Source organism: Calliphora vicina, chromosome 4, assembly GCF_958450345.1.
Source record: "Calliphora vicina chromosome 4, idCalVici1.1, whole genome shotgun sequence".
In the NCBI taxonomy this organism is placed as follows: domain Eukaryota; kingdom Metazoa; phylum Arthropoda; class Insecta; order Diptera; family Calliphoridae; genus Calliphora; species Calliphora vicina.
Window position 1 is genome coordinate 105,067,772 of NC_088783.1, and position 144,179 is coordinate 105,211,950.

The following is a 144,179-nucleotide window of genomic DNA, read 5'->3' on the forward strand; positions in this document are numbered from 1 at the left end:
TTTCAGCTCAGCACTGAGCGTATTCAACTGAACGGTTTTGTTTTATGCTCATGTTTCATGAAAGAGCTGAACCAGCACATTCATTTGTAATCTTCAATGTTTCACTTTACTCGTCAATTCTGTAAAATTCTTTCGCTCACTGACAGTGAAAAGTGAGTGATTATTGTGTCCTACAAAAATAAAACGATCATTCGAATGTAGGTTTGTGATCGTATGCTGCCGCGTATATATTTATGCTTTGATATGATACAACGTTTGTATGAACTGTTTCAAGAATTATTAGAGTTATTCAAATTGTTTTTGTTTTCATGAATTTTTATATCTGTGCTATTGAATGAGTGTGAATTTATTTATGGTATGGTGATGTAGAATGAAATAAAGAAAGAGTATTGCTACAGTTTGTAAGTAAATTTCATAAAATAATAATGAAAAAGGAAAATACATAATTGTTATTGTTAAAATAATAATTGAGGGGCTCAGAGCAAAAGGGGTTCAAGTGCCTTTTTTCTCAAATTGTGTTAACATATAGAGTTAGTTGGTGAAGTTCATAGCTCAAGAGTTAAACGTGGGATTCTCATCCATTAGCGAGATATGGCGACCAATTCTAGCACTTGTCATTAAAATACCTGTTTCGGTTGGAGCACAAGGGGTACATGAGCACTTAAACCGCTTGTGCTCTAAGCAAATATTAAAATTCATTTTTCACATGGACTGATTTAGTGAATTCAGATGAGTGATCAGCTAAAATCTAGCGATTAATTCCATCACTTGTTATCAAAACACCTGTTTCAAATACCTTTGTGGATTATTTTCCAAAAAAGAAAAAGTAACATATAATAATAGAATCGAGTATATTAATAATTGTTGTTTTTTTATTTTTTATGGTACGTAAAAATTAAAAATATGTGAATCTGAAAATAATATTGACGAATTTTCTGAATCTGATCATCTCATACAAAGATGATCTTATGAATGTGCAAGAAAACTTCACCAAACTAAATCTGAAAGCTCGAAATGTTGACCGAGTTGTGTAGTTACTACCACAACTTCCTCCAAAAAACAGCGTCAAAACAATAATATTCCAGAAATTCAAGAACCTACAGGATCTTCTTTGCTATATACCACCAATTTACCATGAATGGTTTAAAGCACTTCCTCACGATAGAATGGAATAAATTACGGAAAGAATCGAAAATCAAAGTGAGGATGTCATTGAATCTGATTATGACGACTAAAAAATGTAATAAAGAACCATAATCTTAATAAAAAAAATTGAGTTTATGTGGTTTTCTTATCAGGTAATTCAGAACTTTGAAAAAAATTAAAGCACAAGGGGTATAAGTGCGACTTTCCTAACTTCAAAGGTAATTTTTGGGTATTTGTATATGTAAAATATGATATTTTTTTATCGTGTTAGATTAAAATATATCTCAGGATCTCTATTAATTAAAAAGCAATATTCCAGATATCATCTAACAGTTTTTATTGTAAATTAACTTTATCCTCATTTTTCTCATTATTAAACATTAGTCACTTGAATCCCTTGTGCTCTAAACCCCTCAATTGAAATTTTAAAAAAAAGAATATAATTTAATTTTTTTCCTCTTAAACGATTTTTTTCTTTAGATTTAATAGAACTTGACTTGGAAAAAACTCTCTCGATGATTGTAGATGTTGGAGAAATCGAAATGATAAAGAATATCCAATATCTCAGCTTTTTTAGTTTTTTCTAAGCATATCAAATATTTCGTTATATCATCGGATTGTTTTAAATATTGAATACTTTTGATAGTTTAGTTAAGTTCTGTACATGTAAATGCGAACAAAGTTTCAAATACATGTACATAAATTAAATATGTCAGTTGTTATTCTCATTAAACATTTTTCTTGGATGTTTGAAAAAATATATAATTTTAATTTGAAATTTGTATTTGAATTGAAATGGAAAAATAAATACAAAAAGATATGTTAAAGTGCAAAAAAAATAATTTCGGTTAATCGGTTAATCGACACAAATTAATCGGTTTATTTGTTATTTGAAAATCGGCCATTTTAAATTATTCGAACAGTTAACCGTCCAAAATTAATCGGTTAACAGATTAACGGTTAATCGATTGAATACCATACTATTTATAGATAAAATCAAATCAATTTTCGAAATAGTCCATCCGTTTATCCCAAAAAAAGTTCTTTTAAAGAACACTTAGGTGAAAGGCTATTTGAGATTCTGATCACTTTATTTGGTTTGCTTTTTAGAATTTAATAATTGTTTGGCTGAAATTAAGGTTTATGACCTCAGCATGAATAAACGTAAAGCAAATTACAATTCTTCCCCCTTTTAAGTGGTCTATCAAACAATTGAAATTTTTCAATTCACAACCTAAATTGTATGGGTTTTTGAAAACAAAAATTATATAACATATGTACATACATCGATACATCAACACAACACCGGTTGTTATATTAGCAAATAAATCAACCATTAATATGAAATGAAAAACTTCATTGTAATTTTAATATTTTTGATTTGTTTGAAAAACAAACAGAAGTTTATTCAAGTAGAAGGGATAAGCTCACACTTGAATACATTTACCCACTAAAACCTCATTGTTGTTACTCCTTCAAAAATAGAAACTCACAAAAACTCAAGTGTAAATTGCTAAAATGTCATTTAATTTTTTTATACCCTTCTCCATGTGTGGCAAGTTTGTCATTCCGTTTGTAATTTCTACATTTTTCTTTTGCGACTACACAAAATATATATATTCTGGATCGTTATAGATAGCGAAGTCGATTTTTTCCAATAATAAATTTAAAAAAATTTAAAAAATTTAAGAAAACTATTGGAAAAAAAATTATTTTAAAAAAATCTTAAATTTTTTTTAAAATTTCAAAATTGTTTTCTTTAAAATTATTTAAAATTTTTTTTTTTAAAATAATTTTTTTTCCAAATTAAAGAAAAATTTTTAAAATTTTTTTAAATTTATTGTGGAAAAAATTTATGGCACAATAAAATTGTTTAAAAAAAATTGGGTTTTAAAAATATTTTTCCCGATTTTGACACATTGTTGGTCCAAATTACTATAGCCTTACATCGGAAAAAAAAACTATTTTAAAAAAAATTTTTTGTCATCAAATTTTTTTGCCATAAATTTCTTTTCACATATAAATTTAAAAAAAAAAAAAATTTTAAATTTTGAAAAAAAAATTCAAAATAATTTAAAAAAAAAATTAAATTTTGTTTACCTAAAAATATTTAAAATTTGTATTTTAAACTATAATTTGGTGAAGGATATATAAGACTTGGCAAAACCGAATATATTGTTTTATTTATTTATTTATTGAACTGTGAACCAGAGCTGTAAATAAATCATTAATTTTTTAATTAATTCGCGAATTTTTCATGCACTGAATTAGTAAATTTAAAATTAATTCTTTTCTTACAAAAAAATAATTGAATGAAATTTGAGTCAATTCAAATGAATTTGGTAAAAATGATTTGCAATTCATTTCCAATTCAAATGAGTTTGTAGAATGAATTGCAATTCGTTTCTAATTCAATTGACCAATAACCAATATGGTTATTAGCAGGGAAACCGGAAATATGCTCTAAAAAAAGCGTTTCAAGCGCTTTAAATATGCAGTAAAAAATTTAAAATATGCTCTTAAAATTTATCAATACAATTCATTTCTAAAAATTTAAAGTAACATAAAATAAACAAAAATAACATGAACTAAAACAAGTATAACAAAAAATAAATACAACATAAAAACAATAAGCTATGAAAAGGCCTCCAGAGGTATTTTTTTAATGATATTTTATATAAATATAAAGTCACTTCTTCAAATAAGGTTATTATTGCAATAAATTACAAATTTTAAATTTAAAATTAAATTTGAATTAAATTTTCAAATAAAAATCGTTGTCTATTGGATCAGAAAACATTTTTATACATAGAAAATGATCTTTCGACATCAACTGATGTATAGGAGCAAATTTAAAAGACAATATTTCTTTAACACTTTGAACGGTTAAGATTGAATTAGAACTTAAATTTGATATTTAGATAACGCTATTATTAAATAGTGCTTATTTTATATTAAAAAAAAACATATATTTTTCAATTTTGAATTTCAAACAAAGGAAGTAAAAACAGAACAACGAAAAATAAGTAAGACAAAATTTGTTTTTGATAAAGTCAAAAATATGACATAAATATGCTCTTAAAACAAATATATGCAAAAATATGCATTTAAGGGTAAAATATGCAAAAATATGCACTAACAAATCGATGCCAAAATTCTTAAATAGTTCTGAAACGTGTAAATATCTTATGCATGTGCTCATTAGACTCACCAGAAAAAACATGCATTTGCATATTTTGGTTTCCCTGGTTATTAGTAATTCATTCATTCATTTTAACCACCAGAATAAATACAGATGAGATTCGTAATCAGGTTCATGGAAATATTTGAATTTTTAGACAAATGTGTTTATGAAATATATCATAATTGCAAATTGGGAAAGGTTGAGACAAAGGTCACTTAAGCTTGAATATAGCTACAGATGAGTTTTATTTGTAACAGACCCACTTCAGTATATATGTATATATATTCTGAGGCTTCAAAAGTTTATGATTTCACCTAGCCACAATATTAAAATTCCTCTTAAAGGAATAATTTTCATCGTAACTTTTATGTTTAAAACAATAATATCCTTGTAAATACAATTCTTCTTCAACTTATTTAGCTTCTGACAACCTTCAGTATATTTCCAAAGTCACACATTTAAACATTTATTAATGTGCCAAAATGTATGACTGTCAGTATAAACAAAGTTGACATTTGACTGATGATGATATGGATGTTGCAAACACAATAAAAACATTTGAAATATTTCAACACAAATAAATGAACCACATTAATGTGTATGAAATTTTATAATTTGTAAAGATTTTGATAGTTAAATTTGTAATTTCTTTATTTGAATGATTGATTGATGTAAATTAGCAAGGTTTCGTTAAGAGAATTTGACTCTGATTGTGTTTTTGTATACATATAAATATTTACAGAATATATATTGTTTTATTATTAGAGAAAAATCTGTCACGTATGGTATGTCACGTATGATATTAAATTTTATTTATTATAAAATTATCCAAAGATTGTTTTTATTTCAATATGACTAAGATTGTAAAGGAAAAATATTTCGTTTAGTATAAGAAATTAAAAGAAAACATAACGCCTCTCACGATTCGAATATTTTCACATATTTCTACATGTACCTCAAAATGAGTTCCGTTTTATGTCACGTACGATATACCCTTATTTCGCTCAATATTTTGGACAACAATATTTAGAAAGAACTTTTTATTATTTTAAAATATAGTAACCTCTGAATGGAACATACTCTTATTTTTGCAAAATCTATTGCAATCTATAGGCGTACAAATGTCACGTACGATGATATGAAATTGCCCATATTTAATTACACTATGCAACTAATGAAGCCTTTTAGAAAAACACACGATCATGATAGTATATGTTCGACTCACTACCAAAGGGTATTAAAATCCTCAGTTTGTCCATTTTGGTGATACATTTTTTTATGGGCCCTCAAAGATTCTGAAAATCAGTGGGCCCTCAAAAAATGGTGTCATCAGTTTTTGGCCAACAGCTAATTCAGACTTGGTGATACCGCTTACCTTTATATGGCAATAATATAGCAGACTATTGCCAAATAAATTTTGTTAACAATTTTTCCCCAAAAAATAGCTTTTTCGTGCACTTTTTTTGAAAAAATTTAAAAAGAAAAAAATTAGTTTTCACTTTTTTATAATAACTTCTAGTGACTCCTAATTTTTCCCTAACAATATTTAGCAAACTTGTAGCTACGGTGAAGCTGAACAACTCTTGTGAATATATCAATGCATTCTGAACGTGTCCTTAATAGCTCACAAAAATCACTTTGTACCTAAAAATGTTTCGTTCTTTGCTATTTTTTTAGGCTAAAAAAAATATTTTTTGTTAAAAAAGTATGTTCGAGTGTATACTTCTCTACTGTGCTACAATAATGAAGAATGGGTAAATCATTATCGGTATGATGCGGGCTCATGACGTTACCCAATCTTGATCATGCAGGACCGGCTTGGTGCAAGATATGAAAAAACGTTAAAATTTTTGAAATTCGGCAAGGTTTATGGAGCTTCTGAAGAGTAAATATAAGCTTTTTATGTAAGTTTTTGATATTGGTGGAAACCTTATGACTTGAAGATTGACATTATTGTGAAATGAAATAATTTTGTTTTTTTTTCGGATGTCATTTACCTTAAAAACTAAAAAGATTTTAATATGCTAATCAAGAAAAATATAAATTTTTAATTAATGTCAAATTTTAACGGTTACAGACATCCCAATAAATTTCGGAATTACTATAGACCATAGCTGTAAATTGTGAATATTTTTATTCAAAATATTTCCAAAAACTTAATTATTTTTGAATTTTAGTTATATTTAAAAAAATAAATTTATATTGAAATCATTCTATATAATTCAAAATAGGATACTAATTAGTATATATCTATTTAGAATATAAAGCATTAAATATTATTTGATTTCAATAGAATACGATATTAAATAAATTATACTTAAAAGTTTTTAATAAACATTTATAAAATTATACTAATAGTATTTGTATTTTAGTAACAATAAGTTGTATTTTATTTATTATATAATGAATAGATTTTAAAATATTCTAATCAATATGAAAACATGTAATTATTTTCAAATTATATTTTTATAGTAAAAATGAAATATTAATTTAGTTTATTCAACTAGTTATGAATAAAATATTATTTTACTTATTCGAAAATTTGTTGATAGATTTTATTCGAAGCAATTTTCTTTGAATAATTTTATTTCTCCAAAAAAAAGAAAAATATTTAAATATTCAACAAAAAATTTTAGAATACTTTTTTATTCATAGAAATTTTCTTTGAATAATTTTATTTGTGAAAATAAAGTCAAATATTTTAACAACAAATTTTTGAACAATTTTATAAAAAAATATTTTTGTTTGTGAAAATGAGCTCGGACGATAAAGATTTTTCTTCCGAGGATTATGAAAAAGATCCTTCGTTTGCTATAAATAAACAAAAACAATGCTCAAAAATAATTCAACGATATTTTGAACGTCTAATTTCACTTGCAGGGTTATTAAATAGTCCTACGAGGAATGCCATGTAAGACGATCATTTTGAACAACTAGTTACTTTAAAAACAGTTTTTAAAAATAATTCATGAATTTTGTTCTTCACAATTTAAATTAATAATAAACCTCCAATTGAAACCATTAATCTGTGTCCATATTCTAGTGATAATCAATGATTAAGTAATAGTTTTTAAAAATAAAATATTAGATATCAGAGAACTAGGGTTCCAATTACCCGGAATTTTTCCATTCCTAAACTAAGAAAAAACAAGTTAAATCTGAAAAAAATTTGTAATTCGTTTCGAAAATAACTTTTTCAACTCAGAATGCAATCAGAAGATATTTTACAGCAGTATTATTGTGAAATAAATATATTCTTTAACATTTATTAGAATTATTTCTATTCAGTAATTTTTGGAAAAATAAATTTATTTGTTTCAAATTTGTGAAAAATAAAAATATTTCTAAAGTTTTATTAGAATTATTTCTATTCAATCATTTTTTGTTTGAAAAATTTTAGTTTTTTGTGTTTTGTTTGAATAAATATTCCAAAGAAATTAGTTGATTTTATTTGTATCTAAATGAAATAAATTTAAATTTTATTCAACTTTGTTTTATTTGAATATATAAAATTTTACTATTTTCTAAAAAAAATATCAATATAATTTAATTAAACTAATATAAAATGATTTTATTTATAATTTATTTGGTTTTAAAAATATATAAATATGCATAAATTTAACTGTAAATATTATTAATAAATTAGACAAATACTTTATTTAACTAATAAATAATTTGGAAAATAAATATTTATAATTGGAAACAAAAACTAAAATAATATAAAAAATATTTATATTTTGTATTTTATTCACAAGTTACAGCTATGCTATAGACCTAAATGTTCTTAAGACAATGGCATCACTATTGTTGCCATTTTTGGTTTTTAAACACCATAATTCCTAAAACAGGGAAAATGCGTTCCAAAAACTGAGTTTTTTTTAGAAATGTGCCCACTAGGGTGGCCCTTAATAAACGAAAGTTGGATTTTGGCCATTCTCACCCTCCAGTTTGGTGAACATTAGCAAAAAAATCATCCTGAATTTTAGGTAAATCGGTTTGTTAAATTTCATCAAAATCGGCCCAAAAATATACAACATTTCGAACATTTCAAAATCTTTCCAAGAGAAATTCCAAATATTGAAAAATTTGACCTTTGACCTTCACGATTTAAGGGTTAACGTTTTTTGATTTTAGTAAAAGTTTCAGAGTATATTTAGAATTATCTGGACTATAATATTCTAATTAAGTTTTGCTTAAAATTCATAAGAGTAAGAAAATAGAGCTCATTGGCCTAAAAATTGCCAAATAATTGGTTTTTCTCGAAAATTTCAAAATTTAAATCGCAGGTACGGAAAAACTATAAGAGATATTTTCATAATTTTTTCACATTTTTATTCCCTATTATATTCTTAATAAATCCCAATGAGATGATCAAAAAATTCTGAAATTTGTTTAACAAAATTTTTAAAAATTTGAAAATGGAGTTTTGAAACTGCCGTTAAAAAAATTAAATTTTTTTGTTCATACCTAAGAATAGGTTAACGGTATCCTACGAAGACAAAAACTCATATACAAGTAAATATGGACATATTTTAAGTAAAAATGAGCTTTTATTTTAATATTTCTCAAAATATGTTAATTTTGTTCCTACATTTCATGTTCTAGTGGCCTGAGGCACGTTAATGGCCTGGCGAATTTTTAATAACTTTAACATTTTTTGACCGATTTCTGTTTTTTATGTCTCATTAGAACGACAATTACGTACACATTTCGATTCTTTTAAATTGAATTACAAAAGTAATTTTTTAATGGCAAAATTTTTACAAAAACTGAAAAAAATGCATTTTTTCCCCTTGTAAATGCATCTCAAAACTTCAGAGGGCTTGCGGCACGTCTTAACCCCAACCGATTTACCTAAAAATTTTTCAGGATGATTTTTTTACTAATGTTCACCAAACTGGGGGGTGAGAATGGCCAAAATCCAACTTTCGTTTATTAAGGGCCACCCTAGTGCCCACTTTGACGTTATTTACAGTGTGATAGTAAAAGCATTTTGTACGTATATAAACAACAAATAGGGCTATACAAATGTGAAGAGTTTTTGAGGATCAGTGGTCTGAGTTTTTAGAATTTTTTACTCAAACCTAAAATTTTTTTTTTCAAAATTGGCCAAGTTTGGATAGGTCTGGGGGGAGGACAATGTCCGCATAAGTGAGAAAATTTTACTTTATAAGTTGTGTCATTAAATTCTCTTTCCAGATCATAAAAAATTGTATATAGCACCGAAGAAATGTTTGGAAAAAAACTTAAAAAACAAAGTTGAAATATAAGTACAAAAAGATGTTTCGACTTTGGATGCGTGTAACTTTTTATAGGGACGAGATAATTGTCATCAGGTTTATTTTATTTTCTTTAGAATTTTATCGCAAATATACGTGATATTTAAAAAAAAATGTTCGACCTTCCGTAGGCCCTTCATATATAAATTACGAAAAAAAGATAGAGCTAAATTTAAAAATTAATCCTAAATATCTCTTGAACTAAAATATATAACCTACAGATATAACCCTATATTTTTTGTAGAGCTTCTCTATATTTTAAATTTCAACTCATTCGAATCATAAATGGATTTGTGGCGATTTGTTTTTAAATATGAGACTTTGAGGGTCCACCCACTGATCCCCATTCCTTTTATGGGAGCTCTGACTAATTATGGACCAACCATGCGGCTGGATGAACCCTTGCATATGATACCCGATATTATAAGTGTTATTTTGGGAGAAAACACAAATATTTTCAAAAACTTTGAGAGACATCCTAAAACAAACCATGATTTTTCCATACGAAGTGAGTCACTCTACTATTTATGTGTGAGCTTTTCCTTTCCACTTGAATAAACTGTTGATTTATTTACCAAAACAAAATAAAATTACAAGTATTTGAAATTTTACAATATAACTATTTTACATATCATTTAATGCATATGTTTGTAAACCACTTATAGGGGAAGAATGTAGCTTATGTTGAGTTTAATCATGCTGTTGACAAAGTTTCAAAAGTAAACATATATTTCAAAATAATCTTAAAAATAACAATTACAGTGATAGAAACATAAGGAAACATAGAGAGGTGACGTAATTTTCTCTCACAACCGGCACTACAACGAAATACATGTAATAAAATTGGTCAATTCACAAGGTCTTCTATCATATTCAGTGTTGCCAATTTAGCCCTATTTAGGCTAAATTTAGCCCTTTTCAATCTTGTTTAGCCACAAAAAAATTAATTTAGCCTTTAGCCATTTTTTTAGCCTTTTTCATTTTCATTTAGCCATATATATTTAGTCTAATGATCTGAAATTTTTGGTGTTAAAAATTAGTAAAATCAGTTCAAAAAATTGGCAGGAATATTATGACAAAAATTAACTAAAAATGTTGAACCAGTAAACAATTTAAGCAAATACAAATTGTTGGAACCTTCCAAACATTCTTCAAAATTGCACTAGTTCTCAAATTATATCTTAAAATTTTTGCTCAAGCTTTTTATTATTTGCATCAAGGACGCATTCAAAATACTTGTTGTATTCTTGCATGGTTGCTCAGAATTGTTTTTCAACGGCCAAAACTCTGTAACTTTTGAAACGATTGAGATATTTTTGTATTTTTTAAATGTACAGATAACTTCTTGAACACCAATAGTTAAATGGTCATAAACTCATATAGACTCATAAATATAAGCAGGTAAAATAAAAACGTCTACAAAGATTTAAATTAAAATGCCATAACTAATATAGAGAAAATTGGCGTTATTTGAATATAAATTGTTAATGTATTACGCGCGGGTCCGGGCGTTTATAAAATTATATATAGGTTTAAAGAGAATACTTTTAACTTTATCTGGGTGATATATTTTTTGATCCTTAAAAGTTAGGTTCCTCTAAAATTAAAATTTGACGTAAATATATATTATAACACTTTATACATGTCATGTATACTGTTTTCAAAGACTACAATCCAACAAATTTAAAAAGAAAAATTCAGTTCATTATCGATAATAGTTTAGCTATGATAATTTATATCTGATCAAATATAAAAAACTAACTTTTTCCAAAATTAAATTAAATATTTATGTATACAGGATGCCACACCCGTAATTTCTAATATTTTGATAAAATATTTTGGCTACCTTAGTTTTGATATGTTTACGAACTAATGGCAAAATTTATTTTTTTGCCAATTAAAATCATTTCTGTCTGACGACGTGTAAAATTTTTAGAATATTTTTTTTCTGTATTACATGAGAGGCATATTTTCCATATATTCACTTATCAAAATATTCTCCGTCGATTTCGAAGTTATCTCAAAGGATTACTTTATACATACTTTGTCTTTCATATAAAAAATTAGCTTAGGAGCATTTTGCAGGCCAGGTGATAAATACGAGGTTTTAAAAACAATGGCACACGCAGAGAAAAAACATGGTTGGACATGGTTACGACAACTATACTATGTTCTCTGTAACAATATATTGTTGTCATAAACATATAATTATTGTTTTAATTTAATTTCAACAATATTATAGTTACTGTAAACGTTTATATTTTCATCGCAATTATAAATATGAATATGGTTTTCGAACAACTAAATAATGATAATTAGGTAAACATGTTATTTTTATGTACAACCATTAAATGTTAAGTTTATATACGCGTAGTCATAGTCATAATATGTTTAACATGCAAACAAAATATGTTTACTTTTAATTGTCTGTTTTCCCACCATTTGTGAGTGTTGATGTTTGTCTAAGCTATGTTATTTTTACAAGTAAATTTTGAGTGTCTGTAATTCCCATTCACTCTATAGTTTTATTTGTATATTATCTTTAACTTTCCTAGAGCGAATAACAATAAATTTGATTTAATCAATAATATTTTAATTGTGAATTTAGTACTTTAAAACTAAAACCTATTAAAATTTTGTATTTCCAAAAATAAATTTTAATAATAATATGATTATTTTGGATCATAATATGATTTAATTGTATCATAATATGATTTAATTGGTTCATAAATATGATGACTTTGGGTCATATTATGATTGATTTTTATCATAATTTGATTATTTCAGAACATATTATGATATTTTATGATACTAATAATGATCATAATATGTTTTAGACTACAAGCTAAAATCTGATCATAATATGTTGCTCTTAGTTTATGGTTACCACAACCATGTTTTTTCTCTGCGTGCATATGATATACGTGTGGCCACATATTACGTTATTTTAAAGTTAACGATCAATAAACAGGAATAAATATTCTTATTTTCTTGCATTTGAACGTGTGTTATATTCATACATTTTTGTTTGTCTATTCGGCATAGCCAAATGTAACATTCTAAGTTGTTTTTTGTGGCAAATGTATATATTTTTTTAATTAAAAAATGTTAGCCCTTTTTAGCCACTTTTTAGCCCTTTTTAGCGTTTTTTCTAAGTATTTAGCCCTTTTTGTTCACCATGAATTGGCAACACTGATGTGAATTCAACACACTTGAGAGAGAGATTTAACTTCAAAACTTTTTAAAACATTAAAATTAGCTATTTTCACGTAAAAAATGTATTTTTTGTTTCAATTTGTTATTATAACTCCGAAACTACTGGGCCGATTGAAACGCAATATATATGTGAAAATTTTTACATAGCATGAGACATTTTTTTCAAAATTTGATTAATCGAAAGAATAACATTAACTATTCAAATTCATGTATATCAAAAAAAATGAAATTTTGTGAAAATGAGCGAATTAATTTAATTGTGAATAAATTCGACAATATTCAATCGATTTTTATGATCGATATCTCATTTTATTGCTATTATATATGGGTTTACAATAAAGTAATAAACATAAACAATTTTTGACGTTTTCGATTTTTTATGAGTTTTTTAAAACAAAAAAAATTCTATTTTCACGTAAAAAATATATATTTTGCTTCAATTTGCTATTATTGCTCGGTAACTACTGAGCCGATTGAAACGCAACATATATGTGAAAATTTGTACATAGCATAGGGAAGGAAAATTTATTCAAAATTCAGTCAATCAAAAGAAGAACAGAAGATCGATATCTCATTTTGTTTCTATTACATGAGGCTTTGCGATAAAGTAATAAATCTGAACAATTTCTACCGCTTTCAATTTTTCATGAGTTTTTTAAAACAAAAAAAAAATCTATTTTCACGTTAGAATATATTTTTGGCTTAATTCTTATATTCTTAATATTGTAAACTAGTTGACCGCCCGGCTTCGCCCAGTAGCATTTACTAATGTTAGCTCTTCAAGTTTCTCCAACCCACATACACCTGCCTGTTCTTATTTATTTGCAAATAAAATATCTAAATTTGTACTGCATACTTTAGGGAGCTTTTTTGTTACAGTTGACTGGAATCTGACCCGGAATTTTTGATTTTTTTTCTTTACAAACCATCTCCTGAAAATTTCGAATCGAATAAAAAAAAATTCACAAAATCGCTCCAAAAATTTTTGGAAAAATCGGTACAACATATATAGACAAAGATATGTGGAAATACGTTGACCCACCTCAGCGAACATCTGCTGTTAATAACATGATATGACCGAAACTAATGGAACTAAAAATACGAAATTTGGTCCGAATATTTTATAATAATAAAAATATAATGATATAAATCATAGAAAATATTTTAAAAAAAATTGTTTGGTCAAGTTGTAGAAAAATCTTATGTGTTCGTGGTGAATATGTATGAATTGACACAGTTGAATAAAACACACTTAAAGAAGTGTCCACTTAAAATCCGTACGCACTATAGTAATCATAACAATGCCCACTGTTATCAAAATGGTAAAAGATTTAGATACGTTTTTAACAACAAATCTACCATTATTCTACAATGAATTGCAAGTCATTATGTTTAGTTTTAAAATGTATAGACACAATAGAAAATGAAGCTAGAGATAAAATTGTGCACAAATATCTAGAAAATCCGACTTTGTCGGGTTAAAAGATAGCCAGGTAAAATCAGGTAAAATTTGTTTACGTCTCGGCAGCTCGAGATTTAAATATGAATACGTGGCATTGAAATATGAATACGTAAAATTGAACAAAAATATTAATTTGGCAGGCAATCCGCAGCTGCGGTTTGAAGAGTCAAGAACTTCAGACATGTTTTTAAAGAATTTTCAGAATTTTGTATAAAAAGAGAGTTTTGAAAAGCAATTGCTGTCATTTATAAAACATCACACATCTGATACAAAGTTTCAGCCAAGTTGTCATTACTCAAATACAACTATGAAGTGGTATAATGAGAATAATATTGATGTTATACCAAAACACATCAATTAAACAAATTGCCCAAATCTTCGCCCAATTGAGATATATTGGGCAATTGCGGATTTTAAGTGGCCACTTTTTTATGTATTAAAACAGTACACATGCAACATATTTGTGGAAATATTTGAAAAAATAATTGAGAATCACATGGAATTTAGCAAACAATTTTTGTCTTAATTACCTGGCTACCATTGTAGATATGAACTTTGATAGAAAAAATTTATTTGTTACAAAGAAATTTAAAAAAATAATTTTTTTTAAAAAAATTGTCATAATTTTTTTTTCCTAATAAATAAAAAATAAAAAAAATTATAAATTTTGTTTAAATTAATTTTTATTTTAAAGTATAATTTGGTGAAGGGTATATAAGATACAAATGTACAAGATTGTGAATGCCGCTATTGTTTTCGCGGCACAATTTAAAACCATGAAAAACAAATTCAAACTTTAATATCGGTGGCGTATGATCAATATGTAATTTTTTGCTCACATACTTGAGTATTACTCATACGTACTGCAGAACTTTACAGATTAATTAAAACAAAATTGTTGGTTTCTAACAATTTTTTTTATAATTATATTAAGATGGGAAAAATAGCTTTCCTGAATGTATTTACAATATTGAAAATATATATGAATTTTTAAAACAATACAAATATCTAATTTAAATACTGAAGCACAAGAGAATTTATAATTTATGCTGCCTGTACGCTTTACAACAATCATCCTATTACCTTGAGTTCATTGTGGGTAATATGTTTTTAATTTAGTATGCCAATTAAAGTGTAAAATTATTATGTTCATAATTATTAATCTACATAAATTATAATAACAAAGACATGCTTAAAATAACAAATAAAAAAGACATTCTTAAAAGCAAATATTTGTTTAGCTAATAAATAAAAAATAAATAAAACACACATTATTTTACAGAGTAATATTGTTGAGTAAATGTATGTTTTAAGTCTTTGTTGTTTACCACAATCTTTTAGAAAATAAAATTATAAAATCCTTATCTAACAAGAGTGAATATTGTTAATAAATAAATACTTTAATATAAATGTATAAGAATCAGAATTTTTCGTAAGCATCGAATAAAATAAAATGGCAAAGAGATTGGAATTTTCCGAAAGCCTTAGTGATAGAACAGGAATATATCGACATCCAACTGTTCTTTTGTTTACATTAACTTCATATAGTAATTTTCATTTTAAAAAATAAAAAAAATATGAATTAAATAAAAATTTACAAACAAATCTTAAAAAAAAAATTATCAGGAAATGGAAATTATATTTAAAGAAAATATTTTCAAATTTAATTTCCTGCAACAGTATGTCAAATGCTAGAGCATACATCCTCAACATATGTTACAAATTGCATTTGTACATCCGTCTATTCATGATTTAATATTTAATTAATAATAAATCAAATAACATGTGCAAGGGAAAATGTATTTTTTAACATTTTTACAAAAATAATTTTAACAATAGTTGTAGAATCAAATGCATGTAATGAATACATACATATACGGCATTTTTTTTTCTCTTTAAATAAAAAAAAAATTAACTGCAAATTTTTATATCCCAAAAGAAATGCAGCAAAAGTTTTGTAAAACTTTCTAATGTGAGTAATTTAGTTACCTATTATTCGACTATCATTACAGAATTTAATATTAAACAGAATGTTTTAGAATAATTGTCGAAAAAAAAATTATATTAATAGCCTTAATATATATTGAATACCTTTTATTTTAAAGAAATACATTACTTTATTAATTATTCTGAACAATTAATAAGTAAATTCCTAAATTTAATAAGATTTCTAAGCAAAATAAAACAATTTTATTTAAACATCTATTTAAATTGTGATATTTAACGGTTTAATACTTATTCAGTATGGCAATACCCTTTTTACTCAATTTTGATTGGTAACACCTTAATTTCATGTTTTATACATTTACGAATCAGCCTGTTGTTCTAAGTGAAAAAGTAATGCCAAGTTTATTGGTAAACAGCTGACAGATAATAAACAAAAAAAAGCCGCATACAAATTTTTTCTTTTTATTGATAAAAATTACACATTCCCTAATAAAATGAAAATTTTATTTAAAATTAGCTTAATATTAGTACTAAGTTGTAGCCTATGTTTAAGTGAAGATGTAAGTTATCCATAAAGCACCATAAATATGTATTATTATATTACTTGACAACTTTTCTTTTAGTCCTCCAAACAACTGCCCGCAGCATATGTAGAATCTGTACAACGTTCTACCCACACCAACAATTGGGCCGTGCTAGTAGATGCCTCTCGTTTTTGGTTTAACTATCGTCATGTAGCTAATGTTTTATCTATCTATAGATCTGTTAAGCGTTTAGGCATACCCGATTCCCAGATTATACTTATGATTGCCGACGACATGGCCTGTAATCCTCGCAATCCCCGTCCTGGTCAGGTTTACAATAATGCCAATCAACATATAAATGTTTATGGTGATGATGTGGAGGTGGATTATCGTGGCTATGAGGTGACCGTAGAGAATTTTGTGAGACTGTTGACGGGTCGTACACAAAATGGTACTGCTCGTTCTAAGAAATTATTAACGGATGCTGGCAGTAATGTTTTGATTTATTTGACGGGTCATGGTGGTGATGGTTTTTTGAAATTCCAAGATTCAGAGGAGATCACTAGTCAGGAGTTGGCAGATGCGGTGGAGCAAATGTGGGAGAAGAAACGGTGGGTTAAATAAATTTGGCGTAAATTTGCAAAATCAATATTTCTAGATTGAAAACAGTTTACTAAAATTTTTATTATATTCTTGTTTTAGTTACAATGAATTATTTTTAATGGTTGACACTTGCCAGGCTGCTTCTTTGTATGAAAAGTTTACTTCTCCCAATATTTTGGCTGTTGCTAGTAGTTTGGTGGGAGAGGACTCATTGTCGGTAAGTTTATTGCGTTTATTGTCACTCACATATAAACACATCTTATAAAGCATCCTACGTGATAACATTTTTTGAGTCAGTATTTTGCTTTCATGAATTTTTGATAAGTTTTCTATGGGATTGAGATCTGGAGATTGGGCAGGCCACTTTAAAACAAGTACCTAATTGGATTGTAACCACTCTGTTACAAGTCAATAGGTGTATTTGGGGTCATCGTCTTGCTGGAATCTTTAAAATGGCGTCATATTTTCCACTTTGTATCTCCATAGTATCTTCTATGATATGAATTGTTACCATACCATGCTCTAACAGCTTCACATCATAATATTGCCACTGCCAAACTTGACTGCCTTATTTGTGTACTTGTGCTCTAGTCTAGTAAAAGAGAACAGTATTCCATTTCTATCTCGGCCAGTTTAAATGTTCTTTGTCAAATTGTATACGAGAATAAGAGGGTGATAACAACCAAAGACGAGCCTAACAGTTCGAGAACTAATTTTAAGTTTTAGATAAAATTTTTGAAAATTTCTTAAACTACACTGAAATTTAATTGTCTTGTAGTAGTTTTACGAGGAATAAGTGGACAGATGGGTTGTACTTTTTGTTTTTTGTATTTTTTTGCATCCTATATTACAGAAATTAAATTCAAAGGGAATGGTAGACTTTCGAAATAAAATTCGAATGGATTTTGTAACTTTTAACGTAAACGTAAATATGAACGTATAATTCCTCCCCCTTTTGGTACTTTTTTTACAAAAATATACTTTTTTGTACATTAATATGGTACAACAATTTTTATTATAAAACCCCTCTATAATAAAGAATTTTTAGCGTAGTAAGACACGCTGGGTATCCGCTAGTTAAATATAATTGTAGTTACAAAAAAGTTGAGCCAACCGGGAGTTGAACTCGCGACCTCACGATTAGATTTATATTTGCCATGGCTACAAAATAATTCATTCAGCTCCAGTAACACAAAGTCTGGTTATGTGTTAACTAATAGTTATACTGACAGTTTTCATACAAAAATAATTTTAACCGACAGTATAACTATTAGTTAACGCCTAACCAGGCTTCGTGTTAATGGGCGTCAGGAAGTAGTTAAATTGTAGCTACATTTAAAATTTTAAGTGAAGATTTTGCTGGGAATCGGAACTAATTTTACCCCATTCTTCCTGCAGTGCCCGATTCAAATCCGAAGCATTAGAAATATTGTGGTTTCTTATTATTTTCCAGCATTGACCACAAATATTCAATAACATTGAGGTCTGTACTCTGTGCAGTGTCTGTATTACAAGTGAGCAGTTCCAGATAAGCCAAGTCTTTACAATGCCAGATGAATGCTTGGGATCGTTGCCTAATGCCAAGTTTCTCCGCACTTTGTACTAAATTATCTCTTAGGAGATCCAGATACATCTACCTGTCTATGTTTCCTTCATTAAATGTCAGGTTTCCAATCCAAGCCCATACCATTACACTGTCTCCACCGTGTTTATCTGTTGATCACAAATTACATGTTATAAAATTCAACATGAAAATTCATGTTTTCTCGTATATTCGACAAGTAAAAATTTGTGTTAAATACATATTAGAAAGATATTAGTATCTACTATTTAAATCAGGTTTTATTTCTGAAATCGTATGATTTGTTGCGAATTTATTTAAGAAATAGTAAAATGTCATAAAACATTCAAAGTCGTTTTTCTCGAAACGACTATTTTTAATTATGACGTTGTTGCAGCAAATGAGCAATATGTATTTGGTAAAAGGTCATGGTTTTGAGAACTGAAATTACGTAATATAGTTTTCAAAAAACTTTCCATTGTATTATCACTAGGGTTTTTGATTCCCGGGAAACGGGAAAATGTTTCTCTACATTCCCGGGTACCCGGCTATTCCCGAAATATATAATAATACTGTGAATTGTGAATATTATAGCAAAATTTCATATAAAAACTTAGTGTTATAATCATTTGGGGGATTCAAACGGTCTCGTTTTAGGTCGTATTGTCATAATGTCATAAAATATTTTTTTAGTTTAAACAAATTTTTGTTGGGTTTCAAACAAAAATGTTATAAACTAATAAGACTTTTTGAACTATGTTTATTGGTTTGTCATAAAATAACCCTTTTTTGTTTGCAACACAACGAGAATTTGTTTAAACTAAAAAAATATTTTATGACATTATGACAATACGACATAATAGCAGACCGTTTGAATCCCTCAATTATATATAAAACTTCGTATTAATTAATTCAATTTGAACTTAATTCATTTCATAAATCCATTCCCAATATCTAATTCTTTAGCTTCCTTTAAAAGCTTCAATGTGAAATTAATTAATAACAGAATTTATTCAAACTTTGAATGATTAAATTTTTGTTGATTAAATCTACTACAAATTGAGTTAAAATGTTTTATCTCATTCAGTTTTATTTAGCTTTTAATCATTTACAAAATGAATTGAAACAAATTTTATTTTAGTAAAAGAAATTAATCCAATACATTTAACAGAATCGTTAAGAGATAAAATATATTTTGATCACGAAAATGGAATTAAGAATTAATTCCTTCGATCCTTTGTTATATGTTATATTTACATATGTATGTATACATAAAGTCTTCATTTGATGCCTTGTTATTTACAAAATATAAAAGTTTATACAAATAGTTTTTAAAAAATATAATGACGGAAAGCTTATAGATGAAAATTTCCAAATTATTGGATTCAAAGGTGTTCATTCACAAAATGAAGAATTATGAATTTTTATAATACAGAATGAATTTTTTTGCAGAAAACACACTCATTATAAAGATGTCATTGTTACCAAGAACTATTGCTGTGTTTCCTTTCAAAGCCAAAATCAATTCTATACTTGAAAATACCAAAGCGTGTGCCGCCATCAAAAGTGGGGTCCTTTATTCTACTAGATTTTTGTGGAATAATTCGCACCGGTCCATTTTGGCATTGAAGATTATTCACTTTTATTTCTAGATCGTGTAGTTTTCCATATGTCTTTTTAAATGTCAGTTCGTTAAACCCCAACTAAATAATAATATTAAGCGACATATTATTTCCGAGATATAAACGAAAAACTGTAAAAAAAACTTTTCACTTTAAAAAAAATGGAGTTCTAACTTGTTTTCTTTGTATTTTCCTGGAATCCCGACTAAAAATCCCGGGAATCGGGAAGTGAAAAATTGGCAAAATTCCCGGGAAATTTGTCCCGGAAATTCCCGAGATAAAAACCCTAATTGTCACTCTCTGTATATCTATTTGTATTTTGAGTAAAAATTATTTTTTATTTTTAATGTACTTTTTTCCTTATTTCCAGCATCATGTTGATTCATCCATTGGCGTTTACATGATTGATCGTTATACCTACTATGCATTGGAGTTTTTGGAAAAGGTACAGCCAAACAGTGATAAAACCATGGGAGAATTTGTAAGTTCAAACAAAACTATAAACTAAAGATCTTTATAATACTTAAAATAAACTTAATTTTCTAATAGTTGACAGTGTGCCCCAAACGTTTGTGCATTTCTACGGTGGGAGTGCGTAAAGATCTGTATAAACGAGATCCCTATAAAGTACCCATTACCGATTTCTTTGGCTCCATAAGACCTACAGAAATAACCAAGGGTAGAGTGAATATAACATTGGCAGAGGAAGAGTGAGTATAGGAAAATAAATTTGTTTTTATTTATTGTTATTTCTTGTTTATTTTTCATTTTACAGAGACTTTATTGCTGCCGCTTTGGAAGCCGAAATATCAAATGCCAAAAAAGATTCATTTTATATACAATTTGAATCACAATTTCCCAAAGAAATTTTTAAATAATTTTGAATTAATTAATTTATTTAGTTATTTTGTGATGCAGTCAAATACAAGTGAATAACCAAATAAGTATTTTTATTATCAGTTATTTTTATTATTGTCTGTACAAGTTTAACAGTTGCTTTAAATGAACGAAACAAGTTATTATTTTGTAATTTTTTTTTTATATTTTTATTTCTTTCTTCTTTGTTTACTTTAAATTAATATAACATAAATTATAAACCTTTTTTTATAAATAATAAAAATTCATTAAACTTAAACTTAATAAAAAAAAAACAATTTAAATATTAAACCAAAAGAAACACATACAGCTTCCTACATAAATATGATGAGTGTGAGGGTTCTTAGTCTTTGTTTCTTTCTTTTTTTAATGGTAAATGTTTAAAGTCATGTAGTAGCCACAATTTATAAAGACACACCTTCCTTTGTGGGGTCTACTAAATGTAGTAAAAAAAATATGAGATGATACGTCATGATTTCAGGTTTTAGTGCTGCTTTTAATGATGTTATTTTCTTAATTGTTGTGTCTTCTTTTTTCTTGTTCTAGCTTTTCTGCTGAGTATCTGGTTTTAAATCAATTTAGTACAATCATATTTACGCTCACAACACTCGGGATAATGACGATTGGTATTAACAAAGTCACGTAGTTTACAACCTTTTGGTGGTGCCACAGCGGGACAGCTGTTAATGTAACAATAATTCATTAAATTTGTTATATATTTCCGGTTATACATTGTTTTTAAAACTTACGTTCTAAATTCTACATAACCATTGTCCATGCAGGTAACACCAGCACATGGATTATTGGGGGCCTTGCCCTTTTGTCCGGGTGACAAGATGGTTTTTTCATCAATGGTACATTTGCCGGGATAAGCTAGAAAGAAATGTAGGAAAAAGATCCGGATTTAGTTAAATTTATTTAAAAAATATACCCTTCTCACGAAGGTGAAGGGTATAAAAAAATAATTTTATTAGGGCCAAACATTTTTTCAAATTGTTTATAAAAAACATTCATAAATTAAGGATGGCAACATGAACTTTTAATTTTTATGGTGAAAACATTATATTTTACAAATTTTATAAATTTAAAAATTGATTATGGTTTCACACACGCCAATTTTACTTGACCAAGTCTTGAGTTTATAGAAGAGAGAGAAAGAAAAAGAGGAAAATCTTTCCAATCTCCTCTCCTCACTCATCTACAAACTCAAGACTTGCACAAGTAAACTTGACGTGTGTGAACCAGCACTTAAACATAAAATCCTTTATCAGATAAATCACTTAATCCTTTTTTAAACTTAATCCTTTCTTAGCACTCACTTGGATTATTGAATCTGGCCATGGCAATGGCAGCTTCATTGACAGCAATCAAACTGCACAAAACACAAATAACTACGGCGAATTTCATGTTGAATATTTTATTTTAATCTCCAATATAACACAAATCAAGAAAAATCAAAATTAATTATTTTGTTTAATTTAAATTAACGTTTAAACACCACAATGTTTATGAAACAACTGTTTAATTGAAACACAAATTCAGCATGTTATATATGAGTTCCAAATTAACTAAACTGCGATGATAATTGCGATTCTTGCTTAACAAGTAAATACAATAATAATAATTGTATTTAATTCAAACACTTATTTCTTTGGTTTCGATTTCAATTTCATTCCAACAAACTAAATGACAACGCCAGCAGCAACAAGTTCAAGTTCAAAAACAAAAAAAAAACAAATCACAGCTGAAGAAATTAAAAAAAAATCTCATTAAAAAAGCGGGTGGAGCTGAGAATCTCTTATGAAAGAAAAAGTTAAATTAATTAAAAGTAGCTTCTCGTAACGTGTTATTACAACAGTTTTTTGTAAATTAATTGTATATTACATCAAGGGTGCGATGCACTTACTCACGCTCCGTTTTTAACCGGAATTTATTAACAAGTATAACAGTAAGCTGCTGGTTTTTTTATTACATATACAGGAATTTAAACGTTTTAATAAATTTAAAAAGAATTTGGGTTTTTTTGTCAAGATTTTTAGTCATGCAGGGATGCTCTAATTAATATTTTTTGTTAATAATAAACAACAATTCAGATTTTTGGAAAGCGTTATCATTTTTAAATTGAGTACAAATGTTGAACAAAATTTGTTATCAGCCAAAATTTTTCGAAATTTATTAAACAGTACAGTATATACTAATTTATTTAATAAACATTTGAACTTTTGACTATATTAAATATTATTATTTTTTGTATTTTGTTTATATGATAGAAAAACAGTTTTATACAAGGTTGGCAATCGTTACCGCTACCGTTAACGAAATTACTGTGGACCCACGAGTTATATGGGAAATATTTAAAAAAAATTACCCTATTTTTAAACGCCCTCACATAAATCGTAATTCGAAATTCTATTTGTGGAAAATTTCAGCCAACTTACCCTTTCGTGTTTTCAACGGTCATGAGGACTCAAATGGACGGATCTTTACATAACACAACGAGCCTCTCAGTGTATACCGACGGCTTTAGGAAGGGAGATCGAGTTAGCGTAGGTGTCTATATTCAGGAATTCGAAATTAGAAATGTAGCATTATTTAAGCTGAAATATCGGGCATTAAAAGGGCGGCTAACTTCCTCAATTATAACAAGATATCAATCAGGGATATTCGTATATATACTGACAATCAGGCCCCAATAAAATATCTGACAGGTGTGTATACAACATCAAACTTAGTCCAGGAATGCCGGGCATCCTTAAACAGTATGGCGAGACATTCAAAAGACGTACTCATCTGGGTACGTGGACACGGAGATATTACGGGCACCTGTGTACAAAACAAATCAAAATATTTATATTGTATTGTACATGAGCAAAAACAAAACAATAACTTTTCAAGTGACAAAGAGAGAAAACGAAACGATTAGCTTTTCACTCATCTGCATTATTTAATTTACCGTTACAATCGTACATTTGAGTACAAAACAGATAGAGAAACTATTTTTTATTCGTTTTGTTTTTTTTTGTACTGTGTTCTCTATTACCAAACGTTTGTTAAACGTTTTTTATCATAATGTTTCAATATTTATATTAATGTACAGTTTGCGCTCATGAGCAAAAACAATACAAAACATAATGGGGCAATCATTCTCATTGTATGTGTTTGGTTTTTGTTTTACTCACTGAAAAGAACAAAACAAAACGATAGCAAACGTTTCGATTTGTTTATTTCCGTACTCTGGTTGCTGATGCTTTGGCGAAAAAATGCCAAATGACTGATGGAGTCATAAACTTCCTATGCAGGATTCCGTTATCTAATTGCAAGCTACAAATTAGTAATTACGATGATATGACGCCGACAAAACCGAGGATCATAATACTAGCGGCAATATAGGTATCTTTGTTGACAGCCAGGCGGCACTTCTCTCACTGAAGGCCTACACAACTTAATTTTCACCAGTTAGGCAATGTAAGAATTCTCTGTCAAGACTAGATCGTCTATCTGACATTACTTTGGTTTGGGTCCCTGCGCACAGAGACCACTACGGTAATGAACAGGCAGACGAACTAGCCAGAATGGGATCTGTCTTAAATATCTCCAATGCGGTCTCAGTAGCAATTCCACTGGGACTATTAAAGGTATTATCTTCAGACACTTTCTTACAAAGGCTGAGAATAGATGGCGTAATTTAGACACATGTAGGGTAGCCAAGTTGATGTGGCCATCTTGATAACCTGGAATAGAAGGGATATATCAAGGTTGCTGGCAGTATTAAAGGGGCACTGTACTTTAGGCAAGCATGCAAATTGCCTGGGACTCCCTTATAACGACCATTGTCGTAGCTGTAAGGATAGGGAAAAAGAGGAAACGATTTTCCACCTTCTCTGCGAATGCCCAGCCCTGAGTGTCAAGACACATAAATTCATGGCCAACTATACACTGACCAACCTTGGTGAGGTAGCCGGGTCTAAACTCAATGACCTACTGAGATATCTCACGGTTACAGGTTTGGGTCTAGCAAACTCGACCTTTTGTATACATTTTACATACATTACGATGTAAATGACATTACATCTGACGATTGGTGTGGTCTTGTCAAAACGGAATCCCTTCGACTCTACTTGATTGTTTGCACGCAGTGAACTACCACGTAAACCAACCAACCAAACCGAGGACGGACAACATATCTTCTTGGCCTGTCACGTTCACAATTTAGTAATATAGTGATAACCGGACACTACACATTTGCCACCCATGCGAGGAGACTTGACCGGCCCTATAACGACTTCTGTAGAAGTTGTCAAGATGGAGGATGAGACAATTTTTCATCTTCTTTGTCATTGTCCTGCATTAGGACATCTAAGCACAAGGTTTCTGTGATATCGTTCCCTAAATAGTCTTTCTGATGCTGGGTATAAAAATAAATCATTTTAATTTAATAATTGAGTTTATAGAAATCTAGAATTTAAAATATAATAAAATGTCAAGAAAAACTGTATTAGTTCCACAACTAGTTCTAGAACTTTGAAACTAATCATTTTTGTTTTTTTTTCACCTTCCGAACAAGTTTAATGATTGGAACGATTCTGGAACCAGTTTTCTAATCAATGATTATACCATACACCACCATAATGGGGAGGGTATAATGCGTTTGTGCAGATGTTTGTGACGCCCAAAAATATTAGTCCACCTTAAAGTATACCGATCGTGAAGGCCGTCCAATTAGCCAAATCGTCACCAAATAAATATTCATAGCGCTATGGTAATTCTCTATTATGTGCTGCTGGAATCAGACCAGACCATCACAGGGAACGTGTACAAATGTCCTCTCTAAATTGGAGTTTATCGGTCATAACTGTTAAATTTATATACATAGGTATCTAAACAAATTTTGCTCCAAATAAATTTAATATATACGGAAGTCCTGTCACGTAATTTAATGTTGATCGGTACTCATTTCCGAAAATCACTTTAACACGCATAAATCTCTTAATTTCATGGTTCATTGTTGCCACATAAGGCCTTTCACTATGAATCCTCTTTAACATAATTTGAAAAAGAATCGATGACAATTTGTTTCAATTAACACAATTAAAGGGGGGTCAGACGGCATGTATTGCTTGTGTTTTGTGCCATGTATTGGGACATTTTTCCATATGTAAACATATACATGCCGTGTGATCCATATGAAACTTTGTGTATGTAAAATACATGTGTATTACTCGTGACATTTTTGGCAATTAGAGCATGTTCTATTTTCGTGTGTATAACAGAGTTGTATTTTGAAATACAACACTGTGTGAGTGCAAAATAAAAAAAACAAAACAAAAAAGAGTAAAGAAAAATCATAACAAAATAAATTTCATTGCATTAAATATATATATTGTGATTTAAAAATGTTTTAAATAAATATATTGTTAAAAACAACAAACATATAAACTAATAGAGGTTATGTCACATGCAATTACATATGTACGTTTGAACGTGGAAATTATGAATCACATGTATAACGTGAATTTTGACATACACATGGAATTCCATATGTATCGAATACATGTCCCAATACACAAGCAATACATGCCGTCTGACCCCCCTATTAGTGGATTCAGAAGGTATACTAAAAGGGGGCTCAGACGGCATGTATTGCTTGTGTTTTGTGCCATGTTTTGGTACATTTTTACATATGTAAACATTTACATACCGTGTGATCCATATGAAACTTTGTGTATGTAAAATACATGTGTATTACTCGTGACATTTTTGGCAATTAGAGCATGTTCTATTTTCGTGTGTATAACAGTATTGTATTTTGAAATACAACACTGTGTGAGTACAAAATAAAAAATAACAAAACAAAAACGAGTAAAGAAAAATCATAACAAAATAAGTTTCATTGCATTAAATATATTTATTGTGATTTAAAAACGTTTTAAATAAATATATTGTTAAAACAAGTAAGAAAGTATGGTCGGTCAAGCCCGACCATATAATACCCTACACCAAGTAAATGAGTAAAAATATTTTTCTTTTAAAATATCAATAATTTATATTTTTGAGTGATTTTTGGAAGTGGGCCTTATATGGGAGCTATGACCAATTATGGACCGATCACCATAAAATTAGGTCGTGTGATTTATGTCTATATTAAAGTTAACTATGTTGAATTTTGTGTGTATACCAACATTTTTAAGCGATTTATGCACATTAAAGTGATTTTCGGAAGCGGGTCTTATATGGGAGCTATGACTAATTATGCACCGATCGTAATAAAATTTGGTGACATGAATTTCGTATGTATAAAAGTTATTTGGAGCGAAATTTGTGTAGATACATATATAAATAAACATTTATGACCGATAAAGTCCAATTTCGGGAGGACATTTGTATGGGGGCTATATGAAATAATGGACCGATTTCAGCCAGTTTCAATAGGGTTCGTCCTTGGGCCGAAAAAATTATATGTACCAAATTTTATCGAAATATATTCAAAATTGCGACCTGTACTTTGCGCACAAGGTTTACATGGACAGCCAGCCAGCCAACCAGACGGACGGACGGACGGACGGACGGACGGACGGACATCGTTTAATCGACTCAGAAAGTGATTCTAAGTCGATCGGTATACTTTAAGGTGGGTGCTAGACTAATATTTTTGGACGTTACAAACATCTGCACAAACGCATAATACCCTCCCCACTATGGTGGTGTAGGGTATAAACAACAAACATATAAACTAATAGAGGTTATGTCACATGCAATTACATATGTATGTTTGAACGTGGAAATTATGAATCGTATGTATAACGTGAATTTTGATATACACATGGAATTCCATATGTATCGAATACATGTTCCAATACACAAGCAATACATGCCGTCTGACCCTGCTATTAATGTGACAGTAATAAATTAATGCATTAAACACATTGAAGACAGCAGGCTTCACGACTTCACGAACACAAATGCTGCTGGCTGAAGTTGCAGCCGTGCGGCAGCCGGTGAATTCTTTTAAAGACGACAGCTTCAAAGTAAACAGCTGATTTATAATTCAGTGATGTCACTTTAATTTTTTATTTTAATAAAAAATAACCGTACAAAATTCCAAAGTAATTAAACGTTAAACAATTATTTTGAGTAAATATATATATGTGGTAATAATTTATGTACCTGTTATTAATTCATTTCAATATGGTTATCAGAAACTTCTCTTAATTAAGTAAAAAAAAATATATTTTTTTAAGCACTAATTTGATTTACATTTTTTATTATATTAGCAACACTATTTCTGTTTTGAAGTTGACAAAAATAGAAATTAGCCTAATTGGGCAGCAGCAGCAAACGAAGTCGTGTCGTCGTGAAGTTGTGCTGTCGTCAAAAGAATCGTCTTCATATAAACGTGTGTATTCTATTTTTGACAGATTGAAGTCGGAAGCCTGCTGTCTTCAATGTGTTTAATGCATAAGCGTTCATATTTACAAACTGTAATAAAACAACCGACCGCCCATTTTTTTTGATTTTGGGTATAAAAATAGTAGACCTTCATGACCCAGAATAATTTTTATTTCACTAAACGTTTCAAATTTTATTATGGCAAAAAATATAAAAAAAAGATTTCATAAGAATGAATTTTTTTATTAAAATACAGTACGGGCTCGATTTGTGCAACTACCTATTATTGCAACTGACCAATTAGCGCAACAGCCTATTTTTTAACATTGCAGTCTTTATAACTGCAACTTTTTTCAAAAAACAGACGCGATAAGTGCAACTTTATTTTTTTTTTCATATGTAATATTATTCAGAAGTTATTCTATTTTCTTCTCTATTTATTCTGGTTGTTTTTTAATCAGAAGCGTAATTCAAAAGCGTAAATCAGAAGCGTAATTTCACGACGACACTGCTCTCATAAAGAATTTTGGCTGTTTATTCAGTTATTTTTTATTAAAATATATTTTTATTTATTCGAGTACATATTATATTTATTTTTACTTTGTTTTGTTTAATAAATGAATTAATTACTTTTAGTTAATTAAATTGCATGTTTTTGTTAAAAAAAGAATAAAAAATAATAGCGTATATAGTGGTTGATTGTTGCAACATTTCGAATATCGCAACAACCTCGATTTCCTTTCGGTTGCGCAAATCGAGCCCGTACTGTATTCCAATGAAATTGTTCAGTTTAAGGACAACCTTACACATGATTCTCGTATCTACAAAATCGGTCCAAATATTTACAAGATACAAATACACAAACTTATAAGATTCGTCGAATTGTGTATAATGTATTGAATGATGCAAACCAAAAGACTAAACAAATTAATTGTTTTTGTATTATGTAGAAAACTGATGGAATTTTTTTTATAAACAGTTTTTAAAAATAGTAGACCTTCTTGTTCTAGAGTGATTTTTATTGCGTTTTTAACATAAAATTTCACATTTTAATATATTAAAAACAAGTAAGAAAGTATGGTCGGTCTAGCCCAACCATATAATACATTAACTATTTTGTAAACTTTTTTTTCTACGAATACGAAAATTAAAAATTTTCTCAATTTTAAATTCAAAATCGCTTATTTTTGGAAAATTTGTTGAAATATTCTCTTAGTCCACAAATAGTTATCCTATAGCTTTCTAAATAAATGAATATAAAACGACCTCAAAATAATAGTGTCTTGCAAGATTTGAATTAAGAACAACAGCGACCACGTTTTATTCTAAATACGATTAAAAACCGTTTAATATGTTATAAAAAATACGTCTTAGTAATAACACTATACCATTTCCAATTGTATTTCAGAAGCTTATAGTTGTATTTCAGAAAATTCCAATTAAATTTCAGAAATTTCTAATTGTATTTCAGAATATTCCAATTGTATTTAATGTATACTTAAAAAGTTACTAATTGTATTTCAGAATTGTCCAATGGTTTTTCAGAATATTATATTAGAATTTTCTGAAATACAATTGGAAAATTCTGAAATACAATTGGAATTTTCTAAAATACAATTAGAAATTTCTAAAATACAATTGGAAATGGTGTTGTAGTCCCCCTATAGACCAAAGAGCATTGTTTTCTATGGAATTTTTCAAAATAACTAATTCATATTGCCCGAAATGCTTTTGTTTATCCCCGTGTTTAATTGTTATAATTTATATCGTAATGGCGCCTATTTTATTTTTAATTTTATTAAATTCGTGGCGTCAAAGCCATCATAACTGGTTTTTAAGAATTTTGTTGTTTATGTTTTCTAAAGCAAAAAAAAAATTCGATTCAAATCTGTGATGACGCGAATTATTTTACATAAAAAAAAATTAAACGTGCGAATAAAGTCATTAACTTTTATTTGTGCATTAAATAAAACTTTTTATTGTTATTTTGTTTTGGCAATTTTATAATTTATTTATTTAATGTATCGACTGTCTAGAGGAGATTTTGGAATTTTTAGCACAATTATTAATTACTGTTTACTATTTTGTTTTTTAAGCTTGAGCAATTCATTTGGTGTTTTTTTTTTTAATTACAAAAATTTAACGGGAAGTATTTTATTGTCAGGAAAAAATTTAGATTATTTATTACGTTGTTAATGAAGAAGTATGAATAATTAAATGAAATTTAATTTACGATTTTTTTATACAGAAGTTAAAGGAGTGTGAGCAACTGTTTAAAAAGAAATCGCTAAATAATATTGTAAACAAGTTGATGTCGCGAAATCTTTTTTGCACTGAATCATTATTTGGTATTAAAAATGGATTCATTACAATAACCCGAAGAGTAAGAGACCATATATCCATGGCGCTAAGGTAATTGGTTCTAAGAAAAGGGTCCTACTGTTCTGAGCTGTTGAAATTTGGCCCCAGACCATCACAGGGAACCTGTACAAAACGAAACTGATTCGTTTGAAGCGAGCATTGGCCAAAAAACGACTAGAATATGCGGCCAGAAATGATTTACATATATAATGAAAGTAGTTGGGAAGTTTCGCTTCCCGCCTTATAGTCCACACCTTGCCCCTTCCAACTTCTATTTGCTTTGATCGATGTAGAGCGCTCGCTCTGGGATACGCTTCACCTTAAAACAGAGTATCCTACATAGGCTTGATTCGTTCTTGGCATCAAGAGGCGATCAGTTCTTTTGGCCCGGAATCCATATGTTGCCAAAAAGATGGGAAAAGGTAACATAGCTAACAATGTTTTTTTTTCTTTTTCTCTAGAAGTTGCAAAACCCCCTGTTTCGATGCTTCCCGTTTTTAGTAAATCTTCATGCACAAAGTTTGATGATCAGCTATACGTAGCTTTGTTCGAGTTTGGGTTCTTGCAAGTAATCTTTTTGTTGCAATTTCGAGATGTATCTGTCACGATGTGTTTATGGAAGTTCTAATTTCTAATATACCATGCTGCTCCCTTCGCGATCCTAAGAATTTTAGATTGAGCCCTCTGTACAATATCAATAATGGTATTATTTACCGTTCCCCATAAGTGGATTACGTATGTCCAAATTGGTTTTAAAACAGTCTTATACAAGATGACTTTACAGTCAAGGCTTACTTAAGATTGGTCGTTGATCAGCCAGAGCAAATAGAAGATTTTGGTATCATGTGAACCTCTTGGCTACTATGTGGAGACATCAAGTAAGGTATCTATCCAAGTGTGACATGTCACATATTTGCAATCCTATTCAAATTTTGATACAAATTTTAGTTTTAGAAACTCAATAAATATGTAATAAAATCTTTATTTATTTACAAAACTCAATGAAGTTTTCAACTTTTTTTTAAAATTGTCATTCTAAATAACAAAGTTTAAAAAGACTTGTCAAAAGGTCAAAGGCAATCCCGCAATTCCTAAAAATTGGAGCGAAAATCCCAAAAATGGTATTTTTTTACAATTTTGCCCATAAGGTCCACATTTCCTTCGGGGTTGAGAAAAGACTTTGGGATAAATAGGGAACACATCAAGGTTTCAAAAGCTGCTTCCCGTTTTTTGATCCCAGCTTTGGGATTTTAGAACATGTGGCCCAAAGTTGAAATTTTGATAAAAAAAATAGGTCACATTCCGAAGGTCGTAGTGGCGACATACTCGAAAAATAGGTCATCTTTTTATACCAAAATGTTCTTCGTATAGATAGCTTATATGTATATGTTCTTAAAGAAAGTTTATCTATATATATAAAAATGAAATGGTCCATGTATGTAATGTCATCACGTGAGAACGGCTGGAGCGATTTGGCTGATTTCTTTTTTTGGTTTGTAAAGAAAAAAATTAAAAAATTACGGCTAAAACCGGCTTTTTTGGAGTCCAGTCAACTGTAATAAAAAAGCCCCTAAAGTATGCAGTAAAAATTTAGATGCAAATAAATAAGAACAGGCAGGGTTGGAGAAACTTGACGAACTAACATTAGTAAATGCTACCGGGCGAAGCCGGGGGTCAACTAGTTTTTAATAAAAAAAAGAGTTAAGTCACCTCTTCGCAACTATTTTTGGAATATTTAAATTTAAAATCGTTTATTTTTGGATCCATAATTGATATTGCTCTGAAATCTTTTGTATGTTATTCGTAATTTAGTTGTCTAACCAACAAACGAGTCCATTCGGTTCAAAGTTCTAGCAATATTTTTAAAAAAGGGGACCAAGGTATGGCAAAATTTTAAAATTTAATTTTTGAAATGCCTATAACGCTGAAATTTTATGAAAATTTCAAGACCTAGACCAGCGCTTTCCAAAAATATATAAAAAAACTTTGAAATCGGATGGGAAACTAAAAAATTGCACGTGTTTAAAAATTTTACATGTCGAAGGTCCCCATAGCGCCGCCCCTGGATCATCAGTAGGGCCCATTTTAATAACTTAAACTCGAATACTCCTTGGCTATGCCCATGTCAAATATTATCCCAATCGGAAGAGCCGTTTAGAAATGCCAGATTTATTTCCAAAAATTTTTGATTGTTGTTAAGTGATATAGAGGAACAGTTTCCTCAAGCAAAATATTGGTCCGAGAACACATCCCTGTGGAATGCCAGTTTTGATCTTTACCTTAAACAAACGGTCCTATAGGTAATCTATAACTACTATTTAGGAGGCAGCAAGCATTTAATCTTATGTATTAGACCTTTATTCCAAACCTTATAAAAACCCTGTAAGACATCTGAAAAGATGACCGAACAATATTTTTTTAAGTTCAAAAGATTTTCTTAAATGGTTAACTTGCTCGATAGTTCCATTATGCTCACGGAAACCAAATTGGTGAACTGTGGCCTTGTGGCCTGTGTAGGGTTAATTGCAATTCGTTTTAACCCACTTGAGGTACCTTAAGGTATTTTCAAATTAATAACTTTGTATTAAACACATAATTTAAAACATTTGCAATAAAAAACAAATAAAAAACTTGTATTAACAATAAAAAATTGTATATTTTTAACAAAGTGGCCATAAAATGTTAAACATTTAAAACTGTTAACTGTCAACATTTATTTATACGAACATTTTAATCGAGTTTTAAACATTTTATGCGATAATTTAGCAAATATCACGTGCTTCAAAGGGAGTGCAATGACTTTTCGTTTATGTTTTCAAACGAATAAATATGATATTTTTCAAACAAAGGAAGTTTGTTTAGATTTATCATACACTATCTAAGAAATGCAAAAAATGTTAAGCTTTTAAAACAAAATCCGCATTTTATGAACATGTTTAGTCATGTATTTTTATTTCACTTACTTACCTTTTTTCATATTAATTAAACTGTTGTTATTTATTTTTTTATTAAATATTTATTACAGTTTTTTTAAATTATTTTATTATTATTATTTCTTGATTTTTTTTTCATTTTCCATTGTAATAATTATTATTATTCATATAATTGTTTTGTTTTTGGTAAATAAATGGTTTACAGTGTTTGTTTTTATATTATTTATATATAATTTTTGTTTTGTTTGTTTTTCGTTTTAAATATTATAGTTAATACAAGGTGTATATAGCGTTTTTTTTAATATAATTTTTTTTTTATAAGTTTTATTTTTTTTTATTTTTGTTAAAAAAATCTTTAAAGAAAATTTTATGTAAATATTTTTTGTTCAATTTCTCAAATTTATTTTTTTTTTAAACAAAAAGTGTTTAATAATTCAATTTTGTTTCTTTATAGTTAAGTAAAATATTTTTTGTTTGTTTTTTCTTATTTTTTTGGTTTAAAAACTCAATAACAATTAAATATAGTCATTTTTTTATAATAATAAATAAATAAAACTTATAAATAAATATTTTTTTTCTCTCTACTTTAATTCAAAAAATGTTTAATTTTTTTGTATATATTTTTTTTTTCTTTTTAATAATATTTTTTCTTAACAATCTTTTTTTTTTTTTGGTTTATTATAAAATTAAAAAAAGAAACAACAATTAATTGCAAAATTTTTTTTCTTTATTTTCTAGGTTTTTTTTATGTAATAAATTTCTTAAACATAATTTATAATTAATTATATAGGACTTTTTCTAAAGGTTTGTTATTTTTTTATACTATACAATTTGGTTGGTTTTAAAATAAATACATAGAATTAAACTTTATGATTAAGAGGCTGTTTAAACGGAGTTTAGGTTATAAATTCTGTAAACAAAACATTTATAGATCTCACAGTTTTATTTAAACATAATTTTATTTACTGAAATATTTATGTGTGCCCCTAAAAGTAGGCTAAGACATGTAATTTACTTATTGCTTGTGATAAATATAACTGTAACTTTTATCATGGCAGCACTTTTGGCTTTATATAACCTTGAGCTTTAATATATGAGTACATATTTACTGTCTGTTGTACAATGATGCCAATTTAATCATTATACTTTGTTTAAAAAGTTATTGTAATGTAATATTTTAGTGGTAATCAATTGTATTATTGTATACAGATTGGTAAAATTAAATTTTTTTTAAAAACTACAGTTTTGACTTTCAAAATGAAATCAAAAGAAAATTATGGTCAACATTTTTGTTAAATTTCTGCATTTGTTTCCATTATTTAAAATTATTTCAGTGATTTATTTTCTAAAATGTAAAAATTATTCTCAAATTTGATTCATTTTCAAAATCTGAATAATCTAAATTGAAATTTGAGGATTTATTAATATTTTATTAAGAATGTTTTTATAATGAACCCAAAAACTAAAGCATTCCACTTGTCAACGTAACTAAACAATGGGACATAACTGAATATCTTAGAATGTTTTTAAAAACAAAGTTTAAAAAATTACATTTCATTTCTTAAAAGTTTCTCAAAGAAAATTTAAGAAACTTGAATTTAATTGCACTAAGCTACTATTTATTCCATTACAACAATGTTTTAAGTCTATCAACTTAGAATTGATAGAGGCAATTCTGAGTTAAAGTCAGTTTCCAGAAAGCTTAAATTTAATTTGAATCTTCGATTGATACTAACTCCTTAGTTGTTATATCCCACAGAAATTATTGTACATTTATGAATTGCATTTGGCAATTTACAAACTTATAGCCAGCTGTATTCCCAAGAATGATCGCTCGCCATCTGAAATAGATGTGATCAGATCAGACCAGTGATTTTATTATGAATTCTGGACATTTATTACCTACAAACGAGATAGAAAGTTCTATAATTGCCGAATATTAGTTTCAAATTAACGAAACTTACGAATTCAAGTTCGTTAATTTCACGTACCGTTGAACTTCGTCTTTTAAGAATGAAAAATCGAATTATTCCTATTGTCCACAAGGTTGCCTCTATTAGTAATTTCTGTTACTAGGTGGGATGTCGTAATGATATCGGACAGGATGCAGACTGCTCTGAATATAACCACCAAGTGGCGCTTGGAAATAGGATTACCATAAACCCAGTCAAGACAATTCTGGTACCATTTACCAAATAGACTCATACAGCCTACATTGAATGGCACTTGATAGGAATCTCACTTGAAATTCTCACCTATCCAACACTTTCAAAAAAGCAACTGGGGCAAAATATGCCTGTTAGCGACTTTTTTGTAAAACGTGGGGGTTAAAAGTGAAGATGATTTACCGGTATTTTATTCCAATGATAAGGCCAATATATGCCGCCCTGACATGGTGGAATAAAGTGTAACAGATGACTGTGAGATCATTACTTGTTAAGGTCTATCACCTCATCTGTACTTCTATTACTGGGGCTCACTCTTACATATATTGATAGTGGAGGAATCTAATAAGAGTGCAACCAGATTACTAGGGATATCAAGTGAAATGCCGGGTGATCTGGTTGAGCATATGCGCAGTATCAGACTATATATCACCAAAATTTGGTGTTAAATAGGAAGTTTAGGGTCCTTATACCTGAAAGGAATGAGTGGATAAATCAGACATGGTGGCAGGATAATGCCGATAAAGTGCGGTTTAGAGATGGTTGCAAACAAAGGCTAATGATGACAATTTGGGCCCAATTTTCAAAGGAATATCCCGATGGGTACATTTCCTTCAATATTTCAGGCGGAGATTTACGCCATCCTTATATGTTTAAGAAGGATATTAAGGAATACTAGGATATTTGTTATGTCGAATAGCCAGCCTGCTCTTAAAGTTTTATCATCATATAAAGTGAGGTTTGGTGTTTGTTACGGACTGCTGGACATGCTTGAATGAACTCGGTGCTGGGTACCGGGTCATGAAGGTCTAAATGTGCTGATTGTCTGGACAACAGGAGAGCCCGACGCTCGTTTATAGGTAATGAACCGTTCTTTGACATCCCACGTGGGATGGAACGTATAAGTTCTTGGGTTGAATTGGAATTTGCCCATTTTTGAGGTTATTTACCAGGACATCGACAGTCCAAACGGTTCATTACTCTATCCAAACGTAGATCTCAGTTGTTGCTATCTCTAAGAAAGGATGACTTGAGGTAATGTTGATAATGAACAATGGAAATGTTCTATTCGACTACCCAATGCTGGCAATGTGCAGAACCAGATGGCTCGAAAGGGCCTTTATGGATCCGGGGGACATAATTGATCTCTGTTGGATAGCTTAAGTCTGTTGGGATAAAACATGTAAGGCTGAACAAAATATCCTATGAATCGCAGTGCGTAAAGCCTTGCTAATGATAATAATACATAATATTTAACATCCTTTAGGTGAGAAGAGCAATTTTCCATTCCTTTTTTAATCTGGAATTTATTTAGGAATATTGCATTATATCAAGGGTTATTTATGCATGATTTTTACTTTTATTTTTCTATAAGGTATCAAATATTTATTTATTTGATTTTTATTTATTATATTTCCTATAGCTTTAGTTTGCTTTAGAATTTCTTTAGCTGAAACTTATCGTACTCAATTTCATTCTGCTGAAGAAGAATCTGAATTAGTATCAAGCTTATTTTCGTCTAAAATTAAGTGGAACTGGAATGTTGATATTTGGCAACAATATGCATTTATGGGTTAAAGATAATAAAAATTTCTAGTTTCATGCTAAAATTGCATGAGCTACATATTTTGATATGAAACTGTGAGATCTATAAATGTTTTGCAAACAAACCAATTTAGGAAATTTTAATTAATTTTTAAAATATTTTCTGTTTTTTTTTAAATAAAATTATAAATATATGTAAATGAAATGAACTGTTTACAAATATTCTAAATTAATTAGAATGTAAGAATATACATATAAATGACATTTTTACACAACATACAAATACACAATAACATGACAGGTTGCCTGTCAACTTGTCATTTAGACATTAACATGATTTGTTACATTATTATTTTGAGTTTAATTTCATTGTTTACATTTGCTGTAATGTCAAAATGTCATTGTTTTATTTTTAACAAGTTTATTTTTTAATTTAAAGGGATTCTAATAGGACTTTGTTGGTTTAATTATTTTTGTTAAAAAGCACCAATTTTCGAGTTTTAAATTAAAATTTGTATGAAGAAAATCTGTTATTGTTTTCTTATAAATTGTTTAAAATTAAAAATCAAGATATTAAATATAAATTTATGATTTATGCTGTGTTTTATTATTGTTTGTTGTTTAATTATGTTTTGTTTTTAAATATGAAGTGCATTTTAACTTTTTTTTCTTTTAAATATATATTTTGTTGATTTTTTTTATATTTATGTAAATGTTTTTTGTTTTTTCTTTAAATACTAAATTTTAATAGATAATTTCTTTTGTTTTTATTTTTTTGATCAGTTTAAAATTAAGTCAAAAAAAATTTTGCTAACTAAAATTTATGAATTAAATTCGTTTAATATTTGTTTTGTGTTTTTATGTTTCTCATCATTTCTGTTAACATATTTTCATGTTTCAGAATTTGAAGTGATTTAAAGTTCTAATTTTAATGTATTTTTGAATGAACACAATTTATGTGGTTTTTTTCAATGAAGATGTGATATTATTTACAGGATTTTTCTTCGTGTTTTTTTCTAAATAATGGGGTGATTAAAACTAAATATTTATATGTATTTATGTTATGTATGTTTAGAAAATTTAATAACTTTATTGAAAAAGTGTATTAATTTATATTTTCCGAATGTTGACGCACTTTATGGTGATAGTTTTCTTTTGAATTATAAACAAATAAGTTATTATGAGTGTAATTAAATAAAATATTAATAATAATTTTTACAAATACTTTTTATAGAATAAATTAAATATAGAGGGATTAAGTTATATTTCTTAAGTATATACAATTTTACAAATGAAATTAGAAGTTAGCTATTAACACTATTAAAATCTTAGGAGATTTGTAAACATTTTTATTTCAAAACTTTTTTAATTGAAGTAGATTCTCTAGGGAATCTAAAATTTTGCGTGGATTTTCACTAGATGGCGTATCTTTTGAACTCGGCTTTTGTTTTTATTAACTTATATGTCATTTTGAAGGGTACATATCTGTCATTTATTCTCACTTAGTTATTGAACATTATAGTGTAAACAACAAATTCTTTTTTGTTTGTTTCCAAAATGTCGAATTTTGTGCAAACAAAACGTCACACGCGAGAAGTTTTGCTTTACTTCTTTAATTTGAAAAAGTGTGAAGCTGAAGCACACCAATTGCTCAACAAAGCTTATGGTGAATGTGTTCCTTCGGTTTCAACGTGTGAGCGATAGCTTGTTCTGTTCAGAAGATGTGATATGGACACGGAAGGCAAATATCGCCCAGATCAGTCAAAAAGGTTTGAAGACCAAGAATTGAACACATTACTCCATGAAGATTGTTGTCAAACTCAACAATAGCTTGCAAAATCATTTGGAGCTACTCAAGCAGCAATTTCAAAATGTTTTCAAGCAGTAGGATTCGTCCAAAAGCAGGGAAATTGAATACCATACGAATTGAAGCCGAGAGACCTTGAAGAAAGACCTTGATAAAAGAAAATCATTTTTGCACCGACTCATTATTTGCGATGAAAAATGGATCCATTACGATAACCCGAAGCGTAAGAGATCGTTTGAGAAGCCCGTCCAACCAGCCGAATCAACACCAAATCCAAATATCCATGGCGCTAAGGTAATTCTCTGTATTTGGTGTGAGCAAAAGAGTCCTATTATGAGCTGCTGAAATCTAACCAGACCATCACAGGGAACCTATACCAATCGCAACCGATTCGTTTGAAGCGAGCATTAGCCAAAAAATCCCAGAATATGTGGCCAGACTTGAAATCGTACACACAGAAAACAGATTCGTAATAGCAACCGAATTTGTTGCCAATCGAATGATTCGGTTGTACATATAGAATTTTACGGTTTTAGTAACAGAAAATCAGTAGACAGAGAAGAATTTCGATTGAAGTAACCAAACTTTTGTTGCCACTTCTAAAATTTTGTAGCCACAACTGTAAAATTCGGTCACTAAGGCAGAATCATTCGATTGGCACCAAATTCGGTTGTGAACACGAATCTGTTTTCTCTGTGTAATGTTCCATCATGACAATAATCGTCCACCTGTTAAAAAGTATTTAGAATAAAGTGGCGGGAAAGTTTTGTCCCACTTTATAGTCCAGACCATGACCCGACCGTCAACTATTTTTTTCGATCGCAACAGAACGCTCTCTCTGGGATACGCTTCACTTTGGAACAGTGCAACCGATATTGGCTTCATTCGTTCTTGGCCTCAATAAGCAGTTCTTTTGGCTCGGAATCCATATTGTTATGAAATTCCACTATCAATTTTAATTTAACGGTCTGTAACGACTGCTTGCAACATTCATCATGTTTATAAACATGTCCATTAGTAGAAGCTGCTACATATCAACAATGTTGATAGTAAACACTAGCCACATATGCATAAACAGTTTATAAATTTATCAAAGGTTTATTAAACAAAATTTCCATACAAAATCAGTTTTATAAACCTTTGATACATTTATAAACTGTTTTTGCTATCTATTATAGATATAAAAATTAAATGGTCCATGTATGTAATTGCATCCATGTATGTAATGACATCACGTGAGAACGGCTGAAGCGATTTGGCTGATTCCGGGTAAAACTCGTATTTTTTTTTGGAGTCCAGTCAACTGCAATAAAAAAGCTCCCTAAAGTATGCAGTACAAATTTAGATATTTTATTTGCAAATAAAAAAGAACAGGCAGGTTTATGTGGGTTGGAGAAACTTGTAGAACTTACATTAGTAAATTCTACCGGGCGAAGTCTAGTTGACCGCCCCAACTAGTTTTGAATAAATTTATATTGTACAAATGTTTCAAAATAAAAGTTTTATTTTTGGAGCAAGTTGGAATCAATTTTCTATCAAATCTGTTCTTATTAGACTTGATTCAACTGTTATATTAACCCCTTAAGATTTTAATAGTGTTAATGTTAATTTGAAACAAATTTTACATACCTAATGATTAGGATTTTTTTTAATAGATTTGGTAATGGCAGTTGGAGTGGTTGATTCAAGTTTAGTTTTCCTTGTTTTCTTATATTTTTTATTTAATTATTTCTTAACTTTAACTGTTATGCATGTTTTTATGTGCAAAAATATTTATTTATTTATTTATTTTATTTTTAATATTTTTTGTCCTTTTTCTACAAGTATTTTATTTATTTCCTTCTAAACTATTAAATGCAAATGTGCTGTTGTTTATGTTTCTTTTTTTTATTTCGTTAATTGTTTTTTTTTATAAACTTTTTTTATTTCATTGTAAATCTTATTTACTATATTTTTTTTGTTTGTGTTGTTATTATTTGTTTAACTCATTAAGTTTATATTTAATTATTATAATTATTTAAATGTTACTTGCTACTATTTTTTTTTATTTATTCATACCGTAAAAACACTTTAAAGGCATTTTTTATTTCAGACTCTTGCTTTTATTTTTTTAATGTTTTTTTTAAATAATTATCATTTATTTGTTTATAAGTGATTCGTTATGATTTCGTGTGTAATTAATTAGTTGTTAATAAAAATTCTCCACCTGAAAAAGTTCCATAAAGTTATAGAAGTCATGATAAATTGCAAACTTAAATATTTTAAAATAAGAATTTTTATAAAAGTAACCGGTTTTATTAAACTAGATTAGTTTTAAAGCTATTTATATCATCTAAAATTTGAATTGTTTAAGTAATCGGTTTTAATAATAAAACAATTGTTATAATTTACTTTTAAGTTATTTTAAAATTTTATTTTTTTCTTTAAAATAATCGACTTGAATTGAGAATTTTGCTTAAAGTAACCGGTTTTATTAATATTATAATAGACATAAAACTCTTTAAAATCAAAAAATGTATGTATATTGTTTGTGAAACAAGATTTCAAACTTTAAATTACATAAATACAGGTATTTTACTACGAATAATCAAATTTGTAAATAAGTAACCGGTTACTTACTGCAAAAAAATAAAGTTTCTGAATAATTTAAAGAGTTTAAAATATATATTTGATTTGAAAAGATCACATTTTACACTGAATAATCGATTTATATGTAAGTAACCAGTTGCTTATAGCAAGAAAATAAACTATCAGAATGATTTAAAAAGTTTTAAATACATATTTTAAATTGAATAGATTATATTCAGCCCAATTATTAATAAAAAATTCCGCGGGAGTTTGTTCCCCGGGAGTTTTTTCCAATTGAATTTGATTAGGAAAAATGAGAGAAGGGGAAAAACTCCCGGGGAATTTTTATTCATAATTGGTATGAATAGCTTTCCTTGTAAAAGTGTAATATGTTCAAATCCCTTAAAATTTCAAAACTAGTTATAGTTTTAGCGAATAACCGATTATTTGAACCGGATAATCGTATTGTTGACATTATTAGTTAGACAGATATTTTAAAGATGATTTTAGCGATTAACCGATTATTTAAACCGAATGACCGAATTAATGACTGTTTTAAAAAATGCATTTTAACTTCATAAAATATTTGTTTTCAATTCTAATTAAATTCAATCTATTAATCATATGATTGCCTTTTTATAAATGAGTAACCGGTATATAAAACGGGTTAAAAACTCACCGAATTCCTAAGCATCTTATAATTATTTGTATAATAAAAAACCGGTGTTAATTTATAGAATAAACTGGCAATTTTAAAACTAAGCTGGAGTTAAAAACCTTAAATTGTCGATTTTGGTTAAAAGTAAATAAATTTGAAAACTGAGTAATCGACCATAAAACCGTTTGAAATTTTCACAAACTAATTTTCTAGTTACACATTGCAAACATAGTATTATATTGTATATTATATATGAATAAAAATCTTGCCTTTTGCTTCTTTTAAAAAAAAGTAACCGGTTTTAAAACCAAATAACCGAAATTAAAAACTCTCCTAAACTCATGATTGGCTGTTATAGTTTCTTAACAAGAGTTTTGAAACAAATAAACGTTTAATTTTAGAGCTTTGTAGCAAAAGTAACCGGGCTTTCAAAGCAGGTAACCGCCCATAAAAACCGCTTATGTTAAAAAAAGCATTTTTAGATATTATTTTATAATAAATCAAGATGTTTTAAATTATATTTGGATTTAAATCATGCTGTTTTTTTACTTTTTAAAGTAACCGGTGATAAAATCAAGTAACCGAATTTGAGAACTCTCTTAATTTAATAAATTGGCTATTTTATTTTAATAACCAGGTTAAAATACTAGCTTTTTAATCGGATAATTTGTATTACTTTTTCAAAACAAATAATCGGTTAATAAAACTGACTAACCGGGTTTATAAAATATGTAAGTTAATAATTGAAATTTTAGTGAAATGATGAAATATTTATGAATGGTTTTAAAGTATTAAATAAAGTTATTATAAACAAAGTAACCGTTTCTACAAACTTAGTAATCGTATTCAAAAACTTGCTTAAAATGAGAAAGAAAATGTAATTGATTCTTAAGACTTGAAATGGCAATATTTATCTACGAATTATCGAGTTTTCTAACCCAGTAATTGGTAACTTAATCTGAATAACTACATTTTAGAAATCCGGTATAAAAAAAATAATCAGGCTATTAAAATGTTTTTATGAAACTAACCAGTTTTCTTAAAAAAAGTAAACAAGTTTCCAATACCGAATAACTGGCTAATAATAATCAGGCTATTAAAACAGTCTAGCTCTATTTTCACAATATCTGGTTATCGTTTTTCATAGCGATAAACCTCAAATTAACATTTTTTTTGGTATGAAAACTGTCAGTTTATCGTCACGATAAAAAATAACCAGAAATTGAGTAAATGGGGGTAAATTAGACTCTTAAAAGGAGTATAGTTTTAAACGAATAACCGGTTACTGAAAAACTAAATTTTTAAATCCATTTAAAAAGTCTTCTTGGAGTTCTCATTATCGTTTCTTAATCAAATAATACGTTTTATTAGCGGCGAAACAGAGTAATCGAATTAAAAAAACCCCTTTATATGAGGAATAACCTAAAAATTGAAACGATTAATCGATTACTTAATTTATTTTTACAATTTCCAACGAATAATTGTATTTTAAAGCAAATAACAAACAATTTTCAGTTTTATTTTCATTATAAAATGTGTTAGATTAGAATTCAGATTGATTATTGGAAATTAATTGAAAACCGAATAACCGGTTAATAATAATTATTCTCTTAAAAAGAGTCTAGCTGTTTAACCGAATAAATTAGTCTCTTAAAAGGAGTCTAGTTTTCAAACGAATAACCGGTTACTGAAAAATTAAATGTTTACTGTTCACGATTACTTAATTTATTTTTACAATTTGCTAAAGAATAAAAGTATTTTAAAGCAAATAATTAACTATTTTCTGTTTTTTTATTATAAAATGTGTTAGAATTCAGTTTGACTATTGGAAATTATACTTAAGAAAGTTTACAAATTTCGAAAACAAACCAACCGGTTAATAAAATTTAGTCTCCTAAAAGAGTCTAGTTTTTAACCGAATAAATTAGTCTCTTAAAAGTAGTCTAGTTTTTAAACAAATAACCGGTTACTATAGAATAAATTTTTAAACATTTTAAAAAGTTATTATCATTTCCTAATAAAATAAAATGTTTTATTAGCGGTGCAATCTAGCTGGTTACATAAACCAAGTAATCGAATTAAAAAAAAACTCTTTAGCTAAGAAACGAATAACCGATTACTTAAACAGAATAAATGTAGTTCAACTGAATTATCGGCTTTTGAAAAGAATAACCGGTTACTTGAACTGAATAATTATATTTCTAAAAAGATCTATTGTAATATTTTCAATCAATGTGTTGAAATTTATAATTATTTTGAATTTTGGTGGAGAATTTTTTGATATTCAAGTTTAATATACTTTTTTTTTTTTGATTTTCTGTTTTCATGAGTATGCGTGTGTGTGTGTTTTTTTTTTCATTGAATGACTTAAATTATGTGTTATTTAATTGTTTTATTAACTTTTCTTTATATGTTTGCATGAATGATAAATAGATTATTTAAAAGTTCTGACATTTATGAACACTTTAATTGGTTAAATGCATTTAAACAGAATGACAAGTTCAAGATAGAGAGGAACACTAAGTTTGTTTGTGTGGGATAGGCGGCAGTATTTTTTTTTTCTAGGAGGCTTCAAATAAGTTTAGTTTTAATTTAAATCTGTTTTGTTTTGTAATATTTTTTATATAAACAATTTAATTTGTATAATAGAAAAAGATGTGTTACCATTGTGGACGTTTGTTTTATAGTAATTTAAATTAGTCAGCCTTAAAGTATGCTTTAGTTTTTAAACTCAATTTTAAATATATAAATAAACAATATAACGGCAGGGTTGGGGAATAAACTAGTAAATAATAAGTATTAAATGCAACTAAATGAAAAATTTAAATAAATTTTGTAATAAACAATTCTTTGAAAGGCTTATTTTTAAGACAATAGTAAAGAAGAGTTTTGTTCATTTTAACTAAAGTTTAGAGGCCAAAAATCATATTTTTATAAAATTTGCCTTCACTTTACATCCGAGAATATATAACTGGCCTTTTTGGGTGCCTAAAAGTAGTTAAAAAGTAGAATAACACTATATTTTGATTAAAACATCTTTCAATATGATGTCATGCCATTCTAGAAGTCAATAAGCTTCAAAATTTTTAAATTTGTTTGAATACTTAGATTTTGCTGGCTGGTTTTCTGTTCTAATATTATACTTTCACATACATAGTATTCCGAGGCTACATGCTTAACATAAACAGTAATGTGGAGTAGATATGACCATATATGGTGACTATCATGGCGGGACATTGCAGCTTTATTTATGCAAGGCTACTGAGAGCAGGGGCTAATTTTCGTATACGAGCGAATACTTATTCGAAGTTTTAAAATTTTTTGGGAATCTGTTATTCGATTCGATTAAAATGTTTAGATGGCATTCGAGTTTTTCACGGGATCTCACGGGACAGAAAATCCCGGGAATTCCGGAAAATTTTTAAACCCGAAATCTCGAGAAATTGTACGAGAATTATTTTCCTTAGTTCTATTGTACTGTTTTATAACCTGACTTTCTTTAAAAGATGCTTAAAGCTCCAAAAGAAATGCAGAAGATTCATACAACAAAAAAGATTTAACCCAAATAGATCAATAACAAGTTCATTATTCAAATTATTCCAAAAACTCGAGAATGTTCAGAGCTGTCACAGGATTGCATTCTGATCGAATGTGGAATTATTTCAGTATTTTGGTTTTTCACAAAGAGTAAAACGAAAATGTTTCGAATAAATCTTCAGGTTTTAATAAACTTCTTTATTTAATTTTTGATAATAAAATATATATATTTTTTGCCAATTAACAGAATTAATTGGAATCTACAAACAAAATCTAATGGAAATTGAAGTCATTACGATTCAAATGACAAATGGTGACAGGTTTGTATATAATCAATTTAGATATCGAGTCAGTTTATCTCTTTATATTAAATTTTTATTGGATTTTTTTATTTGTATACAATTACATTTTAAAGCCAATTACGTTTTTAAAATTTAATAATTTGTTATTGGCGGGAATGCCCTCGAAATTTCTTATTAATTTTCAATCAATTTCTTTTTTAATATTCTAAACGTTGCTAAAACTTTTGGGATATAACAAACGGAATCTGAAAAATCTAAAGCAAAATCGATTAAATTTGTATCTACACAATTGAAACCATTCCGATTAGAAAGTTTAACAGGCATTTGTTTGTTAAAACAAAAAACATGTTGGTTTCGAATTTTATCACCCTTTAAAGATTGAGAATTTGAGCGGAAATAAACCACTGTTTTTAAAAGGTAAAAATGTAACAACATATATACATATTTTAGCAACATGTTGATAAGAAACAATATGTTTGTATTAATTGCTAAATATTTCTAGAAATTCTCGAGATATAGAAATATATTTGATCAGTAACTATTTAACAAATTTATATTCTTGACAACAACATATTATTTATAAAAAATTTATTTACAAACTTTTTGACGGGGAAACAAATTATTTTATTAATCAAAATCTTCCAATATTTGGGAGTTATAAAGTTTAATATAACAAGTAAGAGTGCTATATTCGGCTGTGCCGAATCTTATATACCCTTCACCAAATTATACTTCCAAATATAAATTTTAAATATTTTTAGGTATAAAAAATTTATTTTTTTTCCAGTTGTTTTTTTTTGGAAAATTTTTTTTCTTGAATTGTTATTTTAAAGTTTTTTTTTTAATTTTTAAAAATTTTTTATTTTAAATTTAAAAAAAAAAAATATTTTTTCAGATTTTGACCCAACTTACTTATATACGTCATTGCAAAGGTCTTTGAAATATCTATCATTAGATATCCATATCCAAAAATCGAGGTTGTCCTGTTTTTTTCCTCATATCTCAGCCATTTGTGGACCGATTTTGCTGATTTTAAATAGGAAACTTCTCAAAAGCATGTCTGACAGATTTATTGAAGATTTGGATCCCGAAGATATCAGGGGTCTTCAGAAAATTGATTTCAACAGACTGACGGACATGGCTTAATCGACTCCGCTATATATAAGGATCCAGAATATATATACTTTATAGGGTCGGAAATGAAAAATGTAGAACTTACAAACGGAATGACAAACTTATATATACCCTTCTCACGAAGGTGAAGGGTATAAAAAAGGAAAGCAAACAACAAACGGAATCGTAAGAATTAAAACATATAAATTCTACTTATCAACAATGTTGATAACACGCTGTTATTAACATTGTTTATAAGTATGACAACATTAACTGTTAAAGCTGTTAAAAGGTCTAGGTGATCATTGTGGAAATAGAACATTCTAGTTTTGTCCGTTAGATAGTAATTCATGAAACTACTGCTAGTTGCAGAGCAGTCAGTATATCTTAAGCACTGTTTACTTTAGCAACATGTTGATAAGACTCAATATGTTTATATTAATTGCTAAATATTTGCATGTATTGTGTTTTTAGAAATGCTAAGCACAATGTTAGTATTTCTAGAGATATAGAAATACATTTGATCAGCAACTATTTAATAAATTTATATTCTTGACAGCAACATATTATTATTATTACATTTTTGTTTACATACTTGAGTCTGCAACATGTTGATGGGAAAACAAATTATATTATTAATCAAAATCGTCCAATCTTTAGGAGTTATAAAGTTTAATATAAAAATGTGGTAATTTTTAAAAGTTTTATTTACTATATATGTTAGCAACATGTTGACAATTTTGTAGTTGCAACATACATTATTTTATTTTCATAAGAATTCTATTAATATATATTCTTGACGCCAATATATTATTTAATTGTTGTTTGGAAACATGTGTCAGCAACATGTTGACAAGAAAAGTAATTATATTATTGAACAAAATACTTTTATTGTTTTAAGTTTTATTTACTGGTTAGCAACATGTTGATATTGAAAATTTTGTATCAGCAACATTTAGTATGTTAGTTTCATTGCTTAGTAAATAGTTGTCAATTATATGAAATTTATATTCAAATCATGTTGTTATTAAAACTCTTGCAAATTAAAATAATATTTTAGCAACATGTTTATGATTTTGAATTTACATTAAGGTTATTCATTTGTGTTTCTTTTTTAAAATGTAAAAAAATCAGAGTGTACTTTTCAATTTTTTTTTAATTGAATAACCTCATTACTTTTCTGTTTGCGTTTTTTAAAAATTCTAACCAGAAAAGCTTTGTACAGCTACTATTTAAAATAAATTTGTATATACTTGACATCATTATAGATTTATGTATATTATTTATTTAATTCTTATTCCCAAACATGTGTCTGCAACATGTTGATAAAAAAATGTATATTATTGCTCAAGATCTTTGGAAGTTATGAAGTTTATGTTAAAATGTAGTTAATTTTAAGTTCCAATATTCTGACATTAAAAATCTTTGCATCAACAACATGCTTTTTATTTTTATCAGAATTAAATGTTTATTTTAAAACTTCTATAAAGTAATTTATATATTATTGACGCCATCATATAAAAATCTTCAAATCTTTGCCAGTTATTAAAATATTGTTATTGTTTTTATCCAAAGCCCCAACAAATTCAAGCTCTTGATAATTTTGTTGGAATTCGACTTGAATGCAAATATAATTATGTTTTAAAATTGAAAAAAAAAAATTAAATATTTTTCAAACAAAAAGCATATGGCTTGAATTTATGTTTCCTTTTTAGGGGAGAATGCTATAAAGTGTAATATAACTATAATTCAATTGCTTGACTATAATTCAAGGCTTGAATTATACTTGCTATCAACTTGAATACCGTTAAAAATGCTTATTGGGAAGTTTTATTTGCTCCCAATAAACACCAAAGCCCCAAAAAATCAAGCATTTGAACATTTTGTTGGAATTTGACTTGAATGCAAATATTATTATGTTTTAAACTTAAAAATTTGCTCCTAATAAGCACCAAATCCCCAACAAATTCAAGCACTTGATAATTTTGTTGGAATTCGACTTGAATGCAAATATAATTATGTTTTAAAATTGAATCGATGTTTTCTTTTTACTGCAGAATGCTATAAAGTGTAATACACCTATAATTCAATTGCTTGACTATAATTCAAGGCTTGAATTATACTTGCTTTCAACATGAATTCCAGTAAAAATGCTTATTGTAAACTTTTAATTACTATATTTGTTAGCAACATGTTGATATTCAAAAATTTTGTATCAGCAACATTTGGTATGTTATTTTTATTAGCTTTTTAGGAAATTTATATTCAAATATATGCTATAAAGTGTAAAACAACTATAATTCAATTACTTGACTATAATTCAAGGCTTCAATTATACTTGCTTTCAAATTGAATTCCCGTAAAAATGCTTATTGGTAAGTTTTATTTACTATATTTGTTAGCAACATGTTGATATTCAAAAAATTTGTATCAGCAACATTTGGTATGTTATTTTCATTAGCTTTTTATGAAATTTATATTAAAATATAAATGAAATTTAAAATTATGTTTCATTAACTTGTTTTTGAGATATTTTGAATTTGCTTTCTTTTCCATTGCTATGCTTATTATTTGAGTAAAATAATTCAATTGTTTTAAAAAACAGTGTTAAATTTTTTTTGTTTGAAAATTTTTGTTTTATTAAAAGGATTTTTTTGTAGGATTTGTTTGTATGTTTTTTTTTAATATTTAAAAGAAGCCTTGCAAAAAATGTTTTATTTTATAATTTGTTTTCTTTTCTTTATAGTTGTATATATATAGATATTTATAGATGATTAATAATTAACAATTACAAAAAAAAAATAAAAACACAGAAAAAATACACATACTTTTTTTTATAAAAACAAAAAAACAATTGTTTAAGCTAAAAAAAAATAATATATTATTAATTAAAAAAAAATTATTTGGGATTTTTTGTTTTCTAAAGTTTAAAAACTAAAAAAAAATATTTATATATAGTATATTTAAAAATAAAATAGTATAGTAATAATAATAATAAAAGCTTAACAAATACAAGATTAAACTACAAAAAAGTCCATAATTTTGTATAGTGTTGCATACATTTTGTTTGTTTGTTTGTTGGTTTTTTTATGTATATATAAAAAAAGATTTGACTTACAAATTAATTATTAATTAATTTATGAATTATACATGAAATAAAATACACACATAGTAATAAAAGTAATAATAAAAATAGTTAATTTTACTTAAGTTTAAAAAAAACAAAAGAAACAAAATTAAAAATTTAATTTTGTTTAAATTTGATTTTGTTTAATTTTAAAATCTAGGACAAAAATACAATTTGTATATAAAAAAGAATATTAAACAAAAAAAATACTTAAAATTATATAAGCAAACAAAGCATTTTTTTTTAATAATAATTAATTAAAAATTAAAAACAAAAAAGGTGGGGTAACAAATAAGGGAGTTTTGGGGATTTGGTGAAGGGGGGGGGAGAGACAGACCAAGAAAGTGGTTAATAATAAAATGTTTATAAACAAAGTTTTCAGTCCTCAGGTAACAATGTTTCAAAAACAACAACAGTAACATTTGTGGCAGTGTTTGTAGCAGCTGGGGCATCGCATGCCTCCAATGCTGCTGGACTGGCTGGGGAAATGCCAGTTTTATTTTTGCTAGACACATGTTTAATAATATGGCCCACCACTGGGTCAGCAACATTTGTTGCTGGCGAACAGGTGGCCACATTTTCATGGGCCAAAGTTTTGGTTTTCGCCGGGAATTTGTTTGTTAATGAAGTGTTTAATGAGTTTTGTGTCAACAGTTTTGTATTTGTTGGCACGGCAGTCCTTAACAGCCCGCTACAGCTGGCCGTTTGTAATGAAGATGCACTATTATTTGAGGTGGTCGCTAAGGTTAGGGGAGTTGAGGTGGTGGTGTTGGTGTTGGTTTCCTCCTCGGTTTGTGTTTGTGTGGTTACCAATTGTGGCTTGATTGTGGGAATTTTTAGAGTTTGTGTGGCCATGGCTTGGGATTTGCTGTTACTGTTGCTGCTGTTGCTACATATAGTGACATTGTTTATAATATTGTTAGTATCAAAAAATGTTGCTGTGGTTGTTTCTCTGTTGTTTGAAGCCGCCTGTTTATGTGTATTTAATATACAACTACTACTATTAGTTAAATTAGTATTTGTTTTAATATTAGAACCTAAATAATTATTTGTAATGGTAGTGGTAGTTGCTGCTGCTGCTGTTGTTGTGGTGGTGGTGGTGTTGGTGATGTTGCTGGTATTTAAAGAGGCAGTGTTTGTTAAACATGTTGCTGATGATGTGGATGTTACATTGGCAAAATTTAATTTCTTAAAAGGCAGTGTGCACATTTTACGTAATGTTGGTTGTACCTGGGGCACCACCAATATATGAGGCTGTTGCTGCTGCTGGCTCTGTTGCAGCTGCTGTTGTTCCTGTTGAGCTGCTATCTCACCTAAAGTGGCCAAAGTAACGGCAGTCTTTAAAACTTGATCTGGTGTTCGTACATGCAAAGTTTTTGTACATGTTGCTGATGAAGCTGTAGCTGCAACATTTAATGTTGCTGGACGTTTAGACATCAATGCTGTTTGTAAAATTGACGTATATGTTGTGGTAGTGTTTGTCGTTGAGGACGATGCACTCATTCTCCTTTCATCCACTGCTTTAGTCGTTTGATCTTCCTCCACTGTATAAGTTCTTTTATTTTCCTCCTTGAAATATGGATAATTTTTCGTTAAACTCTCATTTGGCATTCTAGCTATTTGTTCGGCGGCAGCTGTCAATGTGGCCAAAGTATTTGCTGCTCCCGTTAGTAAAGAAGTCTTTAAGATCGATGTTGGTTCCAGCAACTGTGGCACTGGCTTAATGCTCATCTCCTCCTGCTCCAACTCCATTGCCTGTGGCTCTTCTATCACATCCTCCACATCCTCTCTAACTTGTTGTAGCTCTGGCTGTTCCTCTTCTATACCCTCCATATATTCCACATCTTGTTCAATTTTTATTTCCGGCATTTCTATAATGGGTAAACAGTTTATTCTCTCTTTATACTCCTCATTGGAATCTTGTCTATTGCTGCTGCTGTTGTGTTTAATGCCTAAATGTTCTTGTTCCTTTAATAAATTGATTTCGTGTGTTGCTGTTGTTGTTGCTCTTGTCGTGTCGTAAGGCGGTTGTTTTTGTTGCTGCTGTTGTTGCTCGGCATTTGTTAATAGACCACGTTGAAGCATTTGCTACCTTATACTGGCCGAGTTCAAAACGAAGGGAACGTAGAACATTTTACTTTCCAATAAAAGACTAGCAGCAGCTTGGATCTGTAAGATAAAAGCAAATATGAGGAATAAATAAAATTTTTTTTTAAAAAAAGTTTTTAATGAATTTTATTAATTAACCGAATTACTCACCTCTGGTATATGGGACAGTAGTTCATTAAGGCGGGCTTGTGGATTTTGCGGCGATGAATGTTGCAAGAATGTCCGCAACACTTGTATATAACGTTCCTGTATACTTTCCAGTTCCACTTCTGCTGAAAAACAAAAAATACAACCAACAAAATTTCACATACGTTAATAATTAATTCCCAACTTTTTACACAAATTCCCTATTCCATCCACGACAGAAACTCACTCACCTTTATTCAAGAGTATGTAGACCTTTAAACACACATATTCTTCCATTTTTAATTTAATACGCCGGAACATGATGGTTATTTGTGTCATTTTATCCACCATATGACCCACATCCAATTTGAGTTGTTCCATGGCAATGGGCTGGCCCATCAGAGTGGTTAGACACGTTTGCAGGGTCGTCAGATGAGCATTAACTTCGGCCACAAATTCGGGATCTTCTTTGTGTACTAAGGCAGGATGTGTTGTTATGTGGGGAGGTGATGTTGATGAAGCATGATTGTTGCTGTTGTTGTGCTGCGTGGGCGAAGAGGATGTCGACGAGGCCGACGAATTCGAAGAAGTTGAACTGCTGGTCGAGGTGGCCGAATGGGAGGAGGATGAATGTCGTTTTCCATGCAGGGCTTGATAGGCGGCTGTGGTGAGAATGAGAATTTCATGCCATTTATCGGTCAACAGTTTGGTATGTATTTCCACGGGAATTTCCAAATAGAAGGGCAGTTTCTTGGTCCACGACACCAGTTTGTGGACTATCGAATCGCCAATGTTGCACAGCTTTTCACTGATCTCCGATTTGTCTTCGAGAAACTCGGAGAAATGCGGCAAGGTGGCTATGTCCTCCATGGCATCACAGTCTATCAGAGTTTGTATCATGGAGAGCGAGTGCTCGTAGGAGATCTGACGATCTTTAGACGAACTAACCGCCGAATCGAGTCGGTGTCGTAGGTGCACAATCTCGCTGGGATTCGTGAGAGCAGTCTTAAGTATGGTACCATTTACCAAATGCGAGGGTATTTTCATAGCAGTCTCTTGGGGCGTCGTAGGTCTTTGTGAAGCTGCTGACGGCTGGTGGGCCACATGCTGTTGGGGCGCCACTGAGGCGGCATGATGATGTGATGTTTGCTGTTGGGGACCGCTGGCTACAGGACTATGCAGTGGTGCTCCCGGACCGCCCGCCGACGCATGCAACGGATGATGGGGTGAGGCTAAATGCTGCGGAGGTTGTTGTGGCGGCCCCAGTGGTGGTTGCGATTGCGTCGCCTGCTGCTGATGATGTGGTGAATGCATAGATTGCTGTTGCTCTTTTATCATGAGCATGGGCTTCATGTCACCTAATAATTTGGTTTGTTGCTGATGGGCGGCTGCTGCCACAGCGGCGGCAAACTGTTGCTGTTGCAATTGCTGCTGCTGTTGTTGAGGCATAAAGAGATGAGTCTGATGATGATGCAGTGAAAGTTGCGTCTGATGATGTTGCTGATGCATGGGTGAATGTTGTTGCGGCGATTGCTGTAGTTGTTGCTGCTGCTGCTGTTGTTGTTGTTGTTGCTGCTGCTGTTGTTTGCTCTTCTTATGTTTCTTGTACTTGACCTTGTAAAGATTGTAGACAGCGCCGCTATTGCGGCCGCCAGGCATGCGATCTTCACGAACGGCTAGAGTGAAATAATTAAATAAAAAAGATTAATAAACTATCTTATAAATGTTAAGTTTATCTGTTTCCTAATTACCTTGCAACACCATTCCCTGTTCAATACATTTTTTGAAACGACAATACTGACAACGATTCCGTTGAGCTTTGGTTATTTCACAGGTGCCATCTGCCACGCAAGTGTACACCCGTCTATTTTGTACGGTACGCTTAAAGAAACCTTTACATCTGTAAAATATGAATTTAGTAAAGTTGTTTATTTTCTGGAAATCCCTTTTCTGACTGAACACTTACCCTTCACATGTAATAATACCATAATGTAATCCCGTGGCCTTGTCCTCACAGATCATGCACACCAATGGCTGTTCATCCTCATCGGTTGGTTCGTGTGGATTATCCAGAGCTCTGACCAGACCCGTTGTATTCGAGGTACCACCTCCCCACGGCTGTTGCACTGCACTTAAGTTGAGGGCATGTAGTTGACCAGGCGGCAACTGAGAATAGTCGCCAGCCCATAGTCTTTCCATGTTGAGAGCATGAGGCGTACGAAAGGCATGTGGCGGTCTTGGTCGGTTGTCTTGTATCCTCGTTTGACCCAGTGACAATAGCAGTTGGGCGGCTTCTTCGTTATTTTGCGGCGAAGGTCCCGGTGTATGTGTGGGCGTTAGAGATCCAGCTGAAGGTGACGAAGAGGATGTATTCAATGATGACTGTGACGAGTGATGTGGCTGGGATTGTAATGACGAGGGCGGCGCACCACCGCCCATCTGTTGATGTGATACATGATGCTGTTGCTGGTGGTGGTGATGTGAATTTGGTGATTGACTGGCCGAGCCGGCTGAAGTGGGTGGTGCCGCCGGTTCGTAGCCCCAGACCATGGTGCGCACTCCACAACTTTCGCCCATGATGACTGTAGGTGTACCTCTGGGTGGTGTTTGGGAGGGTGTCTGCGGCGACAGCTGTGATGTTGAGGAGGCTGATGAAGATGAGTGGTGTGGCGAGGGAGATTGACCGGGACCACCCGGTCGTATGCTGCCCATGGGTCCACCTATAACTTCAGGCTTTACACCATTGATGCGGGCATTCGATACCCAAACCATGCGCTGAGCAGCCGCAGCAGCAGCGCTCTGTTGCATTAGTTGAGGCAAACCTGCTGCCGCTGCAGCTGCCGCCGCCACCTGTTGTTGCACTTCGTTTTTGACCCGAAATATCAACGCCGCATCCCGATTCGGATGCCTTAAAGACGGTAGCGAAGCAGGATGCATTAAGGCTTGAGCCATGTTACCCAAAGTCTGGGGTGGCAATTGTGGCGGCTGATGTCCCTGCGGAGACTGTTGTTGCTGCGGTGGCTGTTGTTGCATAAAATGATGTGGCGAATGATGCCTTTGGCCACCATTGCCGCTGTTGCCAAAATTTGGATTGTGATTTTGCATTGTGGGAGGTTCCTTCTTAATGCGCACATGCTGTTGGCCCAAATTCTGTTGCGGCTGCATCATGTGTTGTTGTGGTGATTTCGACGACGAATGTCTAGAGCTGGGAGACATTGAGGCACTAGGTGACATTTCTCTCGTCGCAGGATTGTTTTGTCTAGACATGGCGGCCGCTTGCTGTAGAAGTTGCAGCTGTTGTTGCTGCGTTAAATGTTGCATTGACTGTGACAGTAAGTGGTGATGTTGGGGTGGCAATTGCAGATCATGGGGAGGACTATTTTTGCGCATCTGAGGCTGCGTGAGCTGTTGGTGTAAGTGATGTGTTGTGACTATTGGTGGTACGGGCGTAGGATTAGAATGTTGTTGTTGCAGCTGCTGCTGCTGTTGTTGATGCTGTTGCTGCTGCTGGTGATGATGTTGCTGCTGTTGCGCAGAGGTTGTGTAATGGCTGGTGGTTGAGGTGCTGTGTAGGGGGGATGGCGTAGAAGTAGTTGTTGAAGCGCTAACAGCTGTGGAATATGGCGAATGTGTTGGTTGGGGCGGTAGTTGTGGTTCAGACTTAATACGAGATGGTGTTACCAAGACAGTAACATGTTGTTGAGACTGTGTGGGTGTTTTAGCACCCTGTTGTTGCTGCTGCTGATGCATGAGTTGTTGTTGATGCTGCTGCTGCTGCTGTTGTTGCAGCTGCTGCTGTTGATGATGATGATGATGGTAGGCCATCATGCGTGTGGGAGAAGCTAAAATACGTTCCTCCTTTACCGAGCGTATAACACTCATATTGCTGGCAGAGTTATTGTTATTATTACTACCACCAACTACTGGCCCTTGAGTTCCTCCTACACTGCTGCTTGGAATCCCAGATCCCAGCATGCCATTGGCAGATAAAGTGGTTGTCGAGGGCTTTTCATCCATAGAATCTGGTGAAGCTCGACTACTGCCACCACCATTACTCGTACTACTGCTGGCATTACCATTGTTATGCGGCGGTGTGGGTGTGGCGCGATTACTTAACGGTGTCCGTCGTTCATTACTGTCCGCCGCTGCCATTTCGGTATTCATGGGCGGTGTAGTCCTAACGGGGGCAGGCGGTGTCATCATGGTTGTTGCAGTCGTAGACGCCACCACACCACAGGATGATGAATGAATTTCAGTCTGTTCTTGTTGTTGCTGATGCTGCTGCTGTTGGAATTGCTCATTTTTAACTGCCACTACAGCAGCCACCGCTTTAGCGGTAGCAACTACAACTTCAGCAGCCACTTGAGTGGTTGAACATGTGGCAGGTGTTGTGGTGGTAGTTAAAGATGTGGTAGCTGTTAAAGTTACCAGGGGTAGGGAACTGGCCACATTTGTATTAACGCAGCCACCACCACCACCACCTCCTACTCCGCCTCCTCCCCCGGTATCACACATTTTGGGCGACATGGGCGCTAAGAGGTCCGGCGAAGAGGTTGAGGTATCGGCTACTGATTCACCATCACTGCTGCATCTTGAATCGATTTTACGTCGTTTCAGTTTTAGATCCTGAAAAAGGCTCATTTTATCGAGCTCGCTGTAAGGGCCACGGCTCAGTGTCATAATTCCTAAAATTAATAAAAAGATAAATGGATTTTCTTTAGTGGTTTGTTTTCATTTGTTAGAAATTTGTAAGTGAAAGGAGCTGGGGGGATGTTTAAAATAAATTAACTTAATTTTAAATTATATGAAAAATTTAGATATATTTCTAATAACTGTTATACTAACTGTTATATTGGAGAATAAATTTGTGCGTACTTTTAGCAAGTGTAACACTCAGTGCTAATTGTTATACATGTAATTTTGTTAAGATTTGAAAAATCTGGAATATATTTGCTGATGTCAACAATTGTTCTTCATTTTTAAAGAGTATAACAGTTTTAGTTAACTGTTATACAATAATTTTTATTTAAATTTAAAATAACTTCCATATATTTGCTGTTTTTAATCATTTATTTTAATTTTTAAAGAGTATAACAGTTTTAGTTAACTGTTATAAAACTGTTATACTATGAGAAAATAGGTAAATTTTGCTTTTTATAACAAATAGCTGGAAAAACTGATAAACCTAAAATATTTTTATTAAAACTAAAAGAAAATAATGTAATTATTACAGTTTCTAATATTTAAAGAGTATAACAGTTTTAGTTAACTGTTATACAGTAATTTTTATAAAAATTTACAATAACACCCATATATTTGCTGTTTCTAATCATTTATTTTGATTTTTAAAGAGTATAACAGTTTTTGTTAACTGTTATAAAACAGTTCTACTAAGAGAAAACAGGCAAAATTTTGCCTTTTAGCTGGAAAAGCTGATAAACTTAAAATATTTTTATTAAATCTAAACGAAAATAATGCAATTATTACAGTTTTTGTTATTTGTTTCTAATATTTAAAGAGTATAACAGTTTTAGTTAACTGTTATATAATAATTTGTATTTAAATTTAAAAAACTTTCATATATTTGCTGTTTTTAATCATTTATTTTGATTTTTAATGAATATAACAGTTTTTGTTAACTGTTATAAAACTGTTATACTAAAAGAAAATAGGGTAATTTTGCTTTTTAGAATGCACTAATACCCCAGTTTGCGTCGCCTCGTTCTGCGTCGGTTTCGAAATTGCGTCTTTTAAAATTTCTGTGATTTCGAAGTTGCGTCGATTTTGTTCCAGTTTGCGTTGCATGGCTTCGAAGTTGCGTCGTTAGTGCTTCGATTTGCATCGTTTTTGTTTCAGTTTGCGTCGGATGGCTTCGAAGTTGCATTGTTAGTTCTTCGATTTGTGTCGTTAATATGAAAATGTTTGTATTGAAAAATCTTATTTTTCAGCAAAAATTATGAATCTATTAAAACCAATTAAATGAAAATCAATTTTGCGTCGCGTTTCTCCAGGCCCAATTAGCGACGCAAACCGGGGTATTAGTGTATATAACTGTAATTATTACAGTTCCTGTTATATTCTTCTTTTTTTAGAGAGTATAACAGTTTTTTAAGGTATAAATTTGTTTAAAAACTAACTATTTTAATTACTTCATCAACTATATGAATAGCTTACTTCCCTTTAAAGGTCTTGTTTTTTATTTATATGTGAAACAAACTTTCATAATTAAATTTAATAAAAAAAAAATAGCAAAGAAACTCATTTAATACATTGTAAAATTGTGTAAAACACTAAAAACAACAGCAAGTTGTAGTTAATTTTATTTATGTAAATTATGCAAAACTTGGCGCCGTTAACAACTGTTATCGTAAATGAATGCGAGCTCTGCCAGAGTTACAAGATCATGTTACAATTACTTACATTTCATCACACCTGCCTGCTCTTTTACTTTTTGTACTCTTTTATTTACTACTAAAAATCTCTTTTATTAAGCTTTCTCTTAGTCCCCCCAAAACAAAATTAGTAATGGCTTGAAAGAAGTTTAAAATTTGGGTCTTTTAAAGGCTAATGAACTTTTCATTTTGTGTGTTTCTTTCTATTGGTTTGTTGTGTTACCAAATATTTTGTATTAAGTATTATAAAACTTAAACTGAGTGACAGCTAAGAAAGTGTTAACCCTGAGAAAATAAATAGAGAGAAGAAAACAATATGGGTTTAAGTAATTTATAGAGAAAATAAAACATCGAGAAATGGGAAAAGTTTAGCAATGACATCAATATATTAAGGTTTAATTCAAAGTATCAAGAAGTGAAAGTATGATGGATTAGGTTTTTTATAAAACAAAAAAAAAAATTTGGAAAGAATTTCAATTAATGTTTACAATTTTTACTTAGATTTGTTTTAAATCTTGAGTCTGAATAGTTATTACTATGTTTTGTTTTAATTTTTTTCCCATCTAAATTTTATTTGAAATTTTGCTACGTTTTAAAATCGTGTCTGACTGAATGTCTGTATGTCTCGCTAATTGTGTGTATAATTTTAGAGGTCAACAGGAAAACAATATTAAATGCAAATTTTATTATTATTATTATATTTTGTGTTTCAAATATATTGTAGTAGTTTATTTCTATACATTTTTTTTTATATAGTCTAAAGTTCTGAGATTCTTGTAGGAATTTTGTTGTGTATCATTTCATTTCATGTTTTAATCTCAAATATTTTGCGGAAATATTTAATTAAATATTGATTTTTTTTTGAATTTTTTTGTAAAATTCGTGCATTTGTTTTTAGTTATTGAAAATTTTGTTGTTTTAAAGAGAACAACAGGTGGTTCGATATATATGAAAATACTTGTTTGTCTAATGTTCGGTGTTTTATTTTAGAAATTTGCCAAAATTAAGGTCAAATAAGGTATTAGGCATAAAATTAAGGCACGCTTTTAGTATAAATACTAAACAAGTCTTAAGAATTAAATATATAAACTGAACTTGAAAAATATGTTAAAATAAAAAAAAATTCATTAATTATGCCATAAAAAAACTGGATTTTCTATATATTTTATTTAATTTAAAGTATAACTGTTAAGTGGAACCGTTATATATGTAGGTGTTTTGGGTGATATTTTAAGATTTTGGCAATTAGAACAGTTTCAGTAAAGCGTTTATTTCATAAAGAAGTAAAAAATAACAAATAATAAAATAAATAGCTAGATTATGGCATTATTTGTCTTTATTGTTGAAAAAATTCTCCAAATAGGTACATAAATAGAGAGATATAAGCCAAAATCGGATTTTAAAAATATAAAATAGATTTTAGCAGTTCAACTTAACTGTTACGCTAGACTTTTGTTATAATTTTTTAAAGAATATTAAATATTAAATCTATTTTTGTATTTAACATCATTCATGTACCACATTTGCACCAAAATTCCATTTGTATTTTCTAAAATTAAGAGCATGCAATAAAATTTACTTTACTTGTTGCTGTAACTTTAAACATGGCTGAGCTTTAGGGTTTTCACAAATTTGAGCTTCCTTATATGAGTGTACATAAGTACTGCCTTTTAAACAGTGATGCCAATTTTTAGGATTAAACATAGTTTTTGCAAATAAATGCAAAAACTTGTATTAATTTTACTTATCATACATTATATAATATTAAAACAGTAACTAATAATGTTATGGTTACAGATTAGGTAACAAATGTAAAATTTTATTACTGCTTTCAGCAAAAGTATTTAAAACGTCTCGTGTTCAACTATCTAGTTTTGTTAGAACATAAATATAGATCTGCAGAACACAAATGGATGAAATTTTTTCCAAATTCTTCGATTTATTTAGAGCAAAACTTATTTTATTTCAAAAATTTATAATTTTTTGCAAAATTTTTCCTAATTTTTGGAAAGTATGACAGTTAATTGCCATCTAAACTAATATTTTATTTGAAATATATTCTTAAATAATTTAGTAAACTGTTATACAAAAAATAAATATATTTTGGTTAAATTTAATTAAATTTACAAATAAAAAATTGTTAGCAGTTTTTACAGAAAAATGTTCCTAAGACACAAAAGCTACTTAAATCATTAAAAGCTAAAAAATTGTTAAACAAATAATTAAAAATAGCCTTACGAACCGGTAGCCCACCTAGTACTATTTAGCTTACAAGAAAATTATTTAATTAAATTTGGAATCAAAAGAAAAATATGTTTATCTACAATTTAAAGTTGCCCGCAACATGTTGCTTCAATTAAACATTTATTTCCCACACTTAATCTCTTCTATATAAACATTACAATTCACACCTGGCCATTTTTATGCAAATAAGTTTTTTAAAGATTTTGTTTTACAAAATTCATGACGTTAGTATACCAGTTTCCTTTGAAATTATTGCATACTTTAAAATATAAATCATTTAACTTTTATGTCCACAAAAGTCAATCATTAAGACAATAATAATTTGTTTTGTTGAAAATAAAACTAAAAAACAACGTATTAACCAAATACAACATATCACGCTAAAAATGCTATTTGAAAAAAACCTTGACAATGAGAGAAATACATATATTTTTTACTGTTTTGTTATTTTAGCATAATAAATTAATTTAAAGATAAAAATATACATTTATGTATTCACAAATTATTAAGCAAATATACATAGCTACAAAAACATAATAGGAAAAAGATATATTTGTTATTTTATGCAAAAAAAATGTTTGCAAACATGACAAAAATTGTCTTAGGTAGCAAAAGAAATTCAATAAAAGTTGTTGGAAGAGCTGGTAACATTAAAACATAATTTTTTATTAAAATTTAGAACATAATTAAGTTGAATTATGACACAAATTAATTAAAAGCTCGTTTCTGTACAGTTTTTTAAAATATTTCGTATAATTTTGCATTATTTAGACATAATTCTACTTCTTATTCATTGAACAACTGCTTAGTTGTTGCTTTATTCAATAAACCAACCTAACCTCACATTTTTTTCTCCCACCATTACACTCTCTCTCTCTCTTTCTAATTCTTACTTAAACTGTTGTATGCTGGTTAGTGCATCAAATTGTAAAGCCTACCTTAAGGCGGTTAAATTCGAATGTATAATGAAGGGTAAACAAAATTCGTTTTAAAATATGTTTTTATAAACAAAATAAATAAATTATTGCTTATTAGTAAATAACCAATATTTGTATGCATTTAATCTGTGATTAAATTGTAACATTTTTGAAAAATAATCTTTAATTTATGGCTAATTATATGCTATTTTATAAATATAGTTATAATTGTTGCACCTATGACATTAATTCAAGAGCAAAGTAAAGTTTGTGTGTAAAACAGTAGGTGTTTTTTTCAGCTTAGAAGATACAGACAAAGCGGAAATAAAGAATCTAATGAGTAGGCAACGAAATTAAAGTACTCTTTTTGCAAAAAGAGTAAATATTTTAGTAAATTTGAATAACTGGAAGATCCAACTTTAAGACAGTTCAAAATATTTTTCAAAACTTTCAAAAATTCTTACTTTGTCCAGACTTTATTAAAATTTCATTACTAAAAATTAGTTTTTAAACCCTCTGTGACAATAATATTTAATTTTTTGTTCTTAAATTATTGCATTTCAATAAAGTTATTTAAAAATATTGCTTATACTTTATTAATATCTCTTTTCTATAAGAAAACAAATGTCTTTCAACTACTAACGGTTATTAGTCATAATTAATTTGCATTATTTTTTAATTATTTTGCAAAGTTATGACAAAAAACGAACAGGTTTGAGATTGTTTGAAATACTGGTACCCATACGTTTAACACATACACACCAACAATGTCTTAATAACACTTCCGTAAAATATTCAATATTATTTTGAAAATAACAAAACAAAAAAACAAAATATTTCGGAGGTGTGTTTAAATTATAACAAACAGTTTTGGACAAGACAATGTCGTGTGGAGTTTAAAACAATTAAGGCAGCTTAATTACAATATTTTGCTAGCAACATGTTGCTGAAGCAAAATGTTGAAAGAAAATTAAACAAATAGTCAAATAGTTCGAAATATCTTAGCAAATAGAATGATTAATATGCTAAAATCAAGCAAAATGTCAAAGAAAAAACTAATTTTTTGCCCTATGTTGCAAAAAGATGCACAACAATGTTGCTAAACATTTTGCAAACAATTAAAAAACAAAGTAAAATTTATATTATTTCAATAATAATTCAATATTTAATTAAAAGATAAAAAGAACTTCTTAAGGAACACAATTTAAACATGTTGCTGGTCGAGAAACAAAATGTTGCTAAACTTTATAAAAGAAAATCTTCTACAAATGAAGAAAAAAATCGGTACTAAACAATAGTAATAGCAATTAAAAGTTCTAATGTTGCTACAAATATTATTTCAATTATGTCATAAATTAATATTCCGACTGTAAATATAATTGCTATTCTATTAAAATAATTTGTATATTTTGTTTCTAAATAAGCTGTTTTTAAAAATCATTTTTATTTAAATACTTTTATAATTATTAAGATTTAGATCTGGCCCTTGTTCTTTGAATTTTTAATATTGGCTGTTTATTTATATCAACAAATTGCACTCATTCTAAATTAATCATTCAAAACCATACGCAATTTGCAATGGCTTGGTGTAGGTCGCTCATTTGCTCGCTGTTATTTTTTTTCTATATTTATTTTGCAAATATAATTTTTTTGCACAGACACTGTGAAAGAGAGGGCGAGACGAAGAGCTGAAAATATCACAATGTTTACAAGAACAAATATAGCAAGAGTCTGATATAGCAAGATGCCAGACTATTTACGTTAAGAAATAGAAAGTACAAATATTTGTTTAAAGGTTTTAAAGATGAAATTAAAATATTAATTAATAGAATATTAAGAAATGACTTTAAAAAATGCATAATTAGCATTAACTAATCTAAATCTGATCTTGAGTTTATCGATCACGAATAAGTACTTCAGTTAGGTGCCAAGTTAGTGTGGCCGATCTGAAATAAATCCTAATACATATTTATGTATCCTTGAAAGTTTTCGTCCTATTGGAAAATGTTTGTATTAAAATGCTTTAAGAAAATTATAAAATTTTCTTAAAGAAAATTGAATAACTTTTACAAATGTGAAAAGTTTTAGATAAATTTTTAATTTGAAGAAATACAAGTAAGAGAGCTATATTCGGCTGTGCCAAATCTTATTACCCTTCACCAAATTATACTTCAAAATAAAAATTTTAAATATTTTTAGGTAAACAAAATTTTATTTATTTTTTTTTTTAAGTTTTTTAATTTTTTGTAAAAAAAATTTTTGGAATTGTTTTTTTAAATTTAAATTTTTTTTTAATATTTAGCGAAAAAAACTTTTGATGAAAAAAAAAAAAATCGGGTAAAAAATATTTTTTCCGATTTTGACCCATTGTAGGACCAACTTACTATGGTTTTATATACGTTATTGCAAAGGTCTTAGGTCAAAAATAGGTAAAACAACGAGGTTGTCCTGGTTTTTTCCTCATACCTCAGCCATTTGTGGACCGATTTGGCTGATTTTAAATAGGAAACTTCTCGAAAGCATGTCTGACAGAATTATTGAAGATTTGGATTCCGAAGATATCTGGGGTCGTCAGAAAATTTATTTCAACAGACAGACGGACAGACAGACAGATGGACATGGCTTAATCGACTCCGCAATCTATAAGGATCCAGAATATATATACTTTATAGGGTCGGAAATGAAAAATGTAGAAATTACAAACTTATATATACACTTCTCACGAAGATGAAGAGTATAAAAATGCCGCTGAAGCACAACGCTTGCCCATCGAAGCTTATGGCGAAGCTTATGTGCGAGTTCAGAAGTGGTAATATTGACACGAAAGGCAAAGATCGCCCAGACCAGCCAAAAAAATTTGAAGACCAAGAATTGGAGACATTACTCTATGAAGATGCAGGATACATCCAAAAGCAAGGATATTGGGTACCATACGAATTGAAGCTGAGAGACCTTGAAAGACGATTTTGTATGTCTGAAATGCTGCTTGAACCTTATAAAAGAATCTAATTTTTGCACCGAATTGTTACTTGTGATGAAAAATGGATACATTACGATAACCCGAAGCGTAAGAAATCGTATGCGACCAACCGAATCAACAACAAAGCCAAATATCCATGGCGCTAAGGTAATGTTCTTTATTAGGTGGGACCAAAGGGTCATATCTATCAAGAGCTGCTGAAATCTTGCCAGACCATCACAGAGAACCTGTAACGAATGCAACTGAATCTTTTGGCCAAAAACCTCAAAATATGCACCATACATGAAACCATAATATTCCATCATGACACCGCTCGGCCACAAGTTGCAATACCTGTTAAAAATCATTGAGAAAGAAGTGATTGGAAAGTTATGCCTAGCCCGCCTTATTGTCCAGACCTTATCCCGTCGGACTACTATTTGTTTCGATCGATGCAGAACGCTGTGTCTGGGATACGCTTCACTTCAGAACAGAGTATCCGAAATTGGCTTGATTCGTTCATGGCCTCAAAAGATGAGCAGTTCTTTTGGCTCGAAATCCATACGTTGCCAGAATGATGGGAAAAGGTCATAACTAACAATGGCCAATGCTTTGACTAAATTTATATTGCACAAATGTTTTAAAATAAATGGTAACAACTTGAAAAAATCCTGCATTTTTAAGTTATACACCCAATATATGTACGGGTGATAATTGAACTCAAATAGCCAGTTAAAAAGACATCTCATAAACAGTCCAATAACCTGTTGCTTGTAACAAATTATCGTCCGAAAACTCTTCAATAGATTACCTCTTTACCCATCAGAAGTAATCTATTGGAGTGTTTTTGGAGGATAGTATAATAACAAAGTGCAGTACAAAATAAATGTTTAAAGTGACTGTACTATAGGTTACTTAGAGACATTAAAGTGACAATTGTCGTTACTCTAGGTTACATGGGATATATAAAGTAACCAATTGACTTCTCTCTGCACTACAAAAAGCACATACATCTCAAATTATCCAATATATATAAATTAGAGTCAGCCAAGTGATCAGACATTAGTGGCAATTACTGTCTGTAAGGGATACATTGTATACTTGCTTAACTGCTGGGAAATTTGTTCAATTATTTTGGTTGACCTCCCTTCTATGTATTTATTCTATGAAACTGATAGCCAAAAAATAATGTCGCTGATATAACACATTCTGCCTTTGCAAAATTAAGAACATTTGATTTAAAAGAATTTAATTTGCTGTAATTTGAAAACATTTTCATAGATTTCTCCTTATTTTTGGGTATTTCAAACAAATTAAACATGTGGCTACTCAGTTTAAAAATATTAATGCATTTAATATGGCTTTTTCGCAGCAAATATTTTCATTTTTGCACGCCCACTTAACAGTTGAGTGCTAACAAAGCACGTGGTAAGAGATGCATTCAAAAGAGTCTCACATTACGCGTTTAATTTTTGTTTTAATGTTTTTCTTAATCAAAAAATTAAATAGAAACTAATAAAAAGAAAAAAAAGTAGAGGATAATAAAGTTATTACAAATAAAGGTACGTACGAACATACAGCATTTACATAGTTATGTATAAAAAATGTCACTTTATCTTTATTAAATTGAAAAACTAGAAAAAGTAGAAGAAGAAAAAAAGAACTAACATTGTTTCTATTTATTTCAACTTTTTTCACATCCACTCAAATGTAAAGTTTATTAACCTTTTTGAGTGGTAGAGTGTGTGTGTTTGTATAGTTGAGGCTTAAATTTACACATTTTACTACAAACAAACACACTTATCGGTCATACAAACATAACTGTTGTTTACCCAGTAACGAATGAACAAACAAAACAACAACAACAACTACGACGACGAAACTAAACGAACGAACTAACGAACGCAATAAACTCATAAAAACAATAACAGTGACAACAGCAACAACAACAATATATGATTATGTAAATACAACAACAGTGTAATGTAATGTAGAGGAACAACAAAAAAGAAAAACCACTAGCTAAGCCTATGTGTTGCCTTATCTATGAAAATTACAGGAAAAAAAACGCCTAAATTAGTTACACACATTAAACATAATTTTGTTTTAATAATTATATAAATAATAACAAAAAGAAACAACTATGCATTTTAACAAGTGTTTTTGTTTATTAATATTCTTTTTATTAAGTTTTAAATTGAATAAAATAAAAATGTTTAGTTTTAATTTATGCACATATTTTTAATAACATAAAACTATATACATTTGTCTATTTTAAATTAATTGCCAGTCATTATTTCTTGTATTAAATTCTAAACAGGGAGTCTAAGAATCACAAACAAACTGAAAAATATAAAAACAACCATTAAAATAAAAATTGATTTGACACACTTTTGTCAAATGTTTGACGCAGTGTTTGGGTTTTTTTTCTAGAAAAACTTCTTCACACTTAAAATATTGTTATTTTTTTAGATTTTTGTTGTTATTCTTGCTGTCAAAAATTGTCATGAGAATGAGAGAAAGAATTTCACATTGCCAATAGTTATAGGCAGGAGGTAAACAAAGACTGTTTAAGGTGCTATACATATAGGAAGACAAAACTTGCTAAAGCCTGTAAAATATGGTGTCCTTTACTGACCCTTTAAATAATAAATTTTGTACTAAACTAAAGCTATTTAAAAGATCTGTTTATTAATATCTAAATTTTTTTCAAATACATGGTTTATTCAGTTCAAAAGTGGTGATTTTGACACGGAAGACAAAGACAGGCCAGCCAAAAATGTTTGAAGACCAAGAATTGTAGGCATTATTCCATTAAGATTGTTGTCAAACTCAAGAAGAGCTTGCAATAACATTGGGTTGTACTCAAGCTGAAATTTCAAAACATTTTCGAGCAGCAGGATTCATATAAAAATCAGGGAAATTGGCTACCATACGAATTGAAGCCGAGAGACCTTGAAAGACGATTTTGCATGTCAGAAATTAATCATTACTTGCGATGAAAATGGATGCATTACGATAACCCGAAGCATAAGAGATCGTGAGTGAAGACCGCCCAACCGAATCGTCACCATATCCAAAAATCCACTTCGCTAAGGCAATGCTCTATATTTGGTGGGAAAAAACGGGTTCTATCTATTATGAGCTGCTGAAATGTGGAGAGACCATCTCATGGAACCTATAACGAACGCAATTGATTATTTTGAAGTGAGCATTTGCCGAAAAACGCCCAGAATATGCGGCCAGACATAAAACCGTAATATTCCATCATGACAACGATCGAATACATGTTGCAATACCTATTAAAAACTATATATAATGAAGTGGTAGGGAAGTTTCGCTTCAACCGCCTTATAGTACAGACCTTGTCCCTTCAGACTAATATTTGTTTAGATCAATGCAGAACGCTCTCTGCGATACGCTTAACTTTGGAACAGAGTATCCGATATTGGCTTGATTCGTTCTTTTCCTCAAAAGATGAGCAGTTCTTTTGGCTCTGAATCTATCAGCCCATTTCTTTACCTTTTCACATTTTTAGCATTGAATTTGAATAGGACAAAAGGGGAAAAGGGAAAAAACTCCCGTGGATTTTTTATTCATGATTGGGAATTGAACAGAAAATCTTTACACAAATCTTAAAACTGTTACAAATGGAAATAAGCTCTTTAATCCCCTTGAGACCAAAAGAATTTCGAAAACAAATTTTCATCAATTTGACTTAAAAATGTATAAAAAGATAAATTTTTATCCCTAATAGAAAATTCTAAAGCTCTTATGACCAAAATTAAAAATATGCTGATAGTTTAGCAAAATCTGTTAAGTGTAACCTTTGACCCCACATTATGAAGGAGATCAAAGGCTTGGATATTATCAAAATATAATAAAATATTGGGTATTTAGAGGCGGATTTTAAAGAAACTTCAGAAAATCAATTAATGTCTACATATTTATTTTACTAGTTGATCGCCCCGCACCGGCTTCGACCGGTAGCATTTACTAATGTTGTTCTTCAAGTTTCTCCAACCCACTCACACCAGCCTGTTCTTATTTATTTGCAAATAAAATATCTAAATTTGTACTGCATACTTTAGGGAGCTTGTTTATTACAGTTGAATGGACTCACAAAAAAAAGAATTTCCTAGTTTTATCCGGAATTTTTAAATTTTTTTTTTACAAACCATCTCCTGAAAATTTCGGATAGAATAAAAAAATCAGCCAAATCGCTCCAGCCGTTCTCACGTGATGACATTACATACATGGACCATTTCATTTTTATATATGTATGTATATAGATTGAAATCAAAAAATATACATTAACCCTTTAAGGCTCTTGGTAGGAAAAATCATCAATACAAATTTTGTTAAAATTGAGCACCAGTGCAAATTTTCTGATGACCCCAGATATCTTCGGGATCCAAATCTTCAATAATTCTGTCAGACATGCTTTCGAAAATTTTCCTATATAAAATCAGCAAAAAAAAACCAGCACAACCTCGATTTTTGACCTATATCTGGATTACTTAGTCATTAATATAGACAATATGGATATCTAATGATAGATATTTCAAAGACCTTTGCAACGACGTATATAAGACCATAGTAAGTTGGACCTGCAATGGGTCAAAAATATTTTTTAACCCAAATTTTTTTTTCAACAAAAAAATTAAAAAAAGGAAAAAAAAAAATTTGAAAAAGATTTAAAATAACAATTCGAAAATTTAAAAAAAACAACTTTGGAAAAAAAATTTTGTTTACCTAAAAATATTTAAAATTTTTATTTTGAAGTATAATTTGGTGAAGGGTATATCAGATTCGGCACAGCCGAATATAGCTGTCTTACTGTTTTTTATTAAAAATATTTAAAATAGTTTTTTGACTCAAATTTGAAATAGCACACTAATTTATGAGGGCAGTCATATTTTTTCGTGTTATTATTTTATGACATACGACTTTATGACTACCGTGTGAATACCCAAATTAATATTATTAGAGGATTTGGAGGAAACTCATCCCCATGTTTTAAACCTATTATATGAAGCAACAAATGGAAATTAACCTTTGTTAACTTTGGGATCAAACTCCCCCAAAACCAAATTTTCATAAATTTGATCTACTACATAAAATAGATTTAAAGATAATCTGCTTTTAATTTCCTAAAACTAGGTGAATAACACTTGTGAGTCCAATTTATCATTCAAACTCTAACGCTTGGTAGCCATAGCGAACTCAACATTAGTAAATAATAACAAAACAACAATAAAAAAACGCCGAAAAAACATAGATCGTAAAGCTCACGTAGCTGCAAACATTTCTAAATAACTATGTATGTCTGCTACAATTTTAGTTTTTATTTTGTTTAAATGAATGTCTACATATTTTTTTTGTTGATTTCTTTAAATTATTTATTTTTGTTCTGTCTTTCGTTCTACCTCAATCCCCACCCTGCTACAAACCTCCCTCCCTTCTTTTCCTTACATTCCACTCATTTTCGTTTACTCTTACTCACTAACAGTATTTTGTCTACAGAAAAAAAAAAACTGTTTAATGTTAAGAGTTGTGTATGTAGAGAAGTGTGTTTGACAGTGGTGAGTGTGTGTTTGTGTATGATTTGAAAATAAACGAAAAATAGAAAGAAAGAAAAAAAAAACTATTTGACCCATTTTCATTATCAAACATAAGATTAATTCTAAACAATACAAAACGTAACAGAATTAAATAAAAAAAAAACAGCAACAAAAACAACAATAATATAAATATATAATAAATAATTTTTATTGACTCACTTAGAGATACAAATAGTGCTTGCTTTTTCTGCTTTTATGAGACACATGTTTGGTATCTAAAAACAACAACAAAATTGAATGCTCTAATGTTGTTGTTGCAGCTGTAATCAAGTTTATTTTTTTTTTTGTATAATACTGCTGCTGATGTTGTTGTTTTTATTAGAAAATGCGTGAGTGCCAGACTTTATTTAGAATTAATTGAAACAAAATAAATGCATTTCTATAAAAACTTTTTTTTTATATACAACCAACATCCAATACATAAGTATGTAAATATGTATTTACTTCTAACATAATGATAACAAAAATTCTCTTTGGTTTTGTTGTTTAATGATGGGGGAGTTTTTCTGTTCTGGTCATTATTACATGTGTAAAAGTAACCGTAAATCGTGCGTACAAACTTAGAAAAATGTGGGCAGCAGAGAGCCGAAGAGCGAGGAGAACACAAGAGCTTTGATTTGTTTATCTTACTCGAAAGCTAAAGAAATTCTTTCTTTTATTATTTTTTTCAAGTTTTTGGATTTTTTTATTACGATTTTTGTAAAAATTTTCCACTGTTCTATTTAATAAATTGTTTTTATATATATTTTTTTATTTTTTTGGTTGATTGCCTAATTTGGAAGATTTAGAAATTATTTAAGAATTAATGTTAGAAATAAAGAATATACCTACATATGTAAAGGGAATAGTTTAAAGAAATTTTATAAATTTATTTAATAATTTATTAAAGTTTTATTCCATACAAAGTACCTAAATGAGATTACAAAGATTAATGCATAATTGTTCGATTAACAAAATATTGTAGTTTATTTTGCGGAGGTTAAAAGACTCTTTTTACAGTTGAAAAGAACAAATTTGACATATTGAGCTTAAACAAGTAAGAGAGCTACATACATTCCATATGTAGCCCAAAATTTAAAATATTTTTTTAAAAAAAAAAATTTATTTTTTAGTATTTTACTTGTATAGTTTTATTTATATAAATTAACGGAAAAACAAACAACATAATTAATTATATTCTGAAAAAAGGGAACAAAAATAAAAATATTCACTATTTCGCTACTGACAAAACAATGGAAACTTCTGCAAGAAAAAAGTATAAAACATCCTGTTTACAGTTATTTTATTTTTAAATTCTGGTTATTTTTCACAATTTCTTTTTCTAAGTTTTTCGCATAATTGCTTTTTTTCAAAGTTAACGAAAATGGCTACAGTTAAGATTTGTGAAGACTTAAAAAATAAAATAATTAACGATTTTAAAGCTGGTTTAAAACAAAAAAGTATCTGTGACAAATATTCAATAAATAAATCAGCAGTTTCAAAAATTATAAAGAAATTTCGTGAGACCGGTTCTGTAAAAACTCAACATATAGGTGGAAGACCTCGTAAGACTAGTCCTAGACAAGATAATTTAATAAAATTTAAATTTTTTTTAAATTAATTTTTTTTTTAAATTTAATTTTTTTTTTTTAAATTTCAAAAAAAATTTAGTTTTTAAATTTTTTTTGGTGAAAAAAAAATCGGGTTAAAAAATATTTTTTCCGATTTTGACCCATTGTAGGTCCAACTTACTATAGTCTTATATACGTTGCAAAGGTCTTTAAATTTATTTTTTTTTTTAAATTTTAAAATTTAAAAAAAAAATTTGGTTTAAAAAATATTTTTTCCGATTTTAACCCATTGTAGGTCCAACTTACTATGGTCTTATATACGTCGTTTCAAAGGTATTTGAAATATCTATCATTAGATATCTATATTGTCTATATTAATGACTTAGTAATCCAGATATAGGTAAAAAATCGAGGTTGTCCTGGGATTTTCCTCATATCTCAGCCATTTGTGGACCGATTTTGCTGATTTTAAATAGGAAACTTCTCGTAAGCATGTCTGACAGAATTACTGAAGATTTGGATGCCGAAGATATCTGCGGTCTTCAGAAAATTGATGTCAACAGACAGACAGACGGACATGGCTTAATCGACTCCGCTATCTATAAGGATCCAGAATATCTATACTTTATAGGATCGGAATATATATAACCTTCTCACGAAGGTGAAGGGTATAAAAACAGGCTGCTTAGAATAAGTTTACATAGATCTTTCTCTATAGTAGTTAAAAAGTTAAAAATTTGCCCAATGAAAGCAATAAATGCTAATTATATTCTGAAAGCTTAAGAAATATTAAAAGTTTGGTCCTAATGGGCTCTGAAGTTTTGATGTTATACAGGTTTTTAAAAATAGTTTAAAAGTCTAAATTGGACCCAACGTACTAAAAAGATAGTGGAACATATTTATTGATTATTTAGCGGCTTAGAATTTCATATTAAAAACTTACAACCTATTCTATAGTAATGTAACAGTCTAGATTTGCCCTTCCTAGTTTTAAAAAGCCTTTAAAAAAGATTCGTATTTGCAAAATTTACCATTTTTGTAAAGTTTTTGTACAGACAAGATGGTCGACTTTGGTTGATTGTAACGGCCTCTGTGCAGATATTTAACAATTCTATGAACTATATTCTAAAAGCTTAACTGCTGACCTATTAATGTAATAAATTTTGTTCAAATCACCCCGGTAATTTAAAAGTTATAATTGTATTATCATTTATAATTCAATCTGAACTATTATGCAGTGTTCTTTTACTAAGCAACATATTGCACAAAATTTGCAACATGTGTCTAAATAAGCATCGCAATATTAAGAAACTTAAGCATCTCTAAATGTTGTTAATGAAATTTATTGTCTGAAATTGTATACTTAACATATTAATTTATCTGTTTGCTTATTTAAAAAATTATTTCAAAAAGGTTTTCAGCAAAAGTATTGTTAGAAACATGTTGATTTTATTTGGAGTGTACCTGGCAATATGTTGATCTTGTTTTCAGCAGGTTGTTTTATTAAAATCTTTACAATACCGATACTTAAGAATGTCTAAATGTTGCCAAACAGTTTTAGCATTATGGTCTTAGGTATTCAATACATTTAAACACATTAAGTTGATGTTAAACAAAATGTTGCCTAAATTTATCAATATTTTGCCTTAAGTAGTCTTTTGTTATATTTCAATTACTTAAACATTATCTTGAAATTTTAATTATATTAACAAATTTGGAAACCTATCAACATGTTGCTTTAAAAAAACCTTTATATAATGTTTCAAATATAATTTTGTTTTAAATATTTACACAATTTTCTTATATACTTGAGTATGGCAACATGTTGCTGAAGTTAGTCAACATGTTATAATTTGACACAATGCAAACATTTGAGTTTTTAAAAGATACTTATAGGAAATTTTTTGAAGTTTTAATTAAAACAACATGTTTATAGAAAAAAATTATATTTAGTTAAGTTTCTTATAATGTTAGCTTAAGAAGATGAACTCTTATTGCAAGCTTTTTAAATATTTTCCAATAATTATGTATTAATTAGCAATTTTTCAAATAGTTAAAAAGTTTTCTTAAGAAAATTATTTTAGCAACATGTTGTTTTGAGTTCGGCAACATGTTTCTTTATAAAATGATTTAAAACCCAATAATGATTTTTTAAATTTTTACAATAATATTGTAATAAGTTTTGGTCATGCAATCTGTTGCTTAAGCCTATCAACATGTTAATTTTATAAAAATAGAGGTATTCCAAAAATACTGCAACCAATTATAATGTTTGTTTTAAATATTTACTTCAGCAACATGTTCTTTATGCTTGTCAACATGTTATTTCAAAAATACTGCAACCAATTAGAATATTTGTTTGAAATACATACTTCAGCAACATGTTCTTTATGCTTGTCAACATGTTCATGTATTTTTAAAATTTATAAACAATTTACTTAAAAATCATTTATTATATTATAGTTATAAAATATTTAGAAACATTTTTGAAAAAGTTTTGATCAGGCAACATGTTGCAGAAGTTTATCAACATTTAAAATTTAAAAAAATGTCGATATTAATTTAATTATTTTTAATAGTTTCTTGAAAATGTTATAATTGGCAACATGTTGCATAAATTTCTTACAGCAACATGTTGCTTATTCCAGTTTTCATCCTAAAAATAACTTAAAAACTACATACTTAAAATATAATAAAAAATAAACACAATTTACCTATAGATGTCATAATTTTGATGTAAGTGTTGGGTTTGTAGACAGTTTTGGGGGGTAGATGGTAGCAAAATTTTGTCACAAAAAAATTTTGATTAAAAATTTTGCAAAATTTTTAAACAAAATTTCTTAAAAATCCAAAAAACATTATTATAAAGGCGGGATACCAGCCAATTTTGTAGGGTAAAGGATTAAGATTGTGTAATTGTTGTTTAAAGCCAATTTTTTATGGTCTAATAATAAACATGTTGTTAAGTCAATTTGGATGGTTTTTTATAAAAAGTTTTTTTAAAAATATTTTTGGCACTTTTGTTTCAATTTATTTGTATATTTTTTTTGTTACTTTTAGGTAAATTGCGTTTTGAGATCTTGAAATTTTCTAAAAATAAATATAAAAACAAAATTTCATATTATAAAAGGGTTTGTTTAGGTGCTGTGGGGATAGGGGGGGGGGGTTAGTTGAAAATACTAACGACATATTGATGGTTTTAAACGCGTTGCCTTTTTACGATAATAACAATTGTAATTGTTGTAATGTATATTATTGTTGTTATTGCATTTTGTACACTTTATTGTGGCATTAAGCGACGAAGTTGTTGTTGGCGCAGATGAGGACGCTGACGTTTGTGTTGTGGGTATGGGAACTTTCGTAAAATGATCGAAATTTTCCGAGCTCTCATTAAAATCATTTTCCAGAGCATCGGTTTCTTGAGAACAGCTACAGATGTTGGCTGTTGAGGTCAAGGATAAGGGATTTATATTACCATTGCCATTGGGTGTACATTTCTTTAAAAGAGTCTTGTTTAAAGGAGTCTTGATAATACAGGCTGTATTTAATGTACAATCTTCCTTCTCATCGCTGGGTTCATTATCATTATTATCCTCGCCAAGGTTTTCGGTTTCCTCTTTTAGTGCTTCGTTGAGGCCATCCTTTTGTTCTTTTTCTTTTTCATTATCTTCATGTTGCTGCTGCTGCTGTTGCGTATGTTTCAAATGATCGCCATTGGTTTCCTTAGAATCGTGCACATAATGTTGACCATTTTGTTTGACAGCACTTGCTGCTGCAGCTGCTGATTTGTCCAATGATGTGGGGTCTTTGGTTTTAAGGAATATATCATTGTGTTTTAAATCACAAGCATTGACATTTTCATTGGAGTTTGGTTTATTAAGGCTTGAATTGTTGTTGCTTAGAGAACTGGTATTGCTACTGCTGTTGTTGTTGTTATTATTATTGTTGTTGTTCGTAGAGTTTGTTAATTCAATGGCCGTTAATTGTTGCTGCTGTTCCACACTCATTTGGATGTTTAAGTTAAAAAAATGTTTTTTGAGTTTTTGTTTTGGTAATTTTTAGTTTACTATTTGAAGCAACATGTTGCTAACCGATTTAAAGGCAACATGTTGCTTTACAATTATTAAATTCGTAATTTTTGTATTAAATTAAGTTGATTTTCATTCAAGTTTTATTGTTTTATGAGTATTGCAACTAAAATGTTTTCGGCAACATGTTGCTAGATTTTTAAATTAAATTTTTAGCCATATTTTCACTATTTAACCATATTTTTTCAAATTAATATTAAAACATGTTGCTAATTTTTAGCCACTTGACGTTTATATTTAAATTTGTTAGAATTTTCTTTACAAATATCTTTTGTTTTCACAAGTTTCCTTAAAAATGTTCAGCAACAAAATATTTTGCTAGCAACATTTATTTAACAGATTGTTAGAGGCAGCTTTTATTCAGATTTATAAATGTTTTCTTAATTTTTATGAAAAATACAAGTTTATTTACTGATTTTGTCATTTAGTTTCAGCAACATGTTTAGAAACATTCAAAAACATGTATAAATGTTAGTTTTAAGATGTTTTTGTTAACGTTTTAACAAGATTCTATGTTTTTATTTTATAATAAATTATATCAACATGTTTAGCTACATGTTGCTAATCGATTTTATGGTAAATCATGTATTTCGTTGGTTTAATGTTTATAGTTTTTAATTCAAATGTTTATCATTATGTTTAGCTACAAAAAATTTGATTTTTATTAACTTTAAAATCAATTATTCATTTGTATGATATTTTCAAAGATTCTTTTATATTTTTCGTTATAAATGTTTATTTCCATGTTGCTATGGAAATAATTAAAAAGATTTAACTTCACATACACTTAAATTCGCTTTTTTCAAGATAGTAGTAAAATTCTTCACTGTTTAGTGGTTTATTATTGTTTAAATGTTTAGCAACATGTTGCAGCTTATGAATTTTTATGTACGTTTCATATGTTTCAGTTTTTATTGCTGCAGCTATTAGTTTGTTCACTTGTTTTATGTTTTTGATTTATCAAATGTTTGTCAACATGTTTAGATACATTTTGTTTATACTTTTGTTTCATTCTTTATTTCACTTATATTATAAATTTTCAGTAGAATATTATTTCATTATCCGATTAATTTGTTGGAAACATGTTTAGATACATATGTTGCATAAAATGTTTATAGTTATTTGTTTATTTTTTACACCTTTTTTTTAATATTTTCGGCTTCGAAAGTTTCTTTCTTTATTTGTTTTTTTAATTATTTAAATTGTTTATTATAAGGTTGAGATTTACTTTAGTTTATAAACAAAATGCTTAGTTTTATTATGTTTTATTGAATTTTTTATATAAAATTTTTATTGATTTTAAAACCAGTCTTCAATGTTTAAGTTTTTTTATATAATTTTCTTCTGAATTATTTAGGCAACATGTTGCTGTTTAAAATTAAGTAATTATTTCATAATTATTTGAAGATTTACAAAAGTATCCTATACATTTATTTCAATTTAAGTGGGTAAATATTGTTGTGGCCACATTTTTGCGCTATTTATAATAGATTTTTACAAAGAAATGTTGCGAAACATTTTAAGGATTTTTGTTAAATATTTTTTTATGATTTTATTTATGGTTTATTAAGGCAGTATTTTGTTATATAATAATTATTTATTGTTGTATATAAAATATTTATCAAAACATGTTTACAAAAGTTTAATTTTATTTATGATTTTCCCTTTAAATACCAGTTAAATGCACTTAAGTTTGTATTTTTTGTTTTGTTATTTTTATAAATTTATGGTTTATTTGGTGTTTTTAATAAAAATTTATATTTATTTTGTTATATATTTCCAAATGAGTGTTTGTAGTATATCTGCTTTATTTTAAACTGTTAAAATGTTGTTAATAAATGTTTAGCAACATTGTTTTTTGCTGGTTTGTTTATAAACTTTTAAATGTTGTTATTGGTTTTTTTTGTTGAATTTTAAGTCTTTTTATAAAGGGACGGAGTGTTTTTTATTTATGTACAATTTATTTATAAATATTTTAAATTTTTATCAAATTGTTAGATTTTTTAAAAAAAAATGTTTTGCTTTCTTTTTAGGAAAATAAAAAAATATGTTTGAATATTTAATAAATGAGTTAAGGATATTTTATATTCATTTGTATTTTTTTTTGATTTATTGTTATCAATTCATTTTTATATTTATTTCTATTCAGCGCTGAGTATTAAACATTTTCAAATATTAAAGATTTTTTATTAAAATTATTGATCTATATTTGATTAATTAATTTATTTACAGCAATTTTTTTGCTATTTTTTACAATATAGGAAATACAGTGGAACATTTTATGTCTGGCGGACTTTGTCACTTGTTCTTTTACAAAACACAATGATTTTATCTACTTTTGTTAAAATTTTCTTCAAAATATACTCAATAGAATCAAAACTGAAATTATTGAAACTGAATTTCCTTAAATGAATCTGTGGATATAATTTAGAGAGAAAAGTATACTTTAACTGGTATTTTTAATCAACCTCATTTCAATAAAGATTTTGTATAATAAAGACTTTGCTTTTCAATATAGAGATATAAATATTTCCAAGGTTTTTCAACGAATCTTTCTTTAATTCACAATAGTGTTCTTGTAGTTAGCTAAACCAGGCCTATTTGAAGTTATTAAATGTATTTTAAATCCACTTCAATTCAGAGCGAAATATAGACATTATTAATCACAACTGAAAGACAAATATGTTCAAGACAAAGTGATTATGCTTCAACAAAACATTTTTCAATTCACAATAGCATTTCTGGAGTTTGAAAAAGCTTTTTCAAATAGTTTTAATGAATTTTCTTCAGAGCGAAATAGAGAGCTTGTTAATGAGAAGAGTAGAGTTTGGGAGAAAGAATGCATCGCCTTTCTGAAATAGCAATGAAGCACTATTTAATTCACAATGAAATGAATTGGTGGATTCAGAATGTATAGGGACTGAGCATGGAGCGTCTTTTAGAGCAATCACAAGGAAATTTTAAATTCACAATAGCTACATAATTCTAATGTCTCAAATGTGTTTTTGACAAAATAGTTTTACTCGTAATCCAGTGCATTTAAGTATAAAAAAAGAGTTGTCTCCTTAGACCCCTTTTACAATGCAGAAATTGAAAGGCAGACAGACGAAGTTTGTGGGCGAGGGGTTGAAGCGGTAGAGTGTGTTTTACACAGGTTTAAGTTAGTTCAAAAGAGAATGATAAAAATGTCTGCCTTTCAATTTCTGCATTGTTAAAGGGGACTTAAGAAATGGTCTGATTGCTAAAATGGCTGTACTCGTAATTTTCAATTCACAATAGAGCTTCTGCAGTTTAGTTTTGAATGCTCCAGTAAGATTTACGAAATGGTCTTCTAGGTAGTTTTAAACTACATAATATCAGATCTAAAAATATAGATTGATTTTAATACAGAAAGTCAGTGATATTTTCAAGTTTGGGTAAATGAAAGAAGAGTCAATTTGTAATCAAATTTAAGCAGTTTTAAATTCACTATACTTTTTCTGCAGCTCAGAAATATTCTTATTAATATTTTTAATATATTTTCTTTAGAGCCAGAAATATATAATCACAACAAGATTTAAAAGTTCTCAAACAGTCTTGACTTAATCATATTTTAAATTTAAAGAGATACATGGCTATTCACAATAGAAATACTGTTTTGACCAGGGTGTCTGTGAGAATAAATCTCTTTATAATTCACAGTAGCATTAATGTTGTATGGCAAAGCCTTCCAGCAAATTCCTAATAGTCTAGTTTTGACCAGGGTGTCTGTGAGAATAAATCTCTTTATAATTCACAGTAGCATTAATGTTGTTTGGCAAAGCCTTCCAGCAAATTCCTAATAGTCCAGTTAGACTTACAAACAATTCTTACTTGCATTTTTAATCCACCTTAGGTATGAATATTTTATACAAGAAATGTATTCCAATTAGCTTAGGGAAGTTTTGCGATTTTCTTGAAATATATTCCACTGTATTTCATTGAATTTTTAATATTTTTATGAATAATTTTATTAGATTTATTTTTAAGTCATAGAAATTTATTTGAATTATAATTTAAAATTTTTAATTTCAGTTTATTTTTTAAATAGTTTTTTGTAGTTGTAGCTATTTTTTTATCTGTTTTAGATGATTATATTTGATTTTATTATTGTCTTCTATTTTCAATATTTTTTAGCACAAATTTTAGAATAAAGTTTTTGATATAAAAATTTTATTTTTATTTATTTAATTTATGGGTTTTATTTATAATTTACAGGATTTTTGTTTTAGTTTATAACTTTAGGTTATATTTTTTGGTATTATAGTATTATAGGCAGATGTTTGCCTAATATTTGGTGTAAAACGTTTTGTATTTTTTATTTGTTTATTTATATGTATATAAAGTCCAGTGGAATTAGTATTAGAGTTTGATTGTATCCATTTTTTTTTTGTAAATTTTATTAATTTGAGTCTTTCAACTTTATTTTGTTTAGATATTTTATTTAATTTAACATTTTCCTTTATTTTATTTAGTTGGGAAACAATTTGATTTTCTGTAAGAAATTGTATTTATTTTAAATGTTTTTTATAGTTTTTGAACTTACTTATTATTTTATTTATTGGAGTATTTTTTAATAATTTCTTTAGAAATGTATATTTTCACAATTTCAACAATTTTTAAATGAAAATCCAATTTTAAATTTATAAATGTTTTTGTTTCTTAAAAGATTTTAAAGTTTTGGCTCAAACCACTAAGAATAAAATATTTTTTTTATTTAAAATCAAATTTATAATTAATTTTTATTTTGTAGGCAAATATTTTTTTTGTTAACTTTGAATTCTGAATTGTAATTCATATTATTTATGTTATAAATATTTATTTTTTTAAAGTTTGTAAATTTTTTTTTTATAATTTTATTTAAATTTTTTAAAAAATTATTTATTTTTTTAACATGTTTGTTAAGTTTTATTAAATTTGCATTTTATGTTATATCATAATTATTTATTTTATTATTTTGTTAAATTTTTTTTTTATATTTATAAACAAAAAATATTTTTTTTAATTTTTGTTAAGTTTTATTAAATTTGTATATATTTTTTTTTGTTATAAAATATTTATTTTATATTAATTTATTTAATTTTTTTTTCAAGTTTGTAAAAAAATAATTTTTTATTTATTAAAATTTTTAATAATTTTTTTAATATTTTTTTGTATTAAATCCAGTTCTTATTTAGCATTATAATTAATTATTATTTCCAAAAATAGTTTGTAACTTAATTATATTTTTTAAGTTTTTCAAGATTTTAATACAATTTAATTTTTTTTAATATATTTGGTTTGTTTACATTTATTTAGTTATATTTTTGTATGTATTTTGTTTATTTTTAAATAAATGATTTTTTTATGATTTTTAAATTTTTTAGTTTTTTCCATTATTAAGTATTTCAGCTTTATTTTTATTATTTTATCCATCCACGCCAACAACAACTCGAAGACAATATTATTTTATAAATTTCTTTAAAAAATTAAAAACAAATAAACACCTTTTGTTAAAAAAAAATTCTAAATAAATTTTCCAAATAAAAAAATATTTATTACACTTCAATTGTATTTTCCACAATAATAAATTTATTAATAATCATTTGCAAATATTGCATATCAATTGAACTTTTATTTTCAAAAACACTTGCACATTATTTCCGGTTTCCGTGTCATAACAATAAATAAAAACAGCGGTAAACAATATTAAAGAAATTTAAAAAACGCGCGTTTTTTTCAATTTTTATTTATTTAATTGATTTATTTATTTGTCTTAACATTTTAATTCATTTTTAAAAATATTTTAAAATCTTGTTTAAGCGTTAGATTTTCATGGTATCCGCCGAAGAAAGTTTAACATACTAACAGTTGTTATAATTTAATTTTAAAGTTACAGCATTGAAATGCTTAAAAGTTGTTCTTTTTTTTTTGTTTTTGCTTTTGCTTTTTTGAGGATTTTTGAAATGTTACCGTTAGAGTTTGTATAGAGTAAATGGAAAATGTAATGTTAGAGTAAGAGTTTTTATGTAAAATACAAATAAATCTTATAAAAACATAAAATGTAACACACACACACGTACACATAAACGAACAAATACCAATACAAGCAAAACACGAACGACAAAAACGAATAAAAAAAAACAAACAACAAAAAAGCAACAAAATAAAGTTCTTTCTTTTTGATTTGTTGTTGTAGTTGTACTTGATGTTTCTATTTTTACAAAATGTTGTTGTAGTCTATTAAAATATTTTCTCTATGATTTGTTGTTGCTGCTGTTGTTGTTGTTGTTAATGTATAGAGTAAAAGTAAGTAGTAGAGTATAAATAACCCGCGTTAAACGTGCGTTTAGGCGAACGGTTTAAAGTGAAATGAAAGGAGTCAACGAAAGAAAGCCACCAACAAGCGCCAAAAACTATTTCATTTGAAAAATCTATACAACAGCAGCAACATGACACACACACACACTCACAAACATACATAGATAGATACACACAGCCATAAACATTTCTATGAGTACAACATTTAAAAAGCAAGAAGAAACCGAAACAGAAACCTACATAAAAATTCAAAACTTTTTTTTTTTTTTTAAAAAAAACATTTTTCTAATGCTTCTTTCAAAAACTAATAATACTCAACAAAATAAAAGCAACACACACTTTTAAAAGAGCATACATAATACATACCAACAACATAAAAGAGTTTCACCTACACTTTGTACAAAGAAATAACTAAACAAATCTAACAAACTCTCCCTCCCTTAGACAAAAAAATACACACTCTCACTTTAAAAATTACTTAATAGAAAACAAAAACACTTGAAAAAAGAGAGTACAAAAAGAAAGCTTTAAATAAAAACAACAACAGCAGCACGGGAAAAACTAACAATTTACAGTTAGTCATAAAGAAAATTCCTCACTTACACTTAACACACACTTGCTCAACTAAAAGCTTTACATTTCCCTCAACTCTTAAAAACACACACAAAACATAAACAAACACTTGCTCTCTCAACTCAGCACACACTCTCTGTTATTAACAGTAAACAACACCACCTCACACTCAGGCATATATACAAAGCTCGTACAAAAATGAAGTTGCCGGCATGTAAACATCTCTCTCTCTCTCGCTCTTCTACTACATATTTATTAACAGTTAGCTGGTGCTCTTTAAATAACATTTGTTTATATGTTATCTAAATGTTTAACTAGAAAACATGATTAGTGTGTGTGTAACTATGCTGGTGTTTACATTTTTATAACAACCGGTGTTAATTTAGCTTTATTTCTCTTAATTTTTTGAAATAACTAAGAGCATTTTTAATATATCTTATTGACTTTACTTTTCTTTACTAAAAAAAGCTTTTTCTTTTCTACATATTCCTTTTAAATGTTAAAAAGCAAACAATTTTCTTTTCCTGTTTAAATAAAATTGCATAAAACATAAAAATTAAAATATGTGCTTCATCAAAAAAAAAGCTTTTAGAGTAACATATTACATCAAATGCTTACATTTCATTACAAAAAAACAAGAAGAAAAAAATAGTTGAAGTATACAGTAGCCATGCAACTATCTATTTATATGTACATATGTACTTGCATGTATTTGAGTCTTGTGTGCTTGTGCCCCAGTGTCGTTGCAAGTCATATATATTTCTTTATGCCTTAATAAAACTTTGTTTCAGGTTTTTTTTTTCGTATCGTATCTTGTCTTGTCATTTTTTTTTCAATGCAGTTTTTGTGTGGTATTAAATAACACAATTTAGAGTTGTTGTTGTATGCTTTTTTCACTTCCTGATGTATTAGGTTTGCAATATGTATTTTTCATTTCATTTTAACTTTGCTTTCTTGCTCACTAAACAAATCACTTTTATTTTTTATTTAGCAATAAACGTGGTTTTAAATTTAATTGTGTATGAACAGCAAAAAAAAAAACAAAAAATACAAATCAAAGAAAAGAAAATTGATTGTTTCTGGTTTTAACTAATGAAAATTCATATATGATTAGACTTTAAATGGCATAATATAAAGGCGGTACTTTATTTGGCTTCCAAACGGGTGTTAATTTAAAGAAATTTGAAATATTTTTAAAGAAATTTAAGTTTATATGTTAAACCTATAATAGTTTTCTTTAGGAAAACCCACTTTACTAATAAAACAATGGTGATATTTTTTAAATGATTAAAGTTTTAAAGGGAAAATCGCATTTTGAAATTGTTATAATCACATTAAAAATATTTCTTATATAATATAGTGTTAAGTAGAAAATTTCCTTTGTAAACAGCTAAAATTTTAGGTGTGGTGAGTTTCTTAAGAAATTCACCACTCTCCAAAAATGGCTTCAAATAAAAGAAAATTTAAATATACACACAATGAAATGAAAGTGCTGGATTTTTGCTTTTTTTTTTAAAGGTTTAAAATAATTTTTTTATAAAAACTTTAAAATTTAAATGTTTTCCACAAATATTTGGAAATAATAAATTTTTCTTTATAAAAACTTAGAATTGAAGTTGCAAACTTATTAAGTTTATTATAAATTTTAAAAATTCCTTTGCAAAAAGCTGAAATTTTATTTCAAAAACTGTAGGAATTTATTATAAAATTGTTGTTTTCTTTATTAACTATGATTTCAGTACACAAATTGTATTTTTACAACTACTATCTAAATTTTTTGTTAAAATTTTGATAAATTGCAAAATTTCCTTTGAAAAAAGCTAAAATTGCAGGTGTGGTGAGTTTTTAATATCTGTTAAGGAACAAAATTCCAATTTACAAATGGTTTATTTTATTTTTAAAATTTTTAAAGGAATTTTTATAAAAAACTACCACAATTTAAATTTATTGTACAAATGTTTGCAAATTAGAAATTTTTCTTACAATTAATTAAAATTAAAGACGAAACCACGTTAAGATTATTACAAATTTAAAGTTTCCTTTGCAAAAAGCTGAACTTTTATCTCAAAAACAGACGAAACATATTAATAAATAAATAAATAAAACATTTAAACAAAAATTAAATATGTATGTAGTTTTTTTTAATATTTTAAAGTGCTTTTAATAGCAAAATTCTATTTTTTACACCTACAATTTAATTTGTTTTTAAAAATTATAATAAATTACCAAATTTCCTTTGCATTTACTCAAAATTTCAAGTGTGGTGAGTTTTACAAGAAATTCACCACACCTCAAAAACATGTGATAAACATAAAAAAATGTAATTTACAAATAATGAAATAAAAAGAAATAAGATTTGAAATGTTTTTAAAAGAACTTTATTGATTACAGCACTAAATCCTGAAATTGCTAAAAATTATTTGATGAATATTTTTAAAAACTCAGCAGACTTTGAAATAAATTTATTTAAAAAGAAAATTTTTAAGAAAAAAATCTGTAGATTTTTCTATCAAAACTTGATTATTATTTAGCTCTTGTAGTTTTTAAATATAAACAATTAGAAGATTATCATAATTTTATAATATTAAAGAATTATCATTTGAAGAAAATAGATTTTCCATGTTTTATTGATAACAATTTTTAATATTTAAAACTGCTAAATAATTTATATAATTTTCTATATTTTACTTGGCTACAAGTTAAGTTTAGTTTAAACTATAATATAAAATCACAATACAGTTGCTTATTTTAAATGTCTAAACTGATTTGAAACTGAGGTGAGTTTTCAAAAAATTTCCAGCACTTTAAAAATACATCTACACAAATAGTCATGCATTTTCTATTTAAATTTTATTAATTTCACTTAATTTTCCTTCTAAAAGCTATATTTTAGTTAGTGGTGAGTTTTTCAAGAAATACACCACACTTTAAAAATAGTTTTATAAATATTAGCAAACAATTTTACACTAAAAACTGATTAAATTTTGCATTATTTCTTTATAACAGCTGTAGTTTAAGCAGTGGTGAGTTATTTCAGAAATTCACCATAATCCAAAAACAGCTCTTCTAAAAAAATAAAAACATTTCTTATACAATTTCATAATTTCACGTGTTCTTCAAGTTGAATTTTATTTATTTTTAAAAGCTATAATTGAGTTAGTGGTGAGTTTCTAAAGAAAATTCACCACTGCTTAAAAACAGCTGCTATAAGTAAATAATGCAAAATTTAATTAGTATTTAATGTAAAATTGTTTCTCTAAAATTACAAAAACATTTCTTAAGGCATAATTTTTATAATTTAAAATAGTTTTCTTAACTAAAAGTTGAATTTTAAGCTGGGGAGGGTTGTTAAGAAATTCACTGCACATTTAAAATTTTACTTCTTAGTTATATTTAATGGGAATAGTCTTTGTTTTAATTTTTTAAATGCACTTAACAGTTTTATACTAGTGGTGAGTTTTTTAAGAAATTCACCACAGTTTAAAAATAGTTTTTACTAGTTCAGCAAAACATTCTTTTTAAAATGATCTTTTAAATGCTTAACATTATTTGTATTAAATGCGTAGATACTATTGACTTATAAAAATTACCATGTATCATCCAACTTTACATCACCCTTTTCTTATATCTCTCTACAACATGTCCACAAACTGCCCACATCAGTAAAATATCGAAAATGAAAACAATAATAATAACAGATCAAATATTCATGAATGTACGTATTTTCGTACATACATATATTGTAAATTGCATATACACATACCTTTTTATACATATTTACATGGCAAGTGAAAGTTCTGCACATACAACCAACAAAAAAATATAAAACTAAATAATAATAATAAAAAAACATGTACATTTGTTATTACATATGTATGGACATACTCGTGTACATACACTCGCACTACACTCATTCACTTTGACTTACTCTGTGCATTGACGAACAAAAAAAATAAATAAAAATATAACAGCAAAAACAACAACAACATCAACAGAAAAACTGTGAATTAAAAAAATGTATAAACGAACGAACGTCCGTGACATCGATTACGTACATTGAACGTTGAAAATATTGTGTCGTCGTTGTTGTCGTCGTCGTCGTCGTATGTAATAGCAACAACAACAATAACAACTAAGGCAAAGCAATAACAATAATACAACTAATACATTATTACACTTACACTCACTCTTCTATCCCCTAATAATAAACGAACAAACGAATAAGCTTACGAACCTACAAACATACATACTTGCAGTATTGTGAGGCTCGTGTAATCACACTCGTTTAAACGAAGCCTAGAGTAGCATTTAACATTTCTATTAAATTGTGCCAGTGTTTGTGTGCACAGGTGAGTAAGTATTTGTATGTTACCAATATTAAATTAATAGTAAAGATCGCAGGCATGGAAACTTCAATACTATTCACAACTTTTGCACTGATTTTATCATATTTCTTTAAGAAATTTCTCTCCATTTCATTTAAAATAGACTGATTAAAACAATTATTGTAATCTAATATTAGATTTTCATTTAATTAGAAATTTCTTAAGGTTCTATTACCATATTTTCAATAATTCAAGATATCCATATCTGTTAAAAATAATTTGATATTGTGTTGAGTGTGTGTTGTTGGCATGCATTGATGCTAGTTTTTTTGTTTGTATTTTACTAATGTGTTGGTGTATGTGAACGTGCTTAGCATAACAAATACACACAACAATACAATGCAAAATATTAGTAAACACGTTTGCATTACATTATTTTACATTAGCAGTGGTCAGGCTTTGCAAAAAACAACAACACTCTCCAACAAAAAAAGCAAATACAAATTTCAAGTAAAATCAACAAACAAATGGTATTAACTCATAGTCACACACATACTTTTCTACACATTTAATAAAAATTATATCAATTTACGAAAGCAGGATGAAAAGGCGTTCATTAACAGTTAATAGCTTATTAACTGAGTTCAATCATTTGAATTTTTGCTAAATTTGTATATTTTACTCCTTTCGTTACTTTTTTATTGAAAATAAGTGATTTCAAAGTTTTTCAACAAACTCACCACACTTAAAAAATAGTGTTTACAAAATCTTTAAAGCATTTTACACAAAACGTGGTTTAAATTCCACCTGATGTCAACCAAAAAGCTATATTTAAAACAGTGGTGAGTTTATTAAATTATTCAACAAATCCACCACACTTTGAAAGTAGTGTTACAAAAATCTACGAAACATTTTAGATACAAACTGAGTTAAGTTCCACGTGATTTCAACCAAAAAGCTATAATTAAAACAGTGGTGAGTTTTTTAAAATCTTCAAGAAATTCACCTCACTTTAAAAATAGTGTCACACGATTTGGGGAAAAATGTTACATGCAAAATTATATAAATTCCACGCCATTTCAACCAAAAAGCTATAATTAAAACAGTGGTGAGTTTTTAAAAATCTTCAAGAAATTAACCATACTTTAAAAATAGTGTCACACGAATTGGAGAAAAATTTTACATGCAAAATTATTTAAATTCCACGTCATTTCAACAAAAAAAGCTATATTTAAAACAGTGGTGAGTTTTTTCAATTGTTCAAGAAATTCACCACACTCTAAAAATAGTGCCACATGATACTGCGAAAAATTTTATATACAAAATGATTTAAATTCCAAGTCATTTCAACCAAAAAGCTATATTTAAAACAGTGGTGAGTTTTTTAAATTCTTCAAGAAATTCACCACACTCTAAAAATAGTGCCACATGATACTGCGAAACATTTTATATACAAAATGATTTAAATTCCAAGTCATTTCAACCAAAAAGCTATATTTAAAACAGTGGTGAGTTTTTTAAATTCTTCAAGAAATTCACCACACTCTAAAAATAGTGCCACATGATACTGCGAAACATTTTATATACAAAATGATTTAAATTCCAAGTCATTTCAACCAAAAAGCTATATTTAAAACAGTGGTGAGTTTTTTTTAATACTTCAAGAAATTCACCACACTTTAAAAATAGTGAAACAAAAGTCTTCAAAACATTTTACATACAAAATGAATTAAATTCCACCTGATTTCCACCAAAAAGCAATGATTTATGCAGTGGTGGGTTTGAATAAAAATCACCTCACTCTAAAAATAGTGTTTTTCAAAATTATAAAAACGATTCAGTTATAAATTTACTAGTTTTTTATTATATTCTTAGCTAAAATTGAGGTTTTTTATTTTTTTTAAGCAGATAACTGATTTGGGACAGACGTGGATTTTTCAAGAAATTCACCACACTCTAAAAATAGTGCCACACAATTCTGACAAATATTTTATATACAAAATGGTTTAAATTTAATGTTATTTGACTAAAAAGCCATTTTTAAAGCAGTGGTGAGTTTTTATAAAATTCACCACACCTTAAAAACTGTGTTCCTATAATTACAAAAATATTTCTCTTATAATTTGTATATTTTTATATTATATTCTTTACAAAAAGTTGAATTTTAAGCGGTGGTTAGTTTGTTTTCAATAAACTTTTAAAATAGTTTTTCTCCCTATAATTTGTTCTAATTACTTTAAATACTTTTTAATTTAGGTTTTTCATATTTTTTTAAGCACATAACTGATTTGGGACAGACTTGGATTTTTCAAGAAATTCACCACACTCTAAAAATAGTGCCACACAATTCTGCCAAATATTTTATATACAAAATGGTTTAAATTTAATGTTATTTGACTAAAAAGCCATTTTTTAAGCAGTGGTGAGTTTTTATAAAACCTTAAAAACTGTGTTCCTATAATTACAAAAATAATTCGATCATAATTTGTATAGTTTTTTATTATATTCTTTACAAAAACTTGAATTTTAAGCTGTGGTGAGTTTTTTTTAAAGAATTTCAACACACTTTAAAAACAGCTTTCTTCCATAAAATTTGTTTTATTTAATCTTAATACTTTCTAATTTAAGTTTTTTATATTTTTTTTAAAGCACATAACAGATTTGGGACAGAAGTGAATTTTTCAAGAAATTCACCACACTCTAAAAATGGTGCCACACAATTCTGCAAAATATTTTATATACAAAATGGTTTAAATTTAATGTTATTTGATCTAAGAAGCCACATTTTAAGCAGTGGTGAGTTTTAATTACAAAATAATTCTCACATAATTGTTTTCAGCAATAAAATTTTTATTATTTAATGTTAATACTTCTCAATTAAACTTTTTAAAACATTTTTTATCTGATTTCTAATAACAACAATATTTGTTCTTTTGCTTTTATTGCAGACTGCTGGCAAGTTAATTATGAACTCTATCTTGAAAACACTTTTCCGTTTAGCCTCGTCGCTACAATTATTTACTTTATTTTTGCCGTAGTTCAATTCGGGCCATCAATGTTAAGTGTAAACAATGTTTGCCAAAAATAAATATTGTCAATTTTTGTTTATTTACCCAAAGTTAACGGTTGTTTTTTGTTTTTTTTTTTGTTCCACTATACAGAAAGAAGAAATAAACTCTATTTGTTGGTTTTTAATGATAATCATTTTGATTTTATTGGTCAATTAAGGTGTTTATGTTTCGGTTACGTTGCTGCTGTTGTGAATGCGGAAATTTTTTTGTATAAAAACATTTTTACTGAGTTTACGTTTTTGAGGTTTTCAGAGTAGAGTTTGACAGGTTTAAAATTTTTAGTAGATGAAATGATTTAAAAGGATCTAAGGAAAACTATTCAATATAAAAATTTAAATGAAATATTTTTAACATAAATAGCATCAGCTTTTTAATTAAACCTGAATATTATTGTATTTATTTAGAGCAATAAAAGGTTGTTTCTAATAAAAATATGTTTACAAAGAATTTCCAACGAACCAAATACTATTTCGCAAAGGTATATATAAGTTTGTAATTCCTGCATTATATTCTGGATCGTTATAGATACCGGATTCGATATACATAGTCATGTACGTCTGTCCATCTGTATGGTGAAATCGACTTCCCGGAGCCCCCAAATAACTTACATACATGATTCATACATCAATATACCCGCTACAGACGCGGTTCGATTGCTATTTAAAGTCGAGAAAATCGCCCCACAAATAGTCAAAATCGGGAAAAATATTAAAGAAATTTTTTTTGCAATAAAATTGTTTCACTAATAATTTTTTTTAAACAATTTTTTTAAAAAGATAATTAAATTTTTTTTTTAATTTTTCATCTACTTTTCGGTTGATATATTTTTAATTTGTTGATAAATTTAAAAATATTTATGGGTACCCGTCAATTTATAATGTAATTTGTTAGGTAACTGGTACTGGATACTTTTAAATTTAAAATCTTTTAACTCTTATTTCATTATTATTATTAAAAAGCTAACAATGTATACATTATTTCCATAAATGAAACGGGTAACCGCCAATAATTAACGAGTAACCACTAATTAGAATATTATAAAATATTGAATTTTAATCAATATTTAGAATTTATTATTATTTTGCAAAATTTAGCATAATTTTAACCGGTTACTCACAATATTTTTTACAACTTGACAAGTAACCATTACCTAATGCATTTGAAAGTAAGTTTTTGTATTTTCTTTTTTTTAATATTTAATGTTTATTCAATTTTCCTATTAAAATTTCAAAAAATGTCCATGGGTACCCACCAATTTTCAATAGAATTTATTAAGTAACCGCTAATTTATACTTTAAAACTTAAAATTGTTTTATTTTAATAGATTTTCACCATTAAAAAGCTTAGAATTCGTACATTATTTCAATAAATGAACCGGGTACCCGACAATAATTGGCAAGTAACCGCTATGTAAATTTTAAAGATATGTATATTAAGTGCTAATCACTATTTAGAATTTATTATTATTTTGATAAATTTTGTAAAAATTTAACCGGTTACTCATAATATTTGTTACAACATGACGAGTAACCGATACTTAATGCCTTTAAAATCGGATTTAAATAAAATAAATTTAAAAAAAAAATGTTTTTTTTATTTTATACAATAATTATCTGTAGTAAGTAACGAGTAATCGGTACATAAATTTAAAATGGAACACTTTTTTTCTAAAATTTATTTTGTTATACATAAATTATTTTAACTGGAGTTTAATGGATTAAAAAAAATCAATTTTTTACGGTTTTAGATTTAACTAATCTGTTTTTGATGTTATACCATTCTTAAAATGATTTAGTTTTAGGAAAAATGCTGAAATTAAAATTTATGTAAAATCTTTTGTAAAAAGTAATCGGTATTACGAGTTTATAAATTTTTCAAAACTTGTTCTGGAAGAATTTACTTTTACTTGTTTGTGCTCTAATGAAGTTTATTAATGAAAAATATTAAAATGATTTAATTTTGTACAAAAGTAATCGGTATTCAGGTTTAATGAATTTTGTTTAAACATGTATTGCTTGAATTCGTTCTGTATTTTTATGTTCTAATGAAGTATTTAATGAAAAAAAAATATATTTTATTTTGGGTTTTAAAAAAGTAATCGGTATTTAGACTTTATAAATCTTGTAAAAAATTGTATTGGATGAATTCTTTTTATATTCTAATGAAGCTATTAAGTTCTAATGAAGATTTTTAATAATGAAAAATATTAAATTGTTTTAATTTTGAAAAAAAAGTAATCGGTATTTAGATTTTAAAAATCTTTATAAAACTTGTATTGGTTAAATTCTTTTATATTTTTATATTCTAATGAAGCTTTTAATGGAAAATATAAAAATTTTTCAATTTTTGAAAAAAGTAATCGGTAACCAGATTTTATAAATTTTGTAAAAACTTGTATTTGATGAATTCTTTTTAAATTTTTATATTCTAATCAAGCTTTAATTAAAAAAAATTAATTTTTTTAATTTTCGAAAAAAGTAATCGGTAATCAGATTTTATAAATTTTGTAAAATCTTGTATAGGATGAAAAGTTTTTATATTTTTTAAGTTATAAATTTTTAATGAAAATGTTTAATAATGAAATATATGAAATTGTTTTAATTTTGCAAAAAAGTAATCGGTATTAAGATTTTATAAATTTTGAGAAATCTTGAATTGGATAATAGGTATTTAGACTTTATGAATTTTGTAATAACTTGTATTGGATGAATTCTTTTTATATTCTAATGAAGCTTTTCGTGGAAAATATATTTTTTTTTTAATGTTTGAAAAAAGTAATCGGTAACCAGATTTTATAAAATTTGTAAAATCTTGTATTTGTTATATTTGTTTAGCTATTAAGTTCTAAAGAAAATGTTTGGTAATGATAAATATGAAATTGTTTTAATTTTGTAAAAAAGTAATCGGTATTTAGATTTTATAAATTTTGAGAAAACTTGTATTGAATAAATTCTTTTTATATTTTTAAGTTCTAATGAAGCTTTTAATAAAAAATATAAATTTTTTTTAATTTTTTAAAAAAGTAATCGGTAACCAGATTTTATAAATTTTGTAAAATCTTATAAAGGATGAAAAGTCTTTTTATTTTTTAAGTTATTAAGTTCTAATGAAAGTGTTTAATAATGAAATATATTAAATTGTTTTAATTTTGCAAAAAAGTAATCGGTATTGAGATTTAATAAATTTTGAGAAATCTTGTATTGGATAATAGGTATTTAGACTTTATGAATTTTGTAGAAACTTTTATTGGATGAATTCTTTTTATATTCTAATGAAGCTTTTCATGGAAAATATATATTTTTTTTAAATTTTTGAAAAAAGTAATCGGTAACCAGATTTTTATAAAATTTGTAAAATCTTGTATTTGTTATATTTGTTTAGCTATTAAGTTCTAATGAAAATATTTGATAATGATAAATATGAAATTGTTTTAATTTTTTAAAAAAGTAATCGGTACTTCGATTTTATAAATTTTGTAAAAACTTGTATTTGATGAATTCTTTTTATATTCTAAAAAAAAATTTTTTTTTAATTTTCGAAAAAGTAATCGGTAACCAGATTTCATAAATTTTGTAAAATCTTGTATAGGATGAAAAGTTTTTATATTTTTTAAGTTATTAAGTTCTAATGAAAATGTTTAATAATGAAAAATATTAAATAGTTTTAATTTTACAAAAAAGTAATCGGTAATTAGATTTTATAAATTTTGAGAAAACTTGTATTGGATAATAGGTATTTAGACTTTATGAATTTTGTAAAAACTTTTATTGGATGAATTCTTTTTATATTCTAATGAATATTTTCATGGAAAATATAATTTTTTTTGAATTTTTGAAAAAAAGTAATCGGTAACCAGATTTTTATAAAATTTGTAAAATCTTGCATTTGTTATATTTGTTTAGCTATTAAGTTCTAATAAAAATATTTGATAATGATAAATATGAAATTGTTTTAATTTTTTAAAAAAGTAATCGGTATTTAGGTTTTATAAATTTTGAGAAAACTTGTATTGAATAAATTCGTTTTAAGTTCTAATGAAGCTTTTAATTAATTTTTTTTAAAATATAATTTTTATTTAATTTTTTAAAAAAGTAGTCGGTATTTTGATTTTATAAATTTTGTAAAATCTTGTATAGGATGAAAAGTTTTTATATTTTTTAAGTTATTAAGTTCTAATGAAGTTGTTAATAATAAAAAATATTATATTGTGTTAATTTTGTAAAAAAGTAATCGGTATTTAGATTTTAAAAATTTTGAGAAAATTTTGTTTTTATATTTTTTTTTATATTTTTAAGTTCTAATGATGATTTTTAATGAAAAACTTTAAATTTCTTAAATTCCAAAAAAAAAGTAATCGGTACCAGATTTTATAATTTTTGAGAAATTGAATATTGATTGTATGTTTTTTTATATTTTCATTGAGTTTTGAATGATTTCTTTCTAAAAATATGAAATAGTTAACATATTCCTAAAATTAATCGTTATTTGAATTCCACAGATAATGTTGAAACTAGTTTTAAATATTTTTTTACATTTGGTTGGGTTTTTAAAGGAATCTAAGCTTTTTGTAAAATTTTTATTTTAATTAATATTTTTTTTATATTTAGAAATTTATGTTTTAGAAATATTCTTGAATTAAGTAAATTTATTGTTATATTTTTTTAAGAATTTTCTAAACTTACCAGACCATACAGCTGAGCCAGGCATGGTTTGTGTTCCTTGTGTTACTTTGTTGGACGTAATTTTTGCAATATATTTTTCTTCCACTAATTTTTCTAAAATTATTAAAAAATTTTTTGTTGCAAATGCAAATTCTCGTTTAAAGATTAAAAAAATCTCTTAGATTTTTAACACTTTTTGCCACTTAATTTTCTTTAACTTTTTCAATTCAAATAAATATTTTCAACATTTTCCTTAGATTGCATAAAATTAATTCTAGAAGTTTTATGATCATGCTGTTCGTGGAAATATTTGAGCCAACATGTTGTAATATTTTGTTTAAAAATTTGCAATTTTATTTTGTTTGGATTTAAGGTTTTTTTTTATTTAATTAATTAATTTATTTAGTGGCTTTATTTTGTTTTTGTTTTAACACTAATATGGCAGTTAAATTGGATTTTTGTGTAATGCCAGTGTTTTCTTTTTCTAACACTGTCTTAGAGATCACTTTCAAATGCTCTTCTTTAACTTTTACTCTTTTTCACTCTTTTTGTTTTAGGAAAATCAAACTTTTTGTGGCAATTTCTTTAAAAGCAAGAGAGTTTTCTTGCAAGCTGCTTTTTTAAAGAGAACTTTTTTTTTTAAATTTTTAAAGTATTTTTTTTAAATTTTAAAACAATTTTCTTTTTGATTTTATTTTACAAATCTTTAATTTCAATTTTACGAATTCAAATTCTAGTTTTACGTTTTATCGCCACAGCAGCAACCGCTGCAGTTTAACACTGAGCGAGCTTGCGAGCATTACTACTACTGCAACTTGTTATTTGTTTTTTGTTGTTATTTTCTGCTGCTGCTCCAACAATTTTGTCTAAAATACGAATAAAAAAAAAATCTCAAAATTTATGAAACAAAAAAAAAAAAAAATCCAACCAACTTTTAGTTTCATTACGATTTCAGTTTCTTGCGAATTTCTTACAGCCAGAAACATCTACTACCACTACTAGCACCAACAATAACGTTGACGTTTAACACACAACACAAAACCGTTTACGCTCAAAACCCCCTACAAAATTTTGCCGCATTTTGCCAGAGTATTGGTAAATGCATGAGTCAAAACAAAAACAAATTGTATATAAACATGTTTACAGTCATTTTGTGCTGCAGTTTTTCTGCACTCTCCCCAATATTTTGCACTCTCGGCATAATGTTTTCTTACTCTTCTGCGTTTCTCTTCTAGTTCTCAGTGCATAAGAAAAGGTTGTTTTACTTGTTTTGTTTGTTCGAGTGTTGGCAGGTTTCTCAATAAACAGATTTGACACCCTTTTTTTTGTGAATTATATGACAAATATGGGTTAAATTTTTATTGGCATATTGCTGCAATGAGAGAGTGTTAATTTATGTTTATGACAGATTTCTTGTAGGCCTAATAAAATAAAATTCTAATGTTGTTGAATTCTTAAACATAAATTTTTGAATTTACAGACAGATAATCTGAGACAACCAACAAAAAAAACAATGAGTCTGCAGACAAACAGATAAACAGCTTGTCGGTTATAATTAAGACGCTTAAACTTAGTTTAACCTAAGAAACTTACTTTCAAACTTGTCGGTTAATCAGACAAATAACAAAATTGTCTGTTAAGGCAATCTTGTCTACTTTTAATAAAAAAACTTTTAAAAAAATCTTCTAAAGAAGCTAATCAGACAATTCGAAAATTAACCTTCATCCGACAATCAGGCAAATTGAAAAACAACGGCTTAATTAAAACACAAAGGGACAGCAATATTTTATAGATTAAGCTATCAGACAAACCGACAAAACGTAAAAAATTTACAAAAATATATATAAAGGGTAACAGTTTGTTAGATTTATATGTATAATGTTGTTGCAAAGGTTTTTTCAACAAAAAATTTGAACTCCAGCCTCTTAAAACAGTCTTTAAGACTTGTCCGACAATCAGACAAATTGAAAAATTTGTAATTTTGAGATTCAAAAAATATAAAATTCTTTTGCACATTTTGTTAAAAAATTGTTAAATAAATACTCTTATAATTGTCATTCAGACTTGTTCGTCCATCAGACAAATTTAAAATTAGAAAAGATTTCATAAAATATAAAATTATTTGTCATTTTTCTTAAAAGATTCTAAAAAAAAACTAATGAAAAACCTTTAAACAGACAAACCGACAAATTTGAAAACATAAAAACAATAAAACCAAATGATACAAATTTGTTAGATTATTAAGTAAATCAATTATTAAGCGAATTTTAAATCAAAATTATGAGCTCTATGTTTTTATGACCATTTTTAAGACTTTTCCGACAATCAGACAAAAAGCAAAAGTCTATTAAAAATCAGTTTTAATTACAGCAACAAACTAGAAATTTATCATTATTATTAGGTATGACATTTGTGTAAACTTTTGAAACAAATATGATGATCAAGATCATTTTAAAACTGTTCTCAAGACTTAACCGACAATCAGACAAATACAAATATTTATTATTTCGACAATTATCTAACTACAAATTGTTAATTAGAAACTTATTTTGTATAAAGCAATAAAAATAATCCCAAAAATCGTTTAATTAGACTTAACAGACAAACCGACAAACACATTAATGCAATGAAATCCAAAAGTTTTCAATAAATTCAATTGTTTAAGTAGTTTCTATATGAAATATCAATATTTAAATGAGACTAGAAATCTTAAACAACTTAAAAAATGGATTAAAAGACTTGTCCGACAATCAGACATTTAAAAATGTTAATTGATTTATTAAATATAAAATTATTTTTTGGATTTTTCTAAAAGCTCTACAAAACAAAATTGTCAGTTAAAAACCACAAAGGGTTTATAAGAAAAAATTATTAAACTGAGTTACTATAGACTCAACCGACAATCAGACAAAAAAGAAAAATCTTTAAATTACCTAACAACTGGATTTGTAATCCATTATTATAATGTACAATTTTCTAAAACTAATTTAGCCGACAAACCGACAAATATTTTAAGCAACAAGCTGTTTCAAAACTCACCCGACATTCAGACAAAATATAAAAATACTTTAAATAAACAAATAAATACACAATTTGTTATTTAATTTAAAAGTGTTTAAGAAATTTATTTAAGAACATCTAAATAATCTACAACTATTGGAACAAGTAATTTAATAACTTAAATGACATTCAGACAAAAATTAAATTCAATTAAACAAACTAACCCACAACTTGACATTTATTTAAAACTAGTTGACCGGGGTGGTCAACCCGGTAGCATTTACTGATGTTAGTTCTTCAAGTTTCTCCAACCCACCTACACCTGCCTGTTCTTATTTGCAAATAAAATATCTAAATTTGTTCTGCACACTTTAGGTAGCTTTTTTATAACAGTTGACTGGACTCAAAAAAAAATTCCGAGTTTTAACCGGAATTTTAGAATTTTTTTCTTTACAAACCATCTCCTGAAAATTTCGAATCGAATAAAAAAAAATCAGCCAAATCGCTCCAGCCGGTCTCACGTGATGCCATTACATACATGGACCATTTAATTTTTATATATAGATTTCTTTAAAACCATTTTTTTTACTGACAGTTATTTGAAGCATTAATAAGTGTAATAAACTTAACCGACAATCAGACAAAATGGGAAAATACGTAAATTAAACAAATTAAAACATAATTTGTTATCTATATTAAAGGTTTTTAACAAAATAGACAAAACGACAACTATTTTATGCAACAAGTAGTTTATAATAACTCATCCGACAATCAGACAAAATGGGAAAATAATTAAATTAACCCACAACTTGACATTTATAACAAAAGTATTTAACAGATATTTTTAAAAACCTATAAACAAACTCATCAGACAAACCAACAACAATTTCAAGCAACAAAAATAAGTTTATTAACTCAACCGACATTCAGACAAAATGGGAAAATACTTTAATTATTTTGTTAAGTAACTTAATCGTTTTTTAGACAAAATTTTACCTTAACCGATCTACAATTAGACATTTATTTAAAAAGTGTGTAACAAATGTTATTAAAACCCTCTAAACAAAGTTATCAGACAAACCGACAAATAATTTAACCAACAAATAGTTTGATAAATTAACCGACAAACAGACAAAATCTAAAAATACTTAAATTATCTAATAGCTTTTAACATTGATGACAAAATTAATGAGAAAATGTCCTAATAAACATATAATCAGACAAACCGACAAATAATTTAAGCAACAATTTCTTTAGCAATTCAACCGACAATCAGACAAAATGGAAAAATACTTAGATTATCTAATAGCTAGACAACGATGACTAAATTAATGAGAAAATATCTTTAAAAACAACTAATCAGACAAACCGACAAATAATTTAAGCAACAGTTAGTTGAATAACTTAACAGACAATCAGACATAATGGGAAAATAATTGAAATGAATTTAAAATTAATTTAAACAATATTTTATAGAAGTTCTGCTAAAATATTGGGCGTATGACTTCAAAATACGAAATTTTTAACTTTTATTTTCAAATATTTGTACAATATAAATTTATTAAAATTATTGGTAATTGTTAGCTATGAACTTTTCCCATCTTTCTGGCAACATATGGATTCCACGCCAAAAGAACTGCTCATCTTTTGAGGCCAATAACAAATCAAGCCAATTTCGAATATTTTATTCCAAAGTGAAGCATATCGATCAAAACAAATAATATTCTTACGGCGCAAGGTCTGCCCTATAAAGCGGGTGAAGCAAACCTTCCCAACCACTTCTTTCTAAATAGTTTTTAACAGGTATTGCCACATGTGTCTGAGTGTTGTCATGCTAGACTATTACAGTTTCATGTCCGACCGCATATTCTCCTTCAAACGAATCAGTTGTGTTCAAACAGGTTCCCTGTGATGGTCTGGTTATATTTCAGCAGCTCATAATAGATAGGACCGTTTTGGTTCCACCAAATACAGAGCATTACCTTGGCGCCATGGATATTTGGCTTTGGTGTCGAATCGACTGGTTGGCCGGGCTTCACATACGATCTCTTACGCTTCGGGTTATCGTAATGGAATTATTTTTCATAGCATGTAATGATTCGGGGCAAAAATGATTTTATTTTATAGCGTTCAAGCAGCATTTCAGAAATACAAAATCGTCTTGCAAGGTCTCTTGGCTTCAATTCGTATGGTACCCAATTTCCCCGCCTTTTGATGAATCCTGTTGCTCGCAAATGTTTTGAAATTGATGCTTGAGTAGCTCCCAATGTTTTTGCAAGCTCTTGTTGAGTTTTACAACAATTTTCATGGAGTAATGCCTACAATTCTTGGTCTTCAAACTTTTTTTTTAACTTTGTCTTCCGTGACAAAATCACCATTTCTGAACCAAACAAACCATCTCTCACACATGGAAACCGATAGAACACATTCACCATAAGCTTTGCTGAGCAATCGATGTGCTTTAGCGGCACTTTTTTTATACCCTTCACCTTCGTGAGATAAGTTTGTCATTCCGTTTGTAATTTCTACATTTTTCATTTCCGACCCTATAAAGTATATATATTCTGGATCCTTATAGATAGCGGAGTCGATTAAGCCATGTCCGTCTGTCTGTCTGTTGAAATTAATTTTCTGATGACCCCTGATATCTTCGGGATGCAAATCTTCAATAATTCTGTCAGACATGCTTTCGAGAATTTTTCTATTTAAAATCAGCAAAATCGGTCCACAAATGGCTGAGATATGAGGAAAAAACCTAGACAACCTCGATTTTTGACCTATTTTTTACCTATATCTGGATTACTAAGACATTAATATAGACAATATGGATATCTAATGATAGATATTTCAAAGACATTTGCAACGACGTATATAAGTTGGACCTACAATGGGTCAAAATCGGGAAAAAAATTTTAACCCGAATTTTTTTTTCAAAAAAAAAAAAATTGAAAAAACCAAAAAAAAATTTTTTAAATTTAAAAAAAAAAATTTAAAATGAAAAAAACAACTGGAAAAAAAATTAAATTTTGTTTACCTAAAAATATTTAAAATTTTGAAGTATAATTTGGTGAAGGGTATTTAAGATTCGGCACATCCGAATATAGCTCTCTTACTTGTTTTAAATTAAAGAAGTAAAGCTAAACTTCCCGCATATGACGCTATGATGGCACAAAATTCGTCATTTTCGAAGCAAAAAAAACTTTGTTGTTTACACTATAATGTTCAAAAACTAAGAGAGAATAAATGACAGATATGTACCCTTCAAAATGTTATATAAGTTATTAAAAACAATAATCAAGTTCAAAATATACGCCATCTATTAAAAAGTCATTTAAGTCATATGGCTAATATTTGTTAAGGTGTCTTTATTAGTTGTTATTTAATGTTTTGGAAACATATTTGAAGATTTGTTTAAATAATTTATTGTCTAGAAAACTTAATGACCATTTTTATTTGAATAGGGCTGCTTAAATTAAATATTACTCATACCACAGGTTGTTCACTTAATGTTTGCAACAAGTTATTCGTCAGATATTGTTAGATAGCCGAAGATTAGTAATGTTTGATGAGTCTACGGAGAACCGATTTAAATAGAAACTGATTTTAATGAAATATTGTCCATATTTTAAAAAATTTTTGAAATCTGATTTAAACAAGATTGCTTGCTATTGAAATATTGCCAATATTTTGAAAATGTTTGATGTTTAATTAAGTTCGCTATAGAACAGATTTCCTCCAGGAAAAAATAAAACTTTGGTTGCATAAAAAGTACGAACAATGAGAGTTTTCACGAATAGGGCTGCTTAAATAAAATATTACTCATAACACATGTTGTCCTCTTAATGTTTGCAGAATGTTTTTGGTCAACTAAAACTAATTTAAACTAGATTTTTATTAAAATATTGACCATATTTTGCAAAATATTAGCTGTCTTAACAAAACCAAACTTTCATGGGTTAAAATGAAAGCATGATGATAGATTTATTGAATAGGGCTGATTAAAAATTAATATTACTCATACCACAGCTTGTCCACTAAATGTTTGAAGAACATTATTTTTAAGTCAGTCTTCTGACAATTTGGAAGAATATTTTTAACAAAAAATTAAACTAAATATTTGCATAGTTTGGTATTTAAACAAGTCTGCTGTTTGACTAGAGTTCATCCAGGAAAATTAATCAGCAGTTTTTAGAATAATATTACTCATACCACAAGTGGTTCACTTTATTATTTTCAAGTCAGACATAAGACAATTATTAATGTTGGTTTAGTTTTGTGGACAAATATTTTAAAAGCAAATTTTCGTAATAAAATTCAAGGAAATTCTATATAAACAAGTGTTTTTTGCATGAAAGTTCATCCCTGGAAATAAATACTTTAATTGGATAAAATGGTAGCTGATTTTAGAATTTTAGGCTGGGAAATGCTCTGTGGCTCTAGATTAAAGATATAATGGTCTTTGACAGGTTTTAAAAATTATATTTGTTATGGTTAACAATAATTTCTTTATAAATGAGATTTCGATTTAAGAATTTCAGGCTGAATGAGTCTAGAGCGTAAAACCAATAGATTTGGACAAGTTTCATAAATGTTATTTCTCATGATTTTCAATAACTGAGATTTTGATTAATAAATTTCCAATTTCTGTTTCATAAAATTTCAATATTTTTTGTTTCTTAGATAAATTTTAAAAAATAAATTAGTAAAATTTCAATTTTAATAAAAATTTCAAAAATATTTTCTTTGAAAAAATAAAAAATTTTATAATTTTTTTTTTTAAATATTTAAATTTTTAATTTAAACAATGTTTTAATGCAAAATTTCCCTACAAAATTTGATTTTAAAACGTTGTTTAAATTTAAAATTCATTTATGAATACAGCCTTTAAACTAACAGTTGGTTGGTTGTTTTTTAAAATTGAATTTTTTCAGGAACTTCCGTTTTTTTTAAATTTTTTTCTATTCGAAACACTTTTTTTTTTGCCGAAATTCACCTTATTTTTTTTATCATCATTTCACTTTTATTTAAATCAAACCCATATCATTTGATTTTCTTTTAATTTGTTTTAATTTAACGAATTTATTTTTTATTTTTATTAATATTATTGTTGCTATTTAATTGTATTGTTTTATGTTTTACCGCACGCACGTACATAAAGCAAATTTTACACTCTACTATGTTGCATGCACTCGTATGTGTAAAAATTCAAACGGAAATTGCAACTGACGACAGTCATCATCAACATGTATGAACAAAAATCCGCAAACTGAGAGTTCTATGCAAAAACTCACACTCACAAACACACCTATATGAGGAACCTACTCCGACGCTTTTTTTGGTTCTGTAAAAGAAAACAACAGCAACAACAACTAGAAAAAACTGGTACAAATTGTGTGCAAAAGCAACAACAAACATAAACAAACCAAAGCAAACAAAATTAAGGCAGAGAAATGAGAGCAGTTCAATCATAACAAAAGAGAGATGGAGAGAGAGAAAACAAATTAAAACAGTTAATTTACAAAAAAAGGAGCAGATTTAGTAGTTAAAAAGGGATTAAAAGAAATTGTTTTAATATTTTAAGCAAAATTTTATGTTTTTAATAAAGAAAATATCAAAAATATTCTATTTTTCAGCCAATAATAAATATTTTATTCAAAATAATTAAAATATCTTAAAAATGTGACTAGAAATTTAATACAAAAAAGAGCAGCAGCGAGAGAGTGTAAAATCACTTGCAGTTTCTGTTATCTTGGGGGTTACCATTGCATATTTTAAACCCAATTTGCTGTGTTTTGGTCAAAAATATTGTTTGAATTTCAAACCTGGACCAAAGGGGGCTGCTTTCAGAGGGGCGAGCTGAATTTGCCTCAGTGAAAGAGTCAATCACCGTTCGAAGGTCAGTAGTTTATACAACAGAAGAGTCCTTGGTTATGTTAGATATGAAACAAAAAAAAAAATAAATACAAACTGGAACAAATACTATATATAAAGGATATTTTCTGTATTAACTGTACAAATATATAGTATAACAGTTTCTATATATACGTTAAGATGTATATGTGTTTGGTTGTTAGTACAAATTGAATGGTTTAAGTCATAAACAACATGACCTTACTCAATATGAACAGCAGTGATATAGACCATGTACTACTGAACGAGGCGGGTTTGAAATAATCGACCATAAATAACAAGAAATATTAGAAAAAATGCAACAATTAGAAACAAAAATCAAAATATTTAAAAACAATATTGTAAAGAAATAACGAAAACTGAACCCTATTACAATTAATTCCCCCTAAAGATGAAATTTAAATCCAAAAATGTATATCGCATGGTATTGAGGTATTAAATTTTATATTAATTGTGAAAATAAACGGGTAACCATTATTATACCCTTCACCTTCATGAGAAGGGTATATATAAGTTTGTCATTCCGTTTGCAATTTCCTCAATATAATTTTCCGACCATATAAAGTAAATATATTCTGGATCCTTATAGAAAGCGGAGTCGATTAAGTAATGTCAGTCTGTCCGTCTGTATGTTGAAATCAACTTTCCGAAGCCCCCAAATAACTTACATACACGATTCATACATCAATATCTCCTGAATTCTCAGACTCGGTTGCTATTTAAAATCGACAAAATCCGCCCACAAATGGCTGAGATATAAGGAAATAACCGGGCCAGTCTCGATTTTTGCCCTATTTTTTAACTATATCTGGATTTCTAAGTCATTAATATAGACAATATGGATATCTAGTGATAGATATTTCAAAGTCCTACAATGGGTCAAAATCGGGAAAAATATTTTTTTTTCTTAAATTTTTTTCAAAATTCTTTTTCCAAAAAATTTTTTTTTTTTAAAAATTAAAAAAAAATGGAAAAAACTTTTTTTAAAAAAATTAAAAAATTATTTAAAAAAAATTGTAAAAAAAAATTTTTTGTTTAAATAAAAATATCGAGCCCTTAGCGCCAAATTATCGTAAGCGACATTTTCTAAATTTTTTTTTATTGCAAAAATTAAAATTTTATGGAGCGACTGATTGTTAATAACTTCAAAATTATAGGGGGTAAGATTTTATCGTAAGTCAATGTTTACATTTTACAGTAAACGAATTTTATCGTAAGCGACACATAGTGGTATAGAAAAAAAGGAGGGAAATAAATCTGTAACTTCTAAATGGTTAGATTGGTTTGAATGAAATTTCACATGCGCAAACAAGAAGTGTTGAATTTAAGTTCTGAACGTGGACCTCATGGGCCCAACAGAGGCGCGATCAAGGGTTCTCAAAGTATGTTACATTTTTAAAACGATACTATTTCTTCGTTTGTGTTTCGATTTCAAAAAAATTACACATATAAAATCTTTTCATCGAGCGCTACAAAAGACCTAGTCGCAGCTATCAATTATCTCTTATAGCTTAGGAGATATTCACATTTGAAAATTAAATTTTCAACAGTTTTACCCAACCTACTCCAGTTTTTTTGATAAGATTTCCTTCATTAGACTAACAACATATGTATGGGTCAAATAGAAAAAGAACTGTTTAAAAATAATGACTAAGTCCAAAGTTGTATGCATTTTAATTTAAAAAAATTTAAAAAGCCGATTTTTCGCTAATTTTTTGGGAAAAAATAACTTTTTAAGTTATCGCAAAAAATTTCTAAGAGGATGTATAAGGAATTTATACTTTCTGAAAGCTAAATTTTCATAAAATATTCTAAATGAAAAAAAATTAAAAATTTTTGTTACCGAGGGTACCAGGTCCAATCAAAAACCACCTATTTATTATGTAAAATTAAGATTTAGGGCAAAAATTCTCAAATCGCATATTCGATATCAAAATATAGTAACCGATTTTAGATGGCCCAATATGCTTTTAATTATTTTGTAAAGGATTCCGATAACTTCGAGCCTGGTATAGATATTATAGCCAAAAAACTAAAAATTTACATTTTTGGAAATTTGGGAATTGCGGATTGCTGATAATAAATTTCGTTTTTATTTTTCCATTTTAAGTAGAAAATTTTACATAACAGTGAAATTTCATTAAAAACTATTCATAAATAACAATTTTATTTCAATTCGAAAAATTTGTATCTATGCAAAAAATTCAATAAAAAATATTTTTTGTCATTTCTTTTCAATAAAGTATTCCATGAATTTTTAATTGTCAAAAGTTATAAATATTTTTGAAAAATAGAAAATAGTTTGAACGAAATTATATTGTATCGCATCATAACATTTTGAATTCTATATATAAATTTCAAAATAATCGAAAAAACCTTCTTCTGTAAAATTTGAGTTTTATCGCTTACGATAATTTGGCGCTAAGGGCTCGATATTTACAAAAAAAATTATTTTTAAGTATAATATGGTGAAGGGTATATAAGATTCGGCACAGCCGAATATAGGTCTCTTAATAAATTCTTTTTCCAACATTTTTTTAAATTTTAAAAAATAAAATTGGAAAAAACTTTTTTAAATATAATTTGGAAAAAAAAAAATTATTTTGTTTAAATAACAAGTAAGAGAGCTATATTCGGCTGTGCCGAATATTATAAACCCTTCACCAAATTATACTTTAAAATAATTGTTTTTAAATATTTTTAAGTAAACAAAATTTATTTTTTTTTTCGAAATTGTTTTTTTCCAATTTTTTTTTTTAATTTTTTTTTAGTTTTTTAAATTTTTTTTTAGAAATGAAATTTGTGACAAAAAAAAATTTTGATAAAAAAAAAATTCGGTTTAAAAAATATTTTTCCCGATTTTGACCCATTATAACTTATATAGCCTTATCTACATCGTTGCAATGGACTTTGAAATATCTATAATTAGATATCCATATTGTCTATAGTAAGGAGTGAGATCGAAAAATTCTTAACATACATATATGTTTATAAAAAAGAAACCACTAAACTTACAGCTTTAATTTTTTTTTATTTGATTGAAATTATTATTACAATTTACAAAAAAAATTATTTTTATAGTTTTAATCACTAGTGATGAAATTTTGAACCTTTTTCGGAAACCCTTCCATTAACGTTTTTATAGTGCTTTCTGTCACTTTGCTCGAACATGTAGTCCATCTCCGTTTAAAATCTACCACACTTTTGGACACCTTTTTTGTACTCTTCAATTCTCTTTTAACAAGAGCCCAATATCTCTCCACTGGCCTTAGCTCCGGGCAGTTTGGAGGATTTGCCTCTCTTGGTACAAATACCACATTATTGTTCTTGTACCACTCAAGGGCTTGTTTGCCATAGTGACAGGATGCCAAGTCAGGCCAAAAATAAGTGGACACATTATGAAGTCTTATGAATGGAAGCAGCCTTTTTTGTAAACATTCCTTGATGTAAATTTCGGTATTTATAGAGCCCGTTGTAACAAATGAGTGGCTTCTTTTGCCGCAACTGCATATTGCTTGCCATACCAAGAACTTTCTGGGAAATTTTGTCTGCTTTTGGGTCCTAAACTTTTCTTCAACATTCCCTCGAGCATCAGCAACATAAAATTTTTGACCTGGAAGTTGCGAAAAATCTGCCAGAACATACGTTTCGTCATCCATTATGCAGCAAGAATATTTTTTTATAAAACTTGACTTCAATTTCCGTGCTCTGTTTTTGGCCTCTAAATTTTTAGTAGCGTTCCTGTCAGGAACTTTTTGAGCCTTGTATGTTTTTAAACCTGCATTAGCTTTAACTTTTCGTACCAAATAGTCCGAGCACTGAGCTAACCGGGCTGCTTTCCTACCGGATGTGTTGGGAGCTCTTTTGAAAATGCGTTCTATTTTTTTGGCTTTAGAAACATCATGTGGACCATTCCTTCTACCTGAACCAGGTTTTCTATCAACTGACAAGTTCTCCCGGTACTGTTTAATAACATTGGAAACAGTTTGACGGCAGACCTTTGTATGCTTGGCCAACTTTTTGTAAGACCAAGTTGGGTTTTGTTGAAAATATTTAATAATTTCAGTACGCACTTTTTTCTGGTCACTCATTTTAATCAGATTAACAAAAAAATTAATATAATTGACATTACACATAATAACTGACATGTTTTTCAAAGGTAACTTGATCAAAAAAAAATTCAAATAATACTTGGGTTAAAAAATGTAATGAAAAACGTGTGTTAAGAATTTTTCGATCTCACTCCTTAATACTTAGTAATCCAGATATAGATCAAAAATAGGTAAAAAATCGAGGTTGTCCCGGTGAATGCGGGATTTACAATAGATGGCGTAACTTTTGAACGCGGTTTTTGTTTCTAATAAATTATATGTCATTTTGAAGGGTACATATCTCGAATTTTGTACCAACGAATCGTCATACAAAGTGCGGCCGAAGCACTACGATTGCTTACCAAAGCAATCCGATGAATGTGTTCCATCGGTTTTAACGTGCGAGAGATGGTTTTGTTCGGTTCAGAAGTGATGATTTTGATATGGGAGACAAAGATCCTCCATGCCAGCCAGTCTCAAATTCTTAAATCGAAATCTCATTTATAATGAAATTATTGTTAACCATAACAAATAGCATTTTTACAAACCTGTCCAAGTCCACTATATCTTTTATCTAGAGCCACAGAACGTTTCTCAGCCTAAAATTCTAAAATTAGCGAACATTTTATCCATTTAAAGTATTTATTTTCACAGATGAACTTTCATGCAAAAAAAGACTTTTTACATAGAATTTCCTTGAATTTTGTTACGAAAATTTGGATTTAAAATATTTGTCCAAAAAACTAAACCGACATTAATAATTGTCTTATGTATGACTTGAAAATAATAAAGTGAACCACTTGTGGTATGAGTAATGATATTCTAAAAACTGCTGATTAATTTTCCTGGATGAACTCTAGTCAAACGAAAGACTTGTTTAAATACCAAACTATGCAAATATTTAGTTTTATTTTTTGTTAAAAATATTCTTCCTGACTTAAAAATAATGTTCTTCAAATATTTAGTGGACAACCTGTGGTATGAGTAATATTTATTAATAAACAGCCCTATGCTAGAAATCTCTCTTCATGGTTTCATTTTAGCCCATGAAAGTTTGGTTTTGTTCAGCTAATATTTTGGATAATATAGTCAATATTTCAATAAAAATCTAGTTTAAATTTGTTTTAGTTGACCAAAAACATTCTGCTAACATTAAGAGGACAACATGTGTTATGAGTAATATTTTATTAAGCAGCCCTATTCGTGAAATCTCTCATTGTGCTTACTTTTTATTCAACCAAAGTTTTATTTTTTCCTGGAGAAACTCTGTTCTATAGCGAACTTAATTAAACATCAAACACTTTTCAAAAATATTTTCTATATTTCAATATCAAGCAATCTTGTTTAAATCAGTTTTCAAAAATTTTGAAAAATATGGACAATGTTTCATTAAAATCAATTTCTATTTAAATCGGTTCTTCGTAGATTCATTAAACATAACTTATCTTCGGCTATCTAACAATATCTGACGAATAACTTTTTGCAAACTTTAAGTGAACACTCTGCGGTATGATTAATATTTTATTTAAGCAGCTCTATTCAAATAAAAATGGTCATTAAGTTTTCAAGACAATAAATTATTTCAACAAATCTTCAAATATGTTTCCAAAACATTAAACGAGAATTAATAAAGACAAATTAACAAATATTGGGTGAATGACTTAAAAAATGCGGGATTTATAATAAATGGCGTATGTTTAGAACGCGGTTTTTGTAATAACTTATATAACATTTTGAAGGGTACATATCTGTCATTTATTCTCTCTTAGTTATTGAACATTATAGTGTAAACAACAAAGTTTTTTTTTCTTCGAAAATGACGAATTTTGTGCCAACGAAGCGTCATATGCGGGAAGTTTAGCTTTACTTCTTTAATTTAAAAAAAACGTGTTGCTAAAGCACATCGATTGCTCACCAAAGCTTATGGAGAATGTGTTCTATCGGTTTCAATGTGCGAGAGATGGTTTGTTTGGTTCAGAAATGGTGATTTTGACACGGAAGACAAAATTAAAAAAAAAGTTTGAAGACCAAGAATGGCAGGCATTAATCCCTGAAGATTGTTGTCAAACTCCACAAGAGCTAACAAAATCAGTGGTAGCTACTCAAGCAGCAACTTCAAGACACTTGCGAGCAGCAGGATTCATTAAAAAGCAGGGAAATTGGTGACCATACGAATTGAAGCCGAGAGACCTTGAAAGATGATTTTGTATGAAATAATGCTTGAACGCTATAAAAGAAAATAGTTTTTGCACCGAATCATTACTTGCGATGAAAAATGGATTCATTTCAAACCCGAAGCGTAAGAGATCGCATGTGAAGCCCAGACAACCAGCCGAATCGACACCAAAGCCAAATATCCATGGAGCCAAGGTAATGCTCTGTATTTGGTGGAAGCAAAAGGGTCCTATCTATTAAGAGCTGCTGAAATATGGCCATCAAAGGGAACCTGTACTGAACGCAGCTGATTCGTTTGAAGCGAGCATTGGCCGAAAAAAGCCCAGAATATGAGGTCAGATTGGAAACTGTAATAGTCTAGCATGACAACAGTCAGACACATGTGGCAATACCTGTTAAAAACTATTTAGAAAGAAGTGGTTGGCAAGTTTTGCCTTACCCACTTTATAGTCCAGATCTTGCCCCGTTCGACTACTATTTGTTTCGATCGATACAGCACTCTCTCTGGGATACGCTTCACTTCAGAACAAAGTATACGATATTGGCTTGATTCGTTCTTGGCCTCATAAGATGAGCAGTTATTTTGGCTCGGAATCCATATGTTCCCAGAAAGAAGGTAAAAGTTCATAGCTAACAATGGCCAATAACAATTTGAATCCATATGTTGCCAGAATGAATTTTTATTGTACAAATCTTTCAAAATAAATTTTTGGTGAAAAAATTTTTTAAAAAATTATATGTGAAAAAATCATTGTAGTGCAATCTGAGTAATAAATTTTTTCAAAATTTTTTTGGTGAAAAAAAAATTTCGTGAACAAATTTTTGGTGAAAAAAATGTTAAAAAAAATTGTAGGTGAAAAAATCAATGTAGTCGCGGTTTTCTGATACCTTTGCAATCTGACCTGAGTTTATGTATCAATTTGATTAAATAACAAGTAAGAGAGCTATATTCGTGCCGAATCTTATATACCCTTCAACAAATTAAACTTCAAAATACAAATTTTAAATATTTTTAGGTAAACAAAATTTTTTTTTTTTCAAATTTTTTAATTTTTTTTTTTAAATTTTAAAACTTTTTTTGTTTTTTAAATTTTTTTTTGGGAAAAAATAAATTCGGGTTAAATATAATTTTTATGACCCTATAAAGTATATATATTCTGGATCCTTATAGATAGCAGAGTCGATTAAGCCATGCCCGTCTGTCAGTCTGTTGGATCCAAATCTTCAATAATTCTGTCAGACATGCTTTCGAGAAGTTTCCTATTTAAAATCAGCAAAATCGGTCCACAAATGGCTGAGATATGAGAAAAAAAAACAGGACAACCTCGATTTTTGACCTATATCTGGATTACTAAGTCATTAATATAGACAATATGGATATCTAATGATAGCTATTTGCAACGACGTATATAAGACCATAGTAAGTTGGACCTACAGTGGGTCAAAATCGGAAAAAAAATATTTTTAACACGACATTTTTTTCACCAACAAAAATTATATAAAAAACCAAAAATTTTTTTTTAAATTTAAAAAAAAAATTATAAAATTTAAAAAAAAAAATTTTAAAATTGGAAAAAAAAATTTCCAAAAAATTAAAAAAAAACTTTGGAAAAAAAATTGTTTACCTAAAAATATTTAAAATTTGTATTTTGAAGTATAAATTGGTGAAGGGTATAAAAGATTCGGCACAGCCGAATATAGCTTTCTTACTTGTTATAATTTTATGTTTTCAATTTATAAATTCATGCATACTTGACAATTATGTGAAAAAACTATAGATTTTATATATAATAATAAGGAAGATAGGAAGAAATAATAAGGAAGATTTTGTCATCGGGTACCCGGGACCCTTTTAAAGTTTTTGGCCACATAAGTGAAATAAAGGGGAAATAGTATTTATGTTATTTCTAAAATGTATTTACTAGCGAAATTATTATTTTGGTTATATTGGTAAACATGAGTCTATATTAGGTAATCGGTTACTTAGTTACTCGTTTTACTATTTTTTAAAGAAATTTGGAAAATTTTCAAACTCATGAATCTCTTGGCAATAAAACGTGGTTCAATAGTTTAAAATATGTATTTCAAAATTTCCAGTTAATTTTTCGTCATTTCAAACGTCATTATAGTGTCGCCATTAAATTTTAGTGTGAAAAACACAACAAACCTACTCTTTTGTCTAAGTCCCCCTTTAAACACCTCCTGGTAAACAAAACCTCTCTCTCTCGTTCACACACACACATACCAATAACCCTCTCTTAACAAACTAACAACAAAATTTATGTTGATAAAAACAGCAGCAACAACTACAACATCAAACCATGCACTTTACACAATAGTGTTTTTGGTTTTTTTTTGCTTTTTTTTGTGCAGTTTGAGAGCTTGACACACTCGCACACATACTAACAAATACACTAATACAATTATACTCGGTAAACTCAATAGCATCTCGTATATAAAATAGAAAAAAAAACAAAACGTAACGTCAGTTTTTCAAAACAACAACATTAACAGTGCAACACAACACAGCACAGCACAGCACAACCACCAGCACTATCACTATTCTAATGCAACAAAGTCAATACAGTATAAGTTCAACAACATTTTCATACAAAATCCTTGAGAGTCATTGAAAAAAATGTAGAAGCGAATGAAAATAAAATTGAAAAAAATATAGAAAAATAAAAAATAAAAAAGTTGAAAATAAAATAAATAGAAAAATATAGATTGTTGAAAAATAATAGAACGAGTAAAATAAATAAATACGAGAAATAATGCATGAAGAAGAAAATAAAGTGCAATAGACAATTTTTCATTTGAGACGGATTTTTTTTTCTCTAATGATGTATGTATTTGGTAGTGGGAAGGAAGAGTTTTAGTTACACGAAATAAAAGTAAGATTAATTATAAAAACTAACTAACGAGGAAAATGTTAAATGTTAAAAATGGAATGGAAAAAGTATTTAAAAATAAGGTTTAAAATATAAATTATTTACAGAAAATTCAAAATAAACCGTTTAAATTTTATAAGGAACCTTTTTTTCTGAATATATTTAAAAATAAAACTCAGAATACTTAAAATTTCCATTTCGTAAACAAAAATCTTTAAAAAAATAACGGGTACCCGTTCAAAATGTTATGAAAAATAAGGTTTTGAAAGATTTCTAACATTTATACTGTAATAACAAGGCTCAGAAACCCAAAAAATCACATTTAGTGACCCAAAACTATTCAAAAAATAATGGTTACCCGCTAAATTTATATTAAGTAATCGGTTACTCAATATAAATTTAAGCTAATATTTAAATTTTCAAAGGAAATGTAAAAAAATCACATTTAATGACATAAAATTATTCTGAAAGTAATGGTTACCCGCTAAATTTATATTAAATTTTCAAAGGAAATGTAAAAAATCGTATTTAAAATTATTAAAAAAGTAATGATTACCCACTACATTTATATTAAGTAATCGGTTACTCAATATAAATTTGATCAAAAATTTTAATATTTAAATTTTTATTTAAAATTAAAAGGAATACTATCTAAGTAACCGGGTACCCGTGTATATAAATAAAATAAATTTAATTATAAAATTGTCTCACACTTCTGTTACCGGGTACTCGTTATTTATTTCAAATAAATAAGAATTCTGTTATATTTTTCAGACAACTGAACAAAAGACTCAACATTTACTGTGAACACAAATCAATATATATGTTTAATGAATACCGAGTACCCATTAAAAAAATATTTAAATTAATGTTTCTTCAAAAAATGCTAAAAATTCAATAATAGAAAAGTTGTTTAAACTTATTTAGAAGTATAATACTACTTAAGTAACCGGTTACTTAGAAGACATAAAGAGTAACTAGTACCCATTAAAAATTTACCTAACTCGACATTCTTGGGAAATTTATAGGAGTTTAACTACAACCTACTTATTGAATTTAAATAAACAGCTTAAATTTTTTTCAAAATACTAATTTTTCAAACGGGTACCCATTATTTTTTGTAGTAATTGTTATATTTTTAAGGCAACTACAAGACTAAATATTTATTAGCTTTTCTTTAAAAAAATATAAAAAATCAATAATAAAAAAGTTGTTTTAACTTACAAAGAGTAACGAGTAACCATATGAAAATTTGCCTAACTCGACATTCTTTGGAAATTTATAGAAGTTTAACTGCAACATACTTATTGAATTTAAATAAACAACTTAAATTTTTTGTCAAAATACCAATTTTTCAAACGGGTACCCATTATTAATATCAAATAAATTTGCCTTTTTTTGTAATAATTTTTATAATTTTAAGATAACAATAAGACACAACATTTACTATCAACAGAAATCGAAATATAGGACCAATGTGTAACGAGTACCCATTAACAGATTTTTGATATTTGTTTTCTTTAGGAAATCACAAAAGTTTTAGAATAAAAAAGTTCTTTAAATATATTTAAAAGTGTAAAACAAATTAAAATTACTAAATAAAAAAATGGTTACTTAATAAACAATAAAGGTTGGTTACATAAGAAAATGTCCCCAAAATTAAGAAAGTAATCGGTTACTCGATATAAATTTGTGCTTATATACAAATTTCCATAGGAAATATATAATAAAATATCTTCTATTAAAAGATCATATAAATTATGTTATAAATTTTTGCTTTAAACTACAAAATATTACAAAAACAAATAATTAAGTTACCGGGTACCCGTTTTAAATTTGGTTTAATTTAATTAATTTCATGATAAATGTAACCCATTTATGTAAAAACATAATTTAAAATCCAAATTTTGTTTATTTTATTCATTATAGAATAACGGGTACCCGTTAGAAAATTTGCCCAAATTGTGGTTGATTTACAAATTATCGAGGTGTAAACATAAAAAATTTCCAAATATTTATTACAAAATCATTAAACTATAAAATAAAAGCAAAAACTTATTAAAATTAATTATTAAATAACCGGGTACCCAAAACAAATTTTAAGCCAAATAAGTTTTATAGGGCTTTCTAACAATTATATAGTAATAACAAGTCTTAGAATGCTAAAAATTCACATTTTAATGTGACACTCTTAAAGAAAGTAGCGGGTACCCGTTAAAAAAAGTCATCAAACTGAATTATTTTTCGAACTACATTAACTCTTGCAATAAATTTAATATAATTTCACTATAAAATTAAACATTTATCAACAATTAATAATTAAATAAACGATTGCTCGATATAAATTTGTGCTTATATACAGGAAACTACAAAAATAAAAAAAAAACATATAATATAGTTACCGAGTACCCGTTTTAAATTTGTGAGAATTTCTTTAATTCTTTGATCAATGTAAACCATTTTAGGAATAAAATAACTTTAAAACTTATAAAACCAATTTTTTCTATTATTAACATTAAAGAGTAACGGGTACCCGTTAAAAAATTTAAGCAAATTGTTAATAGTTTAACAATTAATAAATTTTAAACATGCAATCACAAAACATCTAGCAAAAATTCATAAAACTAGAATATAATAACAGAAAATCATTAAAATTACAATATTAAGTAACCGGGTACCCTATACAAATTTTAAGCTTAATAAGTTTTAGACACCTTTCTAACAATTATAGTGTAGTATTAAGTCTCAGAATGCTAAAAGTTCACATTATAATGAGATAAACTTTAAAAAAGTAATGGGTACCCGTTAAAAACTTTCTTGCAAATTTATATTCTTTGGCAAATTATCCAACTATAATCATAAATTTGCTAAATATTTATAACAAATTCATTAAAATAATAAAATTATTAAAATGATTTATTAAGTAACCGGTTACTCTATACAAATTTTAAGTATTTGAGAGCTTTCTATTGTTTATAATTTAATAACTATTCACCTAAAAATTATTTTATGATAAAAAACATTAAGGAAGTAACGGGTACCCGGTAAAATTTGTTTATGATAAAATCTATTAGTTAAGTAATCGGTTACTCAATATAAATTTCAGCTAAGATTTAAAATTTCGAAAGGAAATAAAAGATATTTTCCAAAATTTGACAAGTTTTTATTTAAAAATTAAATTTTAAAAAAGTTAGTAACCGGTAACCGTTTTTAATTAGAGTAAAAATTAATATTCATTGGCAAACTATCCAACTATAATCATAAAATTGCTAAATATTTATAACAAATTTATTAAAATGTAATTCAAATACATAAAATCAATAAAATAAATTATTAAGTAACCGGTTACTCTAAACGAATTTTAAGCTTAATAATTATTTGGGAGCTTTCTATAATATTATTTATATGAAAAACATTAAGAAAGTAACGGGTAACCGGTAATCGTTTGAAATTTGAATAAAAAACTCGTCCAAAATTTATAATCTTTGGCAAGTTGTCCAACTATAATCATTAAATTTGCTAAATATTTATAACAAATCCAATAAAATAAATTACAATATTAATTATTAAGTAACCGGTTACTCCTTTAAATGCTTATTTTATGGTGAAAAACATTAAGATATAATTTAAATACATAAAATTAGTAAAATAAATTATAAAGTAACCGGTAACTCTATAAAATTCATATTAGGTGGTGAAAAACATTAAAAAAAGTAACGGGTACTTGTTAAAAATTTTCTTGATAAAATGGAATAGTTAAGTAATCGGTTACTCGATAAAAATTTCAGTCGAAATTTAAAATTTCGAAAGGAAATAAATTTTTTTTTCCAAAATTGGAAAAAATTTTAATTTAAAATTAAATTTAAAATAAAAATTTAAAATAAAGTAAGTAACCGATAACCATTTTTAATTTGAGTAAAAATTAATATTCTTTGGCAAACTATCCAATTATTATCATAAAATTGCAAAATATTTATAACAAATTCATTAAAATATAATTCAAATACATAAAATAAATTATCAAGTAACCGGTTACTTTAAACGAATTTTAAGCTTAATAAATATTTGGGAGCTTTCTACAATATTATTTATATGAAAAACATTAAGAAAGTAACGGGTACCCGTTAAAATTTGTTGATAAAATCTAATAGTAACCGGTTACTCAATATAAATTTCAGCTAAACTATAATTTTTTTTAAGAAAATTAAAGATATTTTCCAAAATTTGACAAATTTTAACTTTAAAATTAAATTTCAAAAAGTAAGTAACCAGTAACCGTTTTAAATTTAAGTAAAAAAACGCCCAAATTTATATTCTTTGGCAAATTATCCAACTATAATCACAAAATTGCAAAATATTTATAACAAATTCATTAAAATATGATTTAAATACATAAAATCATTAAAATAAATTACAAAATTAATTATTAAGTAACCGGTTACTCCTTAAAATGCTTATTTTATGGTGAAAAACATTAAGATATAATTTAGATACATGAAATCATTAAAATAAATTATTAAGTAACCGGTAACTCTATAAAATTCATATTAGGTGGTGAAAAACATTAAAAAAAGTAACGGGTACTTGTTAAAAATGTTCATGATAAAATGTTATAGTTAAGTAATCGGTTACTCGATAAAACTTTCAGTCAAAATTTAAAATTTCGATAGGAAATAAAAGATATTTTCCAAAATTTGAAAAATTTTTACTTTAAAATTAAATTTTAAATAAGTAAGTAACCGGTAACCGTTTTTAATTTGAGTAAAAAAAGGCCAAATTTATATTCTTTGGCAAACTATCCAACTATAATCATTAAATTGGAAAATATTTATAACAAATTCAATAAAATATAACTTAATTACATAAAATCATTAAAATAAATTAGTAAGTAACCGGTTACTCTCCAAAATTCTTATTTCGTGTTAAAAAACATTAAAAATGTAACGGGTACTTGTTAAAAATTTAATATTTCGAAAGAAACTAAAAAATATTTTCCAAAATTTAAAAAATGTTTACTTTAAAATTCAATTTTAAAAAAGTAAGTAACCGGTAACCGATTTTTTTTTTTTAAAAATTATTTTGTTCCTTGTTTAATTTAAGACAATTTCCACAAAAATAATTTAAAATCTTATAAACCAGTTGAGAGTACACAAATATAAAAGGTATTTAAGGACGACGCCTACTTTATGTGGGCGTGGCTTTACAATTTTTCAGTATTTTTACAATATCTCAGAATCTAAATGCTGTACAGAGACAAAATATATATCAAATGAAAGGTATTTTAAAGGGCTTTCCAATGAATTATAACGGAGCTTAGAAATTTGTATAAATTTTGAAGAGAATAGTTGTTAACACGTCGAATTAAAAGATTTTAAACTTTTTACTTATATTCTTTCGTAAACTATAACATTTATCAACAAAATCTAAAATTTTCTTTTAGGAAACAACCTGCAGTTGCAAAACAATATTTGAGAATTTAAAAAGAGAGGGAGAGAGTGACTGCAATACATTCTCTGCTGCCTAAAATGCAGCGAACAACAATAGAGCGCCTGCATAATGCAAGAGTTACCAAAGCACAATATTTTTATTTATTTGCTTTAATAGAAACAACATTTCTGTAAAAATAAAGTTTTCTAAAGCAGAGGGGCTTTTGGAGCAGTAAAGGGCAGAAGCTGGCGAAAGAGTCAATCACCGTTCGAAGGTCAGAGGTTTGGAGTCCTTGAGTATATAAAATAACTGGAACAAATGTTATATATACACAGCTATACGCAATACCAAAGAAAGTACAACTATAGTTTTCAGAAAACTGAATACAAAAACAACTACAACAATAACAATAACTGTAAATACATTTGTGCATGTAATGTAGAAATTTGACGTACTTTTTGCATTGTCTGTATAAGAGTGTTGGAGGTTTGGGTAGTTGTGTTTAAAAGGGCACCAGGCGCAAAGTTACCCACTAGTTATATATAATCTATAAGAGAAACTTACAGCTAAGGATGTGTTTGGGGGAAATGAAATTATATAAAATCATTACAGTTCAATATCCTGCTGAAACAAGAAAATTGCAATTCAAGGCAAACCGTTTGAACAAGATATTTTATCTATTTTTTTTTTTTTTTTTGCAATATAATAAACTACTATTTTCTTATTTAATTGTTTATAAAAGTGTTTAATTTATCATAAATCCTACACTTTATATTTAATTTACTAAGAAAACAAAACACACAACCCCCACATTTAAAAAAAAAAGATTATTAACAATTTGATATAAAATTAAAACTAAAAACAATATAAGTACATACGTTTTATAACAAATAAAATAAAAAAAACATTCTTTATAAATTTACGTAGAAAATGACTACCCCAACAACAATAACAAAAATTGTGTTTATAAAAATATTAAATCATGACCTACGAAAATACTAAACACACTCACACGAACTACAACAAAAAAACATCCATAGAATACAGCCGAACAACAAAAAATTGCAATGAACATTTTCAAAAAAAAATAAATAAATAAAATACTCGTACATTTAACAAAAAAAAGTAAATAAAAAGATTTGTTTAAGTAATGATGATAGAACCAATAAAACCCAGCAAATAGTTGGAGGCATTAAAGCATCACAAATATAAAATCATTTAAAATAACTGCAACATATCGCTGGCTTAACGTGCAAAGGCTCTAAGTCCACTTTTTTTAGAAATTGAGATTTTAATGCAGTAATGTACAATAAGTAAAAATACATTGATTACAAAGAAAAAAATTGGAGTTATCTCGCATTTTGTTGTTGTTTTGTAGTGATGAGCAAAAGCGCTTAGTCCAATTTAACACAATTTATCACAAGAAAAAGTCCCTATAAAAAGTACAGTTTAACCATTTCTGTCAAATTGTTCAATGACATGTATTAAAACAAGTAAGAAAAAATGGTGGGTCGTGCACAACCATTTTTTTCTTTTATAATTTAAAAAAGTAATTTTCGGAAGAGGGTCTTATTTGGGAGCTATGACTAATTATGGACCGATCGCCATCAAAGTTCATTTGCGTTGAATTTTATGTGTATACCGAAAATTTTTAAGAGATTTATGTCGTTAAAGTGATGTTTGGAAGCGGGCCCTATATGCGAGCTATGACTAATTATAGACCGATCGCGATGAAATTAGGTGACATAATTTCCATAGAATAAAGTATTTCGGAAGGACATTTGTATGGGAGCTAGGGGAAATAATGGACCGATTTCAGCTAGTTTCAATAGGTTTCGTCCTTGGGCCTAAAAAAAGTGTATATACCACATTTTATCGAAATGTCTTCAAAATTAATCGACTCATAAAGTGATTCTGAGTCTATCGGTATAATTTAAGGTGGGTGTTATACTATAATTTTTGGGCGTTACAATTATCTACATAAACGTATTATAGCTATGTATATTCGGCTGTGCCGAATCTTATACATATATCCTTCACCAAATTGTACTTTAAAATACAAATTTTAAATATTTTTAGGTATACAAAATTTAAAAAAAAAAAATTCAAAATTGTTTTTTAAAATTGAAAAAAAAAATTTTTTCTAAATTGTTTTTTTTTTCAAGTTTTTTGAAATTATTAGTGATAAACAAGTAGGAGAGCTATATTTGGCTGTACCGAATCTTATATATCCTTCTTAAAAAAGTTTTTTCCAATTTTTTTTTTTAATTTTTTATTTTTTTTTTTAAATTTTTGAAAATTTTTTTAAAATTTTTAAATGGTTGCAATGGACTTTGAAATTTCTATCATTAGATACCCATATTGTCTATATTAATGACTTAGTACTCCAGATATATAAAAGTACTCCAGAAATGAAAGACAAGTTCTAAGAAAAAGACCTAGGTCCATAGAAAAAATACAAGCTAAGCAATAGAAAAAGCTCTAAGTCCAAAAAATCTTTTATCTGGGCAAATACTTATGTTATCATTTTGCTTTTACGCACATCGAAAACAAAGAAAAAGACAAAAAAAATTGCGTTTACAGAATTCAAAAATATTTACGCAAAAAAAAGTTTGAATGTTTTTTGTCTCTCCTGTAAAATATTAAAATATGGAGCCTTTGCATGTTAAGCCAGCGTAATTACACTGTGCTCGAAATTGACACTTTTTCTGTCAAGAAAGACACCCAGTGGGTTCATCTAATTCGGGTACGCTGAATTCAATGGTGCTAACCGTTTTTTTAGGTTAGCTCGAATTTTCGAGATATACCGTTATTTCGAAAATGGAGGAGGTTGCACAGCATATATTTGCGTAACTCAAAAATAGTTTAATTTAATAAAATTGCTTTTAAATAAGGCTTAACACGTTTTTAAACTTCGCAGTCGTTTTAGAAATATAATTTTTTTTTGCAAAAAAAAAATATTTTTTTAGACAACTTTTTGATTTTTAAAACGGCATTAAAATTGGAAAATTAATTTTTTTTACACATATAGAAAATAAAGTTCCAAACAAAACAAGCCCTAAATGATTAAAATCTGTCCACAACTTTTAATTTTATTCACAAAAGATAAGATACATAACTCGTAGTAATTAGCTATATCGTGTACTGTTTTTTATGTTTAGTGCTGCAATAGTCGGCAGTATTCTGTAACTTTTCTGTTAGTTGTTGATTTTGAATCCATAAATTTGACTAGTGGAAAATATAAGATATAAGTGGGATTTCACGTCAAGTGATCTTTTAAAATCGATGTCTTCCGATCGGTATGAAATTTGCACCGAGGTTAGACCTATTGAATAGTAATTCAGACACAATCTTTCAAGAAGATCTGACTTTTTTAGACTTTTTTTTAAAATGGGCCCTTTTTTTTCTTAAAATAAAGCCTAGAATATGCCAAGAATATGCGGACAGACTTGAAGCCATAATATTCCATCATGACAACGCTCGGCCACATGTTGCAATACCTGTTAAAAAGTATTTAGAATGAAGTAGTTGGGAAGCTTTGACTAACCCGATTTATAGCCTAGACCGTTCCCCGTCCTGTTACTATATGTTTTGATCAATGCAGAACGCTCTCCCTGGGATACGCTTCACTTTGGCCTCAAAAGATGAGCCTCGGAATTCATAACAGGTTCAGGTTTCGTATGAAGAAAATTGCTCCATTTGTCGAGCAATTTTTCTCTGGTCGAGGACAACGTACTCAAAGGTCTCATCTCATTTTGGTGGTATCTGAAACCACAATGACCGGTAAATAATCCAGTATTCTCCAATTGATCATTGCGAGCGATTACAAATTTTTGGGATCCTAAATACCTCCATTCGTTCGTTCGTTCCCAATCTATGGCTGAGGGCGTAAACCATTTAGCCAGGGAATTTGTGCAGAATTCAAATTTGTATTGTGTTAATTTCGATTCTACGTATTGATCCTATGTTAGACGGTGGTTAAAGTTGATAACCAGGGCTTTGATGGGATTTCTGGCACAATTGTGAAATTTTTTAAATTTGAATAAATCCAGCAATATATCGATGATCAGAAGTTGTCAATTTAAAAACCTACTAATACTATATAAGCGTATAATGGTAATTGATCCCTCTATAATCCATCATACAGATATATTTGTGAAAGTCATTGAAATGTTCTATTTAACAGAGGTGACTACCGAATACACCTTTACCAATACCCGATTATAAATTAGATTGAGACGCGTTAGTTACCAAACGCTCACTGACAAAGCTTGTATTTTCGCTGGTATTTGAAGGTGATTCTTGATAATAGTTTCGGTATTAAGCTTCCCATTTTGTTACGTTTTTGAATTAAAAAAAAAACAATAATTAACTAACTAATGATTTTTCCCAGTTTAGGTATCATAACTTTTTCCACTTAAAAATTTTTACAAGTTTTTATACCCTACACCACCATAATGGGGAGGGTATTATGCGTTTGTGCAGATGTGTGTAACGATGGTCTAACACCCACCTTAAAGTATACCGATCGACTTAGAATCACTTTCTGAATCGATTAAACGATGTCCGTCCGTCCGTCTGGCTGGTTGGCTGTCTGTCCATGTAAACCTTGTGCGCAGAGTACAGGTCGCAATTTTGAAGATATTTCGATAAAATTTGGTACATATATTGAAATTGTTGAAACTGGATGAAATCGGTCCATTATTTCACCTAGCCCCAATACGAAATTGGACTTTATCGGTCATAAATGTTTAATTTATATATGTATCTCCACAAATTGCGACCCAAATAAGTTTTATATATACAAAATTCATGTCACCAAATTTTGTTACGATCGGTCCATAATTAGTCATAGCTCCCATATAGACCCACTTCCGAAAATCACTTTAACATGCTTAAATAACTTAAAAATGTTGGTATATACACAAAATTCAACATAAATAACTTTCATATAGACATAAATCACACGACCTAATTTCATGGTGATCGGTCCATAATTGGTCTTAGCCCCCATATGAGGCCCACTTCCGAAAATTACTCAAAAATATAAATTATTGAAATTTTTAAAAGAAAAATGTTTTTGCTCTTTTACTTAGTGTAGGGTATTATATGGTCGGGCTTGACCGATCATACTTTCTTACTTGTTTTTCCGTGAAAAAAGCAGAGAAAAGTGCAGACTTTATTCAAAATTTGATAAGGACCGAATAAGTCCACCTATTAAATGACTATGTCAAACAAACAAAACTGCAGGTTTTGGGCTACCGAAAATCCAAGAGCAGTTCATCAGCGACAATTACACTCACTTAAGTGTACTGTTTGCTGTGGTGTATCGTCCGAAAGGATAATTGGCCCTTATTTTTTTGAAAATGAAATTGATGTTTCAATCAATATTGAAATATTACAGGTTTTTGGATAAAAAATAACATTATTTTTCTCCTTTGAGCTTTATACAATTTGTCCAACGGTTCTCCAATTTTTTTTTAATTCCTTCCATTAAATAAGATTTGTCGAGGTACATTTTTATGAGATGATTTCATCGTTGGAGCCATTTATTCAGATTTGGAAACAAGAAATAGTCACTCGGTGCTAAATTCGTAGCCTAATTTTTGCCATGGAAACTGCACATGTGTGTACGCTTGCATTGTCCTGATGAAAAAAAATTTGTTTCTTGGCTTTTTTAAAATTTTCAGTAAATCGACTAAATAAAGCTTTCACATATCCAAGTCATCATTCAAAATAAAAACCACTGAGCCATGTGAGACGCATATGGCTTCCACAATCTCTCGCACTTTCTATCTCCGATCGAATATCGTGAATTATTTCAATTGTTTTGGGTGTAGAGACCTCAACTGAGAGTCAAAAACGTTCGGCATATTTCGTGCTTGTACGGCCGCAACCACTTTTTTACCATTGAAATTGATGGTTCAGTAAAGACAGAATGACCTCATGCTAATGAATAGTCATATAACAACTAACAAATAAAACATTATTTGATTACTTCTAAGTAATGTAGACGGTAAGCAATAGTTATTGAAATATATGTTATTCAGTAATTCCGAAAAGAGTAGAATCCAAAAAGCTTTCATTCATTGTTTTTCGGAAAATATTGCTGGGTTATTTCTGTTTCTATTTATTTACACTCAGAATACAGAATTCAACTTATTGTGATAGATAACATGCTACAAAATAATTGAAAATGTAAACAAATATGAGATATAGAATAAAAATTATGAAGCTAAAATTCTATTTGAACTACTATTAACATAAGCAGTGATAAAAAGGAGTTAAATCTCTAAAAATTCAAATAAAATATAAAAGAAGATTAGAATGTTGGAGCAAATAAATAAAAGGTGCAAGATAACACAGAGCATTAGTATTAAAAGAAGAAAGAAGAAACGTTTCAGGACAAATTCCGAATGAAAATTCTTACTTAAATGTACTAATTTTACTTTTCTAGCCTAGAATAAACACTTTCAACACCTTACCTCATCTCAGCTCTACAAAATTCTATCCAAACTCTTCTAAAACCCATACAATCGCACTCATACTCTCCTGTTTCGCATAAAAACAAGCAAAACATTGCAAGTTGCAACATGCCCAGACAAAGCCTTGTTCATAAATGTATGTAAATGCAGTGTTTAAATGTGTTTGTTGCTAATAAATATTATTACAACAAATCTCTGAAATAATGAGATACACTCTCACTTGTCTCATTTTTTTATTTTTATTCTCATTATTTTAACTGTTTGTTTAATATGCCAACATTTTTTCTGAGTGTAAATTTGTGTGTTTTTTTTCGGATGAAGTGCATTTTTGAGCGTGTTGTTGCAGCTACATTTTGCTGTTTGCTGCACCAGCAGCATTGCTTGAGTACAATGACCACAAAATGTTTATATTGTTTTTAGTTTGTGTGTTTTTTGTTTTGTTGTATATTAAAAATTTGACCCAGAAAAATTGACTAAAGTGCAAAATATGAACGAAAAGACTCAGGCACACACACTTACACTAATAGCGTGTTGAGAAAGAAAACTGATACAGAAAATAAAAATAAAATAAAACAGATGGAAGCCGAAACAAAAAAAATACAGAGAAAAAAACCATCAACATATGAAATAAAAATTAACCCATTGGGGTGAAGGAAACAGGTGAGGGATTAGAGTGGAGCAAAAATGGCAGGCAGGACAAGGGGTCTACTACTGAGGTTGTCAAAATATCATAACTGTTTAGCCCATATTCTGAAAGCAGAAATCCTTCTCTATGGAAATCTTAAGTTTTCTTCAAATCGAACCAATAATTTAGTTTCTAAACAGAACTATACCATGGAAAAATCATAATTGAATATTGAAAATGTTCCAACTTTGATGTCTCCTTAAAAAAATATATATTAAAATTTTAAATTTTTTCTTAATTTTTCCAAAAGCTTATGTCATTGTCTATTAAATGAAATAAAATAATTTTCTGAGTTTTGCATTTAAACTAATTTTTTATAATGTCAAAATGTCCACTTTTTGAATATTAACAAAAGTGCAAATAAGTATTTTAAACTTGCCATTCACAGTTCATGCAGTTCTTTCTGCTTTTTTCGTACACCGTACCCAATTTATTCTTACCACATTTAACGTATTAATAAAAAGGAGTTATATTTATGTGTGTTAAAACCAAGCAAAAAAAGCCAGTTACGCATTTACGTTCACATATTTACTTGTATTCATACGCAATGCGTTATGGAGTGAGCTACAGCAGAAAACTTAAGTTTAATTAGTTCATTACAGTTTTGGTAACAAAAAATCTCCAACTTAAAGAAAAATTTTAAACAATTTCAAAAATAATTAAAAGTCAATTCTGAATAACTTGAACAACTGTTTTTATATTAAAAAATAATTGAAATAAAAAGTATTTTTAACTGATTACCGGTTACTCGTGCATTTTTTTTTATTTTCTTTCGTTTTTATTGAAATTCAATTGAAATAAGTTCGTTTGTCAAGCGGTTACTTTTATCAAATTTACAATTTTAATGTTTCTTTTAATGGTTACTTGTGGGGTTTAAACCGATTACCGGTTAATCGAGCATTTTTTTAATTATGCCAATCTTTTTGAAATTTATTGAAAAATAATTGAAATAAGAATCATTTTAATATGGTTACTCGTTCGTTTTTCAAGTGGTTACTTTTAGCAAAGTCCTAAATGAAGCAAATTTAAAGTTCTAATTTTGAGTTATATTTTAATACTAATAATTTTATGTTTTTCTTTTTCTTTCAATGGTTACTTGTGGGGTTTTGAAACCGATTACCGGTTACTTGTGATTTTTTTTTAATTTTGCAAATTTTTTGTGCTATTATTGAATAATAATTCAATTAAGAAGCATTTTGATATGGTTACTCGTTTGTTTTTCAAGTGGTTACTTTTACCAAAGTCCAAAATTATCCAAATTTTAAGTTCTCATTTTGCTTTTAAACAAAACTTTAGGAATAATTTACAATTTTGATGTTTCTTCAAATGGTTACTTGTGGTTTTTAAAGCGATTGCAGGTTACTCGTGTATTTTTTAAATTTTTACCCCATTTTTTGCGATTTTGTTGCAAAATAATTGAAATAAGAAGCATTTTAATATGGTTGCTCGTTTGTTTTTCAAGTGGTTACTTTTACCAAAGTCCTAAATAAAGCAAATTTAAAGTTCTCATTTTGAGTTTAAACCACATTTTTATAATAATTACCGGTTACTCGTGCATTTTTTTTCAATTTTGCACCTTATTTGTGATTTTGTTGAAAAATAATTGAAATAAGAAGCATTTTAATATGGTTACTCGTTCGTTTGTCAAGCGGTTACTTTTACCAAAGTCATAAATGAAGAAAATTTTAAGTTCAAATTTTGAGTTTAAACCATATTGTTTTGTTCCTTCCAATGGTTACTTATAACCGAATACCGGTTATTCGTTCATTTTATTTGTTTTTTTTTTAATTTTTACCCCATTTTTTGCGATTTTGTTGCAAAATAATTGAAATAAGAAGCATTTTAATATGGTTACTCGTTCGTATTTCAAGCGGTTACTTTTACCATAGTCATAAATGAAGTAAATTTAAAGTACTCACTTTGAGTTAAACCATATTTTAAGATTAATTTACAATTTTGCTGTTTTTTCAATGGTTACTTGTGGATTTTTAACCGATTACTGGTTAATCGAGTATTTTTTTTATATTTTTCCCCATTGTTTGTGATATTGTTGAAAAATAATTGAAATAAGGAGCATTTTAATACGGTTACTCCTTCGTTTTTCAAGCGGTTACTTTACGCGGTTATTTTATGAATAATTTTTTTTTCCGGCTACTCGTGATTTTTTTTTTAAATTGACCCATTTTTGAGATTTTGTACCGAAATAATTGAAATAAGATGCAATTTAAAACAGGTACTCGTTTGTTTGTCTAGCGCTTACTTTAACCAAAGTCCAAAATGCTGCAAATTTAAAGTTCTCATTTTGGTTGTAATTCACATTTTGGGAATAATTTCCAATTTTGATGATTCTTTCAATGGGTACTTGTGGATTTTTAACCGATTACCTGTTACAATTTAATATGGTTATTCGTTCGTTTGTCAAGCGGTTACTCGTTTTGGCTTTAAACCATATTTTATGAATAATTTATTTTTTTTCCGGCTACTCGTGAATTTTTTTAAATATTGACCCATTTTTGTGATTTTATTCCGAAATAATTGAAATAAGATGCAATTTAATACGGGTACTCGTTCGTTTGTCAAGCGGTTACTTTAACCAAAGTCCAAAATGATGCAAATTTAAAGTTCTCATTTTGGTTGTAATTCACATTTTGGGAATAATTTCCAATTTTGACGTTTCAATGGGTACTTGTGGATTTTTAACCGATTACCAGTTACAATTTAATATGGTTATTCGTTCGTTTGTCAAGCGGTTACTTTTACCAAAGTCAAAAATTATGCGAATTTAAAGTTCCCGTATTGGCTGTAATTCACATTTTAGGAATAATTTCCAATTTTGATGTTTCTTTCAATGGTTACTTATTGGTTTTTAACCGAATACCGGTTACTCGTTAATTTTTTTGTATTTGTTTTAATTTTGAACTTTTTTTGTAATTTTGTTTAAAAATGCTTGAAATAAGAAGCATTTTAATGTGGTTACTCGTTCGTTTGTCAAGCGGTTACTTTTACCAAAGTCCAAAATGATGCGAATTTAAAGTTTTCATTTTGATTTGGAACCATATTTTAAGAAGAATTTACTATTTTTCTGTTTCTTCCAATGGTTACTTGTGGTTTTTAAAACGATTACCGGTTACTTGAGCATTACTTTTCAAAATTTTGCCCGTTTTTTTAAATTTAAAGATTATGTTAGGAGGGTTTTTGTAAAACAATTGTTTTTAGAAGTTTTACTATATGGTTACTCGTTTGTTTGTCACATGGTTACTTATGCTGAAGTCCAAAATTTTGTAAATTAAATGTTAACATTGTGATTCTGTTTTATATTTTGGAAATTATTTTAAATTTTACTATTTTTTCAAACGGTTACTTGAGTTTTTTCTAAACGGCTACCGGTTACTCGAAAGATTTTTTTTTTATTTTTTTCGCTTTACTTTCAATTCTAAATGCTTATAAATGAATTTTATACCATAAATTGTTGTGAAATGGTTACTTTTATTAAAAATTGTGAATTCCCCGGCTTTCACATACATTTGATCAATATTTCTGCACAAAATCCAACAAATGATTTGCTCTTATGACTTTTGAACAAGCTCAATAAGCACAAAAGCCCCAAAAATTCAAGCACTTGAACATTTTGTTGGAATTTGACTTGAATGCAAATGTAATTATGTTTTGAACTTGAAAAATATTTGAAAAATTAAATATTTTTCAAACAAAAAACATATGGCTTTTTACTAAAGAATGTTATTGAAATAAAGTGTAATAAAACTGTAATTCAATTGCTTGACTATAATTCAAGGCTTGAATTACACTTGCTTTCAACTTGAATTCCAGTAAAAATGCTTATTGGGAATGTATGAAAACTTCTTCTTAGTTAGTCTGCTGCCGTAAGCAGAAGTCCAAATCAAAATGCTTAAAGATTGACACAACTTAAATCTTAAGTCTTTGAAAGTACCACCCGAAAGAAATATAACTGACACAGGACTAGTTATGTGACTGGTTCTAGGGGATAGTGAACAGTTCGACTTCAAAAATTTTATATAAAACAGAGCTAACTTTTTTATTTATTAGGTTAAAGGTAATTGATTAAATACTTTGTCACAATTTGTGTACTCTTAAACCCGTTAACCTGTCACTTTGAACCAGTCACGGTACTAGTATGTTTTAAACAATTTCTGCTTTAAGCTTTATCTCATTCAAAACTCATTGTTTACACTACCATCCATTTAGTTGGCCACTTATAACCACACACGTGACGCGTACGTTTTTAACAATTCCATCATTAAGCTTTTATATAAAGCATTAGCTCATTTAAAGTTCTTTATACACTACTATTTTACCTCAAATATTTTTTTTTTCTTCTCTGCAGTAAAAGGTGTTTAAAATGCTGCCATATATTTTATATTTCTTAATATATTTTACAACATTTAAGGTTTCATTTAAAGCTAAATACAACTTATGTAAAGAGTTAACGGTATTTCCGTAGCAGAAGAATAACCTTAACTTAAATATGATGTTTCACAAAAAAAGGAGGAAAATATTGGCAAAAAAAACAAGCAAAAGAAAGTTTAATTAAAAATTTCAAGTTTAAAATAAACCTGTTTCAAATTGAGCTAAATTCATATTTATGGATATTTTGCGATGTTCCTTTTGAGTTTTTGGAGGGAAATTAAATTGAAATAAACTTTATAGGGATATGGTTGAATATAAAAGAGTTTTAAACTTTATATTGCTGGTTTGATAAGAAATATAAAGAATTGAAATATTTACAAATATATTTATTCAATTTATAGTTTTATGATTAAGGAAAAATAATTTGTTTGTAATCTTTTCAATTATACAGCCCAATTATGAAAAAAATTCCCCGGGAGTTGTTTCCCCTTTTCTAAATTTTCCTATTCAAATTCTATGTTAAAAAAAGAAAAGAGGAAAAACTCCCGGGGAATTTTTCTTTCATAATTGGGCTGATAGTTTCTGAAAGTCTTTTTCAGTATTTTTTAAAGTAAATTTTCAAATCTTTACAATAAGCTACTAGTTTCTATTTCATATTGTTCAAAACTTTGATAACTTACCTTATAAAAAGAAAATCCAACGCTGCAAAAGGAATGCTCGCGTCATAACCTAGATGGCCTGAAATTAAAAAAAGAACATATATTTATTAAAGAAGTCTTGGTTAACTATGGTTTATAAGCAAAAAAATATATAAAATTTAAACTCAGTTTAAACACTTGAACTAAAAATAAAAAATATAGAGGATAATCTGTTAAGAAATCTCAATATTTAAAGTTTAAACTTAGTTTAAATTTGCTTCATCTCAATGGGGAACAAAAAGTACCAAAAAGGGGTAAAAACGGGAAAATACATTTTATTCAATGTTAGTTCTTCCAGTTATACAACTAACAGGGTATTATTTGGAAATCAAGTGCGAAGGTGTAAAATTGGCCAAATCTGGGTAAACAGTTTTGTACTCTTTCAAAACATATTTTTTCTGGAACACAAATTTGAAATTTCAAACTTGATGGGTCTTGAAGAGGGAAAAGGGAAATTGGTACTTTTCAAAGGGGCTTATTAGTATTAAAGTACAAAAAAGGCAGAATTAATGTTAATTTTTCATTTCTCTAATGGTACTTATTGAATTTTCTATAACACAGCAACAAAATCAAAAAAATTTTAAACACTTTCTAAACCACTACACAATTTTGATATACTGTGGTGCCAGTAGTACAAATATGGTCCAATTTTTAAAGTCTATGGAAAGGTTTTTTTTAAAAACATGTTTAAGTAAAATTAAAATTTTTTTAGACGTTACTCCACATAATTAATGATAACACAAAAATAATTAGTCCGATATTATTAAAATAAACTTAGAAAATTTCAAATTTACATAACCTTTAATCCATTTCTATATTATGTTTCAATCGTCTCAGTAGTTTCGGAGTTATAATAACAAAATGAAGCAAAAAATATATTTTTTACGTGAAAATAAAAATTTTCTGTTTTTAAAAAAATCATGAAAAATCGAGAAAAGCAGAAATTGTTCAGATTTATTGCTTTATTACAAAGCCACATGTAATAGGAACAAAATAGAATATCAGTCACAAATATCGTTTGATTCTTTTTCAATTTATTTACAATTAAGTGAATTCGCTCATTTTCATAAAATTTTATTTTTTTGTTTGATATACATAAAATTGTGTACTTAGTGTTCTTCTTTCGATTAAATGAATTATAAAAACATTTTCCCCATGCTATATACAAATTTTCATATATATATTGCATTTCAATTGACTCAGTACTTTCGGAGTTATAATAACTTTTTGAAACAAAAAATATATTTTTTATGTGAAAATATTAAATTTTTTTTGTTTTAAAAAAATCATGAAAAATCGAAAACAATAGAAATTGTTGAGATTTATTGCTTCATCGCAAAGCCACATGTAATAGGAACAAAATAAAATATCTATCACAAATATCGATTGATTCTTATCGAATTTATTCTTAATTAAGTGAATTCGCTCATTTTCACAAAATTTTAGTTTTTTGCATGATATAGATAAAATTGTGTACCTAATGTTTTTCTTTCGATTAATTGAATTATAAAAAAATTTTCCTTATGCTATTTACAAATTTTCATATGTATATTGCGTTTCAATCGATTCATTAGTTTCGGAGTTATAATAACAAATTGAATCAAAAAATATATATTTTAAGTGAAAATATAAAATTTTTTTGTTTTAAAAAAATCATGAAAAATCGAAAACTGCAGAAATTGTTCAAATTTATTACTTTATTGCAAAGTCACATGTAATGGGAACAAAATAAAATAACAATCACAAATATCGATTGATTATTATCGAATTTATTCTTAATTAAGTGAATTCGCTCATTTTCACAAAATTTTAGTTTTTGTTTTCTATACATAAAATTGTGTACTTAATGTTCTTCTTTCGATTAAATGAATTTTAAAAACATTTTCCTTATGCTATTTGCAAATTTTCATATATATATTGCATTTCAATCGACTCAGTAGTTTCGGAGTTATAATAACAAATTGAAGCAAAAAATATATTTTTTATGAGAAAATATAAAATTTTTTTCATTTAAAAAAATCACGAAAAATCGAAAACGGCAGAAATTGTTGAGATTTATTACTTTATCACAAAGCCACATATAATAGGAACAAAATAAAATATCGATCATAAAAATCGATGGATTCTTTTAAAATTTATTCCCAATTAAGTGAATTCGCTCATTTTCACAAAATTTAAGTTTTTTGCATGATATACATACAATTGTGTACCTAATGTTCTTCTTTCGATTAAATGAATTATAAAAACATTTTCAGCAGCTATATACAAATTTTCATATATATATTGCGTTTTAATCGGCTCAGTAGTTTCGGAGTTATAATAAAATTTTGAAACAAAAAATAATTTTTTACGTGAAAATAGAAATTTTTTTTTTTTTTAAAAAATCATGAAAAATCGAAAACGGCAGAAATTGTTCAGATTTATTACTTTATCGCAAATTCACATGTAATAGGGACAAAATAAAATATCGATCACAAATATCGATTGATTCTTTTCTAATTTATTCACAATTAAGTGAATTGGCTCATTTTCACAAAATTTTAGTTCTTTGCATGATATACATCAAATTGTGAACTTAATGTTCTTTTTTCGATTAATTGAATTTTAAAAACATTTTCCTTATGCTATTTACAAATTTTCATATATATATTGCGTTTAAATCGGCTCAGTAGTTTCGGAGTTATAATAACATTTTGAAACAAAAAATATATTTTTTACGTGAAAATAGCAAAAATTTTTGTTTAAAAAAATCATGAAAAATCCAAAACGCAGAAATTGTTTAGATTTGTTATTTTATCACAAAGCCACATGTAATAGGAACAAAATAAAATATCGATCATAAAAATCGATGGATTCTTTTCGAATTGATTCTTAATTAAGTGAATTCGCTCATTTTCACAAAATTTTAGTTTTTTGCATGATATACATAAAATTGTGTAGTTAATGTTCTTCTTTCGATTAAATGAATTTTAAAAAATTTTCCTTATGCTATTTACAAATTTTCATATACATATTGCATTTCAATGGCCTCAGTACTTTCGGAGTTATAATAACTTTTTGAAACAAAAAATATATTTTTTATGTGAAAATATTAAATTTTTTTGTTTTAAAAAAATCATGAAAAATCGAAAACAATAGAAATTGTTGAGATTTATTGCTTTATCGCAATGCCACATGTAATAGGAACTAAATAAAATATCAATCACAAATATCGATTGATTCTTATCGAATTTATTCTTAATTAAGTGAATTCGCTCATTTTCACAAAATTTTAGTTTTTTGCATGATATACATAAAATTTTGTACTTAATGTTCTTCTTTCGATGAAATGAATTATAAAAACAGTTTCCCCATGTTTTGTACAAATTTGCATATATATATTGCATTTCAATTGACTCAGTAGTTTCGGAGTTATAATAACAAATTGAAGCAAAAAATATATTTTTTAAGTGAAAATATAAAATTTTTTTATTTTAAAAAAATCATGAAAAATCGAAAACGTTAGAAATTGTTCAGATTTATTACTTTACTAAAAGCCACAAGTAATAGGAAAAAATTAAGATATCGTTCATAAAAATCGTTGGATTCTTTACGAATTTATTCTTAATTAAGTGAATTCGCTCATTTTCACAAAATTTTAGTTTTTTGCATAAAATTGATTAGTACTAATAGTTTAGTGAAATTATTGGCCGGTTTTCTGTTGCTTGTTTTTTAAATAATCGGCTTCTTGATCGTATTAATATTAAAAGTTTTTATCCATTATCCAGACAATTTCTATTTTATTCATAATTATTTCTAACTTACACTATTTGAAACTAGGAAATCTTTTTAACAATAGAATTTTATTTTTTTTTTATTTATTTTTCTAGTATTAAAATCTTTAATTCGCAAATTCATTTAACAATTTTATGACACTTCACAGTTCAATAAAAAACAAAATGACACACACCGCTACACTAAACAAGTCCGTTACTTTTGAGCTGATGGGGGAAATAACGTTTTTGAAAACACGATTTGTAAGCGACTAAAATTGTAAATTACAAACGCATTTCTAAAGTTTAAAAAGTCAAGAGCAAGAATTAAAAATAAAACTGTTTACACTGGCTAAGGAATGATATTTAAAATAATCTAAAGATAAATGAAAATTAAAAAGTAAAAAAATCGTAGCAGAAATATCTAGAACTATCAGTTCTAGAAATTTAATTATTTCTAAATGCCTTAAAGATTTTATGTAATTTTAATCTTGTCTTAGATTCTAGCCAGAGAAAATTGATTTTTATAATCTTTCTTATTTTTCGATTTGTTTCTCACAATCAAATTTTGTTCATAGCTCAATTATTTGTTAGTAGCTGTTAAATTTTGTTTTATATTAAGGAATTTTAATAATTTTAATAAAAATAGTTTAATTTAACTCAAAAATGTGGTTCTCTGAAATGAAATTTTTAATTGTTATTAAAACTTATGGTTGTCTCAACAAATCTTTGTTGCCTCAACCAATTTTTTTCAAAAAAGCTAAAAAATTCATTACTAGGCATGGTTTCCTTTTAAATCCAAATAAAATAGTCTTACATCATTACAATTAAGCTAGTGTGGCTCAATTCATGTAACATTTAGCAAAAGTAAAAGCAAGTGCTACTAAAAAGGTGCGCGCGCTTGCGCAAAAGCTCTCCCTCCATTTAGTTTTTCTACATATTTTTGTTCGTGCATATAAATTCTATTAAGATTTCTTATTAAGATCTTGCAAATAAATAAATAAATAGCGGAATTAATTAATTTTATAAACATTTCTAATTGCCAGTACGATGTAAGTCTGTATGCAAGTGTCAAATAGCAACAAAATAAGAACATAAAACAAGACTAGACAAATCTGCTACTACTAAATAAAAAAAGAACAACATGTAATCAAGCACATACATGAAGTTACACTGTTTGAGAGTATTCTCTCTCTCTCTCTCCCTCGTTAATAATTCTTTAAATTTGAAGGTTAAACCAGAGTATTTTAATTCTATTCCATTCCAAATCGTTCTTAGAATTCTTAGAGGCCACAAACTGGAATTGAAATAGCGGTAGCTTAGAGTAAAATAAATAAATTTGTCTTAAATGGCGCTTAACTTTGTTTATCAAGTTTGTCTAGAACAAAATGTAAAAAAAAAACTAAAAACAACAATAAATAAATACAAGTATTCTAAAGTGAAGTCCAAGGAGAATTTGAAATGGCTAGAAAATCTATAAAAAAAAACACTTAGTAGAAGTGTAAAGTGGTTTCAAGAGAACTACTTAAATGTTCTTTAATAAAAATTCTATACTAAGTTACACTTGTGGTAAAAAATTAGTCATAATTAGAAATACATATAAATAAGATTTGGAATTAAATTAATAAAAATAAATATGTAGGTACTTTTTTGAATAAAACAACCAAAAGGTACTTTTTATACTGATTCGACTTGACTGGCTGATTCAACAGCAACCAATCCAAACACCAAAAAGTCTATTTAAGAACTATATATTCCCCTCTCCTTGTGAAGATTCAATAATAGCGTATTTTTAATAATTCCAAGGTTTAGAGGGTAAAAACGGGTAAATTCGGTAACCTTATAAATCTAAACTAATATAGATACAAATAGTATTTAAAATGCTTCTTAATTTACTTACAAAATTAACACACAGGTATTTGGTACTTTTTGGAAATTTTAACCTTTTAGGGGACAAAACTGTATTTTGGTACTTTTTTGCTACCCCATGTATCTTTTAAACCAATAAACATAGAAATAAATATTAAATTGTATTCTTTACTTATTGGAAAATAAGAAATATAAATTTGGTACTTTTTGGAAATTTTAAAAGGGGGTAAAAATTTTATATATTTTTTGGTAGTTTTTAAAATATTTTTTTTTTTTAAAGAGGGTTAGCGATTTATATAAACTTTGATGTGAAAAATAATTATAAAAAGTTATTCTCTACCTCTAGTTGCAAAAAAGTGCAAACATTTTGGTATAAAACAAAAATTTAAAAATTTTACAAAAAGTACTTTTTAATATTGTTACGAAATTGTACTTAAATTCAAATATAACGATTTTAACACGGCTGACTTAAAAGTAGCAGTGCTGTAATAGCAAACTGTAACATATCTATGGGCATTATTAACATTGGCAACGCTGTTTGCTGCGACCGTATATTCGAATATTCAGTTAAAGAACATTGTAGAAAGTACACCACAGATGGCATATGTATTATAAAGCTCTAGACAGTTAAAGAACAATCTAGAGTGCAGATGGCAGTGTTATAAATAGTGGCAGTGGTTGCAGTCGTTAGAGACGCTTTTCGAATAAACATCAACTGAGTGCCTTAAAGTATGCTGTGTTTTTCAAGTGAATTCGTGTACATTATAAAGTGTGTCTGTATTTCTGCGAATTTATAAAAGTGTATAAAAAACATTGAGTGACTATTTAATTCTGTTGTTGTACATTTTAAATAAATAAAGAGTTGTTACAATTTTTAAACTACTAAACGGCTTTCATTTGCAATCAAAATTATCCGGTTTATTTAAAGGAAATAAACAAACGTTTTGAAAAGGTTAAAACGTAACAATATTTAAACACAAAGGAGTTCTTTTTGTAAGAAGTTGAAAAAACTGTAGTTTTTAAACAGCCAGTTACTAAAAGTATTCAAAATTTTAATATTCAATCAAAAGGTACTTTTAATAATTTGTCCAAAAAATTGTATAAGTCAATTTTTTTTAAACAAAATTAATATTTTCACAGAACGTACTTTTTTTAAAGCAGCCAAAAATGGTTACATTTACATGAGAAATAACAAAAGTTGATCTTAATACAACTTTTAAGAATTAAAATTTAACAAAATTTTGTATCAGATTTTATAAGTTCCCTAAAAAGTACTTTTTTTGTTAAAAGTGGAGAGGGCGCTTATCGGTGCTTAACGGTGTCAGCTCTATTGACTCACAGGTATATCGTCGCAATTTGGGTTGTATTTCACTGCTCTGCCGATACTACAATGGAATGTGCTGTGCAGAAATTGGGGAAGATGTTCCCGAAACCCGTAGTTTTTTACGTTCTTCGTCAAGGGCTCATCAATTCGTGGTCGACTGAACAGTGGTTCGCACAACACATTAAAGGGAAAATTCGTACTTTAGCCGTATGTAGAATAAGTTTCCTTCCTGCTGAAGTATTTCCTGTCACTTTCAATATAGAATTCAAATCAAATATCCACAAACACTACACCCTCTATCCTGCCTACCATAATCTATTTTGCTAGTTCCAGTCATTCCCTGAATACTGGTTAAAGGAAATAAAAGAACATAAATAATTACTTCAAACAAAAATGTACTCTTTGTAAGAAATACTTTTAGCCAAAAAGGTACTTTAATTAAAAAAAGTACTTTTAGTTAAAAAAGTACTTTAAGGAAAAAAGTACTTTTTGCCGAAAAATTAGTTTTAGTCATAGAAGTACTTTCAAACAAAAAAGTACCTTTTGCCGAAAAATTAGTTTTAGTCAAAGAAGTACTTTTAGTCAAAAAAAGTATTTCAAGCTAAAAAGTACTTTAAGCCAAAAGGTGCTTTAGATAAAAAGAAAACTTTTAGTCAAAAAAGTACTTTAAGAGAAAACTACTTTTAGTCCAAAAAGTACTTTTTGTAAATAAGTGAGTTTTAGTAAACAAATTATTTAAGTAACAAAAAGTACTTTTTGTCAAAAAATTAATTTTAGTAAAAATCGTAAAAAAATACTTTTATCCAAAAAAGTACTTTAACTATAAAATACTTTTAGTTATAAAATACTTTTAGTTATAAAAGTACTTTTAGTAAAAAAGTACTTTAAGTCAAAGAAGTACTTTAAGCAAAAATAGTACTTCTAGCCAAAAAGTAATTTAAGTAAAAAATACTTTTAGCCAAAATGTTACTTCAATTGAAAAAATACTTTTAGTAAAAAAAGACTTTAAGTAACAAAGTACTTTTAATCAAAGAAGTACTTTTACTCAAAAAAAGTACTTAAAGCTAAAAAATACTTTTGCCAAAAATATAATTTAATTAAAAAATACTTTTAGTGCAAAAAGTACTTTTAATCAAGGAAGTACTTTAAGCAAAAATAGTACTACAAGCAAAAAAGTACTTTAAGTAAAAAATACTTTTAGTCAAAATTTTACTTTAATTGAAAAAATAGTTTTAGTAAAAAAAGGACTTTAAGTAAAAAAGTGCTTTTTGACAAAAAAGTACTTTTAGTCCAAAAACAAATTATTTAAGTAAAAAAATACTTTAAGTAAAAAAGTATTTAGGCAAAGAAGTACTTTTAGTAAAAATCGTAAATTACTTTACGTAAAAAAACTTTTAGCCAAAAACGTACTTTAATTAAAAAAATACTTTTAGTAAAAAAATTACTTTTAATCAAGGAAGTACTTTAAGCAAAGGTAGTACTTCAAGCCAAAAAGTACTTTAAGTAAAAAAATATTTTTAGCCAAAATGTTACTTTAATTGAAAAAATACTCTTAGTAAAAAAAGGACTTTAAGTAAAAAAAGTACTTTTTGACAAAAAAGTACTTTTATTCAAAGTAGTACTTTTTCTAAATAAATGACTTTTATAAAAAGTACTTAGGAAACAAATTATTCAAGTAAAAAAGTACTTTTAGTTAAAAAAGTACTTTAATTAAAAAAGTACTTTTTGACAAACAAGTAATATTATTCAAAGAAGTACTTTTAGTAAAAGTACTTTACGTAAAAAATATTTTTAGTCAAAAATGTAGTTTAGTTAAAAAAAAGCTTTCAGATAAAAAAGTACTTTTAACCAAAGAAGTACTTTAAGCAAAAATAGTACTTTTAGCCAAAAAGTACTTTAAGTAAAAAAAACTTTTAGCCAAAATATTACTTTAATTGAAAAAATACTTTTAGTAAAAAAAGGACTTTAAGTAAAAAAGTACTTTTTGCCAAAAAAGACCTTTTAGCAAAAAAAGTACTTTTTATAAAAAGGTACTTAGTAAACAAATTATTCAAGGAATAAAAAATACTTTAAGTAAAAATGTACTTTTTGATAAAAAAGTAATTTTAGTCAAAAAAGTACTTTTAGTAAAAATCGTAATGCACTTTAAGTAAAAAATACTTTTAGCCAAAAACGTGCTTTAATTAAAAAAAGATTTTAGTTAAAAAAGTACTTTTAGTAAAAAAGTACTTTTAATCAAAGAAGTACTTTAAGTAAAAATAGTACTTCAAACCAAAATGTTACTTTAATTACTTTTACTTTTAGTAAAAAAAGGACTCTAATTGAAAAAATACTTTAAGTAAAAAAGTACTTTTTGCCAAAAAAAATACCTTTTAGCAAAAAAAAGTACTTTTAGTCAAAAAAGTATTTAAAGCTAAAAAAATACTTTTTCCAAAAATCTGCTTTAATTAAAAAATACTTTTAGTGCAAAAAGTACTTTTAATCAAAGAAGTACTTTAAGTAAAAATAGTACTTCAAGCAAAAAAGTACTTTTAGTCAAAATGTTACTTTAATTGAAAAAATACTTTTAGTAAAAAAAGGACTTCAAGTAAAAAAGTACTTTTTGCCAAAAAATACCTTTTAGCAAAAAAAGTACTTTTAGCAAAAAAAGTACTTTTACTCAAAAAAAGTATATAAAGCTAAAAAATAGTTTTGCCAGAAATATACTTTAATTAAAAAATACTTTTAGCCAAAAATGTACTTTCAAAAAAGTACATTTTGCCAAAAAAGTACTTTTTGTCAAAAAACTGCTTTTACGAAATAAATGAATAATAAAAAAATGTACTTTAGTAAACAAATTCTTTAAGTAAATAAAGTACTTTAAAATGAAATATTTTTTTTCAAAAAAGTACTTTTAGTAAAAAAAGGTAGCCAAAAGTACTGAAACACTACTTTTATTAAGTAGAATTTTCCTTATGTTTTTTTCTAGTAAAAAACTTCCATTTCTAGCCATATAACTTTTCTATTTAAGTACAATTTATGCCAGTGTCGCCATGTAATTCTTTACACAACATTTTTATGGCAGCATATTTGTAATAATTAACAAATCAATTAATAATGTTATAACTCTACAACCGTGGTTAAACTGGAAGGTGTTATGAATTTATAGCTAGTAATTTAATGCATAAATAATAAGAAACAAATTGAAAGCAGGAATTTTATTAGTTATTAAACAATGAAATTATTATTAATAGTAAACAGGTGGCAATAAAGAAAATTTATAAGAACTATTACTACAAACCCCTATTTTTAGCATTTGAACTTGATTTCTTCCCTTAACTATGGTTAAGTAGAGCTGCCCCTTTACCCTAACAATTCTCTCAATATTATTATTAAGTATGGAATTTCAAGTGAATAAATTATTGCCATATTTATTTGTTCTCTGTAATAATTTAATTTTTTTTCTTATAATTTATTCCACTAACGGTAAAAAGTATTAAATGACCATAAATTAACAAGATTGTTTTTAATGTGATTGTATAAAGTTAGTAACAAATAATGGAATATTAATTGAAATTCATTTATTTAATGACAGGTTAAATGAGCAAATGTTTAGAACGAAATATAAGTAGAAATTAAATATTGTACATATATTTGAATGAAGAAATGTTAAATGAGGGGTAGAGGAAATCCGGCATTGAAATGATGGAGTTAAGTCTGGAGATTTCAATTTAGAATATTGAAGTTAACTGGGATCGCTTGGGTTACTTTGTCTTTTAAAAATTAACTTTTTTGTACAAAAATTTGATGGTCCTTCGAACCTAAGACTGAATTTCTTTGATGCTTTTTACTCTATTTGGATTCCAAAACTTTCTTTTTCTGCTATTTTTTCTATAAATGTCATTTCATTGTAGCATTCTGCGCACTTTTTGTTGCCTTTAAACGAGATGCAAAACTAATAGTTGGCAATAAATAGTTGGAATTAATGACAGCAAGAACACAACACAAAACAAAAAAAACGTTTTGCGCGTTAACTTTGACATTGAAATTGTTAATAAAATACTCATAATTTATGGCAAATTAATTAAGAATGCAAAAAAATACAAACTTACGTTTATAAAGTGGGGAAGGAAAGCTTAAAGAGGGTTATAGAAAATGATTAATTGATATTTATGAAAAATAAATCTAGGAATTTTGATGAAAACGAATTTCTCAACGAATTGCTTGATTTTTTATGGAATCTGGCATTAATACATTCTCAGTTATATAGAGAATACCACGCACAGTCTTGCATATGTCTAATAATTCCATTTCGAAAGAAGACTCCTTAGAACAGTGGTCGGCATAAAGAGAACATTGGAACTGAAGATTAACATTAATTCTCTGGTGTAAACTGTGCAGCTATTTGTTGTGATTTTTATTTCATATTTGATTTTTATAAATATTGTTGACATTCGTGTAGTTTACACGCAAATAAATAATCGATCAGTTCATTCCTCCGGGGAGTAGGACTGCCGACCACTGATTCAGAGACTAGCTCTCAGGCAAATTTAAAATTTGATGCAGCTTTGGCAGTTCAAAAAATATAATTATTTAAACCATTGCTTGTCCATTTAATTGTCAGATAATTGTGGATTGAATACAGCTGGAAAATATCCAAAATCTTTCATTTTTAAAATATTTTCAAAATTTATAGACATTTGTTTGTCCTGAAATCATTATTATTTCCTTTTACTAAGTTGCCTAATTAATTTTACTAACCCCAGTTTATTTTTCAAATGATTTCTGTTAGCTGGCTTACTTCCCTTAGAATATAACGATGTTTAGCTTAGAACTTAATGTATAACCGTCTGAGAATGTTATGAAGAAAACAAACAAAGCATAACATTACTTTGTACAAATACATTTGAACAAATATTCTAAAATTCCCATACTAACATGGAAACTCAAATACAACTACAGGCACTTGGCGTAAAACTTACAGTGGTATAAAAAATTTCAATAAAATTAAGACAGTGTGGCGAAAAAGATAAAAGAAATTTTAATTCTACATTTGAAAAAGGAAATAGAAATTTAAGTTTCACAAAAAGATACTTTTTTATTATTAAAAATTACTTATTCAAAAGGTACCAAAATGGTACTTTTTACGAGTATTTACATAGTTTTTTAGTACTGTTTCCAATTTTATTTAAAAAGTATTGGTTACGACTGAATTTCGAACCGGTTATAGAAGATATATTCTTGTCTAAATTGTATTCTTAATCTGAATTTTTAGAAAATTTTTTTGCAAAATTAATTTTGAAAGAAATGAAACAATTGAGAAGCTTGAAAACTGGAATTCCACCAGCCAAATTTAATTCGGATCAATAACGGAGAGTTGGTATAATGCTTACCAATGGAAGCGGAAATATAATGAATTTATTTTACGTATTGGACCATGACATCTGACATTTTAAAAAGTTTAGAAATTTCCCTTATAAACTTAAATCATTCTTATTATTGGTGGAATCGCCGCTAAAACACTAGCGAACACTAGGGAGCTTACAAACAAGCGCTTTTGTGTCGAAAGAAAGTAGTTACTTTAAATTAAAAGGTACTTTTTGGTAATAAGTTTTAGTAGCGAAAAAA

The 144,179-nt window shown here is 27.7% G+C and overlaps 4 protein-coding genes across 5 annotated transcripts; 1 reads left to right on the forward strand and 3 right to left on the reverse strand.

Annotated features, from left to right (window-relative positions):
- Nucleotides 1-16,713: 16,713 nt before the first annotated feature.
- Nucleotides 16,714-21,721, forward strand: PIG-K (Phosphatidylinositol glycan anchor biosynthesis class K). Its single transcript, XM_065508307.1, has 6 exons — nt 16,714-16,794; nt 16,858-17,369; nt 17,461-17,578; nt 20,915-21,025; nt 21,094-21,254; nt 21,320-21,721. Exons 1-6 carry the CDS (start codon nt 16,729-16,731, stop codon nt 21,420-21,422), a joined length of 1,071 nt encoding a protein of 356 aa, XP_065364379.1. The 5' UTR covers nt 16,714-16,728; the 3' UTR covers nt 21,423-21,721.
- LOC135957536 (uncharacterized) lies at nt 21,602-23,012 on the reverse strand. The gene is made up of 3 exons (XM_065508308.1): nt 22,740-23,012; nt 22,170-22,293; nt 21,602-22,100 (listed from the first exon to the last, which is right to left on the reverse strand). Exons 1-3 carry the CDS (start codon nt 22,825-22,827, stop codon nt 21,989-21,991), a joined length of 324 nt encoding a protein of 107 aa, XP_065364380.1. The 5' UTR covers nt 22,828-23,012; the 3' UTR covers nt 21,602-21,988.
- A 28,288-nt stretch (nt 23,013-51,300) lies between these two features.
- Nucleotides 51,301-53,007, reverse strand: LOC135958640 (mucin-5AC-like). The gene has a single exon (XM_065509533.1). It carries the CDS (start codon nt 53,005-53,007, stop codon nt 51,301-51,303), a length of 1,707 nt encoding a protein of 568 aa, XP_065365605.1.
- On the reverse strand, nt 52,919-96,016 carry LOC135957976 (hormone receptor 4-like). Of its 2 annotated transcripts, none has more exons than XM_065508826.1 (6): nt 95,901-96,016; nt 55,124-57,842; nt 54,909-55,057; nt 53,409-54,833; nt 53,182-53,300; nt 52,919-53,091 (listed from the first exon to the last, which is right to left on the reverse strand). In XM_065508826.1, the coding sequence occupies exons 1-6, from the start codon at nt 95,923-95,925 to the stop codon at nt 53,011-53,013; spliced, it is 4,518 nt and encodes a 1,505-aa protein (XP_065364898.1). In that variant the 5' UTR covers nt 95,926-96,016; the 3' UTR covers nt 52,919-53,010. The 2 variants fall into 2 exon arrangements, with proteins under 2 accessions (XP_065364898.1, XP_065364897.1); XM_065508825.1 differs by having other exon boundaries at nt 53,182-53,303.
- Between the last annotated feature and the right edge of the window lie 48,163 nt (nt 96,017-144,179).

Bases quoted from the DNA above. Each gene is read 5' to 3' on its own strand.
- PIG-K (XM_065508307.1), top strand. From the start codon at position 16,729: ATGAAAATTTTATTTAAAATTAGCTTAATATTAGTACTAAGTTGTAGC. The intron at 17,579-20,914 runs GTAAGTTTATTG...CCTTATTTCCAG, and splicing joins TGGGAGAGGACTCATTGTCG to CATCATGTTGATTCATCCAT. The intron at 21,255-21,319 runs GTGAGTATAGGA...TTCATTTTACAG, and splicing joins ATAACATTGGCAGAGGAAGA to AGACTTTATTGCTGCCGCTT.
- LOC135957536 (XM_065508308.1), bottom strand. From the start codon at position 22,827: ATGAAATTCGCCGTAGTTATTTGTGTTTTGTGCAGTTTGATTGCTGTC. The intron at 22,294-22,739 runs GTGAGTGCTAAG...ATTTCTTTCTAG, and splicing joins GGCCAGATTCAATAATCCAA to CTTATCCCGGCAAATGTACC. The intron at 22,101-22,169 runs GTAAGTTTTAAA...TTACATTAACAG, and splicing joins GGTTATGTAGAATTTAGAAC to CTGTCCCGCTGTGGCACCAC.
- LOC135958640 (XM_065509533.1), bottom strand. From the start codon at position 53,007: ATGCTTCAACGTGGTCTATTAACAAATGCCGAGCAACAACAGCAGCAA.
- LOC135957976 (XM_065508825.1), bottom strand. From the start codon at position 95,925: ATGCCTGGCTCAGCTGTATGGTCTG. The intron at 54,834-54,908 runs GTAATTAGGAAA...ATTTCACTCTAG, and splicing joins ACAGGGAATGGTGTTGCAAG to CCGTTCGTGAAGATCGCATG. The intron at 53,092-53,181 runs GTGAGTAATTCG...TTTATCTTACAG, and splicing joins TACTGTCCCATATACCAGAG to ATCCAAGCTGCTGCTAGTCT.